General features: G+C 46.0%; 9 protein-coding genes and 8 long non-coding RNA genes across 24 annotated transcripts in view; 6 read left to right on the forward strand and 11 right to left on the reverse strand.

Moving 5' to 3' along the window:
* The window catches only part of LOC112561393, a 26,610-nt gene extending 13,290 nt beyond the window's left edge, over window positions 1-13,320 (reverse strand). The window contains exons 1-6 of the mRNA XM_025233875.1: window positions 12,909-13,320; window positions 11,005-11,211; window positions 10,564-10,749; window positions 9,163-9,303; window positions 4,065-4,309; window positions 1-3,211 (exon numbers count right to left, since the gene is read on the reverse strand). The exon at window positions 1-3,211 is cut by the window's left edge and continues 10,691 nt beyond it. Of these exons, the coding sequence (XP_025089660.1) occupies window positions 1-3,211; window positions 4,065-4,309; window positions 9,163-9,303; window positions 10,564-10,749; window positions 11,005-11,211; window positions 12,909-13,127 (4,209 nt within the window). The 5' untranslated portion in view covers window positions 13,128-13,320. The remainder of the gene's footprint in view (window positions 3,212-4,064; window positions 4,310-9,162; window positions 9,304-10,563; window positions 10,750-11,004; window positions 11,212-12,908) is intronic.
* A 3,652-nt stretch (window positions 13,321-16,972) lies between these two features.
* On the reverse strand, window positions 16,973-20,485 carry LOC112562665 (putative WEB family protein At4g17210). Of its 2 annotated transcripts, XM_025236058.1 has the most exons (4): window positions 20,330-20,485; window positions 18,943-19,149; window positions 18,271-18,617; window positions 16,973-18,079 (listed from the first exon to the last, which is right to left on the reverse strand). In XM_025236058.1, the coding sequence occupies exons 2-4, from the start codon at window positions 18,971-18,973 to the stop codon at window positions 17,840-17,842; spliced, it is 618 nt and encodes a 205-aa protein (XP_025091843.1). In that variant the 5' UTR covers window positions 18,974-19,149; window positions 20,330-20,485; the 3' UTR covers window positions 16,973-17,839. The 2 variants fall into 2 exon arrangements, with proteins under 2 accessions (XP_025091843.1, XP_025091841.1); XM_025236056.1 differs by lacking the exon at window positions 20,330-20,485 and having other exon boundaries at window positions 18,943-19,205.
* Window positions 20,486-28,065: 7,580 nt separating this feature from the next.
* LOC112563014 lies at window positions 28,066-40,634 on the forward strand. The gene is given in 5 exon segments (XM_025236692.1): window positions 28,066-28,429; window positions 28,736-30,459; window positions 37,953-38,118; window positions 38,275-39,875; window positions 39,878-40,634. Coding segments are annotated over 4 exon segments (3,129 nt in total). The 5' UTR covers window positions 28,066-28,429; window positions 28,736-29,345; the 3' UTR covers window positions 40,126-40,634.
* On the reverse strand, window positions 31,221-37,429 carry LOC112563015 (protein unc-93 homolog A-like). 2 transcript variants are annotated; one of them, XM_025236693.1, is made up of 4 exons: window positions 36,864-37,429; window positions 33,694-34,765; window positions 33,193-33,460; window positions 31,221-32,639 (listed from the first exon to the last, which is right to left on the reverse strand). In XM_025236693.1, exons 2-4 carry the CDS (start codon window positions 34,324-34,326, stop codon window positions 32,410-32,412), a joined length of 1,131 nt encoding a protein of 376 aa, XP_025092478.1. In that variant the 5' UTR covers window positions 34,327-34,765; window positions 36,864-37,429; the 3' UTR covers window positions 31,221-32,409. The 2 variants fall into 2 exon arrangements, with proteins under 2 accessions (XP_025092478.1, XP_025092479.1); XM_025236694.1 differs by lacking the exon at window positions 36,864-37,429 and adding an exon at window positions 36,166-36,187.
* A 1,761-nt stretch (window positions 40,635-42,395) lies between the features above and the next one.
* LOC112561394 lies at window positions 42,396-43,493 on the forward strand. Its single transcript, XM_025233876.1, has one exon. The coding sequence runs from the start codon at window positions 42,396-42,398 to the stop codon at window positions 43,491-43,493; it is 1,098 nt and encodes a 365-aa protein (XP_025089661.1).
* A 25,188-nt stretch (window positions 43,494-68,681) lies between these two features.
* On the forward strand, window positions 68,682-69,623 carry LOC112561395 (FMRFamide receptor-like). The gene has a single exon (XM_025233877.1). The coding sequence runs from the start codon at window positions 68,682-68,684 to the stop codon at window positions 69,621-69,623; it is 942 nt and encodes a 313-aa protein (XP_025089662.1).
* A 1,581-nt stretch (window positions 69,624-71,204) lies between these two features.
* On the forward strand, window positions 71,205-72,200 carry LOC112561396. Its single transcript, XM_025233878.1, has one exon. It carries the CDS (start codon window positions 71,205-71,207, stop codon window positions 72,198-72,200), a length of 996 nt encoding a protein of 331 aa, XP_025089663.1.
* A 2,296-nt stretch (window positions 72,201-74,496) lies between these two features.
* Window positions 74,497-76,333, forward strand: LOC112563101. Of its 2 annotated transcripts, none has more exons than XM_025236838.1 (2): window positions 74,497-75,962; window positions 75,995-76,333. In XM_025236838.1, exon 1 carries the CDS (start codon window positions 75,212-75,214, stop codon window positions 75,956-75,958), a length of 747 nt encoding a protein of 248 aa, XP_025092623.1. In that variant the 5' UTR covers window positions 74,497-75,211; the 3' UTR covers window positions 75,959-75,962; window positions 75,995-76,333. The 2 variants fall into 2 exon arrangements, with proteins under 2 accessions (XP_025092623.1, XP_025092624.1); XM_025236839.1 differs by having other exon boundaries at window positions 74,497-75,960; window positions 76,025-76,333.
* A 2,558-nt stretch (window positions 76,334-78,891) lies between these two features.
* LOC112562252 lies at window positions 78,892-79,973 on the reverse strand. The gene is made up of 3 exons (XR_003098827.1): window positions 79,816-79,973; window positions 79,418-79,506; window positions 78,892-79,084 (listed from the first exon to the last, which is right to left on the reverse strand). It is a non-coding gene; the product is annotated as an uncharacterized LOC112562252 (long non-coding RNA).
* Window positions 79,974-85,443: 5,470 nt separating this feature from the next.
* Window positions 85,444-86,564, reverse strand: LOC112562253. 3 transcript variants are annotated; one of them, XR_003098830.1, is made up of 3 exons: window positions 86,406-86,564; window positions 86,083-86,171; window positions 85,444-85,835 (listed from the first exon to the last, which is right to left on the reverse strand). It is a non-coding gene; the product is annotated as an uncharacterized LOC112562253 (long non-coding RNA). The 3 variants fall into 3 exon arrangements; XR_003098828.1 differs by having other exon boundaries at window positions 86,083-86,223; window positions 86,406-86,539; XR_003098829.1 differs by having other exon boundaries at window positions 86,083-86,219; window positions 86,406-86,430.
* A 2,819-nt stretch (window positions 86,565-89,383) lies between these two features.
* On the reverse strand, window positions 89,384-90,521 carry LOC112562250. Its single transcript, XR_003098825.1, has 3 exons — window positions 90,364-90,521; window positions 90,022-90,110; window positions 89,384-89,774 (listed from the first exon to the last, which is right to left on the reverse strand). It is a non-coding gene; the product is annotated as an uncharacterized LOC112562250 (long non-coding RNA).
* Window positions 90,522-91,932: 1,411 nt separating this feature from the next.
* LOC112562251 lies at window positions 91,933-97,827 on the reverse strand. The gene is made up of 4 exons (XR_003098826.1): window positions 97,813-97,827; window positions 93,018-93,238; window positions 92,588-92,676; window positions 91,933-92,393 (listed from the first exon to the last, which is right to left on the reverse strand). It is a non-coding gene; the product is annotated as an uncharacterized LOC112562251 (long non-coding RNA).
* Window positions 97,828-99,555: 1,728 nt separating this feature from the next.
* Window positions 99,556-100,838, reverse strand: LOC112562249. Its single transcript, XR_003098824.1, has 3 exons — window positions 100,679-100,838; window positions 100,343-100,431; window positions 99,556-100,020 (listed from the first exon to the last, which is right to left on the reverse strand). It is a non-coding gene; the product is annotated as an uncharacterized LOC112562249 (long non-coding RNA).
* Window positions 100,839-102,522: 1,684 nt separating this feature from the next.
* Window positions 102,523-120,308, forward strand: LOC112562239. 3 transcript variants are annotated; one of them, XR_003098819.1, is made up of 6 exons: window positions 102,523-102,700; window positions 110,572-111,085; window positions 115,254-115,438; window positions 116,072-118,425; window positions 118,782-118,911; window positions 119,839-120,308. It is a non-coding gene; the product is annotated as an uncharacterized LOC112562239 (long non-coding RNA). The 3 variants fall into 3 exon arrangements; XR_003098820.1 differs by having other exon boundaries at window positions 115,254-115,347; XR_003098818.1 differs by lacking the exon at window positions 115,254-115,438.
* LOC112562237 lies at window positions 112,497-114,526 on the reverse strand. The gene is made up of 3 exons (XR_003098816.1): window positions 114,071-114,526; window positions 113,589-113,730; window positions 112,497-112,949 (listed from the first exon to the last, which is right to left on the reverse strand). It is a non-coding gene; the product is annotated as an uncharacterized LOC112562237 (long non-coding RNA).
* A 2,170-nt stretch (window positions 120,309-122,478) lies between the features above and the next one.
* LOC112561399 lies at window positions 122,479-123,516 on the reverse strand. Its single transcript, XM_025233879.1, has one exon. It carries the CDS (start codon window positions 123,514-123,516, stop codon window positions 122,479-122,481), a length of 1,038 nt encoding a protein of 345 aa, XP_025089664.1.
* A 3,347-nt stretch (window positions 123,517-126,863) lies between these two features.
* On the reverse strand, window positions 126,864-129,685 carry LOC112562242. The gene is made up of 3 exons (XR_003098823.1): window positions 129,625-129,685; window positions 129,268-129,354; window positions 126,864-127,122 (listed from the first exon to the last, which is right to left on the reverse strand). It is a non-coding gene; the product is annotated as an uncharacterized LOC112562242 (long non-coding RNA).
* Between the last annotated feature and the right edge of the window lie 12,853 nt (window positions 129,686-142,538).

The raw sequence follows: 142,538 nt of genomic DNA on the forward strand, positions 1-142,538 counted from the left end.
CTCTTCTTCTTTCTGTGCATCCTCTTGTTTAAGTACTTGTGAAGTTTTCATAATTTGTGCTGCTTGCGAAGACTCAACCTTTGACTCTGTAGCTTTCAGAACCTTCTCAGCTTCCTCTGGATATTGGTCTTCTACACCTATCTGACTTTCTCCAGCCTCTCGTACCTTCAGAACCTCAGTGTCTTCTCGTTCTTCAGCTGCTGCTGGTTCATGTACTGTCTCTTGACTTGAAACCTCTTCTTCTTTCTGTGCATCCTCCTCTTTCATTACTTGTGAAGTTTTCTCAATTTGTGCTGCTTGCGAAGACTCAACCTTTGACTCTGTAGCTTTCAGAACCTTCTCAGCTTGCTCTGGATATTGGTCTTCTACACCTATCTGACTTTCCCCAGCCTCTCGTTCCTTCGGAACCTCAGTGTCTTCTCGTTCTTCAGCTGCTGCTGGTCCACGTGTTGTAATCACGTCTTTCACTGGCTGTGATTCTTCTCTCCAAATAGTCTCTGGAACAGAATGTCTTCGACATGTACAGGATAGGTCCTGATCTTGTTGAAAAGAAGGAACGATCACGTCTTTCACTGGCTGTGATTCTTCTCTCCAAATAGTCTCTGGAACAGTAATTCTTCGACATGTACAGGATAGGTCCTGATCTTGTTGAAAAGAAGGAACGATCATGTCTTTCATTGGCTGTGATTCTTGTCTGTAAATAGGCTCTGAAACAGAAAGCCTTCGACATGTAGAGCATAGGTCCTGATCTTGTTGAAAAGAAGGATCGAATGATTCGTATCCCCTTTGTGCTACAGAGCATGGAAATTGTCCTGTGCTAAAGGGCTCAAGCAACTCGCATTCAGGACAACTTAGTACCATGCCGCATTCGCAAGGTATTTCCAGTCCATACCCGGCCGTTTCTGGGTGCTGACATTCCATCTGTGAAAGTTGATGAATACCAAGCTCTTTACACTCACAGCAGAGCTGTAGATCTTCCTGAACCATTGAAGCGTAAAAAGTCGCATAATCCATTTCTGTCACACTAAAGGGCACAAAACTATTGCATTCAGGACAATAATCGTATTCTAAGTCAGCTGTAACAGCACTACACGTGGGTGTTTGATCACGAACTGATGAAGTGACTTGTTGTGGATATTCTTTTCCTACACCCTTTTGAATTTTTTCAACTTTCTGTGCGCTCACATCCTCTGTTTCGTGCTGCTTAGCTGAGTGACTCTCTGGTTCTTGTATTGTACTCACGTTTTCGATAAGTTTAGCTTTCATTGTTTTTAGCTCATTTGTATAATGTTTCTCCATTTCGTCTGCTGTTATAGTTTGAATTGCTTGATCTAAATATTCTTTATCTATAAGTGGTTCTATTTCTTCGTATTTTTCCCACATTTCGTCTGCTGCTGACGTTTGAACTGACTGATCTATTTGTTGGTCTGGATATTCGTTTTCTGGAAATGGTTCTATTTCATCGTCGTATTTTCCCTCCATTTCGTCTGGTGCTGCAATTTCATTTGATTCAGCTAAGTGTTGATCTGAATATTCTTTTTCTGTAAATGGTTCTATTTCCTCGACTCCCCTCATTCCGTTTGCTGCTGCAGCCGATGGCTCAAAAGGATTTTTACAGGTAGAGCACGACTCTAGACCTTCCTGAAAAAATGGCGTATAATCCATGTCTATGTCTCTAGAAAGCACAAGACGCTTACATTCTGGACATAACTGGAATTCTTCTGAATGTGACTTATCACTAGCTTTGCTTGATGCGGGTTCTTCATCAGGAACAGATGGATCCGCCATCTCTTCTGTATCCCGCTGATACACTTTCTTCTTCGTCACATCCTCGGGTCCTCTCGAATAATTCTGGTCTATTTTTGTATTTTCCTCATTCTCTGTTTCATTTCCTGGGTATTCTTTTTCTATTTCTTGAGTTTCTATTTCTTTGACATTCTGAGCCTTGAGCACTTGTGCTGCAACTTCTTTCCCTACTGGCTCAACTTCTAAGACCTCTTTTTCTTTTTTCATTTCTTTAGCCTTTGAAGTCTTTTCTTCCAACTTTATTCCAAGACTTTCATTATCTACTATTTGTTTTGCTGACCTTACCAAGGCCTCTATTATTTGCCTTAGAATTTCTTTTTGTACTTCGTCAAGTTCTTTTATTTCTCGTTCTGAATATTCTTTCTCATCAAGTTCTTTTATTTCTCCTTCTGGATATTTTTCCCATATTTGCTGGACTTGTTGATACTCACTATCTTGAATTTCTGTAGAACTGTCCTGTTGTCCATAATTCGGTACTATCTCGGGATAGTCTGGTATTGGAACAAATACGATTTCTCCATGATCTGGTCTCTGCTTCACTGGGAGACCTTGGAGCATGTCATCAATATCCTGGCACCAGTCGTCCAGAGAGACGGCCGTCATACTGGTGACGGTACGGGGGACATGAGGTCTGCGCTCGGGACCCGTTTGCATGACAAAGCAGGGAACACCCGTTTCGCTAGTTTCACGGGTGACCACTTCTGGAGTGGAGGATTCAAAATCAATAAACTTCTGCTTTGGAAAGCGGACGAGGTCGACCTTTGAGACGCTGTCCTCAGTACCGACAGCACACTCGTCCGCCATGTTGAGGGGTACCGACAGGGATGTCTCTATGTCGCGGATGCGGTCGCGGATGTTGCGGCACCATTCGTTCAACGACACCGACGACATGGACTGCACGGTGTGCACTAGCTCTGGGCTAGCTTCCTGTTCTGGGGACAATATCTTCTCTTTTGGTGATGGCGGTGGTGTCGGCGTCAACTTGACCTTTAGCGACCTCTTGCTGGGACGCCGGGTCCCAGCTCGCAGCTCCGCGGCGGCTTGGAGGTTAAAGTCGCTGCTTACGGTTTTTGCTGAAGGTGGCAGCTTCTTCTCCAGCAGTGCAATCCTTTCATTCACCTTCCTGCACCACATCTCAAGGGTTTTAGGAGACATGGTGTGCACAGTCTGGAAGGGACGCAGTAGCCACTGTGGGTAGGTTTCTGTAGGCGGAGGTTTGAAAACTTCCCGGAAGGACTTCCTTCGGCGACTATGCGTTTTCTCATGGGCGGAACGCTCCAAGCAGTGAATCCTGTCACTGATCTCCTTGCACCACGAACTGAAGGAACCGGAAGACATGGAGTGCACGATGTGGGGGAGGCCTGACTTATTTCGGCGGACTTTCGTCCAGATTTCCTCCATGGTCCTGTAGACACAAGCAATCACATTGGCAAAGAACAAAAATAAGCAAAAAGAGACGAAGACACATGGACGAAGTGGACGAATGGTGCAGCTAATCGTTAATGTAACGGAATTTTGTCTGACGTCGTATGAAACAGTTTTGGAAAATAATATTGAAAATATATGTGTATATTAATAGTAGATAATTATCTTAGCGCTGTTATATATGATGAGACATCATTACAGGAAAGCTTTGTTTCCTTCTGTAAGGAAATGACCATTGAATAAATTGATCTATCTCTCTCTCTTCTCCAGCGCGCGCACGCACGCACGCACATATACACATACACGCGCATGCTTAAGCTCATAAAAATACAGAGCATATATCATTATGCACGTAAGTAAGCGGGCAAAAAAGGAATAAACCCATAATTATTTTCACACGTTTTCGTTGTCTGCCAATTACTTAATGAAGGAGTCTTGTCAACCTCGACTAGATAGAACCCGAAGCCTGTAGTAGGTTATCTAAGTACAGGGGAGTCTTTCATCAAACTCTTAGTATCAACCTTCTTCCAATGGGAAAGACCACGCTGTTGTAACCCTGAATCTTCTTCCCTCACTCCCGCCGCCTCCTCCTATCCACATTTCTCGCGGACATTATACAACAATCTATCAGCACGCGCGCAGTCAGAGCAGATTAGTCTAATGTCGAAAAGAGGTACGCGCAGTCCCTACAGAACGGTCACATCCTAGACAAAGCTAGAAGTACCCATGCTACAGGTTGGTGTCATGCCAATGCTAGCGACACTAGCGCAGTCACCACAGTAAAATGCACACCGGCGGTAACACCAAGCTGCGACAGGGCTCACTGCACGTACATCTTATCTGGATCCCATGGCTCCACGTCCACTGACTCTTCCTCAGACTTCTCGACCACTTCCTCCTCGTAGGAAGTGGATGAGGAGATGCTGCTGACGGACACGCAGCTCAAGTCGGCCCAGCCCCAGGTCATCTCCTGCCTAAAATCCTCCGTGAAGAGGTTGTCGACGATCATCTTACCTCTGTCCGTCTGCACTTCGACGTTATGGGACCGCCGCCAGAAGCCTTTGGATTTCGCGTGCATCTGTCAGACAAACGAACATTGCCATAGATGTCAGGGGCAGCTCAAAACACTGACAATGAAGGCTGCATTGCACCACTCGGATATTCATTCTTTTCTGCTTTTTTCTTTGTGGCTTTATCGGCAGAAACACGGCTTTAAAGACGATTTTGTATATTTTATACTAATTGACATGTTTCTAAAAAGTACGTATGTTTTCCCTAATACTAAAGTTTATCATCATCGTAACGACCTTTAAATCTGGACAAACACCATAGGCCGGATCAAAATTCTCTGAAAAAATCTTTAAGAACGAGAAAAGTAAAAGACAAGTAATCTTTTTTCAACAGCAAAAGTCTTTTTCTTTGATTTCTGCATTGCTTGCTGGCTGCTGCGGTTCATCGTGGATGTCTTCTTTCTCACTGCATAGATGCCCGCTTGGCATGATTGCTTATGGACCATAGGGTTATACCTTAGTTGCTGCTACTGGAATAGCTCACATGCCTGCAAGGAAGTATGCAAAGGTAAAGTATACATGTTTATCAAGGTATAGAATGTGGAAGGAGATGCAATACGATATCTTTCTGTCATTGATGAGTCATCTTCTCTGGGTCCTTAGGTGGATGGGAAGAAATTATAAATTTAGCTTCAGGCTATTATTTGCTTTTATCAATTTAAATCAGAAACTCAGCATTCTACTTTCAATAGGAAGACTGACAAGGAGCTTGACCACTTTCTCCAAGATGGGGTGGACTTTCTTACTTTGAGGATCATTTTGTAAAATCTGAACTGTAGTTTAACAAAAATATCACTAATTCCTGGTGCCCATATTTCACAACTGTAAGTATTTAAAGGACAATTCTGTCAAACATACTGAGTTGTTTATCTAGTGGTTGTTGTGACTGTTTACTTTTGTTTAGTAGGGCAAACATATGGCTCTTGATGCTCTGTAATACAATCTTTTTGTGCTACAAGAAATTTGTTCTTACAATTCAGTTTCAGGTCAAGATAGAAAAAATAGTTTACTATTTCAAGTTTCTCACCACTATGTATAAATGTTGGTTTCTTTCTTATTTTACCTGTAGAAAATAAAACTATTTTAGCTTTGTCTGGGTTATTTTTCATGTTCCACATTATTTTTTCATGCTGTCTAAAGCATTCTGTAGGTTATTTGGTGCTTCAGAGAAATGACAGTATCATCTGCATACAGTAAGATGAATAATTTAAGGAGCACATCAGTATCTTGAGGAGTAAGGTTACTTGTGGTGTCAGTTTGGCTAATTCTGAGAGACCACTTACAGAGTCCGCTAAGAGATGTGTTTTCAGGTCATTAAGTTAAAGTGCAACCAGTAAAGGAGATAGGTTCTCTCCTTACCTAACACTGTGACTACTTTAAAAAAACTGATTGGTTTCCATTGATTTTTAACACAGGATTTTGCCTTTTTGCCTTTTTGCCTAATACTTGATTATATTTATAAATCTTCCACCACCCCCATAGCCTAATAATTTTTCCCTCAGACAGGCTCTATTTTGTCGAAGGCTTTTTGATAATCTACAAATGCACAGAAGACTTGCTTCTTTCTACTTAATAAGATTTCAAAAATGCTTTGCAAGGTGAATAGGTGCTTAAAGGTGGATAGGCCATGTCAAAAGCCTGCTTGTTCCTGCTCAACAAGATCATTTTCGTCCAAATAGTGTTTTAAGTGTTCATTGAGGACACTTGTGAATAGTTTACAGAAGAAGCTAAGAATTGTGATGTCAAGGTAGTTATTTGGATCACTTTGCTTTTAAAAAACTGCTGTTATAATACCTGTTGCTCATTGTTTTGGGGGAATGACCTGTTGATAGTATGAGGATAAAGAGGGTCCTGAATAGAGTCAGTCTTTGGTTGTGAGAATTTGAAAAATTCATTTATATTGTCAATTCCACAGGCTTTATTTCCTTTAAGATTTTTAGGCAATTGGCATCCTCATTCTCAGATGCTTAAGTGTTGGGATAGCTATTGCTAGTCTCAGATATGACCACAGGTACATCAGTCTCAAATGTATCATTATAGGAATGGTTTATCTCCTTAAAGTGTTCTAAGAATTCAATTTAAAATTAAATTAAAAAAAATTAACGTCTCTTCATGCGGTGTAAGCAATTTTATCTTGGGAGGCACGGTTTTGCAAGTCATAATAATTATTGAGGATAAAGTCAGGGTTCTGTAATTCATCACTCAGTTTTGTTTTTTAGATTTGCCCAGTTCTAGCATTTAGGTCTCCCATTATACATATATGTTCTGTGTTAAGGGCAAGGAGGATCTCCTCCAGCTCACTAAATGCAACTGAGTTAATATATCGTAACCCTTCAGGTGGCATGTACACACCCACAACATAATATTCTGACCTATAGATTCCTTTTCAACTTTTAAGAAGAAAGCATCCCGGTTTATCTTGTAAAAGAGTAATAATGCATGTTATCTTCGTTTATGATATTTTTTTTCAGATAGCCCTTAAAAAATAGTTAGGTATGGGTGAGTGATTCTCTAATGTAAGAACAACTCCCGATCTTCTGACACATATGCTGCTATTCTTATAGAAGGGTACATAAGCATCATTGTGAATCGAGTCAATGTTGTCTAGCTTGTTTAACACACAACAAATATTATATGACTTTATCAAGTCTACCAAGTCTAGAAAAATTAACTCTGAAGTAACATCACATGCATTCAAAATAAGGCAGGACAAATAAGTTATTGAGTCTTCAGGTTTCTCAGGGTGGGGACTTACTTCCATACACACCCGATGGCGAACTACACAGTAATACAAGACAGAGACCACTATCTTCTCTGTAATACTGCCATTTGATGTACTTACTCCAGTTGTAGTCGTTACTGGTATATCCATGAGGTTAGACACCCCCACACCCGGCAAGAAGTATGAAATAGGTCAGCTTTGGCACTGGACCAGTTGTAAGGTGGGTCACTAGTGGCTGCATTCACAGGTAACTTAAGGTCTTCTGAGCAATGAATACCCTTAGGGATGACCTAGCAGATAAGTAGGCTATAGACAGGCCAAGTTTATTGTAGTCAACACTGTTTTCACTAAGTTTGAATAAATCATCTGATGTTTCAATGCATGTCGGTCGATCTTGGTTTGAGCAGGGTATACCAACTGGTGTCTTCTTAAAGCACCAGATTTTACCATCTGTAGACCATGCTCTGCTCACACACCCCAGGCCTTTCACATATTTCAGAACTTTTGCTCCGAGTGGGGTCATGTAATAATTTAAGAACATCTTGTTTCTGTAGCCTGGTTTGTCTATCAAAGTTTTCTTCTTCATCACTTCTGTCCTTTTTTTTTACGCTAGACGAATTTGACGATAATTTGTTTCCACGGTTGCGTTTCTGTCCAGTGCGGTGCGCTGCAGAAATATCCTCAGGGTGGATGGATGCGCTCCAGTCGGTCAAGATTTTTATCACTTTTTCTTCGACATTCTCGTCTGGCATTTCACCGAATCCTGATATTCTGGTGGATTCACGCCGAGAATATGCTTATAGCCGGTCCTGCTGGTGTCTGAGTTGTAGGACTCTATATACTCTCCACTCGCTGCTCCATGTCTTGCAGGTTGTCTCGTTGACATCTGTAGCCTGCAGCTTGAAGTGACGATCAAGCACCTCTGCGACGACAACTGAGATGATTGTCACAAGTGCGGGGAGTATTTGCCGCAGGAAGGTGTTTTCACAGGTGACACATTCACTAGTCTGCGCAAGCGCTTCGTTAACACTTATACGTGTTAGAATATTTTCGTTACGTCGGCCACATCTGCTCTCTCTTCCTCGTCAAGATCTAATTTTCAGGATCCCGCCTTTCAACATCGTCAAAGCCAGACTTTTATTTTAGGATCTCTTTGACTAGCCGAAGGTGGGGAGAATAGCGAGAGTTTGCTTTTACCAGTTGTTCGATTATCGCTATGCTTACCGCCTCGTTTGGCAGACGACAGCAGCAGACGAGAAGTTGAACTCACCGCAAAATGCTTCGATCCTAATTTTTTGACACTTTGAATCGTACAGACCTTGACGTGGCCTCCCAAACAATTAAGACAGGTTTTCACAGCTGTCACGAATGTCCGCGATTGTCATGTTATGCATTATCACGGATCAAATATTTAAATGCTTACTTACAACTGAAATCTCGCCATCGTGAGATTACGGCGCTACTTTCAAAATGGCGACTCGCGAGTCAACACGTGAGAAAGGATTGTAATAAAAACATTAATTTTTTTCATTATTGTGATTTATGCATTCTCAAAAAATATTTAAGTCGCGGACCACCTAAGCAGTATGCACCCCAATCACCGCAGCTTAATGACCCTACACTGTATATATTTTTATATATGTGAACACTTTGTCGTAAGTTAAAATGGCAATTAGTAGATGAAAACTAGAAAAATTGGAAAGCCCGACAAGCAAGCAAGCAATGAAATCACATTCATTCTTCTTGAATCGAACTAGCAACCCTCTGCAGTACGTGATTTGATCGCCACAGTCCCGTCGTGCTTAGACGAGTATAGTGCAAACCTTCCTAATGTTAGCAACAACTTCATCCATCATAGCCTTGTCAATGTAACGGAATCTCTGGTCGTATTGGAAACACACGATAAAGGACAACCGTTTCCAACATTGGGGGTTCAAGCCCGGGATTTCGATCAACAATTAAGCACGTCGATCTTTGACCTCCCGACGCTTCTCGTTGACTCCTGAACAGCGCGACCTGTCGACACTTTTTCCTCAATAAAACAGTCTGGCTGTAACGGTCACTGGAAGCTAGCACGTGCCTCTTTGAGCCCGTGCAAAACACGCACGCACACACATGCACATACACACACAAACGCACCAACGCGGCGGCGGCCTTCTCCTCTTCGTCCTTAGCGCACCAGTCGCAGATGGTAGAAATGTACGTTGGCTCGTCTGTGCCTTTATCTAGGGGCTGAGGGATGGGGGGTAGCTTAATTACTTTTTTCTTGCGCTGTACAGCCTGCAAAGCAAACAGGGTACGTATGAATGATGTGTGTACCTTTGTACGTATGTTTGTATGCACTGGTATACTTTGTGTGTGTGTGTGTGTGTGTGTACATGTATATATACATGTATGTGGGTTCATTCAAGTATAGTACGAGTAGTGTGGGAGGGTGGGAGAGCAAGAGAGTAAGCGGATGAGTAAATGAGATTTGGAGTAAAACAGGCTAAAGGCACAGTCTGCTTTACGTGGAATCAACAGCCACATACAGTCACACAAATTAAATTGTGACAGCGGTACCTGAGGAGGAATACTGTGACGGGTGCGTGACAGTTTCAGTCGTAAATACTTGTCAGATTTTACATCAAATTGCAAGAGAAGTGAACTATTTCATCTTTGGGTAGAATATGTAATAAGAAACAGCTCATATTTGGGTACCTATAGCGCAAAAATTTCATTAACGAGGTACAGTGTTAACTGCCAATTTAGGGGAACAAGTACGTTTCCCTGACAGCAGCGGCAAGCAGTCATTTAGTGTTAACTAGCATCCGCATACAAATTGTCTCCGGGGATGGAGGGATGCAAAAGGCACATCCGATAGTGATGTAGATTGACAATGTTAATGTTGGAGTCACAGCACAGCAACCGATGATGAAAGTATAGTTTGGTCTAAAATCGTTTGGTTTAGTTGGTGTACAGGACATTTCATCTTCTGATTGGCGCTGCATGGTGTTAGGGAAATGTCCCTGTCTGGTGCCGAATTATGAGAAGGTTAGTTTATCAGTGCTCACAAAGCGCCTTGGATCATTTCGTAACGTAGTTCAAGAGCACAACACTCAAACTCCGGCTCCCTTTGATACCACTTTGAAAACTTTGGTGTTATTAGGGCTTACTTAAAGTGTGGCTGGTGTAAAACTTTTAGGATATTAGCCTTGGAGCTGTTTTTAAGGCAATATCGCTATTCCTTTGGCGAAGGATGCTGTAAATAGTCATTGACAAACCTTGCTCACCTTAATCAGCCTGACCTATCGCACAGGTAGTCAAAATAATACAAACAAAGTCGCACGTACATCGATACAAACAACACTTTGCTTTTTTAAAGTTGAAGCAGCTTATTTTAACAGACGGACAAACAGACAGACAGACCAGATAGGACAAGACAGACAGACGGACGGACGGACGGACGGACGGACGGACGGACGGACGGACGGACGGACGGACGGACGGACGGACGGACAGACAGACAGACAGACAGAATTTTGATTTTTTTTTTTTTACCTTTTTCGGTTGGCGGGCCTTTTGCTCTTTCTTTTGCAATACTTCATTTTCTTCAGTGTAAGAGTCCTCTTCTGTTTCTACCTTAACCTTCTTGCAAGGTTTTTTGTCGTAGAGCGGGATGCGGCCCTCGAGACGCAGAGGTTGATGCTTGTACGGGGAGACGAGCGCCGGCATAGGTGACCCTTGCTGTTCAAGAAACAGCGGTCATACCCGCAAACACAACCTCCAGCACTAGCCGGGTGGCGACTTTATAACTAAGGCGAACACACGCTCAAGCTCTCACATGCTGTTACATTAACATCCAACAGCTTCTAACGCGTCCTAAGTTTGATGCTTTTTTCTTCTGCGATTTATGTGAAATGTTTAGGATGGCAGAGGTATAGATAAAAACATGTTTAAATGCCAACGCGATGTAAAACAAATTAACATCATTTTACGTACATCTCCCTGGACACCCAGGTCGGTGACGCGACGGACAAAGTCTGGGAAGTACAGACCCTGTATTTTGTTGTCTTTGGGATCCTTTTCCGCTAAAGCAGCATTTTTAAAACGGGTGGCGCGCCAGGCGGCTATTCGGGTGGTCTGGTAAAACCTCCGGGCTTGTTCAGGGGTCTGTTTCACCATCGTCTTTGAAGACACAGCTAAAGCCTACATACAGATCAAAGACGTACATTGTGTCTTTTTTGGTGATTACAAAGGACTACTGGGCACTTGAACTGATGACTCTTAAGACTTGTATTATTGGTAGTATTACTTTACAGTGATTCCGTTCAGTAGGGCTTGTGACTTGATAGGAGAGGGTACCTTAATGGTTTCAGAGGGCAAGCTGTCGGTATTTTTGTGTTTGACTTACTTTCATTACAATTTTGTTGCCCCACCCCCCAAATTATGTGCTGGCGTTTTAGTGACATCTACAGCTTCTGCATTTTCCTTCAAACTGTCATCTTTATCTCAAACAGTCAAGTTTCTTATTTCCTTAGTTCTTATTGTACTCTCAGACGCAGGGATATTCTTTTCCATTTTCATCCAAAACCTTGCACTATGTCTAGTTACCATTGGAACAGAAATAATCTACGAATATTGTCTGCGTTTTTTATTTATACCACCAAACTTTCTTCTATTTTTGCAATTGCGTCTGCGGCTCATGTAGATATATACCACGATTGGCCGTTTTGAAGTGTCAGTATCAAACATTGCACAAACTAATTAAATCCAGATTATTCGTGTGGAGTATTTGCGCATGTAAGCTGCATCATGTTAGTGTAGAAAGGGTGTCTGGCGCAAGAAAACATCTATAGCACTAGCGGGTCATCAATCAACTTCATCGATCTTAAAAAGGCATTTGACAGAGTCTGACATAAGGGGATATGGCGTGAAAATGCGACAGTGCAACATCCAAGGTCTCGTCTAAGTAATGAAAGCACTATACAAGAACTCAACGAACTCAGTACTACTAGACAACCAAATGAAAGCTTTCTTTCACACGACAGTAGTCATCCGTGAAAGTGCGCCCCTTATCGTCCGAATAGTTCAAACATTTTGGAGAACATCGTGCGAGAACACCTTCCACAACCATCTCACTATCTCACTTCCATTTCCACTGGTGAGAGGCCGATATGCTTTGCAGACGACTTTGATGTGATAGTATACACCAACACAAGACTACAAAATCTTACCAACAGACTGATCGGCAGCTCAAGCTCGCATGAAACGGAGACCGGAATGGGCAAGAGTAAAATCATGGCCATTGGAAACAGCAAAGCATGTACCTACATAGACAACCTAAAGTACTTGCAAGCTGCCCTCTCCAAAGAAGGATCGCGACTGCAACAGCAGTAATGGCTAGACTGAACAGGCTCTGGCACAGCAATAACATCAAGTTTTTACGATGTGCAAACTGTACAAGTTCCTCCTAAACAGACCAGTCCTGCTTGTCGGTTCTGACAGGAGAATCCATGCATGCGAGAACAAGTGGCAGCAAGAGCAGCTCTCAAGGTACCTTGGTTGGAACGACACCTATGTGGTAAGTGGAGGAGCTGGTTTACTAACGTGGAGTGGACTGGTCGGTCCATGCAGGACCTGCTCATCACCGCTTGAGACAGGTGTGAGTAACGGGCTCTGTCAGCTACGACATCTATTCATGTCTCCCCAAAAGGACTGGTACCAGTCAACGGACAAATAAATGAATGAAAGTAAGGTTATGTGCTATATAAATCCATTCATCAGCCTCATCGTTTTTTAAAAATTTTGTTTTCAATCAACTTCAAACTGTTAAAATGCAACAAATTGTATTCTGCTAAACACTTTACTTTCAGTCAATTAAATATCATTTTTTATATACTCACGGATGGGTGCCGATCAACAAAGTCTCTCACTTTCTTTAGGTTATTGTTTTTGAGATGTTTATCTCTTTTTTCGAATAACCGTAAGCCTCTGTCTGAATAAGCGGTTTGGTGCTGTGCTAGAGGACAGACCTCCAAAAACAACTTGTCTTCTATGGCTCTGACTTTGGCGGCTTCACTCCTCAGCTTCATGACATACTCCGGCGACAAGCCACGAATCATGATGAAGTCTGGATAAAGCCTGGCTGAGGAAAGGGTGCAGGGGGTGCGAAGAGTCAAAGTGCAAGCCTGAAGGTATGAGGTCGTCGACTGTGATGTGGAAAGGTCCGTTCGTAACCTAGAGCTAAGCAATCTGACAGGCGATAGTCAGCGGAGATCGTCCTACAGCAGTCGCTGCCATCGAGCACTGCCACATCTCTCTGACGCAACGCGTGACGCAAAACTATCGTCTACGTCATAGTAGGCGACACAAAAGTGTCATTCTGTGACATCTTTCATTAAATGACGGACGTGCACCCCGTCCCACGTGGGTAGAGGATTCTTCATCGTCGTTATCGTCTCTTAACACTTTTGTCAGACGATTCTTCATCGTCGTTATCTATCCTCTCTCAACACTCATATCAGAAGCAAAAATTATAAGGAAAAAAAACACCATGTAGGCTTTACTTTATTTTTTTTTACGTTACTTTATTTACTTTATTGAGGAATATGTAGTACGTTCTGATTGGTTCTTTCGCAGTACACAACTTTCTGTTCAATGTATGTAAAATGTTACAGTACAGTAAGTAAGTGTGGGGGAGACTGTACACTCTTCTACGTTTTCAGGATACCCGATTATGCATTGTCACTCTATGCATCACACTTTCCAATAAAATGGCAAGAAAGAAATAGAAGTTCTGTAAGCAATAACATACCTAGAAATAATGCTAGAAATAATAGACAAATTTTCTTTTTATTTGAATTTGCGAAATGAACGAAAACTACTTGCTGCTTGTTACCCTTTTCAGCAACACCACCAGCACCAGCACCAAAGCAGGTGAGAGAGAGAAAGACTTTATTCAGGAGGCTCGCACCCACGGTTAAAGGGAGGTAAACGCGTGTCATGCAAATATTTACATTTTATTCTCCCCTTAACATACATTCATAAAACACAGATGGCACTATTAAATGAACATACTTAAAGTATTTGACAACAAGTATTCTAAATCAGTAATATATTTGTGTTACTTGCATTCAATTACTTGTGCATGACAGTCATTTTAACAAACGTGTCCCACAAATAAACAGTGAAGTCAAATGTTTCGAAGTTTTTTTTTTTTTCAGATCTGATGGTCTATGGATATATGTGGCTAAACTTGTGGTTATTCTAGTACGGTTGACATTAAAAGGCAGAATAGAAAATGTGAAATTATTCTTTAAATTTTCTGGGCATGTAGTAGAGAGAAATGAAAGTTTGGGAAAGGAGATATGTGTTTCACAAGATCGTTTTACAAGTTTTGCTATAGATATTTCTCTGGAAGCTCTAATGATGTTTATTTACCGAGGATACATTTTTATTTAACGATTATTTCAAGTCTGTTGCCCCATTTCTAACGAAAGTGAGTGTCCTCTGCTTCCAGGTTTACAACAATTTCGCTTGTCCCATCAAACTGGGATACAAATGTTTCACTAATTTGTGTCTCATATGAATAATATAACTTACATGATACAATTACAGGCGCAACAAGTTCAAGATATTTTATTTTTGTTAAGGGATATATTGAACAATAATTCCAAAGTAATGGAACAGACAGGGTGAGCAGGAGGATCTCTCAGCAAAAAAAAAAAAAAAAAAAAAAAAAGACGAAGTACTGGACATGATTTGTGACTTTCTTCACTTCACTGTACAATCGGCGAGTTTTACATGGTCTAGATACAACACAGTGATGTGTCCCCTGTGAGTAGCGTCTGAGGGAATTCAGTTCTATCTTTGGTCGGTTGACAAAGTGAATGTGAAAGATGTGCCGTGGTTCATAATAAACCCGTTTCAAATGACAATACTTAATATTAGTTCCAAGCAAAACATACAATTTTATGAATAAAAGACTCCCTCAAATGGACTGATCAACATTTCGCGTCTTGCAAGCTTTAAACACGTATTTCTTCATAAGTTTATAGACTAGCACAATAAATATTTATATTGAATTTGCTAATCATTTATACTCCATATTGTTTATTTTGTGAATAATGATTATTTCTTCCACCTAACCCTAAAATGTTCAGACATTGATGTTTGGTCCTCGTAAAATTGCTGAAGGGAGGTAATAGCCTACACTAGCAGTTGGGAGAAATTCTAGAGTAGCTTCCCTTGAGCCGCAATGCCTTATCAATACAGTATACCCAACGTGCAGGACATACTCTGTATGTGTGTGGAGCGCATGGTCGATTTGTATTGACCATGTATGAGGGAGTATTTCTACTGTAGAAGTGCACGTGTCTGCTATATTTGTGAATATGTATGTTTGGTTGTTGATAATTCAGTTTTCTTCTGTATATTACTCCTAACAACCTTTCCCATAATGCTCGTCCTTTGTCACACCCTTCCCTTTGCAATATCATGTTACTCTCAGCTCTCGCTCTCGTTATTTGGTTCTTCTTTGTATTTTCTGCATTTGATTTTATTCTTCTTTTAGTACGGTTGTTGATTCTTATATAGTTCATATGTTATTTGTTTTCCTGTCCCTCGTATGCTGTCCATATTTCTTTCTTGTTCTTAAGCGCTAAGAGCATGCTCATTAGAAGTGTGAGTATGCGCTTTACAAAGTTTGCATTTTTAAAATTATTGTTATTGATGTCAACATATTTTTTACAGATGTATATTTTGAAAGGGCACCCTCCACTTTGTTATTCAGTTTCCATGTACTGTATGAAGTAGAAGGAAGAAAGCACAAGCCGAAGGCGCGCACACTAATCGGCTCAACATCAGCGCGGTGCAGCAAACATCTAATTAACAAAGCTATTTAATAAGTACCTGTCCCTTGTAATGATCTGGGCAGGTAAATCAGAAAAGAAAAATAGATGAGCACAGCCCTCACAAAAACATCGGACTCTCGATATGCTGACTTTCTCAAAATCTCTTTTTAATTTTTGTAACTTTCGCAACACTTGTATTGATTTTTAATACTAAAATAAGATAACACCATATACTTAATTCATAAGGTAAATAACAATAGCTGTGAGCAAAGTCATTTATCGAGAGTGAAAAGATTTCTGTAAAAAATTTGGCTTTTACCTACCAAAGAGGAATCGGCAGTTGACTTCCATCGTACAAACGCCGACTGAATGTTAAAAAAGCGAGGTTATTTGTTCAAGTACTCAAGTTTATGCTGCGTGTAGTGGCTTGTTTTGTGAACTTCTGTAATCTACATTAAAACCAAAATAGAAGCAGTCTTCAGGTAGTCTTTTGTGTTCAGGGTTTGTGACTGATGGCGGCTGGTGCAAGCAAGGTGAGCAGCACGTGACTTCGGCAGCCCAAGACGACCTTTCTATTTTGAGGCTATCGATGGCAATCACCGGTGGGTCTTCCAGTAAACTTTATTTTTATATTAAGATGAATGGGAGAAGCTAGTGAAGTTTTGTATATTAAGATAGACGGAGGGGGCCGTTGGTAAAGTTTCCGTATTTAGATGACGGATTCTCGCTCACTGCACGGTTGGATAATAATTGCAGCTAAAAGGACTTCTAGCGATGTACATGTACAACAGGTACTAAGACTTCTAAGAGATTTTTGTGGTCCCAAAAAGTGCACAACGATATGTGTTCCAGTAATATTTTTTCCACTTTTAATCCATTAAGATGGGATGAAAGAATCAGTGCATAGTGGGCCACATGATCGGCTGATCTTGTCAGAAGAACACGGGGAAGACGACCATCTGGGCAAAGCTGTAGTTTGAGCCAGGAGAGGTTTGAATCGCTGAGTGTTAGCATTAGAAACAATGCTAAAGTCATTAAGATAGTGCTACAAGTGGTAGTATTAGTAGAACAGTCCATTTGAGTCCGATGAATTAGTGTTAGAGCTGAGTTCTACCTCATTAAAAGTGAGTGAAAGATAAATACAAATATAATCAAGAGGATCTGTGGTAACCATGGGAAACAAGTCTTTGATTACTGTATTTGATGCACTACTGGGTTAAGACAAAAGGAACATCTAAAGGGGAGCTAATCAAATCCAGACAGTACACTAAGGATTTGGGGATAGGTGCAGTTTTTTTTAAAAATTACGAGACCATTCAGATAACAGGTAGACTTTGCACTAACTGAATGTCTTTTATTGCCAAAGCTACACGGATGATAGAGTTACATGGGGATAACGAGTGCATGGTCCACTGTGACAAAGAAATAGAAACTACAGAAATAATGTGTTGTCATACGATGAGATACTTGCACAAGTTTTAGTTCACCTTCCCTTGTTACATCACGCAGAGGACAACCGCGATGAAGCTGGCTTCCATGGGTTGGTGGCTGGACCAGAGTTCACTGCGAGTAGAACAGTTTACTTGTGTGTTGCTGTTTGACCACCGCTACCCGGGAGTGCCCCAGAGTTTGCTAGGGACTTGGTGTTGACAACACATCGCCTGAGTTGCTTCTGCCTTCGCTGGACATTCCGCGCTGTCACAGATGCGTATCCGAGGCCTCCAGGGTTGCTTAGCGACGAGCGAATTGGTTTGCGTGACGTTTGCTGGCGCTGCGCGATGACCTCGGTGAGGTGGACCACCTCCTGGCACTTCCTGACGTAGAGGGCGCGGCACTCCTCCAAGTCCCTTAGCGCTCTGCATGTGGGCGACGAGCAGTAGGGACCCACAGGCTCTGCAGTCACCTGATTTCTGCTTTTCAGTTCCGGCCCACCCAGGCCCACTTTGGTCCTCTCTCTGCCACTCGACATCCGTTGGAGGTCTTCAATCGGTCCAGCATTCCCCGCCGCCCAGACGTGGGGTATCGGCAGACAGACGTTTGCGCAGCGCCTCGTTGTCCACCTTCAGTCGGAGGACGTCCCTCCTCAGCCGTTCAGCCTCGTCCTTGATCTGCAGGCAGTTCTTGTGCTTGACTAGCTCATCCTCCAGGTCAACAACCATGTCTTTGTTGCGTAGCAACTCCTTCTCCTTTAGCTGCACAAGGGCCTCCAGCTCTTCAGTCTTCTGCGAAACAAAGGAAGATAATTTTTGATATGGTTGGAGCAAATAGTTTATTGGACAATGTTTTTCTTCTCGGAGGTGTTAGACCATGAACAGATTTATTTATAAATACCTTATTTTTAAGGCCTCCAACGGATATCGAGTACTAAAGAGAGTGGCAGAGAGAGGACCAAAGTGGGCCGAGGTGGGCCTACCTTTCTCGCCTCCTCCGCGACTGTCCTGCTGTGTCGCACTTCAGCCGCCATGATGTCCTGCTGGTCCTTGTGACGCTGCTCCCTCGCCTGCAGCACGCGCGACAAGCTGGCGAACTCTCGTTTGAACTCGCTGGCCACGGTCTTCTCGCGCGTCAGGTCCTTCTGCAGCATGTCCAGCGCCTGCCGGAAGTGCCGCTCGTTGACGTCGTGCGCAGCCTGCAGAAAGCGCATGCGCGCCACCACGGACTCGCACTCGGCGTGCACCGCTCGACGCACGTACCGGCGCAAAACGTTGAGTTCCTCCTGACTGAGTTTCTTGGCCAGCCTCTCTTGCTCGCGAAAAAGATCTCAAGCAAAGCGAGGAAAAAACCCACCATCAGAGGTTTTACGTGTTTTAACCAAATAAACAATAAACACTGAAGCAACAGCTCGGTAACAATAAAAAATAAATAATTTTGAGAGTAGACAAAGTTGAGTTTTCTTTTTTATTTTTTCGTTTAGTTTATTTTGGATGAGCTGATACGTTCCTCTTTTTTAAATGTTTTATCTTTCCTCTCAATTACGCTTAGACTAAAAATAATTGTTGTTCTCGCTAACAAACACAAATTAAGCAAGACACTTCGGTTTCTCGGGGAGCAGATGAAAGAAAGTTGTGCTTCAAAGACTTGATACCTTCAATTCCTGGTAATCCCTGACGATCCATCTGTGATTGGCTGTGCTGACTGGTTGTTGACTGGTTGTTGTGTTGACTGGTTGTTGTGTGGCTGTGTTGACTGGTTGTTGTATGGCTATGCTGACGTCTGTCCCATGTGTTGTTATCGGTTGAGGGATTTTTCAAACCGTCAGCAACGAATTCGGAGATGATGTGTGGTTGGGCGCCTGTAAAGCACATTAAAACGACCTGATGTAAAACACTGATTTATCGACTGCACAACAAAATTTGTGAGGGATAGGATTATTAACTGCACACTAAATATTATGGAGCGAAATGCGTGCGTTGGGGTGTCTAACAGTGGCTCATTAATGATTTTTTAATGACTTTGCACCTTATGACTGTGTATACTACACACACGTGTGCTTCATTTAGTAACAACAGACCTGAGGGAACATAACTTTGTACTTGATGCCGATGAAGTGTGACTGGGTGCACAGTGAGCTGATGTCTGAAGCCTATCAATCAGCTAAACTGGTGATTTTAAAAATATTTTTATTGCTTGCTACGAGTTAACCACCGAGGTAGGATCCCAAGCACACGGTGCATCTGGCTCTTAACTGTTGAAATTTCCACAAAAAATTAATTAAGACTTCTTCCCCGAAAAAAGACATCTACTGTAAAAAGCAAGTCCGAGTAAGCCAGCTGTGGTTTTGCTCAGTTCATGAACTGATGACGTACTAGGAGTACGAGACACCACGTGACCAAGAACTGAGCATTGCGTCCTACCTGAAATAGCGAAGGAAGATCTCCACAAAACATCAACAAAAACAAAACAAAACCAAAACCCAGGGATTCCGACCAAACAACGAGCACCACCTTGGCACCATAAAACTTTTCAGAGTTTGAGAAAAACGATTTCTGCAACACTTGTTCTCAGTTTTCAGGGCAGAGCAAACTCCGTTCAAACTTGGCATGACTGTGGAGAGCCACCCACACGCCATTCTTTCTACAGCAGTGGAGACGAAGGTGGTGGTGTTGGTGGAGGAGGGCCAGAAGGGTGGGTGAGTGGCTTGGCGGGCAAGTGGTGAGGAGTCGACAGCGCGCATGGTGGGATCCCACTTGTGGTAGTACGATCCTTTATCTGAGTCTGGTTTGTAATTAAAGGTGTTTTGTCTTTATAGTATTATTCTGGAGACTGTAGAGTCCGATCATTCACATCAAATATTACAACCGGTTAGCACATTGAACTACAAGCACGTGACTCAAGGCGTACCTGGTACATGTGTGAGTATCTCTGTTTTCTATATACATCCGCGCATGCGTCTCACGGACCACATGTTTTACATCCATAATGTTATATTTTACAAATACAAACTGAATGAATCGATTGTTAAAGCAGCTTACCTGTCCCTGTGCTTCCTACTTCACCTGTCTGTGCTCACAACACGTGGACTGATGCTGAACGGAAGTTGTAGCACGTGATGTAGGTCACGATGTCGTATCAGTTCACATTATTTACCAACAGTTCTGCCTTCTTCTCGTCGCTTCCGTCCCGACTCTAACCGTCAACATGTCAATCCGGTGTAAGCAATACACACTAAAGACACATCAGACAACCACTGCGACGACAGAAGAGCCGTTGTCGTCACAGACGACGCGCCGTGGAGGGCTGGCTGTGGGGATGTGATGGCGTAACGATTTGTACAGCTCGCCACATCGCTGCTGTTTCCGCTGAAAGTCTGCGAAACACAGCTGGTTTCCATGGCAACCAAAAGCTAAGTGGATGGCTGGTGGCGACCGACTCGGCGGTAAGACGATGGCAGCGAGGCACGCGGTGAAGCATTGTGGGATGCGTGTCACTGTGACCATCTGTCACGAAGCTACAGCATCAGCAGGCAGAGGATTCCCTGCTGTCATGTCCTTACGATTAAGGGATTGGAAAATGGTCCCCGGAGTGTGACAGACGGGACAGGTACAAAACGAGAGCTCGATAAATGTTATTTTTAAAATATTATTTTAAATTTTATTCAGCGAGCGTTGGGTGGCCTCGTGTTTACGTATGCGATTTGTGTGCATGTCACTCACACACGCACACAGACGCAAATCTCCAGGGCACCATCTTTCTTTTTCTTCCCATCATCATCTGCAGAGAAAAATGTGAGCTTTGCCTCCACTAAACCCTGAAGAGCAAACATGGAAAATCAAATGCAAGCTTGGAAGATTTCATGTTTACAGACAACAGCATAAGTAGCATGTCAGCACTAAGCCTCTTCAATCTGATAGGTTCTAGTAGTTTTAAAATCAAAAATACCACACACAATAGCAAATAGCAATAAATTTATTATTTATTCACTAATTGTGAATGTCGCCTACATCCAATCCGCCCTAAGCACTGTGCGAGTCCAAGTTTCGTACAGTTCTCTAAACAAATTACTCATTCTGCTGTTTCCCCCACCGACACTTAATACCGGAACTGACTAATACTTTTCAGTTCGAAATATTTTCTTCGTCACCACTCTTTTCTTATTTCCAACCTTCGATCGATCCGGTTTTTTGCACAAGCAAGGGACATAAACGCGTCGTCCTATTCTTGCAGGGGAGATAACAACTCCAACTGCACACTTCACCCTCAAATTTGCTACCCTCGGGTAGACAGCAACCCATTTCATGACCTGGCATTAAAAAATAAAGAAAAAAAGAAAAAAAGAGAAAAAGAAAAATCAACAACACCTCCACCTCCCTGTGTTATTCTATCTTCCCCACCTCCCCTTTGCCTCCCTCTCCGCGTTCATCTAATTCATTTCTTCTAGCACCATCCACAGAAGTGTATCAAGTTCATTATTCATCTTACACATTTGAGCAAAGGTGTTTTCTGTCCATCAGCATACCTGAGAACCTGAACAGCATGAGCTGCCGACAGACAAAGCACAATGCAATCGCCGAGTGTTCCAGGACAGCAGACTCCGAGAGCGATGCCGGGGTCATCGAGTCTGTCGCTGAGGGCATCAGCATTCTCAGCAAGTCTCGGGAACACGAGCTACCGACTATCAAACTCTTGTCAGAATGTCGCCAGTGTTCAGACTCAGGCAAGCCAAGACTTACAGTTTAAAGTCTCATTGTGTTATCAGCGCGTGCATGAAGTGGAACGCACGCGGTTCTTGCCTCGGCACGCGCACCTCAGAAGCGAGCTTTTACACCGAGACTAGGTGCTGCTTGAGTGGATGTGTTAGTGAGAAAGACAGATGGCAGGTCAGGATGGCTGCAGCAGACTAAATGAAACTTGTACAATGTTTGTTTGACGACCTCCGAGGGTTCCCCGATGTTTATGTTGAGTGCGTGCTTAGCCTCCAGCCTCACAAGACAATAAGCGAGGGTCTTGTCAACAACAGAAGGCAGGGGGCGCCTCCCTCTCCACAGGGGCAGCTACTCATTCTTATACCCTGTGAGGTTGAAGTCATAACGAAGAGGTAAGGTTACCTCAGGGTTAGCTATAGAGTTAGGTCGCGGGGAATTGTGATGGGGAGGAACACACACCTGGGATGTCGGTTGATGAATCTTCATCTTCCTGTTTGTTCGTATGGTCGTCTGTGATGATTGGAGACACCTTGCAAGGGATGTAGGTATTGGGAAAGTTAAATCAAAGCCGGGGTACAAATGTGCCTCCAGGTCATGACTACGGTCTGGGAGGAAACAGACAGAGACATTAGACAATTTATTTGGGTGATGAAGATGTAATAATACACCAGCACGTGCTCTACCCAGACACTGTAAATCATTTTTTTCTTCATCAACGTCACGTGTGTGTTTCTGAAGCTCTCGCCACTAAGTCGACGTATTCTGGTAGACTAAACAAAGCATCTATCTTACATTTTTTCCTAGAGATAACAACAAAAGAGAAAATACATTTATGGAGGCCCCACCCCACGAAAACGGTCGACGAGCTTCATTAGTCACAAATGTGAAGGCGAACTCCTCTTGTCAGCAATGTTACCACAAATTTTCTAATCACAAAAATTATATCCTGTTTCTCCTCTCGGCTAATGAGGACTTGTTGTTTTTAAAAAGAGGATGAAGGCACGGGTAAGGCAGTTTCAACTGTGTTAAAACGAAATTATAAAGAGGGAAACAATGACGGATTCAAAAGAGGGAAAAAAGAAAGGACATCATCATCATCATAGTCATCATCATCATGAAGAAGAAAGATATAAGAGGAATGACGAAGAATGTAGGAAAGAATGCAGAAGACAAAACAATTATCGATGTTGCTGTGGAGATGCTCACCTCACCCAGCCTGTAGGGAGTCCTGGCTCCCAGTCTCTGAGTTTACTCAGGACCCTATAGGCTCGCCCCATGGCAGGAAGTGATTCCAGGAGCCTTTCGTCTTGCGATGAATCATTAGATGCCGGTCTGTCATCGGGGATAACAGGGCCCTTGGCTAATGCACACATTATAGTTTGGGAGAGAGAGAGTGAATAAGATGTTTGCAGAACTAGGATGAAGGTGAGGAGAGAGAAAACCAGTCTGTCTGTGTGTGTGTGTGTGTGCGCCTGTGTGCCTGTGTGTGTGTGTGTGAGTAAGACAAGTTTGGAGTTGTATCAAGTGAGTGTAGCACAATACACACCAGCATGGACTACAAGTATTACTGTCTTGCTATCAACAAGACGGAGGATGACAGGTCCCAGTGTTTCCCTCACATCGTGTTACACATCACACACTCATCTCGTTTGTCAATAGCAGTTGCAATAATAAAACACTTCAAACTTTTTTCTACTTATCAGTTAAGTCTGTGCACTGAAACAAAAGAGGAAGACAAGAAACAAGTTATACACTATAAACATATATCTCTAACAGTTTCTGAAGTTGAAGTTGTCGTAGTCAATGTGTCGTTGAAGCCATCTTGTTAGAAAAAGTATTAATATGTTTGTCATTTCGCGATGTAAGCTGTGAAAGCTTTTACAGTGAGGGCAAAGATCGGCAAGGGAAAAGAGAGATGGACAGAAAGACAGAAAGACAGAGAGACAGAGAGAGCGACAGAAGGACACACAGGGAGAGAGGCTTGTAACACCACGCTTGACTGACTACGCCTCACCGCCATGACACCACTGGCGACCAGCGGGGAGGTCGGTGAGAGAGAGAGAAGGATGGGATGAGGGCTGGAGGACGACTTTGTTGTATCTGGAGGCTGATGTAGGTAGGTGTACACACAGCCGACAGCGTGGGAGGGCGCACCAGCCGGCAATTCCTGGCGCCTCGCCCTCCGCCACTCCAGCGTCTGGTAGTCAGGATGCTCCTCACGTCACGTGAGCGCGCGCACCTCACGTCACGCGACTGTAAACTACGTCAGCGGGGGGTGAGTGGGGTGAGAGGAGAATGTTAGTGTCCGACAAAAGAGACTAACATACTAGTGTCCAACATGCTGCTAACCCTGTGAGACCGACATGTTAGTGTCTATGCTAGTATGTGTATGTGCGGTCAGATAGAACCGGTCGACATAAACTTTAGGAATTTCTTTTTATTTTTGAAAAATCCTCAAGTTCTTGCCATTGAAAGGTTTCGGTAATGCAGGTGATCCAGGTGTTACAGTTGCAGCTGAGTGTTTGTAACGGACACACGAGGCTAACAGACTGTCGCAGAATTTATTTGTCAGGGTTCACATGAGGTCGGCACTAGAGTAGCAGGCCTGGCGACCTTCCCAAACCTTGTGAACACAACTAACGGTGATCAAACCAACAGTTCAAGAGAGTTAACATGTCTGACTCGTTTTTTGTTGGCTTGTTTGTCTCTCGGCTTCTTGTCTCTCTCTGTAGAGCGCGACTGTACATCACGTGACACTCCAACCACTCCCCTCACCCTCCCATACCCCGAGTCAGCGCAGGGCAGGGTGCAGGGTGCTGCTGGGTGTTGGGTGTTGCCTTGGTTGCCTGGACATCGTCATGGTTCACCTCCACACCCAGCTGCTCAGTACGTTGTGAGAGAGCGTCAGAGTTATCGGTCCTAAACGCTGCAATTATCTGAGTAATGGCCCCTTGTAGATAGCAGACGCCTTGTGATGGCGCAACACACACGCACGTGCACACACAGGTAAGCCCTCACCTGAGGTAAATGGCAGACGGTCGTTACGTCAGTGGCCTTGGCGAGAAGCTTGTGTTCAGTCTCAACGGGAATGGCAACGGTCGACCGACGATAACTCGACCACACGTGTGTTTGTCTGTGTGCGAGGTTGGGTAGGCTGACTCATCAACTTTAACCTCAAGTTCAACTTAATGAACACTTTGATTAACGCATGCGCGAATGTTTATATTTATATTTGTATTTATATTTATATGTGTGATAACTGCTGTGTGACTACTCATTATTCTCCATATTTTCGTCAGAAATATTTTCTTTCGTTGTATGGTCGCACTTCCTTAGGGTGTGTCATTCTGTGTACTTCATCTTGTCTTGGCCTTCATCTGTAGTCGAGCTGCTTGCGGGTGATCCGTCTTGTCACGTGACACTACGGTACGCCGAGTAGTGAAACTACTGACAGCCTCCATCGTCTCTGCCCTCCTCTTGCCTCAGACTCTGCTCTGTTTCTAGTAGCAACACTCACGAGGCCGTCAATCAAGCGTGAACTAATTAAGGTGGACAGTAATGAGCAGTAGGACCACCGACTGGCAGACAGGACTGAACACACGAGGGTAGTTACAGTCTGACGGGTACATTCGCCCCGTGTGATTTATACTCATTACAACACCCGGGCTTTGCCTCTACAAGTGTTTGTGAGGAGAAATGAACAGAAAATAAACAAAGCTGAGCCGACAGGTTGTCAGCAGCTAAAGTTTGCTCATCAAAGTGAAGCGAGAAATTGAACACGTGGAGCTTGTGTCTGACTAATTACCTGGGGTCTGAGTATGAGCTCTGGATACTCACGGCAGGTAGCAGGCGGCACTCAGGCGGTTCGCTGTGGTGTCCAAGCCCATAAGACAGGAGACATTGCACACCTGTCTGTGACAGGGGCACCTGTGTGTTGTCAGGTGTCGGGTAATGATGCCGGCAACATTCTACAGCTTCCTCCTGGCCCTTACTGCCCCCTGCCCTTTAGTGGGCACATGTGTTCGTGTGTGTGATATGTAGATGAGTATGTAAGTGTGTGTTTGTTGCCATGACTACCTGTTCCATGGTCTTGACATGCTCCCCTTCCAAAGTTCCGTGCATGGTTACACTGTGTTGTTGTGTACCCTGCACCCTGTACCCTGTACCCTGCACCCTGAGTCCTCCGAGGAAGGAAATGTTCATGCAGCACGTGACACACGAAAGGCGGGTACCTTCAGCATGAATGGCAGCATCCTGCTGACCTTTGTGTACACCAGCATCCTGGTTGACCTTTGTGTACACCAGCATCCTGGTGACCTTTGTGTACACCACTACCCGCACTTCCTCGTCCCACGGAGGTGGGAGGCACCGGCGCGCGATACCTGCTGACCCTGGGAGGAAAAGGTCAACAGCCGCGGTGCTAATGGTGCACTATGACCTTTCATTTGCAGACCTTGAACACACCTTGCAAGCCTCCTCAACCTCAGGAGCCGAAAAAAGGAAATATTACTAATAAAAATCTTTATCTCACTTCTACCTGGAGAGAAAGGACAGAGAGACATTGGTGGAAGGGAGAGCAGGTGTGTGTGTTTATATTATTGTTTGTGCTGTTTGGCAATACTTCGCTACAGGCTGTTGTCAAGGGCTGGTTATATATATATATCAAGGCATGTTCATCTTTACTTATTGTGACATGATGAGTTGTTTTATTTCCACTGGAGGCTGGAAGAGAGGCTCCATCATCAACTGTCTTGAGAGGGTCGAGACTTCATCAAACGCCAGTTAGGTAGGCCGACATGTCCAGCAGGTGAGATGAATATGGCAGTCAAGTATGTTTATGTTTGTCTTCTAGGTCTGCCCCACTCATTCTGCCCTCAGTCAGTTCAAATAGAGGATAAGGACAGCCATGGGTGAGATTTCATCAAATCATGGCGAGCTGCTGAGGTCTGTCTGCTCGCGAAGATGTCGGTACCCACCGCAGTCAAACGATATTCGCTTTCTGAATCCTCTCCTCAGTGAGATGGAAACAAATAAACTGAAAAGAAACAAAAGATTTACGGGAAGAGTGAATGGGTGTAACCTCCTCAGTCCTGATGTTGGTGAGGGTAGTGGAGGAGAGACAATGGAGTGGCTGCCAGTGAACCACTCTCCACTTGTTGCTGGAGGAAATAAAAAAGTGGAAAATGCTTGATGGGAACATAAACCTCGTGAAGTAGGGTTTATATGAGAACATAACAAGCAGGAGGCATGATGAGGCGGTGACAGGTGTGAGGTGTCGCGGCCAGCGATGTGGGAGTACTTCCGCTTGTGAGCAGCTCGTACCCGAGGTTCATGACCAGCAGCGGGTGACTCACCCTGTGAAACTGTTTTCACCTCCAGACATCTTGGTAGCACGGACATCACATGAACAGGGTCGTCACAGCTTCCTCCTGCTCCCCTCTCCCTCCCCCACACACATTCTTACTTTCACATTTTCTGTTATCTCATTCCACCCTTACCTGTGGCTCTTACCTGTCTCACGAAATGTCAGACTTGAGGCTCATTAGTCGCCTCAGAAGTTGAAAACCGCGGGTGAGCTAGAATTTTGTTTTCAGTTTCCAAAGCTCATCACACGAGTCAAAAACATCAAACATCTACGAAGGAAGACAGGCAGGTGCAAGAAACTCAAGTCTCGATGTAACAACCGTAATTTTTTCACCTGTGTGAAAGGAATGGCTTGCTGTGTGACCGTCTGCAATTTGTGGAAATGTTGGGTGTGAGGGGCGGCGGGCATCTTCACAGCTAGCAACACTACAAAACGAGAGGGGGCGAGATAAAGAAATCGTTCCCAGCAAAGGAACGAAGAACAGAAGAAGGAAGAACAGGAGAAGCAAGTGCAGGAGATGAAGAATGAGTGAATGCGTGAGTGAGTTTGTGTGTGCGTACCTGAGTATGCTTGTGTGTGAGTGAGTTTGTATGTGATCATGTAAGTTTGTGTGTAAGCAGCTGAGTAGGTTTGTGAGTCTGGACGAGAGTTTAAAAGCATAAACCTGACAGACGGAGGGAAGGACGAGTGAAAGTAAGGCCAAAAGGTGGGAAGCGAGTGGTTGGCTGCACTCTGGCTGGCGCGCACGCCGCGGTGACCTGTGGGAGGCGCACAGGTAGACAGGTAGACAGGTAGCGATCGCTGTGTAGTTACAGGTGAGCGGTCCTCCCGACAAGCGGGGGGATACCACAGGGGAGACTAGCTGGCTGAGCGCTCACACAATCATGAGCATCACCTGGACAGTTGTTCTTCACGCATCGCGGTGCAGGTGGCGCGAGGAGGAGGAGAGTAAGTCAAGCAGACGGCGCCCTCGACAACGCACTTTCCACCCTGCTTACACCCGGGTTTTACAAGTTCGTGTGCACCTTTGATCGGTTAGGAAAGCAGCGATGGAAGTTGAAAAGGTCAGACATTTGGTTAGTGGGGCAGAACTAGTGAGTCTGGCTTTCCGGTCATCCTGATAGTGTGTCGGTTCGCCTCCACCACCGTCAGGTCAAAGATATTTTTATAAACGTGTTTATATATATAAACCACGGTGAGAAAAGTGTTTAAAATATATTTCACAGAATCACCTGTCGAAAGGACAAGAGAAAAAAAAAAAAATAAGATGTCTGGATTACAGGGAGCCAGCGTTTGTTAGTAGTCTTGTGATTCTTTCGACACTGTCATGTACACAACTGTCACGTGATGCTGGGACTTTGTGGTTGTAGGTATCTTTGGTTGTCAACAACAAACAACAAACAACAAACGACAGCCCCACCGCCGGAAGTCATCCTGAGGCGAGCTAGCGATACAGAAGCCTCTTCCAGCTGGGAGCCATCCTGAGCATCTTCGTGGCCAGAAATTATGAGCACAGAAGGATTTTCCAGGATAACGACTGCGCCAACAACAACAGTTTTTGTGTTGGCTGTTTGTGGTTGTGGTGGCGGTTGGTGGTTGTTTCAGGTGTAGGAATACTGCGGCCGTGAAGACAATCTGATGATTAGCTGATGCCGCTCAGCTCTTGCCAGAGCTTCTAACGATGTTACAAACATTCCGAACAAAGTTCAGTGACTGCAGACTTTGGCAAGAACGACAGAGCAGAGAGAAGAAAGTAGTGATTGTCGAGAGAAGATAGAGTCCTGTGACGTGTCACCACGTGCAGAGTTCACTGATCTGCATGGCCGCTCACAGACCTACCCCGGGTACTCAGCATCACGAACATCCCGCTGTGCAAACAACTTGACAACAGTCGACAGACTTTCTCGTCCTTCACCTTCTCCTTCCACCAGTCGTGACCGGAAGTAGTTCTTCTTGGTGTAAACCGACTCATCCGCAACCATGACGTCAGAGATCGAAGCCCCGCCCCTGTCGCGCGCGCAGCGTGTGAAGCGGACCGTGAAGTACGCCGTCAAACGAACCCTGACGTTCCTGCTGTCGCACGTGGGGCTGACGTCACTGGTGGTGGGCTACGTCATCCTGGGAGGTTTGATCTTCATGTCGCTGGAGGCGCAGGAGGAGATCAAGCAGCGCGTGAAGGCCGAGAACATTCGCGACAAGAGCGTCGACGCCATCCGCGACCTCATCGTGCAGCTCGCCACGCCTGAATCCAACAACAACAACAACAGCACCACCACCACCAACACTACCGTCGACACGACTGGAGGTGATGTGACCTCGAGCGACACGAACCTCTGGACAGAGTTCACAGAGGTCAGGTCCAACTTGTCCTCGGTCGACGTCCAGGTGTCGTCATCAGAAGCTCTGGAGTCGAACATAACCGTCGTTCCGTTTCCTGCAGGTGAGTCACGAGACTCCAGTCAGGAGGTGAACGAAAAGTTAGTTAGAAAGACAGACAGTGGAAATGAAGGCGAGGCAGCGTCTGTCTTGGACAAGGACAAGGCTTGGGTGCCTGGACGTGGAAACGAGGAACTTTGGATGAGAAGAAAACCTTTTGACCCCCAGGAAAGCACGCGAGAACTGACGAGAAGGCAGCAAAGCATGCAGGCTATACAGACACGTCCTCACCGTCCTCACCGTCACCATCCTCACCAGACGAACGGCACCAACCAGCCGGTGAGGTCCCTTCAGACTTTCGCGGACAACTACAACCAACAGCTGCAGCACCGCCATGCGTTACCAGGCAACCAGGTAGCCGCCATGACAGGTAGTAAGCATCGTGTTGCCAGGACGAGGCGGGAGGACAAGGGTCAGCAACACACGCAGCTGCAGCACGCGGCGACGGCAGCGGAAACGAAGCGGCAGGCGGAGGCGGAGGCGGAGCGGAGGGAGCAGATGATGAGTGAAGTGAGGAGGCTGGTGAAGGAGTTCGAGCTCGAGACGCACGAGCTGACCGTGACCTACAACTGGGACGGCGCCTACACGGACACCGAGGACCTGCAGTGGTCATTTCCGGGCGCCATGTTGTACTCCGTGACAGTCATCACCACAATAGGTGAGTAACCTCCCTTGATGCTGCAGCAGTGATAGTTTCAGACAGATGGCACTAGTGGTCGTGAAGGTAGTAGCTGTTGTGACAATAATAACCTCTTAATTTTATGAGCTTTACAATGTTCACTCCCCGTCCCTCCCATAACCGCAGCAGTCATATCAAAATCCTCTTCAGCTTTACCGCCAGGTGTGGGTCAAAGTTCAGCGACAGCAATTTGGATGCAGGTGTATGTTGTTGGCGAGAAGTTAATCTCGGGTTTACTGATGTCTGTCTGGCAGCACGCCATGCTTTCCTTATTCTGCAACAAGTGCTTCGTGCTTTGCTTTCATTAAGATGCTTTCTGCCCGAAGACTGATCTTGTGGAACTATTTTGTTTACACGTACGGAGGCGACATTTTACATACTAGACTTACTTTCCGCAGTGAGACAGAATTCTTCATTGGCGGCCGTGTTCAGCAGCCATCAGTCTTCATCGTTTAATAAACAATATTTTTTTTGGCATCAAAGCTGAGAGGATGACTTGGAGAGGTGGGCAAAGTTCGCTGTGACTCAGTGAACAAACGTGTCCAGTGGAGGATACACCAGTAGATATTTATGGAGGGCAGGATACACCAGTAGATATTTATGGAGGGCAGGTGGGATCATCAGCGGCTGCATCGCAAAGTTTTCAAGCGATGATAAGCGAAATTTTCCGACATGTAAATATTATGCTAGAACATGCTGTGAATAAAATTCATGACAGAAGAAAGTCAACATAGGTAACAGCATTTTAAATGAGTTCACTGGCTACAACGGACATCTGTTATAAAGTGAGTATTAATAACGAGGTAAGGGTCGTGACCTCAGGAGACACGTCATCACGTGGTCCACAATGGCGAGTAGCCGCCTGGTGAGTACATTACAAACACTAACAAGTATCCATTCATGCATTTTTTTTTTACCCCACCTATCCTTTCATCATTCCATTTATCATTCCAACCCTACATTCATCTATCATTCAGTCCACAATTCATCTATCAGTCTCTCCATCCTCCTGTTTGTAGGAATAGTGAGAAAGAAGTTGTGATGTCCCCAATATTAGGACGACCTCATGGTATCGACAGACAAGAAATGAAATGTGATGATTGTGACGACGAGGAAGCAGCAGACTGGTGGCAGAAACATCAGACAGGACGATGACATCAGAGAAAACACAAAACAGAAGCCGCAGACCACAAACATGACGTCAGCGCTGTACAAAGAAACAAAGGGAAGAAAATAATCTGTAGTTAGCTCACAATACTCAAAATGCTGAGTACCCCACAAATACAGTAACAACTGCTAACCGTCGGCATCATTGTACAACAAACATGGAGAGGACAAAAATGATTAAAAGTCATCAGTCGCAGAGGTGAGAAAAGACAAGTCCGATAACCACTGGGCGAGTGTCTTACTGAACTTAATTTGGTCACGTGAACAAGTAGATGGTTTTTTTTTGATGCACCGAGTGGCAGAGTGAATAAAAGCCAGCGAGCTTCAGAGCGAGAAGAAGTGAAGCGACAGGAATGAGTGAATGTGAGACAGAAATGAAGATGGAGAGGTTGGAAGGTTCTGGGTCTGAACTCTCTACTTGAACTCTCGACCTCACTTCTCTCTCATTTCCACTCACATCTCTGATCAAACCCTCGCGAATTTTTGTCAGACGGGGAAGAGGAATATCATGAGTTTTATTTATGGCAATACACGAGTTTACGAAGAGCAAATGATTTCACGGCAGGTGAGGTGAAAATATCACTTGAATGAAGTGAAGCCGAGACTTCTGTCGCCAGGCGGTCTGGTAGTTAGCTACAAATATGGGTCTGTGGTACATTTAGTGTGGTCTATGTAAGTCTGTGGTACATGTACTGTGGTCTATATGAGGCTCCATGACAGTACACCTCCATCAAGTATATATACTTGAAGTATATGTACTCTTCATGTCGTATGTCTCTCATCCTCGCACCGCTGTAGTCTCAGGTCCACGACCTCCAGGACAATGTAGCCCATGGCGGCCATGATGATCATGGCGACTGTCATGTGGATCCTGGCCAGAGGACAGAGGAAGGTGGCGGTGATGAAGGTGATGGCCATGGACAGACTGCTCCACATGCCTTTCATCGCAAACGCCGAGTCCGGGGCCGCGGGGAACATCAGGGCGACGAGGGCTGAAACATAAATAATTTTTGCGACTGAAGTATGAAGATAAGTTTGAAATTAATGTCAGCATCCAGATACACGCGGTGTGAGCAAGGAGTCTTCAGATATGTTGGTGAAAGGAAGCCTGCGAAGCGACGATGATAGTGAAGACAAAGAACAGTCTGAAACTCACACTTGAAGATAACGACGATGAGCAGTCCAAAGAAATTTTAAAATGAAGTAGATCAACGATAAGGTAAATTGCAGACTTCAAATAAACTTCTTCAGGGCATCGTGAAATGTTATCAGCCATGGTGGCTTTCCCCTTGTCAAACAGTTCATCTTACTGGCACACCAGCCCCCCGCTGATGGTATGAGCCCCCTGCTGATATGTCCCCCCTGCTGATGATATGAGCCCCGTGCTGACGTGCAAGTGTACCTAAGCTATAAATAACATTTTTGCTGATGGAAGACATTTTATGTGAAGCTGTAGCACAAGATATAAAGATGTCCCATCATGCATCCTAGAAACATTTCCACTTTCAATAATTACGAAAGAAAGATGCAAGACAAAGGTCCTACCGTTGACCTGCACGGCCCACACGCCCTCCACCAGCCCCATGAGGGCCGCCAGGCCCAGGAAGACAGGAAGCTGGTCCGCGCGCGGCTCCCACCAGGTGAGCACGAGGAAGAGCGCGAGGTCGCTGACGAGGGCCAGGAGGCAGAGCACCTGTCGCCCAGTGAAGCGAGCCAGCCACCCCAGCAGCCCCGCACTGACCATCGTGGCCAGACCCCTGGCCGCCATCACGTAGCCCACCATGCGGATACCCAGGGTGCAGCTGATGAACGCCTGCAAGACGTAACCACCAATGTACCCGGATTACAAGTACCCTGAACTAAAGGTACAGCCTGTGATGCTGGACACCAATACTTTATACTATGTGGTGACTTCAAGAATGAAAGAGAATAATTTTTTTAAAATTACATATCTTAATTTACATTGAGGGTATCTACACTGCGCGAGTTAAGATCCTCACACATCGACCTTTGACCTATCGACACAAGAATGGATGCTGCTCTGACCTCTGTAAAGGTTCCGACCTCAAGCGCCAGGTTCATCATGCGGCTGACGAGGAAGGGCACCAGCAGCCACATGCGCGGCTGTTTCAGGGTGGACAGGTGTGATCTCACCTTATGCCACCCGCTCTGTCCCACCAGGCGGCGCTGCTGCAGGTCTGGCAGCCATTTCTTGGTGACCAAGAGCCCTGCCACCTCGAAGAGCAGGAAGACGACGAGCATGAGGGAGACCACGTGAGGATCGGGTCTGACGATGTGCCGCCCGCGACCCGCTCGCGCGCAGTAGGCGGCGCCGCACGCGGCAGATTCCAGCCGCGCGGCGTCAGCCTCGACCTGGGTGGCAGCGTTATTGGTTGCGTTGTAGTTGGACTGGAAGAGGATGGTGGAGGAGATGAGGTTGCCGCTAAGGTGGCTGGCCATGAAGATGGAGAAGAAGGCGCCGTTCAGACGGCTGAAGGATGCGTGGAAGGTCGTGCACCTCTTGGGGTCACTGGTGACCTCGACCTTGGCCAGGGTCGTGATGTAAACCTCCAGACACGTCCACAGCGGACAGTTGAGGATGCCCATCAGGATGGACCCGGGGACGAGGGTGGCCCAGTGCGGGAAGAAGTTGCACAGGAGGTAACAGCAGTGACCCATCCCACGCCAGCATGATGGCAGCCTTGACCCCGGTGTTGTAGATGATGGCGGGCGTGAGGAAGCTGCTGATGAAGACCCCGGTGTACACGCAGGCTAGTGACGTGGTACCCAGGGTGCCGCCCTCGTGCAGACTGCTCTGGAGGTTCTGGATGGCCTGGAACGACGTGTACACCAGGAACCACGACAACCCCAGCACCACCGTCTCCCTCATGGGGTGTGTGGAGGTGGAGAGGTACTCTGATGGCGACAGACACGAGGGCGACAGGGAGCGCGTGGAGGAGGGCAGGGGCGGGGTCAGCACGAGCTGCGGCTGGATGACTGACAGGTCGTATATCAGGACCGTCCGGCTCGGGTGCACGGGGCTTCTACCCGCCTCTCCCGGTGAACCTGCATGATGGCCGATGGTTGTCTCACGAAGGTTGGCGAGGGTGAGACGGTGCTGTGCGAAAAAATCATCATCATCATCATCATCATCATCATCATCATCATCATCATCATCATCATCATCATCATCATCATCATCATCATCGTCGTCGTCGTCGTCGTCGTCGTTGTGGTCGTGTAGTTTGTCTTCTATTTTATTCTGTCTGCACTCTACCTACCTGTCCATGCACACACGTGAACCGTTCTTACCGTCCTTCCTTCTCGCCTTCTCACTTTCTGTTTTCTCTGTACGCATGGCTGCCTCTCATCTTATTCACATCAGTTGCAATCAAAGCAACAAAAACATTTCGTCTTCTGTACCTCGGGCTTCCCCACCACATGCAGAGCCAACAACAGCTTCTGCTACTCCTACAGTTTTCGCTACATCAGCTACAATGAGTAAATAGGATTTATTTACAGATTGTCCACGAATGAGAACAGTAGCAGACTGAACACTATCTTCTCTCAAGTGTGGAGTTCAGGGGGAGGAAGCAGCCAGCAACCTCTCCCCCCAATTACTAACCACACAACTTCACTGGCACTGAAATCCTGCACTGAGAGTACAGTAATGAGAGGGCAACCTGTTTGTACAGAGGTCAGAGGTCACAGCCCGAGACACAGTTGTTGCCTCTTCAGTCGCACAAAAAACAAAGCTCGAGCTTCTCCTCGCACTGCACTCTGGGAAATTGTGTTGGCACGTAAACACAGAGAGCATTGAGAGCAACCGATGTGTGTGGAAGTGGAGACTTTGTTTAAAGCCTGCCTCATTTGCTGGTTATAGGACACCAACCCAAGTGCTGCTTGGGGAGCAGTTAACGACTCGGTTTAACTTCTAATGACGGCAAAGCCAGGGTTGGAGCAGGTGAGAGCAGGTGGGCAACGGCTGACAGTCATTTCCCTCAAAGGTTTTCTCTAAACTTGTCGAGGACTCACATGGCAGACTATTTATATCACAAAACTAATTTAACTCAAACTAAACGAATAACTCAAAATGAGTTTCAAGTGTTCAGTCACTTTAGTCACTTGGTGGACTTTGTACCCGCCGACATCTTGCTCACCATTTTCTCTTTTGGAATGTTTTCATTACCACAAAATGTATGTCTCTTTTAAAACCTATCTTTAATCGGGTAGCTGCAAGTTAGTTTTACCCGACATCTGTTTGATTTCGTCTTTTGACCGTTTAAAGAGAGTTGTGAGTGGAGAGCCCACACCTGGCTGTGTGACACACCTGTGTGAAGTGTAGGTACAGTTGTAAGAGGTTTATTCCTGTCTGTTGTAGCTTCCACAGAGCCACCCGGACTGTAGCTTCCACAGCACCACCCGGACTGAGGAAGCAGGTTTATCTTCCCTTCCTGTGGAGATGCTGATACCCGAGATGTTGTGTTTAAAGTTCAAAGGGTTCTGTAGGTTGCTGACCTGCAAAGCCACTGAATGTCGTCTGGACACCCGATAGCCTACAGCGCTCTCCCTCCCGGGTGGAAAGTACCCGATCAAGCGTACACTGATGACGTCAGACATTAGCCTTATTATCAGTGGGCGGACAGCGCGGCGGACGTGTGTGTGGAGCAGTAAACATATTGATTAACACTGTCAACAGACAACAACACATGTTTCGCTAATTGTTTTTAATTATCATGGCTGTTTACTGTTATTAATTTTGTCATGTTCGGGAATCGACAGCAGCAGCTCTACCCCCGAGGTTTACTCGACTATTATCATTACAATATATCAGGTAGATGTGCATGCATGCAAGCTCCAATATCTTAATTAAGTCCTACCTGGATGTTGCTTAATGGAGTGAGTGACTAATGGTGAGTGCAAAGGTCACACGAAACTTGTGGATTGAGGGTCAAGGTTCAGGACGCTTTGTTCAGCCTGCTTAGCTTTCAAATTGTTTGACCAACACATTTACCAATAAACTTTCAACGAGACTTTGTCAACACGCTGCCAATAAATATAAATGGGACTTTGGGGAACTTGGGAGGCTCGACCCTCCGGTACTTTGAACTTTAACCTTTAGAAATGGGCTAACTAGAAGCTAACGAAATAATGGGCGTTTCCTTCAGTTTCTAAACAGTTTAATTTCTGGTTAATATTGAGAGAAAAAGGTTAACCTGGACCAAGGTTGGCGGCGCGACTAGATGACGACAGCAGCGACTGCTTCAACTTTGGTCTGTCTACAGTCGCTGACGCCCTCCGATGTGAAGTCTCCTCTTGTGGACTTGTTTCCTCCACAGAACACTGACTTCTGTTGTCGGGAGATTAAATATCCATCGCCACTTCAACTGCGGTCGTCAACTTGACGGGGGAGCGATAACGCAGGCGATGACGCGACATGGCAGCTCGCGGCGCGTGCACAATGGAGGGTCAGCGTGACGAGCGTGCACGAGTGTTGTACTGATTGCCTGCTGACACGATTCTCACAATATTGTGATGTGTATTGATCAGTCGGTAAATATATTGTTTGGCAGCAGATGATCTTGACGCACACTTCTTAAGACACTCGGTCACCAAATGCGATTTTGTCCGCGCGCGTGAGTGTGTGTGTGTTGGTGAGTGTGTGTGTGTGTGTTGGTGTGTGTTAGTGTGTGTGTATGTGTGTTGGTGTGTGTGTGTGTTGGTGTGTGTGTGTTTGTTGGTGGGGTAGAAACCATGATGGGACTCTATTTTTGGAAGACATAGTTTCTACCACTTAGCGTATCTGCTATAAAAGTTGTGAGAGTGAGCGCGTGCTCACAACTAAATCAAAGTGAAAGGTCATGAACTCAAGGGAGATGGAAAGGGGTGTGTGTGTGAGAGAGAGGGGTGGATGAGAACCCAAATTCAATTATCAAAGGTGAGAATGATTGCAGGTGACTTTACTTTCAAAATATGACAGCGTGATGAGGACCTGCCCACCCGCTAACACCTGTTTTGAATATTTTGTATTTATTAATCTATTTTGTTATAACTTAATAATTAGTATTTTGTTAACAGTAATTGGTATTTAATATTTAGTTAGTACTTGGTATTGAGTAAAACTTCAAAGCATGTTTTCTAAATGCGTTTTTGTAACGTCCCAGGTGAGCTTCTGTTGCGCCATACTGTGAGAAGTGTCAGACTTTTGTTATTAACAAAATGTAATAATGACAATAATATTGCTTATAATAAGTTTATTTGTGGTAAAGACAAGCCATTGCCACATTGTAGTGTGTTGTGTGCAGGCTACGGACACCTGGCGCCCAAGACGAACCTCGGTCGTGTGGTTACCATGGGTTACGCCATTGTGGGGATACCACTCACCGTGCTGTGCGTGCGCAACATCGGAAGTCTCCTGAGTGTCATCGTCACTGGCATCTATCGACACGTGTTCGTCGGCCTCGTTATGAGGTAGCCTCTCTTCCATCCTCATCATGCTTGCACTTGTTGTCATAATTGTGAACGACTGCTTGTCTGTGGAGAGAGTAAACAAGTAAACAATGTTCATGCTGTTGTTTATTTGAGATGACGACAGCAACATTTATGTCGTGTTTATGTTTGCTGCAGATGGAGACTAGCCAAGGCACGCATGCGCAGATCGCGACGAATCAACCTAATTAAGGAAGTGATGAACGACGGCGCGCGCAGGCTGAGCACGCAGCTGTCCCGCCATTGGCTGACCATCGACCGCCACCTGGTGAGGGACCAGGAGCTGCGCAAGTCCCTGCGGCGACTGAGAAAAGAACGGAAACGATGGCGTCTGGGGCGAATGGGGACCAGGACACACAGTTCAGAGGACACCGAACCATTTGAGGAAGAGGACGACAAAGAGGAGGAGGAGGAAAGACAGGAAGACGAAGACGTGGAGGAGAAAGATGAAGTTGAAGAAGACAAGAGTCTGGGTGACATTCAATCGAAAATTACAGTTTCAGGAACCAGAACTGCGAGAGTACACTGGAAGGAAGCCACGAAAATAAGTGGCGAAGGAGACATACATAAAGAAAATAAAGAAAGAATAGAACAAATAAAGTCTGACTCGAAAGAAGAAGAAAGAAAGAAACGAGTGAAAGTGTCCAGTGATCCAACATTTACAGGTAACAAGTCTGACAGTCATAGGAAGGACAAATCCAGGTGTGAATTTGATCCCGTGGCAGGAGAGATTCAAACGGTTATGACAGTGCAAAGGTCAGGATGCAGTGACATTGGTGTATGCCAGGAGACAGAGATGAAGGAAGGAGGTGACAAAGATGTCAGCTGTCAACAAGAGGAGACAACTTTGAAAAGAAGGTCGGTAAGAAAGGGACGGGTAGAGAGAACGGCTTCCAACAGGAGCTGCGACAGTACCCAGAGTACCCGAGAAACAGAAGACAATCGCAAGGTGAAGATGAGGAACTCGCCCACCAAACGGTCTGTGCAAAGAAGGAAGGACAAGCGACTGGAACGTGCGAGGAGCGTGTTCCTGGAGGAACAGGAGAAACTCAGGCGTCTGCTGCTGGAAGCGACTCGCTCCTCCACCCACAAGCCCCCCGCGCCGCGCGGCAGGAGCCATTCCTTCGACGCAACGGGCTCCACCAACGACAACAACGACATCGACGCTGTCAAGGATGAAGCAGGAGGAGCAACAAGACACCGACAGGAGGGGTCGAAGGTCGAAGGAAGGAGATTGAAGGCAGGGAGGCCATCTTCGCTTCACATCCGATCCCAGCCAACCACACCTGCCGCCAGACGACAAGCGCGCGACGACACTCGAGGTAAACAAACATCTTCTTCTTCATTGGCGAGAAGCTCCAGCCACCGTGGTGGTCGTCCCTTGTCCTCCACCCTGGACTCCGACAACCTGACCTCCCCACGCAGGTCGCAAATGCAGGGAGCAGGTGAGGTGGGAGCGTTCAGAGGAAGCCCAGCACGTGCAGCAGGTGACTTGGGAGGAGCGCGCGACGAGGAGGACGAGGTGGTGGTGGAGGAAGACGACGAGGAGGACGAGGACCCTCTCAGCAAGCCGCCAGACACGTCCAGTGTCCGGGTACCCGCGTGGGTGACGCTGCTGATCATGACCGCCTACATCCTGGGTGGCGCAGTCATGTTCACCATGTGGGAGGACGACTGGGACTTCCTGGAGGGCTGCTACTTCTGCTTCATCACCCTCTCCACCATCGGCTTCGGCGACTTCGTCCCGGCACCAGCCTGGACTCGTGGGCGGCGCAGGAGAAGTGGACCATGTGCTGCGTGTACCTGCTCTTCGGGATGGCCATGCAGTCCATGTGCTTCCACCTCATGCAGGAAGAGGTTCGAGCCTCTGTCCGGAGCCTGGCCGCCCGCTGCGGTCTCGCCACCAAAAACGATGCAATGGTAGAGGACGTGGTCGATGATTTTCAAAACACGGAGACAAACACTAAGACAAAGGAAGTTGTAACATAGAGTGTGACTGCGGCTTGTAGACTGTCAGGACTGTACCCAGGGTAGATGGGCATGAGCTGTACACTGTCAGCCTGCACCAGCGGGTCGATGAGTTGTCGGACAATGAAGACGATGAAATGTGGAACTGGCCTGAGATGATTTGTTGCTACGCCTCAGCTCTCAGAACTAATGATCAGCACGGAGCCAAGAGGACAGAAATGGACTCTGGGGGAAATCAATCGGGTAGACAGGGAAAACATTTCTCGGGCACCCAAGACTGAAGAGGCTGGATGTTTATTCTCTGAAGCAAAGTGCTGTGATCTGAGTGTTTTCTTTATTCCTAATGTGATGATTGAGGATTGTAGAGAAGGAGGGAAATGAGGAGGGGGAACCGTATTGCCCAGCACGTGTCACATTCACAGTGAAATATTCGTCAAGTCCGGAGACGGAATGTGAACCGGACACCTTACGATGAATAATAAAAATATTTCCTTGTATAAATCTGTTTATTTGTATACATCTGTTTACTTAAGCACCAACACACACACTTACACACACACACACACACACACTTACACACACAAACACACACACACACTTTACTACAGCCACAAATACTCATCACCTGCCCCATCCACCAGCTGTAGCCTCATAGTCTGTGTTATGTCCGTGGTAAGGTTCATTTGCTCTTGTCAGCAGTCTTTGTGTCCCGTGGCTGGCTGGCTGGCCTCCGTCGACTGACTCAAATCCAATCGATGAGCTCTGAAGGCGGCTAATTAGCGATCCAGACAAGCTGAAGCTAATTGAAAGGCTCAGGCGATGTTATTTTATTTACAGATGACAGAGCAGTGAGGTGACACTACACACTGTCAGCAGTCAGTGGCAGTGTTTGTAACCAAGGAATCATGCCTCCTGTCACAAGCACATCCCGACCTGTGAAAAAACCCAAAGCCTGTGAGACTGATGGCCCCTTTATAAAGTCTCGTCCCTGCTTTGTTCTCACTTCATTGTAATCCTATAATTTACACGCACCCACGCGCGCATACACGCACATATACAAAGACTGAGAAGAATGATCATAAATGTTTGTGCCTCGAACCTTCGAGGCAATAAAACTATGACAAACGATGTGTTTGGATATCAACCATTCATGATCATCCCCGCCCCCTAAAGTTCTCTCTCTCCAATCAAAAGTTTCTCTCAGTAGCTTTTCCCCCTTTGGTGCATTGGAAACTGTGGCGACATCTTTAACGGTAAACAACACAACAAGGATGCCACAGCAACATGCATGAGTCGAAGACAAAGGAAAAGAAAACTACTCAGGAAGAATACGGAGAACACGACAAGTAGGTGGACAGAAGAGTTCATGATGATCGCGAGGAGAGCACGATGGACCAGGGGAGATAGCCCCAAAGTATTTCCACCAGTGACTGAGATGTTTGATGGCTTCCCCTGCTTAGGAAGAACTGTTCACAAACATATTGACTGATTTTTACTATTTAAATTGAATTAAAATCAGTCTCACACAGTCAATATAATTTCTGCTGTAATTGTTATTCACTTTAAATTAATTACTGACACAGTGGAACTTGCTTCTCTCCCCTACACACTCTCATGTACACTACAAACCAGTTTCAGATCCACCAACTGCGTGCGTAGACATACCCTACACACACACACACATGCACACACACACACACAACACACACACACACACACACACACACACACACACACACACACACGCAAACATGTTAGAATGCTTACATGCACGGGCGCTCACTCACACACGCGCTACAGTAGCTGCTCAGTGTTTTTGTGTGTGTGTTTGTGTGTGTGTGTTGTGTTTTTGTGTGTGTGTGTGTGTGTGTTTATGTGTGTGTGTGTGTGTGTGTGTGTGTGTGTGTGTGTGTGTGGTGTGTGTGTGTGTGTGTGTGTGTGTGTGTGTGTGTGTGTGTGTGTGTGTGTGTGTGTGTGTGTGTGTGTGTGTTTTGTCTAGAAATAAATGAATGACTACTTCCTTAACGGGCTCAATGGTGGACTCTTATTTACATAATAATTCTCTGAGTCATGTTCATTATAATAACTACACGTGCAATACAATCTTAATTATTATAATAACAAGCGACTAACTTCCGGTGTTGTAGTAGATGCTGTCTACCAGGAAATCACTGAGAGATGAAATATTCCGTGAAAGGAAGCAGCCTTGGAGTCTTCTTGACACACTTGTAGTCATGCTGTGGTCAGACTCCACTCACCTCAACAGCAAACAGTTGTCTGTGACGAACACCATGACGACAGTGACGTTCCTCTCCGAGAACATTTCAACGGCTGACATCAACGGCATTTCAACGGCTGCCAATATGGCGGACACTGTTACCAGTGACAGAGGCCATGGACCTGCTTCGCTCTATCCGCCACGATACTACATCGAGAGAGCCGGGTGCATACCCATGTCCGTGCTGGGTATCGTGGGTAACGTGGTGTCACTGGCGGTGTGGAACACCCAGCGGACCTACAGCACCACCATCTTCCTGTTCAAGTACCTGGCCGTGTGGGACATCGTCTTCCTCGTCACAATCATCCCCGTGATACTTCTGTCTGACAACAAGACTGTCAGTGTGCAGTTTGAGATGTTTGATGTCTCGTCGTACCTGGCAGTCCTGGTGTCAGTCCACACCACACTTCTCATCGCTGTCAGTCGCTGGCTGGCCGCCTACAGACCCGTCCACGTCCACACCGGAAGTCTCCTCAGCCGCCGCCATGTCATCATCGCCTGTCTGGTCATCTTCCTCTGGTGCCTCGTCATCGCCGTTATCATCTTGCTGGTAAAAATCGTGATGATGGACTCCAAGACCCGGATAATCGTTTACATCACATTTAGCAGCATGGGAATGGCTCTCCCTGTCCTTCCTCTGGTCGTCTGCAATGTCCTTCTTCTACACAAACTGCATTCGCCATTTTCGCCGGAGTCACCAACATCGTACTCTGTACAACAACAACAACAACCACGGACATGGGACACCAAACGACTGACACTGGCGATAGTGTTGATGAGTCTGTTTAGTCTACTGGCCTTCACCGTTGGTGAGATCACCACTAACTACTACTCGCTGATCGCCCTCAATGAGGCTGCTGGTCATAGGGGCGCTGGCAGTGTGGAGTCGCACTTGTCTGGCATTCTGGAGTCCAGCTTCTACCTTCTGAAGCAAATAAACTCCAGTATCAATGTTCTCTTCTACTTCGTGTTCTCTCGGGAGTTTCGCAAAGTGTGTACAAAGTATGTTGGTCGCTGTCTGTCCAGAAGCCGCGTGAAGCAAGTCGACCTCCATCAGCTTCACGAAGAATGCGGTAGTCGCAGCAGGATGGTGGGCACAACATCTCTGTAAACAGCCTCCCTCAGCTCACTCAGGTAGAAATATACTGCAGTGATAATAAGAGTGATAATAGCGATGATAAGAGCGATGGCAGAAATCCTTAAGAGAAGCTTAACACGAAAATCAAAGAACATCTACATTTCTACAACAACTACTTGCACTACTTTGTCACATTTTCTTGATACCATGAAGATAATTGATATTCTCAGACGTGGATTGCAGGAGTCGTCCTTGTGAAGGGCTGCGATGATTATTTCCTGTGACAAGGAGCAGACCCTAGAAATAATTCTTGTAGAAAAAGTTTTTTTTAAGTGTTATTGTAATTTAAATATTTACTGTGCAGGGTCTAATATTTCTATTCAGTTTGTTTTTTGTTTACAAAAGGTAAATTAGCTTAGTATTTTATACTGTATTTTGTCTCCTGTCTGAGAAATGTGTGAATAGTATCTGTATGTTCGTTCACCCGTATGTCCTTCCCTGTCAGATCAACATTTGTTGTCACTGATCGTGTCTGGCGATAGACACATTCTTGAAGTTTCTCATCTCTCATTTTGTTAATAAATAAAAAAATTTTAAATATCATTTTGAAAGCAATGCGTTGTCTTTCAACACAATTACAGCTATGTATTTATGTTTATAAAATTGAAACAACATCAGTCTTTACATATGACATGCATGTCAAAATTCCCTGTGTGACACTTTGTGGTAGCAGACCTTTAACTAACAAATATGATTGTAACCCATCAACAATCTGTGCGATGGACCATCAGTGTGAGAACGAACGATATTGACGATGGACTATCAATGTTACAAGTAATATTGACGATGGACCATCAGTGTGAGAGCAAACAAGATTGACGATGGAAGAATATTGACGACTATCAATATTCCAAAGAATATTGACGATGGACCATCAGTGTGGAAGCAAACAACATTGCGGTTAAACATGTGCACTGGCACACCAAGCTGCTTGATTATGCTTGGTGCAGGGAGACACCTTAGCTCTGACGATGTTCCTGTCCCGATGGCCAATGTCCACTCTCTGTTGTTGTGAGAGAAATAAGTGAATTGCTGTATGACTGCTCAGGGTTAACCTCAAGGCGGAAGGTGTTCACAGTAGGTCAAACATCGATCTCTCAAAGGTCAACCCTAGATTGGTGACCTCGGATACGATTGCTAGTGTGGCACTGGATTGTCACTAAGACTTGCATTCAGCATAGTATGTGACACAAGGAAAGCAGGAGACAACTCTATTCCAACTCTTATTTTTATTCTCAATCCTTTCTTTCACATTTGGTGATGGTAGTGTTGTGTGTTTTGCGCTTTTATATCGAGCTGCCCTATGATTGCCCTGTAGGATAAATACAGTTTTATCTTGTCTCATTATCAAATATAAAATAATTGACTATTCTAAACAATTAATTTTGATTGAAAGCTGATTAGTCATTTTATGAAGTTTTAATTCCTTGCTAAAACTATAAACAGCATACATTAACAGTAAAACCTGTTTTACAAGGCCATGAACAATTTGCAATATTATTATAATTAACTCTCACATCCGCTCTTTAAGCTCAACATTCACTGTCAGCCTGTCCTGTAAGTGGCTGTTGTCTGTAATTAACATTTAATGTTAATGTGCTGATGTGGCTGTCAGTCTCATGATGTAGAAGCCATAGTTTAGGACCGGAAGGTGTCGAGTTCGGCTCCGGTCTAGGGCTCGAGTTGTTTCTGTAGGCGAGGATGCTCAGTGTCAGGATCCCTCCACCCACTGACATCGCTGCTCACTGCACATCGTGGCATGGGGAAGGCGAGGTGAAACTTTACATTAATTAAAATCTTGAGCAGTTGAAAATTTCTGCCACTGACATTAATAATTATTTCTATTAATTATTAACTGACATATTCCTTTTCGCACATGACAGGATGGCCTTAACTTTAAATAGATGTACAAATATATTCTACATAGGATTCACTGATATTTCAAATTAATTAAAATGTTTGACTTATTTATTTTAAAGGGGAGGGAATTCGAGAAATCTTTGGAAAGCTGGAGAATAAGTGTTTAAGATGTATGTATGTAGAAAAGGACAAAGTCCTGCAATGAATGCCACCTGGAAGACTGTTGGCATATTTCTGTCCTTGTCTGTACCCAGTGAACGAGGCAAGGGAAGCAACCCGTCAGATGCATGATGGGCCACACACCAGCCTTGTATTTGCTGTTGTATACTGTCCTTACAATCTTACTGGCTAGTGTTACCTCCAGGTAGGTCGTTCACACCTGACAGGATGGCCTTCAGTTTCTGACCACAGTGACGTCACTCACAGGTGGGGTCAACAGATGCCAGCTTATAGCTGAGGTCATGAACTGTCTTTGTCAACCTGTTACAGTGTTACATACGATACCATGCTCGTTTCAGTGCTGGTTACAGTGGGTAGAGTGGTGTCACGTGGTGTGCCAAGCATCCAGGGTTTGCTCAGTTCTACACTCGTCCTTGTCGATCTTCATTTTCATAAAATCTGTTGGCAGCCCACCCTGTTGTCATGACAATGTCCGTGAAGCCTGTGGTGGTGGAGCTGGTGCTGCTAGGAAATTGTCTTTGAGGTGAACCATTGCAAGAATATAGTTAAACCTACCAAGTCTCATTTTTCGGGAAGCAAATGTCTGCAGCAATGGACTTCTTGTCCAGTAATCACTGAATTTTGTCTTGATAGGTGCAATTATGAAAAAAAACTTTTTTTTATTTCATGCAGCTCGGCTGCCTTCCAAGTATTGACATAAGACCTAGCTGAAGCATGAACATCAGAGTTTTAACCTTATTTTTTTACATGTCTTGCAAAAAGATTTGTGGGTATCTTCATCTCTTTTATTTGTTGAGCGCCGCCTCCGTAGCGTTGGGTTATCTTGCTAAAGAAAACAAAAACAGATTAAAATAAACAATTTCAGTAAGGGAGTAAACATTGATTTCTTATATCTTCTTTTAAAGACTTGATTATATATATATCTTGAGAAAACAATTTTTCAGTGCGGATCAGTTAACAAACGAAACACTGAAGAATGGGAGATAACAAGCGCAACCTTTTTTTTTTATTTGTATTACGTCCCTTTGATTATTTTCTCCTTTGTCAGTTTGAATGTGTTGTTCAGTGTGGCGTCTGTGCACATAGTCAACATGCTCAGTTGGAGCCTAGAACCACCAAGACATAAACCAGAGACAGACTGTATTGTGGAATGACAACGTGCTTAAAAAACTTTTTATCTTTCGACGAAATCAGTTTTATTTGACACAAGATCACAGTTCATGTCTTGCAAAATAAAGGACTTGTGAACCAATCCGATTTCGCTTTTGTTTTCCACTGAAAGAAAATTATTATACTGTGGGATCCTCATAAAGATTTCAGCAAAACGAAAATCTTTTAATGTCTAGTTAACTCGTCCGTCTGTCTCCCGTTTCTGTCTATTTATTCGTTTTGTTGTGTGTGTGTGTTACAACTAAATACCTATCTTGACGTGAACGGTTATCCCACACACTATCACTGCTAATAATCGACTCGATATCAAAGATATAAATCATTATAATTAAAGACATCGCTGTATCTGGTGTAAACTAACTTCATCTTTCAACAGAGAAATGTCAGAATGGAAACGGAAAGGAGGAATAAATGAACAGAAAAAGTCAACGTGTGCATGCTTCCTTTTCCAGTGTGATTTTCTTGTAAACAAAAGTTTCCTCAGGATGCATCTCGATAAAGATAACAAAAATTGAGACAAATTAAAATAAACTATTTAAAACAGTGAGAGACTAACAGTTTCGCAGAAGTTCGTGAGTGTGTGCGAGTGTGTGTACCGCGAGAGAATAAAAGAATAAAAGGTCTCATTCGTACACCCCGTGCAGGAGCACCACTGATGACATGTGACACTAGTAAGGACAGCTCACCTCCACGTTTTTCGCTCAGTGAACAGTGTGTGACATTCCCAGCGCAGCCGCCGAGACGCTTGGTCCTACCTGTACAGGTGTAAATACAGACAGAAAATACAGACATTTTTTAATCTGTGATTTAGTTCCTTGCCCAGTCAAGGTAAGCAAATATGTTTTTATATTGTCCTGAATTCTAAATTCTGATTTCACAGCAAAAGTATTGTTAAATTGTTTCATGAGAAAAATCTTAACGTTCAGTAAGAAATCACGTGATGAGTTTAACTCAGGGAGACTAATAGCAGCAGTGAATGGTAGAGTCTCATTAGTCATTAAGTTGCAGGAACTGACGTGGAGGAGCAGTTAAGGAGGACCCGCTGAAACGAAGCCCTAACTACAGGAGGGCCTGAGAACCTTCTTCCTACACCGGACCTACCCAGGGGGTGACTGTCAACCGAGGGACGCCTGGGTAGCTCGAACCGATCCGGACAGCCCTGGAGTTTCTTCCCTTGTGGGTCGTCGAGGAATGGAGCATCGTGTCGACGTTTCCACCAATGTCCAGACCCAAGAGTGTGGAGGTGCCTACCAGCATTTGTGTTTCCATGGAGATATGTGCAGTGGTGTGTCAGTGTAGTTGCTAGTGTGACAGCTCACCTGCCTGGCAGTGACAGGGTGGGAGAAGAGCATTCCTGGCGCTGAGGTTCTTGAGAGTGTCCTACATCGGGACTGCAGATGAGGGGAATGGTAAGTATTATCTTCGACTTACTCTTATTTGTCAATTTGTCAATTTGTCAATTTTTTAATTTGACCACTAGTCATCAGACATAGTTCCATAACGATATCCCATTCTTCTAGTCAGCAAGTAGACAGACGCAAGGACAAATATAAGAAACTTTACATTTGTGGTGTGGAGCTAAAAATAGCGAGATGGTAAAGTTAGCTGAGTTGCCTGTGCGAGAATTATTTGGTGTTTGACCGTGTGTTGGGGCAGAGGGTTTGTTATTGTGATCTGACCTGAACCAGCTTAAAAAAATGCCATCTACCATCATCTGCCATCATCTGCCATCATCTATCTGCCATTATCTGTGATTGTCCGTGACAATTGGTGACCCCAACGTGATTGTGGGTCTGTCTTGTCAACAGTTGTTGTGTAGAAGAATTGTCCTTTGAGGAGTCACGTGGTCTTTGTGTTGATGTTTATGGTTAATTTTAACATTTTATTCCGTCTCTAGCTCCAGAGGTCTAGTAAGGGCCTAGCCTCTGTCTCTACTGTATTCTGTCTTTCTTTCCCTGCTACCTTCACCTTAACCCTGAGTGTGGTGTTTATTGGAAGAAGCTTGGTAGTGTCTGAGTGTGTGATTATCTCCATTTTATTGGTTTGAGGAAAAAAATGTTTGGCTGTTCCTCAAACCTATATTGAACTTTAAATCTTGATGATGAGTAGTGTTCACATGATTACATGTCAAGACTGTGATTGCTCTTTGTTTGCTAGTTAGGATTGCTTATGTGTTTATTGCATCTCTAGAGAGATATTGCCTTTGGATTTGAGATGTGTGTACACCCACTGATTTGATTGATGATTGAGTATAGTTGTTTCCTGACTAGTCTTGATTGAACTAGGGCTTACACCTTCAAGTGTTTACAACTGTAGTTGACTTAGGGATTTTTACTCCTTTCATTTTGCGAATCATTTTGAAGGCACGTGTTGAAGCTGTCATTACATTTCTATCCCGACTGTATTTGTGAGATTATTTTGGGTGATTTTATTTTATTATTATTTGCTATCTTTGTGTTCAACATGGATCCCCCACTAGTATTTGATGTGATCTCATGTAAGAAAAAAGGTGAAAAGATAGGATTAGAAGGTGAAGCTTTGACTACGTACACAAATGTTGTCAATTGTTCTAAGTTGTTGATGTTGTTGATGGTTGTTGATGATAATTGTTGATAGTTGCCGATTTTTGTTGTTGGTGGTTGATGATGAGGATGATGGTTATTGAAGATGATGATTTATGATGATAATTGTTGTTGATGATGATGATTTATAATTGATGTCGATGAATGATGATTGTTGTTCATGTTTGATGATGATTATTGATGATGATGAAGATGGTGGTTATTGAAGATGATGATTTATGATGATAATTGTTGTTGATGATGATTGATTATAATTGATGTCGATGAGTGATTGTTGTTCATGTTTGATCATGATTATTGATGATGATGAAGATGATGGTTATTGATGATAACTGTTGTTGTTGATGATGATTGATTATGATTGATGCTGATGAGTGATGATTGTTGTTAATGGTTGAATGATTACTGATGATGGTTATTAAAGATGATGATTTATGATGATAATTGTTGTTGATTGATTGATAATTGATGATTGATTATAATTGATGTCGATGAGTGATGATTGTTGTTCATATTTGATCATGATTATTGATGATGATGATGATTATTGATGATTGTTGTTGATTAATGATTAATATAGAAAATGATGTTGATTGGTGGTGCTTGTTGGTGCTTGTTGACCGTGGTTGTTAATTGGTTGTTGCTGCTTTTCGTTGTTGAGCTTGGTTGCTGTTGAAGTTGCTAGTTGTTGTAGTTGTTATTGATGGTGGTTGTTGTTGCAGTTGCTTGATTGTCAAGATGATTGTTGATTGGTTCCTGTTAGTTAATTAATTGAGGATAGATTCTTAATTAGATGTTGTTGTTGGTTGTAAAGGTTGTTTGTTGTTGTTATTATTGCCATCAGCCATCAGCCATCAGCCATCAGCCATCAGCCATCAGCCATCAGCCATCAGCCATCAGCCATCAGCCATCAGCCATCAGCATCAGCCATCAGCCAGCCATCAGCCATCAGCCATCAGCCATCAGCCATCAGCCATCAGCCATCAGCCATCAGCCATCAGCCATCAGCCATCAGCCATCAGCCAGCCATCAGCCATCAGCCATCAGCCATCAGCCATCAGCCATCAGCCATCAGCCATCAGCCATCAGCCATCAGCCAGCCATCAAGCCATCATCATCAGCCATCAGCCATCAGCCATCAGCCATCAGCCATCAGCCATCAGCCATCAGCCATCAGCCATCAGCCATCAGCCATCAGCCATCAGCCATCAGCCATCAGCCATCAGCCATCAGCCATCAGCATCATCAGCCATCAGCCATCAGCCATTCATCAGCCATCAGCCATCAGCCATCAGCCATCAGCCATCAGCCATCAGCCATCAGCCATCAGCCATCAGCCATCAGCCATCCATCAGCCATCAGCCATCAGCCATAGCCATCAGCCAATCATTCAGCCATCAGCCATCAGCCATCAGCATCAGCCATCAGCATCACCATCAGCCATCAGCCTCAGCCATCAGCCAATCAGCCATCAGCCATCAGCCATCAGCCATCAGCCATCAGCCATCAGCCATCAGCCATCAGCCATCAGCCATCAGCATCATCAGCCATCAAGCCATCAGCCATCAGCCATCAGCCATCAGCCATCAGCCATCAGCCATCAGCCATCAGCCATCAGCCATCAGCCATCAGCCATCAAGCCATCAGCCATCAGCCATCAGCCATCAGCCATCAGCCATCAGCCATCAGCCATCAGCATCAGCCATCAGCCATCAGCCATCAGCCATCAGCCATCAGCCATCAGCCATCAGCCATCAGCCATCAGCCATCAGCCATCAGCCATCAGCCATCAGCCATCAGCCATCAGCATCAGCCATCAGCCATCAGCCATCAGCCATCAGCCATCAGCCATCAGCCATCAGCCATCAGCCATCAGCCATCAGCCATCAGCCATCAGCCATCAGCATCATCAGCCATCAGCCATCAGCCATCAGCCATCAGCCATCAGCCATCAGCCATCAGCCATCAGCCATCAGCCATCAGCCATCAGCCATCAGCCATCAGCCATCAGCCATCAGCCATCAGCATCAGCCATCAGCCATCAGCCATCAGCAGCCATCAGCCATCAGCCATCAGCCATCAGCCATCAGCCATCAGCCATCAGCCATCAGCCATCAGCCATTCAGCCAATCAGCCATCAGCCATCAGCCATCAGCCATCCATCAGCCATCAGCCATCAGCCATCAAGCCATCAGCCCATCAGCCATCAGCCATCAGCCATCAGCATCAGCCATCAGCCATCAGCCATCAGCCATCAGCCATCAGCCATCAGCCATCAGCCATCAGCCATCAGCCATCAGCCATCAGCCATCAGCCATCAGCCATCAGCCATCAGCCATCAGCCATCAGCCATCAGCCATCAGCCATCAGCCATCAGCCATCAGCCATCAGCCATCAGCCATCAGCCATCAGCCATCAGCCATCAGCCATCAAGCCATCAGCCATCAGCCATCAGCCATCAGCCATCAGCCATCAGCATCAGCCATCAGCCATCAGCCATCAGCCATCACCATCAGCCATCAGCCATCAGCCATCAGCCATCAGCCATCAGCCATCAGCCCATCAGCCATCAGCCATCATCAGCCATCAGCCATCAGCCATCACAGCCATCAGCCATCAGCCATCAGCCATCAGCCATCAGCCATCAGCCATCAGCCATCACCATCAGCCATCAGCCATCAGCCATCAGCCATCAGCCATCAGCCATCAGCCATCAGCCATCAGCCATCAGCATCAGCCATCAGCCATCAGCCATCAGCCATCAGCCATCAGCCATCAGCCATCAGCCATCAGCCATCAGCCATCAGCCATCAGCCATCAGCCATCAGCCATCAGCCATCAGCCATCAGCCATCAGCCATCAGCCATCAGCCATCAGCCATCAGCCATCAGCCATCAGCCATCAGCATCAGCCATCAGCCATCAGCCATCAGCCATCAGCCATCAGCCATCAGCCATCAGCCATCAGCCATCAGCCATCAGCCATCAGCCATCAGCCATCAGCCATCAGCCATCAGCCATCAGCCATCAGCCATCAGCCATCAGCCATCAGCCATCAGCCATCAGCCATCAGCCATCAGCCATCAGCCATCAGCCATCAGCCATCAGCCATCAGCCATCAGCCATCAGCCATCAGCCATCAGCCATCAGCCATCAGCCATCAGCCATCAGCCATCAGCCATCAGCCATCAGCCATCAGCCATCAGCCATCAGCCATCAGCCATCAGCCATCAGCCATCAGCCATCAGCCATCAGCCATCAGCCATCAGCCATCAGCCATCAGCCATCAGCCATCAGCCATCAGCCATCAGCCATCAGCCATCAGCCATCAGCCATCAGCCATTCAGCCATCAGCCATCAGCCATCAGCCATCAGCCATCAGCCATCAGCCATCAGCCATCAGCCATCAGCCATCAGCCATCAGCCATCAGCCATCAGCCATCAGCCATCAGCCATCAGCCATCAGCCATCAGCCATCAGCCATCAGCATCAGCCATCAGCCATCAGCCATCAGCCATCAGCCATCAGCCATCAGCCATCAGCCATCAGCCATCAGCCATCAGCCATCAGCCATCAGCCATCAGCCATCAGCCATCAGCCATCAGCCATCAGCCATCAGCCATCAGCCATCAGCCATCAGCCATCAGCCATCAGCCATCAGCCATCAGCCATCAGCCATCAGCCATCAGCCATCAGCCATCAGCCATCAAGCCATCAGCTCAGCCATCAGCCATCAGCCATCAGCCATCAGCCATCAGCCATCAGCCATCAGCCATCAGCATCAGCCATCAGCCATCAGCCATCAGCCATCAGCCATCAGCCATCACCATCAGCCATCAGCCATCGCATCAGCCATCAGCCATCAGCCATCAGCCATCAGCCATCAGCCATCAGCCATCAGCCATCAGCCATCAGCCATCAGCCATCAGCCATCAGCCATCAGCCATCAGCATCAGCCAGCCATCAGCATCAGCCATCAGCCATCAGCCATCAGCCATCAGCCATCAGCCATCAGCCATCAGCCATCAGCCATCAGCCATCAGCCAATCAGCCATCAGCCATCAGCCATCAGCCATCAGCCATCAGCCATCAGCCATCAGCCATCAGCCATCAGCCATCAGCCATCAGCCATCAAGCCATCACACAGCCATCAGCCATCAGCCATCAGCCATCAGCCATCAGCCATCAGCCATCAGCCATCAGCCATCAGCCATCAGCCATCAGCCATCAGCCATCAGCCATCAGCCATCAGCCATCAGCCAATCAGCCATCAGCCATCAGCCATCAGCCATCAGCCATCAGCATCAGCCATCAGCCATCAGCCATCAGCCATATCAGCCATCAGCCATCAGCCATCAGCCATCAGCCATCAGCCATCAGCCATCAGCACATACAGCCAATCAGCCATCAGCATCAGCCATCAGCCATCAGCCATCAGCCATCACCATCAGCCATCAGCCATCAGCCATCAGCCATCAGCCATCAGCCATCAGCCATCAGCCCATCAGCCATCAGCCATCAGCCATCAGCCATCAGCCATCAGCCATCAGCATCAGCCATCAGCCATCACCTCAGCCCCATCAGCCATCAGCCATCAGCCATCAGCCATCAGCCATCAGCCATCAGCCATCAGCATCAGCATCAGCCATCAGCCATCAGCCATCAGCATCAGCTCAGCCATCAGCCATCATCAGCCGATCAGCCATCAGCCATCAGCCATCAGCCATCAGCCATCAGCATCAGCATCAGCCATCAGCCATCACCATCAGCCATCAGCCATCAGCCATCAGCCATCAGCCATCAGCCATCAGCCACTCAGCCATCAGCCAGCCATCAGCCATCAGCCATCAGCCATCAGCCATCAGCCATCAGCATCAGCCATCAGCCATCAGCCATCAGCCATCAGCCATCAGCCATCAGCCATCAGCCATCAGCCTCAGCCATCAGCCATCAGCCAGCCATCAGCATCAGCCATCAGCATCAGCCATCAGCCTATCATCAGCATCAGCCATCAGCCATCAGCCATCAGCCATCAGCCATCAGCCATCAGCATCAGCCATCAGCCATCAGCCATCAGCCATCAGCCATCAGCATCAGCCATCAGCCATCAGCCATCAGCCATCAGCCATCAGCCATCAGCCATCAGCCATCAGCCAGCCATCAGCATCAGCCATCAGCCATCAGCCATCAGCCATCAGCCATCACCATCAGCAGCATCAGCCATCAGCCATCACCATCACCATCAGCCATCAGCCAATCAGCCATCAGCCATCAGCCATCAGCCATCAAGCCATCAGCCATCAGCCATCAGCCATCAGCCATCAGCCATCAGCCATCAGCCATCAAGCCATCAGCCATCAGCCATCAAGCCAGCCATCAGCCATCAGCCATCAGCCACCATCAGCCATCATAGCCATCAGCCATCATCATCAGCATCACCATCAGCCATCAGCCATCAGCCAATCAGCCAATCAGCCATCAGCCATCAGCCATCAGCCATCAGCATCATCATTCAGCCATCAGCCATCATCAGCCATCAGCCATCAGCCATCAGCCATCAGCATCAGCATCAGCCATCAGCCATCAGCCATCAGATCATCAGCCATCAGCCATCAGCCATCAGCCATCAGCCATCAGCATTCATCAGCCATCAGCAGCCACAGCCATCAGCCATCAGCCATCAGCCATCAGCCCTCAGCGCATCAGCCATCACATCAAGCCATCAGCCATCAGCCATCAGCCATCAGCCATCAGCCAGCCATCAGCCATCAGCCATCAGCCATCAGCCATCAGCCATCAGCCATCAGCATCAGCATCACCAGCCACCATCAGCCATCAGCATCAGCCATCAGCCATTCAGCCATCAGCCATCAGCCATCAGCATCAGCCATCAGCCATCATGCCATCAGCCATCAGCCAGCCATCAGCATCAGCCATCAGCCATCAGCCATCAGCGCATCAGCCATCAGCATCAGCCATCAGCCATCAGCCATCAGCATCAAGCCCAGCAAGCCATCAGCCATCAGCCATCAGCCATCAGCCATCAGCCATCAGCCAGCATCAGCCATCAGCCAATCAAGCCATCAGCCATCAGCCATCAGCCATCAGCCATCAGCCACAGCATCAGCCATCAGCCATCAGCCATCAGCCATCAGCCATCGCCATCAGCCATCAGCCATCAGCCATCAGCCATCAGCCATCAGCCATCAGCCATCAGCCAGCCATCAGCCATCAGCCATCAGCCATCAGCATCAGCATCAGCCATCAGCCATCAGCCATCAGCCATCAGCCATCAGCCATCAGCCATCAGCCATCAGCCATCAGCCATCAGCCATCAGCCATCAAGCCATCAGCCATCAGCCATCAGCCATCAGCCATCAGCCATCAGCCATCAGCCATCACCATCAGCCCATCAGCCATCAGCAGTAGCATCAGCCATCAGCATCAGCCATCAGCCCATCAGCCATCAGCCATCATCAGCCATTCAGCCATCAGCCATCAGCCATCAGCCATCAGCCATCAGCATCAGCCATCAGCCATCAGCATCAGCCATCAGCCTCAGCCATCACAGCCACAGCCATCACCATCAGCCATCAGCCATCAGCCATCAGCCATCAGCCATCAGCCATCAGCCATCAGCCATCAGCATCAGCATCATCAGCCATCAGCCATCAGCCATCAGCCATCAGCCATCAGCCATCAGCCATCAGCTATCAGCATCAGCCATCACCATCAGCCATCCATCAGCGCATCAGCCATCAGCCATCATGCCATCAGCCCAGCCATCAGCCATCAGCCATCAGCCATCAGCCATCAGCCATCAGCCATCAGCCATTCAGCCATCAGCCATCAGCCATCAGCCATCAGCCATTCAGCCATCAGCCATCAGCCATCAGCCATCAGCCATCAGCCATCAGCCACAGCCATCAGCCATCAGCCATCAGCCATCAGCCATCACATTCAGCCATCAGCCATCAGCCATCAGCCATCAGCCCAGCATCAGCCATCAGCCATCAGCATCAGCCATCACCATCAGCCATCAGCCATCATCAGCCATCAGCCATCAGCCATCAGCCATCAGCCATCAGCCATCAGCCATCACCATCAGCCATCAGCCATCAGCCATCAGCCATCAGCCATCAGCCATCAGCCATCAGCCATCAGCCATCAGCCATCAGCCATCAGCCATCAGCCATCAGCATCATCCATCACCAGCCATCAGCCATCATCATCAGCCATCAGCCATCAGCCATCAGCCATCACCATCAGCCATCAGCCATCAGCCATCAGCCATCAGCCATCAGCCATCAGCCATCAGCCATCAGCCATCAGCCATCAGCCATCACATCATCAGCCATCAGCCATCAGCCAGCCTATCAGCCATCAGCCATCAGCCATCAGCCATCGCATCAGCATCATCAGCCATCAGCCATCATCAGCCATCATCAGCCAGCCATCAGCATCAGCCATCAGCCATCAGCGCATCAGCCATCAGCCATCAGCATCAGCCATCAGCCATCAGCCATCAGCCATCAGCCATCATGCCATCAGCATCAGCCATCAGCCATCAGCCATCAGCATCAGCATCAGCCATCAGCCATTCAGCCATCAGCCATCAGCCATCAGCATCAGCCATCACCATCAGCCATCAGCCATCAGCCATCAGCCATCAGCCATCAGCCATCAGCCATCAGCATCACCATCAGCCATCAGCCATCAGCCATCAGCCATCATCAGCCACACCATCAGCCATCAGCCATCAGCCATCAGCCATCAGCCATCACCATCAGCCATCAGCCATCAGCCATCAGCCATCAGCTCAGCCATCAGCCATCAGCCATCAGCCATCAGCCATCAGCCATCAGCGCCATCACCATCAGCATCAGCCATCAGCCATCAGCCATCAGCCATTTCAGCCATCATCAGCCATCAGCCATCAGCCATCAGCCATCAGCCATCAATCAGCCATCAGCCATCAGCCATCAGCCATCAGCCATCAGCCATCAGCCATCAGCCATCAGCCATCAGCCATCAGCATCAGCCATCAGCCATCAGCCATCAGCCATCAGCCATCAGCCATCAAGCCATCAGCCATCAGCCAGCCATCAGCCATCAGCCATCAGCCATCAGCCATCAGCCATCAGCCATCAGCCATCAGCCATCAGCCATCAGCCATCAGCCATCAGCCATCAGCCATCAGCCATCAGCATCAGCCATCACCATCAAGCCATCACCATCAGCCATCAGCCATCAGCCATCACTCAGCCATCAGCCATCAGCCATCAGCCATCAGCCATCAGCCATCAGCCATCAGCCATCAGCCATCAGCATCAGCCATCAGCATCATCAGCCATCAGCCATCAGCCATCAGCCATCAGCCATCAGCCATCAGCCATCAGCCATCAGCCATCAGCCATCAGCCATCAGCCATCAGCCATCAGCCAGCCATCAGCCATCAAGCCATCAGCCATCAGCCATCAGCCATCAGCCATCAGCCATCAGCACATCACATCAGCCATCAGCCAGCATCAGCCATCAGCCATCAGCCATGCCATCAGCCATCACATCAGCATCATCAGCCATCAGCCATCAGCCATCAGCCATCACCATCAGCCATCAGCATCAGCCATCAATCAGCCATCAGCCATCAGCCATCAGCCATCAGCATCAGCCATCAGCCATCAGCCATCAGCCATCAGCCATCAGCCATCAGCCATCAGCCATCAGCCATCAGCCATCATGCCATCAGCCATCAGCCATCAGCCATCAGCCATCAGGCCATCAGCCATCAGCCATCAGCCATCAGCACCATCAGCCATCAGCCATCAGCCATCCAGCCATCAGCCATCAGCCATCAGCCATCAGCCATCAGCCATCAGCCATCAGCCATCAGCCATCAGCCATCAGCCATCAGCCATCAGCCATCAGCATCAGCCATCAGCCATCAGCCATCACCATCAGCCATCAGCCATCAGCCATCACCATCAGCCATCACCATCAGCCATCAGCCATCAGCCATCAGCCATCAGCCATCAGCCATCAGCCATCAGCCATCAGCCATCAGCCATCAGCCATCAGCCATCAGCCATCAGCCATCAGCCATCAGCCATCAGCCATCAGCATCAGCCATCAGCCATCAGCCATCAGCCATCAGCCATCAGCCATCAGCCATCAGCCCATCAGCCATCAGCCATCAGCCATCAGCCATCAGCCATCAGCCATCAGCCATCAGCCATCAGCCATCAGCCATCAGCCATCAGCCATCAGCCATCAGCCATTCAGCCATCAGCCATCAGCCATCAGCCATCAGCCATCAGCCATCAGCATCATCAGCCATCAGCCATCAGCCATCAGCCATCACCATCAGCCATCAGCCATCAGCCATCAGCCATCAGCCATCAGCCATCAGCCATCAGCCATCAGCCATCAGCCATCAGCCATCAGCCATCAGCCATCAGCCATCAGCCATCAGCCATCAGCCATCAGCCATCAGCCATCAGCCATCACCATCAGCCATCAGCCAATCAGCCATCAGCCATCAGCCATCAGCCATCAGCCATCAGCCATCAGCCATCAGCCATCAGCCATCAGCCATCAGCCATCAGCCATCAGCCATCAGCCATCAGCCATCAGCCATCAGCCATCAGCCATCAGCCATCAGCCATCAGCCATCAGCCATCAGCCATCAGCCATCAGCCATCAGCCATCAGCCATCAGCCATCAGCCATCAGCCATCAGCCATCAGCCATCAGCCATCAGCCATCAGCCATCAGCCATCAGCCAACCATCAGCCATCAGCCATCAGCCATCAGCCATCAGCCATCAGCCATCAGCCATCAGCCATCAGCCATCAGCCATCAGCCATCAGCATCATCAGCCATCAGCCATCAGCATCATCAGCCATCAGCCATCAGCCATCAGCCATCAGCCATCAGCCATCAGCCATCAGCCATCAGCCATCACCATCAGCCATCAGCCATCAGCCATCAGCCATCAGCCATCAGCCATCAGCCATCAGCCATCAGTCCATCAGCCATCAGCCATCAGCCATCAGCCATCAGCCATCAGCCATCAGCCATCAGCCATCAGCCATCAGCCATCAGCCATCAGCCATCAGCCATCAGCCATCAGCCATCAGATCAGCCATCAGCCATCAGCCATCAGCCATCAGCCATCAGCCATCAGCCATCAGCCATCAGCCATCAGCCATCAGCCATCAGCCATCAGCCATCAGCCATCAGCCATCAGCCATCAGCCATCAGCCATCAGCCATCACCATCAGCCATCAGCCATCAGCCATCAGCCATCAGCCATCAGCCATCAGCCATCAGCCATCAGCATCAGCCATCAAGCCATCAGCCATCAGCCATCAGCCATCAGCCATCAGCCATCAGCCATCAGCCATCAGCCATCACCATCAGCCATCAGCCATCAGCCATCAGCCATCAGCCATCAGCCATCAGCCATCAGCCATCAGCCATCACCATCAGCCATCAGCTCAGCCAGCAGCCACAGCCATCAGCCATCAGCCATCAGCCATCAGCCATCAGCCATCAGCCAATCAGCCATCAGCCATCAGCCATCAGCCATCAGCCATCAGCCATCAGCCATCAGCCATCAGCCATCAGCCATCAGCCATCAGCCATCAGCCATCAGCCATCAGCCAGCCATCAGCCACAGCCATCAGCCATCAGCCATCAGCAGCCATCAGCCATCACCATCAGCCATCAGCCAGCCATCAGCCATCAGCCATCAGCCATCAGCCATCAGCCATCAGCCATCAGCCATCAGCCATCAGCCATCAGCCATCACCATCAGCCATCACCATCAGCCATCAGCCATCAGCCATCAGCCATCAGCCATCAGCCATCACCCATCAGCCATCAGCCATCAGCCATCACCATCAGCCATCAGCATCAGCATCAGCCATCAGCCAGCCATCAGCCATCAGCCATCAGCCATCACCATCACCATCAGCCATCAGCCATCAGCCATCAGCCATCAGCCATCAAGCCATCAAGCCATCAGCCATCAGCCAGCCATCAGCCATCAGCCATCACAGCCAGCCATCAGCCATCAGCCAGCAGCATCAGCCATCAGCCATCAGCCATCAGCATCAGCATCAGCATCAGCCTCAGCCATCAGCATCAGCCATCAGCCATCAGCCAGCAGCCATCAAGCAGCCAGCACCAGCCATCACCATTGCAGCCATCAGCCAGCAGCATCAGACATCAGCCATCAGCCATCAGCCAGCAGCCCACAGGCATCACAGCAGCCATTTCAGCCAGCAGCATCAGCAGCCATCAGCCAGCAGCCAGCCAGCAGCCACAGCCATCAGCCAGTCAGCAGCAGCCATCAGCCATCAGCCATCACCATCAGCCAGCCAGCAGCAGCAGCCAGCAGCCAGCAGCCAGCGTCAGCCAGCAGCCATCAAGCATCACACAGCAGCAGCCCAGCAGCCAGCCCACAGCAGCCATCAGCCAGCAGCCATAGCGCAGCAGCAGCAGCAGCCATCACCACAGCATTCAGCCACAGCCAGCAGCCATTCAGCCAGCACCTCAGCCAGCATCAGCCACAGCCAGCAGCAGCAGCATAGCCAGCAGCAGCAGCCAGCAGCCAGCAGCCAGCAGCCATCAGCCAGCAGCCAGCAGCAGCCATCAGCCAGCAGCATCAGCCAGCAGCCATCAGCATCAGCAGCCAGCAGCATCAGCAGCCATCAGCCATCAGCCAGCAGCCATCAGCCAGCCACATCAGCCAGCAGCAGCATCAGCCAGCAGCCAGCAGCAGCATCAGCCAGCAGCCATCAGCCATCAGCCAGCAGCCATCAGCCAGCAGCCAGCACAGCAGCCAGCAAGCCATCAGCCAGCAGCAGCAGCCATCAGCCAGCAGCCAGCAGCCATCAGCCAGCAGCCAGCAGCCATCAGCCAGCAGCCATCAGCCAGCAGCCATCAGCCAGCAGCCATCAGCCAGCAGCAGCAGCCAGCCAGCCACAGCCAGCAGCCAGCAGCCCATCAGCCAGCAGCCAGCAGCCAGCAGCCATCAGCCAGCACAGCCAGCAGCCAGCCATCAGCCAGCAGCCAGCACCAGCCAAGCAGCAGCAGCCAGCAGCCAGCAGCAGCAGCCATCAGCCAGCAGCCCAGCAGCAGCCATCAGCAGCAGCCAGCACAGCCCATCAGCCAGCAGCAGCAGCCAGCAGCCAGCCAGCAGCCATCAGCCAGCAGCCAGCACAGCAGCAGCAGCCATCAGCCAGCAGCCATGCAGCCATCAGCCAGCAGCCAGCAGCCATCAGCCAGCAGTCCAGCAGCAGCCAGCAGCCAGCCATCAGCCAGCAAGCAGCAGCCAGCAGCCAGCAGCAGCATCAGCCAGCAGCCATCAGCCAGCAGCATCAGCCAGCAGCCAGCAGCCAAGCAGCCCACAGCCAGCAGCCATCAGCCAGCAGCCATCAGCCCAGCAGCCATCAGCCAGCAGCCAGCAGCCACAGCCAGCAGCCATCAGCCAGCAGCCAGCAGCAGCAGCCAGCCAGACATCAGCCAGCAGCCAGCAGCCAGCCATCAGCCAGATCAGCCATCAGCCAGCCCATCAGCAGCAGCCATCAGCCAGCAGCCATCAGCCATCAGCCAGCAGCCAGCAGCCAGCAGCAGCCAGCCAGCAGCCAGCAGCCAGCAGCCATCAGCCCAGCAGCCAGCAGCCAGCACCATCAGCCAGCCAGCAGCCAGCACATCAGCCATCAGCCAGCAGCAGCAGCATCAGCCATCAGCCCATCAGCAGCATCAGCAGCCATCAGCCAGCCATCAGCCAAGCCAGCCAGCAGCCCAGCAGCCATCAGCCATCAGCCAGCAGCCATCAGCCATCAGCCAGCAGCCAGCAGCCATCAGCCCAGCAGCCAGCAGCCAGCAGCAGCAGCAGCAGCCAGCCATCAGCCAGCAGCCAGCAGCCAGCACCAGCACCATCAGCCATCAGCCATAGCAGCCAAGCAGCCATCAGCCAGCAGCCAGCAGCCATCAGCCAGCCATCAGCCATCAGGCAGCCACAGCCAGCAGCCATCAGCCAGCAGCCAGCAGCCAGCAGCCATCAGCCAGCAGCCATCAGCCAGCAGCCAGCAGCCAGCAGCCAGCAGCCAGCAGCAGCAGCCAGCAGCCATCAGCCAGCAGCCAGCAGCCAGCCATCAGCCAGCAGCCAGCAGCCAGCAGCCATCAGCCAGCAGCAGCCATCAGCCAGCAGCAGCCAGCAGCCATCAGCCATCAGCCAGCAGCCACAGCCAGCAGCCATCAGCCATCAGCCAGCAGCCAGCAGCCATCAGCCAGCAGCCAGCAGCCAGCAGCAGCCAGCAGCCAGCAGCCAGCAGCCAGCAGCCAGCAGCCATCAGCCATCAGCCAGCAGCCAGCAGCCAGCAGCCAGCAGCCAGCAGCCAGCAGCCAGCAGCCAGCAGCAGCAGCCAGCAGCCAGCAGCCATCAGCCAGCAGCCAGCAGCCAGCAGCCAGCCAGCCAGCAGCCAGCAGCAGTCAGCCAGCAGCCAGCAGCCAGCCAGCAGCCAGCAGCCAGCAGCCAGCAGCCAGCAGCCAGCAGCCAGCAGCAGCAGCAGCCAGCAGCCAGCAGCAGCAGCCAGCAGCCAGCAGCCAGCAGCCAGCAGCCAGCAGCCAGCAGCCAGCATCACCAGCCCAGCAGCATCAGCCAGCAGCCAGCAGCCAGCAGCCAGCAGCCAGCAGCACAGCCAGCAGCCAGCAGCCAGCAGCCAGCAGCCAGCAGCCAGCAGCCAGCAGCCAGCAGCCAGCAGCCAGCAGCCAGCAGCCAGCAGCCAGCAGCAGCAGCCAGCAGCCAGCAGCCAGCAGCCAGCCAGCAGCAGCAGCAGCAGCCAGCAGCCAGCAGCCAGCAGCCAGCAGCCAGCCAGCAGCCAGCAGCCAGCAGCCAGCAGCCATCAGCAGCAGCATCAGCCAGCAGCCAGCAGCCATCAGCCAGCAGCCATCAGCCAGCAGCCATCAGCCAGCAGCCAGCAGCCAGCAGCCAGCAGCAGCCATCAGCCAGCAGCAGCCAGCAGCCGCAGCCAGCAGCCAGCAAGCAGCAGCCAGCAGCCAGCAGCCAGCAGCCATCAGCAGCAGCAGCATCAGCCAGCAGCCATCAGCCAGCAGCCAGCAGCCAGCAGCAGCAGCAGCCAGCATCAGCCAGCCAGCAGCCACAGCAGCCCAGCAGCCATAACAGCCAGCAGCCATCAGCCAGCAGCCAGCCAGCAGCCATCAGCAGCATCAGCCTCAGCAGCAGCCAGCAGCCAGCCAGCAGCCATCAGCCATCAGCCAGCAGCCAGCAGCCAGCAGCCATCAGCCAGCAGCCAGCAGCCAGCAGCAGCCAGCAGCCATCAGCCATCAGCCATCAGCCAGCAGCCAGCAGCCACAGCCAGCAGCAGCAGCCAGCAGCAGCAGCACCAGCAGCCAGCAGCCAGCAGCCATCAGCAGAGCATCAGCCAGCAGCAGCAGCAGCAGCCAGCAGCCAGCAGCCAGCAGCCAGCACCAGCCCATCAGCAGCAGCCACAGCCAGCAGCCATCAGCAGCCCAGCAGCCAGCAGCCAGCAGCAGCCAGCAGCCAGCAGCAGCAGCAGCCAGCAGCCAGCAGCCAGCAGCCAGCAGCCAGCAGCCAGCAGCCCAGCCAGCCAGCAGCCAGCAGCCAGCAGCCAGCAGCCAGCAGCCAGCAGCAGCCAGGCAGCCCAGCAGCCAGCAGCCAGCAGCCAGCAGCCAGCAGCCAGCAGCCAGCAGCAGCCAGCCAAGCCAGCAGCAGCCAGCAGCCAGCAGCCAGCAGCCAGCAGCCCAGCAGCCAGCAGCCAGCAGCAGCAGCAGCAGCCAGCAGCCAGCAGCCAGGCCAGGCCAGCCAGTGGTGCTCTTTGCCCAGTGGTAAAGCTAGGCGACCACCCACCCTGCCTTCAGCCAGGGTGTGCTCTTGCCCAGTGGTAAAGCTAGGCCGACCCCCACCCTGCCTTCCAGCCAGGGTGGTGCTCTTGCCCAGTGGTAAAGCTAGGCCGACCCACCCACCCTGCCTTCCAGCCAGGGTGGTGCTCTTGCCCAGTGGTAAAGCTAGGCCGACCCACCCACCCTGCTTCAGCCAGGGTGGTGCTCTTGCCCAGTGGTAAAGCTAGGCCGACCCACCCACCCTGCCTTCCAGCCAGGGTGTGCTCTTGCCCAGTGGTAAAGCTAGGCCGACCACCCACCCTGCCTTCCAGCCAGGGTGGTGCTCTTGCCAGTGGTAAAGCTAGCCGACCCACCCACCCTGCCTTCCAGCCCAGGGTGGTGCTCTTGCCCAGTGGTAAAGCTAGGCCGACCCACCCACCCTGCCTTCCAGCCAGGGTGGTGCTCTTGCCCAGTGGTAAAGCTAGGCCGACCCACCCACCCTGCCTTCCAGCCAGGGTGGTGCTCTTGCCCAGTGGTAAAGCTAGGCCGACCCACCCACCCTGCCTTCCAGCCAGGGTGGTGCTCTTGCCCAGTGGTAAAGCTAGGCCGACCCACCCACCCTGCCTTCCAGCCAGGGTGGTGCTCTTGCCCAGTGGTAAAGCTAGGCCGACCACCCACCCTGCCTTCCAGCCAGGGTGGTGCTCTTGCCCAGTGGTAAAGCTAGGCCGACCCACCCACCCTGCCTTCCAGCCAGGGTGGTGCTCTTGCCCAGTGGTAAAGCTAGGCCGACCCACCCACCCTGCCTTCCAGCCAGGGTGGTGCTCTTGCCCAGTGGTAAAGCTAGGCCGACCCACCCACCCTGCCTTCCAGCCAGGGTGGTGCTCTTGCCCAGTGGTAAAGCTAGGCCGACCCACCCACCCTGCCTTCCAGCCAGGGTGGTGCTCTTGCCCAGTGGTAAAGCTAGGCCGACCCACCCACCCTGCCTTCCAGCCAGGGTGGTGCTCTTGCCCAGTGGTAAAGCTAGGCCGACCCACCCCCACCCTGCCTTCCAGCCAGGGTGCTGCTCTTGCCTCAGTGGTAAAGCTAGGCCGACCCACCCACCCTGCCTTCCAGCCAGGGTGGTGCTCTTGCCCAGTGGTAAAGCTAGGCCGACCCACCCACCCTGCCTTCCAGCCAGGGTGTGCTCTTGCCCAGTGGTAAAGCTAGGCCGACCCACCCACCCTGCCTTCCAGCCAGGGTGGTGCTCTTGCCCAGTGGTAAAGCTAGGCCGACCCACCCACCCTGCCTTCCAGCCAGGGTGGTGCTCTTGCCCAGTGGTAAAGCTAGGCCGACCCACCCACCCTGCCTTCCAGCCAGGGTGGTGCTCTTGCCCAGTGGTAAAGCTAGGCCGACCCACCCACCCTGCCTTCCAGCCAGGGTGGTGCTCTTGCCCAGTGGTAAAGCTAGGCCGACCCACCCACCCTGCCTTCCAGCCAGGGTGGTGCTCTTGCCCAGTGTAAAGCTAGGCCGACCCACCCACCTGCCTTCCAGCCAGGGTGTGCTCTTGCCCAGTGGTAAAGCTAGGCCGACCCACCCACCTGCTTCCAGCCAGGTGGTGCTCTTGCCCAGTGGTAAAGCTAGGCCGACCCACCCACCCTGCCTTCCAGCCAGGGTGGTGCTCTTGCCCAGTGGTAAAGCTAGGCCGACCCACCCACCCTGCCTTCCAGCCAGGGTGGTGCTCTTAGCCCAGTGGTAAAGCTAGGCCGACCCACCCACCCTGCCTTCCAGCCAGGGTGGTGTGCTCTTGCCCAGTGGTAAAGCTAGCCGACCCACCACCCTGCCTGCCTTCCAGCCAGGGTGGTGCTCTTGCCCAGTGGTAAAGCTAGGCCGACCCACCCACCCTGCCTTCCAGCCAGGGTGGTGCTCTTGCCCAGTGGTAAAGCTAGGCCGACCCACCCACCCTGCCTTCCGGACATCAGCCTCTCGCCGCATGAACAGGGCTATGCCATTGGTGCGTATAAATCATAAATTTTTGATTCATTAATATTTCTTGGATATAATGAGAAATATTGTTCTACTGTTTGTTTGCCATCCTGTGGAATGAACCCAGTCGCTACCCCTCCCTCGTCACGTGTTAGTCCATGCGGTTCCTCAGATCGGTCACCGGCATCCTACTATCTGCTAGCTCCACCTCGTCTACCCACACCGCCCCACCCACCCGCAGGCAAATTATGCTGTGATTCTGATAAAGTTGGTTGCGGCCCTTTGCTCCACTGGGGGCGAATAGGAACAAGAAGAAGATTCCTGATAAAGATTTAGCGAACACATTGAAATGTCTTTTTAACTCGAGCATGTGTCTGACGTTTCTATCATTTTACTCTCTCTCTCTCTGTGTTTGCGTGTTTGTATATATTACAACCGAAAACCGGTGTTGTCAGTGTGGGTCATCCCTTTCACAATCATTGCTAATGACCGAATTGATATCTAAACAAAAAAAAAAAGTTAGAATTAAATATATCAATGTATCTGGTTTAAACATAACTTCTTCTTTTAATAGAAATATGGAAACGGAAAGACTAGAAGACTAAATGAACAAAAAGTCACCTCGTGCATGCTTTAACTTTCCTTTGTGATATATTTGTGTAGCAAAAGTTACATCAGGTGCATCTTGTTAAAGATAACAAAAACAGACATATTAAAATAAACAGTTGAAAACTAACAGTTTTTTCTTATTTTTATAGATTTAATTGTTTATATCTGTATTGAGAAAGCAACTTCGCGGGTAACATAACCGCCAAAACACTTAGAAATGGGAGATAACAAGCGCTACCTTTTTTATGTGGCTTTTGTCCCTTGGATCAGGTTAGCCTTTGCTAGTTGTTTATAATAATGATAAAGGGAACTTATTAACGCGCAGCATCACGACCAAGATAGATGGGACTGTGTGCAAACCAACAATACATGGAAGTAAACAGTGAAGCATGTATAGACACCGAACAACATCAAGATGAGGTACAGGATAACAGCCAGTAGACAGTGAGGTACTAGAGACTGAACAACATCAAGATGAGGTACACGATAACAGCCAGTAGACAGTGAGGTACTAGAGACTGAACAACATCAAGATGAGGTACACGATAACAGCCAGTAGACAGTGAGGTACTAGAGACTGAACAACATCAAGATGAGGTACACGATAACAGCCCTCCCTGCCATCAGCCCCTCGCCCCGTGGACCCCGAGCCACGTACTGTGCAGGGGACGTCACCGACACGTGCAGCCTGTTAATCACGGTCGACAACTTACATTAAAGTCTATAGGTGCCATAACCCTCCATCCCCCCATGCCGCGCGTGCTCTCTTGTTAACTTTCTTCCGTTGTCTGGGATCTGTGAATATTGTTTTCTTTTGTTTTGTTTTGGTTTTTGTTGTTTTTGCTTTTTTTTTTGGTCTGTTAATTTATTTTTAATTTTTTCCCCAAATGATAGAAGGTCTCCATGTTCTAAAGTTCATGTTTTCTAAATACTGAGAACGTAACCTGTATCGTTGTATATCGAGAACCACATACTGCCTTTATTTACATATCTGTAAATAAATACATTTACAAGCAAGCACTGCCTGCTCCCAACAGATATTGTTCGGCGGGCAGTTGCTGATGGCGGAACAGGAATGATACCTCGTCCAACAACTGAAAAGACCGCCGTGCTTTTTCGAAATTGAAAAGTGCTATTGACAGTGCACTTGTGGTTCTTCGCTTTTCTGATTGTTTATTAAAACTGTCAACAGCAGGCAAAAGTTCATTTTTATTATTTACAATTTGTTTTAAAAGTGTGTCGATGTTGTTTTTAAATTGTTGTATTACATCCTCATTCTGTCTGTTAGTGGTAGGGATGTCAAACTCGTCCTCGGAGTCTTGTTTCAGTATTTCAGTAAAGGTAGATGTCTGTCGATAAGACTATACACAGCTACATTACATTTCTCTTGGCAATCACTAGGTTTGAGCGAAAGGCTTGACAGAAAAACTGATCATATTAGAGAACGAAAACATCACAAAGCAAAGAGAAAAAAACCCAACAAAAACAAAAACAAAAATGAAATACCCTAGTTTTGATCACACCACATGTCAATCCCAAGTGGGTACTGATTACTCTATACGGGTACCACTGAGTCTGATTACTCTGTACGGGTACCCGACAGACAACATGCACGAGCCCACGTTCCCATGGCGCGAGTTCAGTGTCACCCGCTAGGATCATCCCTATGATCGCCACAGGAAGTGCTTTCGTTACAGGACTAGAAATATTCAGATAAGCTCCTCGTGGCGTCTGCCTTCGTGTGATGTGAGCTATCACAGTGTCACTGATACAATCTCCTGTATATATATATATCAGCTACATCGGTTGACAAGCATCGCAAGGTCTGGCCGTGACGAGCGAACCTACTGCTTTCTTGAAGAACATCGAAGATCTAAAGGACAGTTTGACAATAATCAGAAGACGTGTCAACAAGGGGAGGTGACCATGGAGGGTACATACACCAGTACAGATGTATACAGCCATAACCATACACGCAAGGACTATCTGTATGCTAATGCAGAGAGCTACTACATACACAGAGTGGGCTGCATACCCGTGGCATTGCTGGGTATCGTGGGTAACCTGGTGTCCCTCGTCGTGTGGAACTCACAGACCACGTACAGCGCCACCATCTTCCTGTTCAAGTACCTGGCCGTGTGGGACACCGCATTCCTGGTGTCGGTCATCCCCGTCATATTTCTGTCACGCTCTCGTCTGTCCCACAATGCATTGTTTGCAGTGACATTTTTGTCAACACTTGCCAGGCTGGAGTCAGTGCACACCACCCTGCTCATTGCCATCACCCGATGGCTAGCGGTGTACCGACCTGTCCACGTGCACACCGGAAGTCTGTTAACACGACGTCACGTGGTGCTGGCCTGTCTGGTCGTCTCGGTCTGGTGCCTGGCGATGCTCTCAGTCGTCCTGGCAGCTAAACTTGCTTCAGAATTCGCTAAGTCATGGCTACGAGTGCTTATCTTCGTCGAAATCGTCAATGTTGCTGTTTCTGTTCTTCCACTGATCGTTTTCAACATTCTCACAACAAAAAAGATTTGCTCTCACTTTTCCTGGACACCAACATCGTCGTCAGGACCACAGCCTGCGACATCCAGGACCAGCAACCAGCGCCTGACGATGGCCAGCGTGTGGATGAGTGTCTTCACTGTGGCGGCCTACACCCTCGGCCTGACTGTCACCTACATTTCTGTGTTTCTTCTCTTGAAAAAAAACCGAAAGCTTTTCATCATTTTCTCATCTGTGTCCGACCTGCTAGAAGTGTTCAACTCCAGTGTCAACATCATCTTCTATTTGACACTCTCTCGCACCTTTCGCAGTTCCTTCAAAAAACATTTTATTGGCAGAGGCCGTGCAGTCGGCGCTGGCTGAGAAGTTCGTCAAAACGATTTGAGCAGAAGATGTAAGATCATCATCGTTATCATCGTTATCATCATCGTCGAACCCAGATGTCATGAAGAGGTTGAAATTTCAAGAAAAACACGATGACCTGACCTGCAGATGATTATTAGTTTAATGTGTTTAGTACTAATTGTTGGCGCACTGACCTCTCAGCCAGCATTGTATTCATTTTCAGTTCTGACCATACGATTACTCAAAAAATAAAATATAGAAAATTCATAAAATTGTGAAGTATTTGTGGCACAGAAAAAAGCTGTGTATGTTGGCTTGGAGTTGTTGTAGTTATTATTATTATTGAAACAGTCGGCCGTTCTATTGTGGACGCCGGGGTGTGGAGACTCTAGTGTTCCATGTACAGGAGTATCTGTGGGTGACCTTTGGCCCTTCCTGCTCCAGCTCACCATGGAGGCTACACAGCATCGGGATGTTGAGATTATGATTAGTTGTACTAGGGATTACAGTTGCTGGCTTGTTGCTGTGTGTTGGGATGCAAAGCGAGGCTCAGGTCAGGACCGAGAGAAATCTGAGAGCAGGAACATCTGTGGTGGCCTGGATTCCCATTGTTACATGAAGTTAGTGCTGTGATGTCCGAGTGACCGCGAGAATAGTTTCTGGCTGACTTCACATCCGTCAGGACACAGTTGATACAGATATTGAATGAGCTGCCCAGAAAACAGGCGAAAAGAGAAAGAGAGAGTGAGAGAGAATAAAGAAAGGAAAACAAAGAAAAAAGAACGAACAACTAAACTAAAAACAATTGTTGCAAGGAACTTTGTTCAAACTCGCACCTGAGTGGCAGCATGACAGAGGGGTGGGTTAGTGGCCTGTTCAGCCCTCCGCCTGTTAGCTGCCACCAGTTATCACCCCCGGGGCAATGTTCCATTTGAAGTGAAAAAATTGTAACAGTAACACATAACACATTCATAGCGACAGCAACAACAACACTACAAGACAGCAAGCAAGTAAATGATGGCAAACTAGTTTAGTCCTTCATACTCCTGCTGACGGCGGTTAAAGGTGGCGCCATCTTGTTTAGTTTCTGGTTTAATTCCTGAACATCCGAGCGAATAGCAACCAGTTATGCGGAGTGCAGATGAACTCTTTGAAACACTTGACTGAGACCACATTTCCGATTTATGCCCGACTTAATGACATCAGTCCCTGAGAGGAAACTGTGAGCACTGGACACTCTGCACGTGGCAGCCATTGTGGCAGCTTCTAGGCAACGCGCATGCGCCGTCCCATATCTCATTCGTGCCAATCCAGTTTGTCCCGACAGAGATCAGTATGTCCAAGATTTGCTCAGGAAGTGATTATCGTCCGATAGGATAACCCATCAGATAAGCTTCCATAAGCGCCACCTGTACTTGTATGATACGAGTAATTTTAGTTTCACTGACACAATCGTCTTTAATTAAATAAATCAATGAATCACTTCACTGATGTCTGACGGTCTGCTTGTGACGAGTCCCTCCGTATTTTTTTATTGATAGAAGAACACAAAGAATGTGAAGGACACTAACAAGAAGACATTTTAACTAAGAGCTGATCATGGAAGGTACACATGTCAGTACTGATGTGTATAACGATCGCTATGGCGACGACTACGTCTACCGTAGTACAGAGAGCTACTACATAGATACAGTCGGCTGTATACCCGTGGCATTGCTGGGTATCGTGGGTAACCTGGTCTCCCTCCTCGTGTGGAACTCACAGACCACGTACAGCGCCACCATCTTGCTGTTTAAGTACCTGGCCGTGTGGGACACCGCATACCTCGTGTCTTTCATCCCCGTTTCCTTTGTTTATGACGATGATCCAGGAGGCCCTCTGGCCATATCGCTGGACGCTTTCTGGTACCTCACCAAGCTGGAGTCAGTGCACACCACCCTGCTCATTGCCTTCACCCGATGGCTGGCGGTGCACCGACCTGTCCACGTGCACACCGGAAGTCTGTTAACACGACGTCACGTGGTGGTGTCCTGTCTGGTCGTCTTGGTCTGGTGCCTGGCGATCAGCGCCGTCTTCATGACCTTTAACCTGATTCTAGGGACTTCTAACACCTGGGTACTCGAGCTGATCATCATTAACATCGTGGGTCTGGCTGTGCCTGTCCTTCCCCTTGTCGTCTTCAACCTTCTCACAATAAAGAAGATTCGTTCTTCAACATCAACAACATCGTCATCAGAACAACGACTGCCCACGTCCAGGACCAGCAACCACAGCTTAACCATCACCATCATGTCCATGAGTGTTTTGAGTGTCGTGGCCTACACCATCGGCAAGACTGTGATGGATGTTTATTGGCTTCGACACTGGAGTGAGAGTGGCAGCTCCTTTACCACCCTGCAGTCTTTGACCGAGCTGCTGCAGGTCGTGAACTCCAGTGTCAACATTATCTTCTACTTCTCATTCTCTCGCAAGTTTCGCAGTTCCTTCAAAAACTGCTTTGTTCGCAGAGGCCATGCAGGCAGAGCTCGACGAGAAGTTCTTCAAAGCGATGACAGAAATGATTTCAACAGCAGTTGTGCAATGTCCAGACTGTAACTCTGTGGACAGACCCTCTAGGTCCGAGACTGTAGTTCTGTGAGAACACTTCTTTAACGAGCACTTAAAACATTTTTATTACTATAAGCTGTTCAATACTCAGTGTAATGACAGATTGCTACTCACATTGTATTTTGTCATCTACTAACGGATATATTTTAGCTGTTATTTGTTACATGTAACCAAGGGTCAGGCCACGTATCAGTTGTACTGTCAAGTTGTCGTCAACTTTTACTCCTCCGCACATCATTAAAGTTTTTTTTCTTTTGCAGAACAATTTAGAATTTAAAAATTGAAGACATTGGTAATCTCATGAACAATAGAAGCCATTTTAGACCTGGCTGTTCTCATTCTTTCGCTTTCTGTCATTAATGTCCTCCCCTTGAAGACCGTGTCAGAGGCATCGTCTTCAGTTTGGAGGGAAGCACGAGTGTTTACGAGTGACTTGCAGAAGAGAAAACTCCAAGATGTCTGATAAAGAGTTTTAACTTTTTATTGCGTCCAGTCGCTAACAATGGACTTTTGACAAAATTGTTCTCACAATATAAGAGTGAGGACCACAAGGGAGGGGAGATAATTTGAGTTCAGAGACTAATTGCTCCAAGGCTTGACCAACCCTTCACGAACAGTGACTAAGTTATAAGACTGGGCCCAGAACTGAGTAAATATGTTCTTTGTGTTTTCTATTGTACAAGAGCTCTAATGTCAAACCTTGAAGTTTTGACAGAACGGGAATGAGTTGTCTCATCATGTCTTTTAGACATTGTGGACATGGCGGTAACTGCGGCCCTGTACTCCTCGAGGAGTAGCAAGAAATACACTAAAACTAAGCTAACCTGACACTAAAGGTGGTGTTCGCCACCTTAACACGTTCTCCATCTTTTTGCAGACATGAGACATTATACTGTACGCACACTTCGAGAAGGAGAGAGTTCTCACTGGGTGATGTGTGTCTCGTGTTCAAAAAAATCGGAAAAAGCAGATCCAACAGACATTCTTGGAGAGAGGTGTGGTTAAAAAACAATCAAACAATCCGTGACCCTGGGGTCAGGACTGTTGTGACCTGCAGTCAGTCGTCTCTTGGTCTTGACACCGAGAACACTCAACCCCACGCAGTCGCCGTGTGGGCAAGGGCACTACAGAGTTGCCTCCCTAGAAACTTGACGGAAGACTGAAGGAAGAAGCGGAGAGACAGGATGCTACTGGAGAAGCTGATTGGCTGTCACATGACATTGTTCCCACTTGATGGTCTGAGTCTTTGTGTGGCTGAGAGGTCGGAAGACCCATCGTGTACTGAACAACTACTTCGTGTAGTTTCCTTATTTTGTCAATGAAGGTTCGACACCAGTCGTCATGTGACCTTTCGCACCACTCACACCATGACACGTACACGAGCAGATTGACGGGTCACTGACGGGTCACTGACAGGTCACTAGGTCGCATACTGCGTCGTACCATCAAATAAATGTACAAACATCCGCTAGATGCGGTCAAAGGTGGGTACAGATGTTGAAGTAAGGCTCAGTCGGTATCCGGGTGTGGGTATGGGAAACGTCTGTTGCCAACGACTGTCAGTTCACGTAAAAGTTGAAAGATTCCATACCACACCACGAGGGCTGCAAGGGCAGGGATCTGTGAGTGGTTCACTGTGTTTAAAGCAGCATACATAGAAGGCTAAGCCCGCGCCCTCTCCACTGTCCGTCTTGAGAATTCCCTTTGAAAGCAAATATTCTCTATGAGTAGGGACTATCTAGAGGCTCTTATAGAGGCTATGTAGAAGCCATGTGTAGAGGCTATCAGTAGAGAGAGTGTAGAGAGGCTGTGTAAATGGTAAACACAACAGGCCCCACGTCAGAACCATGGGCACCCATAGGACAGGAAAATGGTTAAATTTGTATTATATAAAATTCATTATATTTATCCATCAGATTCAAGAATCCTAGTTCTTTGAAAATATATATAGTGTACATTTAATATATTACAGTATTAGAAATAATTTTTAAAGATCCCGACAGCCAGTCTGATAAGATTAACTGTTGTCTGCTAATAGTCAGGCCTGACGAGAGGGGGGGACAGGGGGGTCTGGTGTACCCGGGCCCGCGGCTGTCAAGGGGGCCCGGTCTTGGTCAGTGGATTTTTTCTTCTTCTTCTTATTGAGATTCGAATTGTAAACATACATTATATACTGGGAAAATAATTTACGATTACAAGTACAAGGGGCCCGGAGAGGTCTGTCCCGGGGCCCGGGCTGGCTCTCGGCGGCCCTGCTAATAGTTAATATTTATGTTTCCTGTAGGATTGTAGGTTGGACAAAGGTTGTAGGAGCCGTGAGTGGAGAAATTTAGTTCTGAAATTTGGTCAAGTCTGTCACTCCCATGAGATGACACTTCCTCTTCACTTAAATCACCGGAAGGAAGCGTTTCTGGAGTGCGAGCTGAGTCTGTGTGTGCGTCACGGTGTCCGAGCCCAGCGCGTGCGTGTCACGACAGGTGGTGCCACAGACAGAGGACTGGAGGTGACGTAGTCATGCCATGAGGACCACCAATCACAGACACTTCCTAGACCATCGTTAGGGTGTGGGAAAACATCGTGATTCACTGAAGCAAATCGTCTGTGAAAAGAAAGATCATTTCAATAGTCACACAACATCTCAACGTCTCTCAGTCCGTCTGCTACATTTTGTGAAGAACAGTGAGGATCTGCGCAGCCATGTCAGGGTTAGAAGACAGTTCAGTAAACGAAAGTCTGACAATGGAAGGTACAGATGGCTATGACGACGGCTACTCTGGCGATTACTATAACGTCTATACTACAGAGAGCTACTACGTAGACAGAGTGGGCATCATACCCGTGGCATTGCTGGGTATCGTGGGTAACCTGGTGTCCCTCGCCGTGTGGAACTCACAGACCACGTACAACGCCACCATCTTCCTGTTCAAGTACCTGGCCGTTTGGGACACCGCATTCCTCGTGTCGGTCATACCTGTGATATTTCTGTATGAAGTTGATCCATGGAGCAGACCCGCCATAGTCCTCAACACTTTGTCATTTCTTGCCAAGCTGGAGTCAGTGCACACCACCTGCTCATTACCTTCACCCGATGGCTGGCGGTGTACCGACCTGTCCACGTGCACACCGGAAGTCTGTTAAAACTACGTCACATGGTGGTGGCCTCTCTGGTCGTCTTGGTCTGGTGCCTGGCGATCAGCGCCGTCTTCATGAACTTTAACCTGCTTTCAGAACCCACTCACCAATGGGTATACGGGTGGATCGCCGTCCACATCGTGGGTCTGGCTGTTCCTGTCCTTCCACTTATCGTCTTCAACGTCCTCCTGCTGATCAAGATTCGAACTCCCTTTTCTCCGACATCAACAAAGTCAGAGCAGCATCAGTCGAGCACGTGGGGCAGCACCCAGCGCCTGACGGTGGCCATCTTGTCCATGAGCGCCTTCAGTGTCGTGGCCTACACCATCGGCGAGACGACGACAGTCGTTCACTGGCTTGGACACTGGAGCGACGGCGGCGACCTCTTCCTCACTCTTCAGTCTTCCTTCGAGCTGCTGCAGGTGGTCAACTCCAGCATCAACGTCGTCTTCTACTTTGCCTTTTCTCGCAATTTCCGCAGTTCCTCCACCAAGTGCTTCAGCCGCTGGGTCCTGAGAGGCCGGGCAGTCAGCGCTGGACACCGAGGTCCTCACAGCGAAGACAAAGGCGACTCCTCCAGCAGCCGCACAGCGACTGAGACTGTGGCTCTGTGAACATGTTAGTGACTGAGACTGTGGCTCTGTGAACATGTTAGTGAGTGAGACTGTGGCTCTGTGAACATGTTAGTGATTGAGACTGTGGCTCTGTGAACTGATGCTACAGCGACTGTCAGTTGTAACAAAACTGTTGCGCAACAGCAACTTTGTGAACACCAGGGCTCTGTAACAACACCTTTCTGTCCAGGATTGTATTGCTAGTCATGTCGGCCCCACGTTCGCTGCCTTGTGTGGCGATTGTAACATCTGATGTTCACTGAATACTCTCTCGTCTACTGTAGGTTGTTCTCAGTTGCTTTGTTTACATGCAATCGAAGTGTAGGTTATTTTGCTACTACTTTATTTTAAGTAATAAATGTTGTTGAATTTTCTCGTGGTCAGTGTTGTTCTATGCTGTCGTACCACAAGTACCACTACAGTGGTACCACAACCACTTCTAGTGCCATTGCTATGTACGAATGATTTTTGATGCTTTGAGCCGCCATCTTAAGCGGAAGTGTTTGTGTACGTGGTGTATGTTTGTATGACTGTATGTCTTCAGTGTGTGTGGGTTGCACGTGTGTGTGTGTGTGTGTGTTAGCGTGCGTGACGTTAGTGTATTCATGTGTGTTCGTGCCTGTGTGCATGTTCAAGTAGGCAAGTGTTTATGTTTATGTGTTTTTATGTGTTTGCGTGCGTGAGGTTGAGAGTTTGAATATATGTGTGTGCACCTATATGTCCGCTCTCATGTGTCCCCCCTTCCCATTTGACGAGTGTTTGAACTTTGAACTGAAAGCTGTGAGCAGCACACGCAGCGTATGGTGAGGCAGTGTATATCTAGTGTATGTCTAGTGTATATCTAGTATATCCGGTGACCATCCTTCTATCACTTGACAACGTTCGTGCAAGCAGGACAGACGAGGATGATGCGGAGATGTCAGAGTGAGCATCGCACCAGAGACTCCTTCCTGTCCGTTAACAGGATCTGCTGAGAGAGAGAAGAGAAGAGGAGAGACTAAACTGAACTGACAAAGGTCACACAGAATGGACGTCCGCAAGTCAGTCCTCAGAAGCCATTATAATCGTCACCTTCATCAAAGGCTTGTTTGTTGAGGAGAAGAAGAAGTTTGAGCACATATTAGCATCCTCATCATTGCTTCGCACACGAATTCACACCTACACACACACATACACAACTACAATAGTGAATAAAGAAACCTAACACTTGTAGACACCCCAGCACTGTCAATCAACCTCTCTCTCCACATATATATATATACAACCTTATATATCTATATACAACCTACACAATAGCCCTCGCTGTTACTCGCCGTGATGTAAAATTTTTTAATGTCTGTAAACTTGTGTGAATGTGAACCTCCACAGAGCACACTGAAGGTGGCAACAGAAATAGAGAAAGGTTCTATGGACACTGAGAGATGTCCGCCTAGCCACACCCTGAAATTCGTAAAATCAAATAGGTGTGAACAAACCACAATAGCAAGAATGAGGCTTGATGGGGAATGTCTGACAAGGTACAAGGACCTCCTTCCCTACACCCACACCCCCCCCCCAAAGATCCCCATTCCCCTCTACAGTGCGAAATAACCGCGAGGTGGAAACACTTCTCCTTAAAATCATCATCAACAACAGCAGCAGCAACAGCAAGAAGAAGCAGAAGATTCGGGTCATATTTTAAGATAATTGGCCTTATGTGGACGACCTTATCCTTTGCATTGTGGACTGTAAGTGGACCTACTTTGCTCCGTATTCATGACAGGTTGTGACCAAGGGGCATAACTCCAACGCAAAGAGAAGGAACAGAGTCGTTGCTGTTGTTATCTATCACTGGAGTCTGACATCTACAGACAGCAAGACATCTTGTCTTTCTGATTTCCAGATGGCTGCTCGTGCTCCAAAGCAAGTCATCGAAAAAGAAAATTGTGATTGCAGTCTATAGAAACGGAAAAAAAGTTTTATTTTCTCCACACCTTCTTCCGTCCTCTCTCATTCAACTGTCGGCACACGGCGAGTAAGGAGTGGACGACAGTAGCAGACGACTGATTTCTTTGCAGATGGAAGCAGACGACACCAGAGACTCTCAGCCCTGGTTAAGCACCCAACATGTTTTGCTTTTTATTTTGCCATATCTTCTTTTCTTTTATTTTGGTTGTTGTTTACGATATTAAGGGCTACTAAAAGGCTATAGACGGCACTGTGACAGGCTATATATAGACTACAGCATGGCGGTTGTGATGGTGTGACGTGTGATGTGTGTCCGAGGGGTGGACTCGTCACGACAATGACAATGACAATGACGAGGGTTGACAAGCGCTCGTGAATGTAATGTACTGTGTCGTTGTACTCACATTGTATTTCTTTCACATTTGTACACATCGCTGTCTTCTGTCCTCATCCTTTTCACCCTCCACTAGTTTCACAATCTTTGTTTAGTTGTAATTTTTATGTAAATGAATAGAGGAATGAAGCGTGACATCGTGTTGAGCTGTCACGTGATCATTTAACATCTTGTTGGGCTGTCACGTGATCATTTAACATCTTGTTGAGCTGTCTTGAACACATAGTGTAAACAAATAATAACATGGAAGGATATAAATGAACTTCAAGATTGTGATCATGTGATCATTTAACATCGTCAGGCAGCTTGTGTACAAGTGTAGTAGCAGCTCCAGGATCAGCTCCAAACAGTTTGGTTGCTAGTGGCTAATTCATTCTCATCATAATAACTCATTAACACCGGAATCTGTCCTGAGTGCCAGGAAAGTACAGCAGTGAGTGAGCCTCAGGCTGAGCTTCTCACTGGAACTTCTCAAAACCTTCCGGTTCATTATGACAGCAGTTTTAAAGCGGTTCCCTTTCTACACTCCCCGTGCACACACGTACACACACTCACACGGACACACACAAACAGGTACCTGCACAAAACATTATTCAATGCCAATGTTTTATTTTTGTGAAATCAGCAGACTGCTTAAGACAATCACGGCACCTTTAGATCAATTATTTCATCTCTGTCTGGGACGCACATGGGGCCCCCATCCGCCTGTCGTTTCTTCAAAGGATGCAGCAACACTCCCTCCCCATCAGCATCGATGTCGGCAGCAACAAGTGACTGGCCTGGGTCTGTCCACAGACAGCGATGTGAGAGTTTGATGGAAAAACGATTGTGTGCATAGTACAACTAAAGATACAACAACAAAACTAATCTTAAAATGTTCATAATTCATAGACTTTGAAACTCTCTCCCTCTCTCACCCTCAGTCTTTCCCTGTTTTACCTTTCATCGCCAACTCATTCACACCTTCTGACACACCAGACAATCATCAGCTCCGCTGATACTAACGGTAACTCTGGTGACCAAGGTATATAGCAACAGCCATTATTGAGATAATAAAATATATCGTAGCTTCACTCAATTTAAAAACGAGAAAAGAGAAGAAGAGGGCAAACACTGACCATCGCGATTCGCTGCAGCAGCAGTCAGCTGACACAGCACCACCAGCACCGCTACAACCATCAGCACGTGTCGCATGATGACGTGATATCTGACGGTGAGATACGACAGTCAACAGGTGTAACACCAGGTGTAGGACCTACCTGGTGGCCACAACATCTTTCTTCACTCAACTTACAAACTCACAACCGAGAGACTAAAGGTAGGAACTGAAAACCGTTAGGCTTGGACTTAAATCATCCTTCTTCTGCTCCTCGCTTACCTCGCCAAGCTTTTAATTTATTCTTTATCAACGACAGATTTGTCTCTCTCTCACACACAGCTGGACAAGAATACGACAAAACGTATTTTACGACAGTCGACTAAAACAAATCATCAAACATCACAAAAAACAGCTCACCGTTGTCACTCCTGATGTAAAATGACTCAGAGTCGAGACTCGTAGTTGAAATCTGCTTCACTGAGACATACCAGTGCACAGAAATTTCTCTCATTTATATTCTACACGAACGGCGAGGTGGACTGAGGTCAAGTGTCGAGAAACTACCTTGTAGCCGCTGATTGGCTGACGAATGATGATCTCGGACTTCCTCTTCCTTCTTTACTTCGTGTAGTAGTCTTGGAGTACAACAGCAGTCTAGTAGTAGTTTAGTAGAGCTCTAGTGGAGGTGTAGTAACAATGCTGTAAGTCTAGTAGCAGTCTAGTAGCATGTAGTCTAGTATTAGTCTAGTATTAGTCTAGTAGCAATCTTGTAGCGGTCTAATATTAGTCTACTAGCAATCTGGTAGCAGTCTAATATAAGTTCGACAAGCTGTTTCAGGCGGCTGCTCGCGGTTTGATTGATGAGGTCGAGTGTGTATAATGCATATTTTGGGAATAATCGGTCTATTCGTGGAAATAGATTCAGAATATATATCTAATAATTATTTATTTCAAGGATGACAGTAGGTAAACTGTGTTCACATAAACAAAACAGCTATGAACACCTTCATTTCTTGTTTCCTCGTCTCAACCTTCAATAGTTCACCTAAACTATTTTGTCCTCTGACCTCAGAGGATGTTGAGTGTGGGATGTGGATGTTGGGTACAGGGAGGTGGGCTGCCTGCATTCTTCCAGTTTATCCCTCGTCTGACGTCGACGACTTGTTTGTGCGGGAGGTGGGTGGCCTGGTTGGTGTGGGTGTTAGTGTGGGCTGTATAGGTCCATTGAAGTGTCCAGGCTCTAAGGTCAACGTCTCCTGGTACTGTCCCAGTACTTGTTGAGCTTGGTCTCTTTGTGAGGTGAGAGCTGACGATCTGTTTTGACATCTTGGATGTTCTCGTGAGCCGGCCTCGTAGGTAGTGATATCGAATCAGGTTCTGAAGGCAATTCCAACACGGCGAGATTACTTGCCGGTATGGTAGGTGTTGTGAATAGGGGTTCCACGGTGATGGTCCTTTTCTCTAGTGGTGGAATAAACTCTGGAGATAAGATTTGAAAAAGAAAGATAGATAAGAAAGGAGTTAGTCTGAAGCAGTCTCAGAAGCGAGTGGTGGGTTTGATGGAAGGAAATCCGCCAACATGGCGGTTTGTGTTGGTGTTCTCTTGTGATACATTTTGATCATGTTGATGTGGAACAGTTTGTCCTTTCCACGGATGTTTATGGTGTAGTCAGGATGCCTCTTCCGGGTAACCACGTACGGTACCTGCCACTGAGCGAGTAGCTTGTTCAGTTTCTTAGGTCGCAATAATAGTACCTCGTCTCCTTCCTGTAGTTCTCTAGCCCTCGCTCTTTTGTCGTAGTAATGCTTTCTGTTTTCCTCCTGCTTTATCTTGATTGATGGTAGCCATAGTTGTAGATTCCTACAGTATGTTTTTCAGATATAATACATACTGGAAGATTGACTTTCCTTCCTCTTCCTCTGAAGATTTTGTCTATGGTGTTGCCAACAGGCTAAAGGGTCCCCTAGGTTGTCTCCCATATAGTCCTGTACTCCCGGGGCATTTTCTATGATCAAATCAGTCACAGGGTGTTTGATCACACATTTCAAGACGCCTTTATAAAACGTTGTGCCCACTAACACACGAGCTACGGGGAAAGTTTCAATATTTTCCCTAAATGTTATGCATGCCTGGCTGTGACCGATATAATTCATTGTCCTGAACCAGGCCAGCACGAATTCCCGCTATCGTTGCTCCCGTGTCTCGCAACACCTGCACGGTTCTCCTCGAACTGTCCCTGGGTAAAGTTCTAGTCGTCCGAATTCTCCCTGCGTTGTAGATGAGCATAGAATGCCAATATTTGCTGGTTTCGGAGGTTCTCGATTGTCGGAGTTAGAGGTATTAGTCCCTAGCGTGTTTGCACACACTCGGGAAATGTGTCCGAATCCCCGGCATGCGTAGCACTGGATCTTCCTAATTAAAGTCGGAGACCTCTTGTCTGGTGATCGTGGAGTGGTAGACTCATCCGTCGTGGGGCGTGACCGCCCGGTCGGTCGTACCTCACTGGATCCTCTTCCTGGTATATAGCGAGTCCTTGAAGAACAGTCGTGACCCTGCATGCGGTTGTCACGCGGCCTACCCTAGCGAGGTGAACACGTGTTTCCACCGGTAGTTTGGCTCACACTGGTGAACGCTGGATTGTCACTCCGTCGTGTGCACTGAAACTTGATTAACATTTCTCGTTTTAGTTCGTCGTAATCTACGGGACCCTGTACACATCATCATACAACAGAAGGTCTTCTCCATGAAAAGCCGTGGACATTTGTAAGGGCCAAATATCCTTGGGCCATTTAAGAGTCTGTGCCTGAGCTTCAAATCGTCTCACAAAGGCGTTGATATCATCAGAGTCCTCTTTGAATACTTGGATCTTATGGATGAGTCCTCTTGGGGCTTGGTTCCCATTACTACTTGACGCACTCGAATCGGTTCCTCGCTTAAGATGTAGTCTCTCTAATTGGAAATGACACTCGGCTTCTCTTTCTCTTGCTGCCCATTCAGCCTCAGCTTCTTCCTTCTTAGCTATCCTATCAGCCTCTTCTTTCTTAGCTATCCTATCTTCATATCTTTCCTGTCTCTCTATACACTGTAGGACATAATTATTTAGTAAGGGCTTCGTCTCTAAGACCAATCAGTTCACCTTCCCTTACGTAAGCAGCTACATCCCTAGTCGGTTCTGCCATGTTTACAACAATTCACTACTCACAGGTTGATGCTATCAAGCTGAATGACTAAGCAACCACTCAAAGTTTTCAAACTTATACACAGTAAAGCTGTAAACCTGCACCAGGTTCATCAGAATTTCACAGAAGTTAACAAAATCAGTTCTCAAACATCAACATGAAAACATCCAATAACCTCACCAGAGGTATGTCAACAACTACAAAATTAACTTGCCTCAAAAGGTCATAACCAGCAACCAAAGTGTCAAGCGTGTTAATCAAAGGGAAACATTCATGGTTCCGAGAATCCCAAAAATGCACGGTATTCTCCTCAGTGCCACAATGAAGCATATCAACACAAATCAAATTGAGAAAACTGGTTGTCATACATAAATAGGGTCAAACAATACCATATGCACAATACATATAACGATCAGTCCAACATTTTCTTAAAATATTAAGGGAGCAAAATTGACCCTGAAAAGAAGAAGCTATTCATACTCCTAATCACTCACACGACCAATCAAGAACAGAAAGCTTAGAGACAGACGAGAGACAGGAAGGCACAGGAACTAGTCCCTTACTACGGGTAGAACTATACAAACCTAACCCGTAGAACTGGAGACGGGATCTACTGCACAGCCCCACACATTTTTAAACTCAACTTACTACACAACAGATGAACCCCTATCCTACACGCCCAATGGAAGATCACAAACACGAGATCAAAGACAAGCTCTCCTCCGACTCAGCACAGAACGAGACAAACCCTCGACAGATCACGTCGGGGTCACCAACGGACGTCACAAGGTTACTGAGTGCACTGTCAACACACTCCGTCCCACACCTGTCCTTTGCAACAACACACCACAAAGATTCTAAGTCGCCTTACTCCTGTAACAGGAGGGAGCTTGTATTTGTTGTAGAGGGGACAGGTAACTTAATTTACACACCTGAACATCTATACATAAACGAGATTATGAACCATAAATATATCATTAATGTCATGAATGATAGTTTCTAAAGCCTTCTTCTCCGAGGGGATTCCTCTCTGGGTAATTCCTCTTCTAGTTACTTCCTCTCCTGGGTAATTCCTGCAATGCTTATTCATATTGAACTTAATTACTATCACAACAACAACAACCACAAAATAAACTCTTTCCATTCTCTTTCAACCAAATATTACATCATTTCACCATTCTTTCGCCGATAGGGAGAGAGCCAAAGCAATAAAAACAACTTATCCCATACCTTGAATAGGCAAGGAATCAAACCGATTCCCCAATCTCTTCTACTCAAAATTCTCTTGTCTCTCTCACTCGAAGACTGGCGTGGGAATGATCAAACTCAGTATTTCTCATACACCACAGATTCGGTGAACCTTTCTCTCACTCAAGCCCGCTTTTTTTCTTGAAATCTTCACTTCCACCCATTCTCTCTAATGCACGTGTAAGGGCGATAATCCCTGTCTACCAACAGACAGAGGCAACAACCCCCCACTTCCTACCAAATGAAATTGTTTATATTTTGGGAAAAAAGTCATTGAAAGCGACTTTTACCAAAGTCAACGTGTCTGTGACTATCTCTTATATTTCTAGCTCTCTGATATTATGTCCCTTAATAAGAACAACAACAACAACAACAACAACAACAACAACAACAACAACAACAACAACAACAACAACAACAACAACAACAACAAAGAAAGGGTGTTTATCAAAACTTATATATTTTTTCCCTGCTCCCCACAATGGATGGCAAAATGCGGCGAACCCTGAGTGAACATTGCCACAGGATACAACTCACAACTAAGTAGGGCATGAACTTCCGGAGTGCTAGTCGCTAATAGTAATCACTTGACCTTTGCTTCATTGTCAGTTCTTGACCTTTAGTCATCTGTAGCATTTGACCTCATCACTTGTACCACATACTCACACGAGGAGAAATCATCGAGCTTCGTCATCAGGGCCTGTAGAGAGAGAGAGGAACTCCACTCCAAATAAGAAAAATTAGAAACCCAAGGAAAAACTGCTGTAGACTACAATGTGACAGACTATAGACTACAGTGTGACAGGCTATATATAGACTACAGTGTGACAGACTATAGACTACAGTGTGACAGGCTATATATAGACGGCACTGTGACAGGCTGTATACATGTCACACCTATGACATCGCTCTGGTCAACGGGGTGTGGCCTGGAAGATGCGGTTGTGATGGTGTGACGTGTGATGTGTGTCCGAGGGGTGGACCCGTCACGACAATGACAATGACAATGACAATGACGAGAGTTGACAAGCGCTTGTCAAAGTAATGTACTGTGTCGTTGTACTCACATTGTATTTCTTTTACATTTGTACACATCGCTGTTCTCATCCCTTTCACCGTCCACCAATTTCATAATCTTTATTTATTTTATTTTTTTATTTAAATGAATAGAGGAATGAAGAGTGACATCGTGATGAGCTGTCACGTGATCATTTAACATCGTGTTGAGCTGTCACGTGATCATTTAACATGGTGTTGAGCTGTCTTGAAGACATGGTGTAAACATATCATAACAGGGAAGGATATAAATGAACGTCAAGACTGCGGTCACGTGATCATTCAACATCTTCAGTCGATCGTTCACTAGCGAAATTAACTCTCCGTAGGACCAGCCACCGAGTGTTTGGTTGCTAGTTGACTAATTCACTGTCATCGTAATATAGTCATTAACACCGGAACTTGTGTCCTGAGTGCCAGGGACGTACAGTAGCGAGTGACCCTCGGGGTGAGCATCCTATTGTAACTTGTCTAAACTTGTTAGTTCATGATGACCGCAGTTAAAGTGGCTTCCCTCCTTCTCTTTCTCTCTCAACACACACATGTATACACATAGACAAGTTGTTCATTGTGGTTGTTTATTTGTCACAGCAGCATGCCTGTAAACAAACATCACGTTGAGTACAAACGACATATTGTTTGCTCGTCCATGTTATCTCTGGTACTGTGAGAAGCTGACGACAGCAAACGGTTTACACCGCTGTCACATCAACTGTACAACAACACAACAACATAACATCAGCAGCTACAAAGCCTGCGACTGTCGATGACTAGAGACAAATGTCTTGGGACTAAGAACCTTTCTGCAGGATCAGTGCCTGTCGTCGGTCACATCACCAGCTGACCTTGCGGTCGTCGTCGGGGCGGTAGTCGATTTCGAGCTCTGGTGTCTACCCAACTCGCCCGCTTCTTTATGGAATGTAGCAAGTCTTGTGACAGGGGCTTACCCTGGTCTGCCGACATAACATGGGGATATCGTACACACATTTATCAACTGTCTCCTTCTCTCACCTTAATTCTTTCTCTCTTCCTCGCGCACACATTCACACCTGACACACCAGACAATCATCAGCTCCACTGATACTAACGGTAACTCCGCTCGCCTGTGTATCTAGCAACAACCATTGTTGAGACAATAAATATATCGCATCTTACTCAACGTAAAAACGAGAAAAGAGCAGAAGAGAATCAAACACCAACCATCGCGAGTCGCTGCAGCAGCAGTCAGCTGACACAGCACCACCAGCACCGCTACAACCATCAGCACGTGTCGCATGATGACGTGATATCTGACGGTGAGAGAAGACAGTCAACAGGTGTAACAGCAGGTGGAGGACCTACCTGGTGGCCACAACATCTTTCTTCACTCAACTTACAAACTCACAAAACTTATCAACGACAGATTTGTCTCTCTCTCACACACACAGCTAGACAAGAATACCACAAGCCACACGCCATCTCTAGCAAAACGTATTTTACGACAGTCGACTAAAACAAATCATCAAATGTTACAAACAGCTCACCGTTGTCCCTCCTGATGTAAAATAACTCAGAGTCGAGACTGGTAGTTGAAATCTGCTTCACTGAGACACACCAGTACTTACAAATTTCTCCCATTTATATTCTACACGAACGGCGAGGTGCACAGAGGTCAAGTGTCGATCAAACAACCTCGTAGCCACCGATTGGCTGACGTACGATGACCTTTGACTTTATTTTCCTTCCGTTCTGTGGCAGTATGGGATGGCAGGCGACTGCAAAGAAAGAAGACTTTGTTCTCAGCATCAACAACTTATCGGTCTTTACTGGGCTGCCATGATTGTGACTGTTGGAGGGACACATCCTGGTTCTCTCTGGAGTTTTGACAGCCTCAGTCAGTTTTAGTCTACACCGGAAGTTGAAAGCCCAGTAGTTGAAACAGCGGCGTTCGAACCCCAGGTGTGCACTAGGCGGATCGGTACCCATGAACAACAGCGCAGTTCTTGTAGCACTCACTCACTCACTCACTCGCTGAACCGAGACGCACACGTCCCAGAACCGGTGACGTCATCGACAACGAGGCTGCTGTTAACGAAGATGACTAGTGCACGACGGACCACAAAGACCCTGCTACTGTCCCCCTAGGTACCTCCAACTGCCAGGAACACACACGTCATACTCAATGGAGTGAACAAGATCGGAGTGACAGACAGGGCCGCCGAGAGCCAGCCCGGGCCCCGGGACAGACCTCTCCGGGCCCCTTGTACTTGTAATCGTAAATTATTTTCCCAGTATATAATGTATGTTTACAATTCGAATCTCAATATCTACACTCAAACTCAACTTCTGCATGTGTAATGCTTGGGTGTTCTGTCCTTAGACCTTTCTTTAAAAGAAAAAGAAAAGGAGAGAGAAGAAAAAAAAATCCACTGACCAAGGCCGGGCCCCCTTGACAGCCGCGGGCCCGGGTACACCAGACCCCCCTGTCCCCCCCTCTCGTCAGGCCTGGTGACAGACGGCACCAACCTACCCGATCCTCTCCCCTCCAGACATCATTGTACGCGTGGTCAGAGTTGTCTGCCCAGTCAATGGAGGACATCGAAAACGGACAACAGTACCTACAAAGAACACCAACAAGAAATAAGTGACAAGATGGCCCGGCCCTCCACAGTTCATGACAATTGCTATCCCATAATGTCGGGGACTTTGTGTGGACGGCAAGACACAAGCAAGACAAGGGAGAGAATCAAAGCGATTCCACAATCTCTTCTACTCAAAATTCTCTTGTCTCTCTCACTCGAAGACTGGCGTGGGAATGATCAAACTCAGTATTTCTCATACACCACAGATTCGGTGAACCTTTCTCTCACTCAAGCCCGCTTTTTTCTTGAAATCTTCACTTCCACCCATTCTCTCTAATGCACGTGTAAGGGCGATAATCCCTGTCTACCAACAGACAGAGGCAACAACCCCCCACTTCCTACCAAATGAATTGTTTATATTTTGGGAAAAAAGTCATGAAAGCGACTTTTACCAAAGTCAACGTGTCTGTGACTATCTCTTATATTTCTAGCTCTCTGATATTATGTCCCTTAATAAGAACAACAACAACAACAACAACAACAACAACAACAACAACAGCACAACAACAAACAACAACAAAGAAAGGGTGTTTATCAAAACTTATATATTTTTTCCCTGCTCCCACAATGGATGGCAAAATGCGGCGAACCCTGAGTGAACATTGCCACAGGATACAACTCACAACTAAGTAGGGCATGAACTTCCTGGAGTGCTAGTCGCTAATAGTAATCACTTGACCTTTGCTTCATTGTCAGTTCTTGACCTTTCGTCATCTCTAGTATTTGACCTCAACACTTGTACCACACTTCACACGAGGAGAAATCATCAGGACCTGTAGTTAGAGAGAGAGGAACTCCAAATAAGAAAAATTAGAAACCCAAGGAAAAACTGCTGTAGACTACAGTGTGACAAGCTATATATAGACTAGAGTGTGACAGGCTGTATATAGACTACACTGTGACAGACTATAGACTACAGTGTGACAGGCTGTATAGAGACTACAGTGTGACAGACTATAGACTACAGTGTGACAGGGTGTATATAGACTACAGTATGACAGGCTATATATAGACTACAGTGTGACAGGCTGTATATAGACTACAGTGTGACAGGCTGTATATAGACTACAGTGTGACAGGCTGTATATAGACTACAGTGTGACAGGCTAAATATAGACTACAGTGTGACAGACTATAGACTACAGTGTGACAGTCTATATATAGACTACAGTGTGACAGGCTGTAGACTGTATACATATGACATCGCTCTGGTCAAGTGTATGTGCCCTGGAAGATGCGGTTGTGATGGTGTGACGTGTGATGTGTGTCCGAGGGGTGGACCCGTCACGACAATGACAATGACAATGACAATGACGAGAGTTGACAAGCGCTTGTGAATGTAATGTACTGTGTCGTTGTACTCACATTGTATTTATTTCACATTTGTACACATCGCTGTTCTCATCCCTTTCACCGTCCACCAATTTCATAATCTTTACTTATTTTATTTTTTTATTTAAATGAATAGAGAAATGAAGCGTGACATCGTGATGAGCTGTCACGTGATCATTTAACATGGTGTTGAGCTGTCTTGAAGACATGGTGTAAACATATCATAACAGGGAAGGATATAAATGAACGTCAAGACTGCGGTCACGTGATCATTCAAATCTTCAGTCGATCGTTCACGAGCGAAGTTAACTCTCCGTAGGACCAGCCACCGAGTGTTTGGTTGCTAGTGACTAATTCACTGTCATCATAATAGTCATTAACACCGGAACTTGTGTCCTGAGTGCCAGGGACGTACAGTAGCGAGTGACCCTCGGGGTCAGCATCCTATTGTAACTTGTCTAAACTTGTTAGTTCATGATGACCGCAGTTAAAGTGGCTTCCCTCCCTCTCTCTCTCTCTCCACACACACATGTATACACATAGACAAGTTGTTCATTGTGGTTGTTTATTTGTCACAGCAGCATGCCTGTAAACAAACATCACGTTGAGTACAAACGACATATTGTTTGCTCGTCCATGTTATCTCTGGTACTGTGAGAAGCTGACGACAGCAAACGGTTTACACGCTGTCACATCAACTGTACAACAACACAACAACATAACATCAGCAGCTACAAAGCCTGCGACTGTCGATGACTAGAGACAAATGTCTTGGGACTAAGAACCTTTCTGCAGGATCAGTGCCTGTCGTCGGTCACATCACCAGCTGACCTGGCGGTCGTCGTCGGGGCGGTAGTCGTTTTGAAGGTCTGGTGTCTACCCAACTCGCCCGCTTCTTTATGGAATGTAGCAAGTCTTGTGACAGGGGCTTACCCTGGTCTGCTAACATAACATGGGGATATCGTACACACATTTATCAACTGTCTCCTTCTCTCACCTTAATTCTTTCTCTCTTCCTCGCGCACACATTCACACCTGACACACCAGACAATCATCAGCTCCACTGATACTAACGGTTACTCCGCTCGCCTGTGTATCTAGCAACAACCATTGTTGAGACAATAAATATATCGCATCTTACTCAACGTAAAAACGAGAAAAGAGCAGAAGAGAATCAAACACTGACCATCGCGAGTCGCTGCAGCAGCAGTCAGCTGACACAGCACCACCAGCACCGCTACAACCATCAGCACGTGTCGCATGATGACGTGATATCTGACGGTGAGAGAAGACAGTCAACAGGTGTAACAGCAGGTGGGGGACCTACCTGGTGGCCACAACATCTTTCTTCACTCAACTTACAAACTCACAAAACTTATAAACGACTGATTTGTCTCTCTCTCTTTCTCTCTCACACACAAACACCAAACAGCTAGACAAGAATACCACAAGCCACACGCCATCTCTAGCAAAACGTATTTTACGACAGTCGACTAAAACAAATCATCAAATGTTACAAACAGCTCACCGTTGTCACTCCTGATGTACAATGACTCAGAGTCGAGACTCGTATATGAAATCTGCTTCACTGAGACACCAGTACTTACAAATTTCTCCCATTTATATTCTACACGAAAGGCGAGGTGCACAGAGGTCAAGTGTCGATCAAACAACCTGGTAGCCGCTGATTTGCTGACGTACGATGACCTTTGACTTGATTTTCCTTCCGTTCTGCGGCAGTATGGGATGGCAGGCGACTGAAAACAAAGAAGACTTTGTGCTCAGCATCAACAACTTCTCGGCCTTTACTGGGTTGCCGTGATTGTGACTATTGGAGGGTCGCATCCTGGTCCTCACTGGAGTTTTGACAGCCTCAGTCAGTTTTAGTCTACACCGGAAGTTGAAAGCCCAGTAGTTGAAACAGCGGCGTTCGAACCCCAGGTGTGCACTAGGCGGATCGGTACCCATGAACAACAGCGCAGTTCTTGTAGCCAGCCCAGGTGTGCATCAGGTATCTGCCACCTCACAGGGCCGATGAAGGGAAGGCGGTGAGAGGAGAGGACATGAGCACCTCCCTGACAAACATTCCCCAAGATGGTGGGATCTGCAACTCCCCAAACCTGAATGACCTTTTCTGTTCGTCTTGACATAGAGGGGAGCATGGCGGTGGTCATAGTTAAACTCAGTGATATGTTTTGTGTCTAGGACTGGCAGTTCTGTGAGATACTAAAGATACTCGACACTTGATTATCTCACCATGTCAGGGGCGGTAAGTTAGAGACGACATTCCTAGTGATGGCGATAGTGACAGGTAGTTCTTGTTAGAAATGATGATTTATTGTTACTGGTCTTATAACAGTCTAGTAACAGTCTTGTAACAGTCTAGTAACAATATTGTAACAGTCTAGTAACAGTCTAGTAAGAGTCTGGTAACAGTCTAGTAACAGTCTAGTTACAGTCTTGTAACTGTGTGCTGTGTGTCCGACAGACGGACCGGCGCGAGGGTTGATTACTACTTGTGACAGTGATTGTACTTATCCTTACACTCAGTGTACTTATTTCACATTATACACTTGGCTTTCTTGTTCTGTCCTCCCTTACAACCTCAACAATCTTTTTTAAAGAAGTGAAAGACGACATCGCAATGAGCTGTGTTAAATACATGGTGTATATATAAATATACAATGATATCAATGAGAGCGAAAGTCGTGGCAGCGGTCACGTGATCATTCAACATCGTCAGGCGGCTTGTGTACAAGTGTAGTAGCAGCTGCAGGACCAGCTCCCGAGAGTTGTAATAACTCGTTAACACCGGAACTTGTCGTGAGTGCCAGGGCAGTACAGCAGTGAGTGAGCCTCGGGGTGAGCTTCCACAACTTCTCAAAACCTTCCGGTTCATAGGACCGCAGTTAGAGCGGCTCCCTCTCTACACGTCCGCGTGCAGACAGACAGACAGACAGACAGACAGACAGACAGACAGACAGACTCACACACACACACACACACACACACACACACACACACAAAGACTCACAGACACACACGCAGACAGACACACATACAGACACACATACACACAGACTCGCACAAAACATTATTCAGTTTTAACGTTTTATTTTTGTGAAATCAGCAGACTGCTAAAGACAATCACAGCAGCTGGAGGACACGTGACATCATGTTGTTTGCTTCAGTCCACGTCATCTCTCGTCCTGCCATCGTCTCAACACCGCCGACTGTCACATCAAACTGTTGTGTGCAAAGTCAAAGATAGAAACATCGCCAGCTGAACATTTGAAAAAGCTGTGAATGGAAATGGCGAGACAAAGCATAATTTCTTGTGGTGAAGAAGACATTTTTCAGTGGCGGTAGTAACTGTCTCTCACACCAGAATACGTTCCGGTCTTCGGGTCGATCGAGGCCGCGGTCGTCGTCGGGGCTCGTGTCGAAATGGGATTACCGGGCCGAGGTGCTGATCCATCGCTCGTTTCTTCAACGAATGCAGCAACCCTCCCTCCCCCTTAGCATCGATGTGAGCAGCAACAAGTGACTGGCCTGGGTCTGTCCACAGACACAGCGATGTGAGAGTTTGATGGAAAAACGATTGTCTGCATAGTACAACTAAAGATACAACAACAAAACTAATCGTAAAATGACCAAGGTATCTAACAACAACCATTATTGAGACAATAAATATATCGTAGCTTCACTCAACTTAAAAACGAGAAAAGAGCAGAAGAGAATCAAACACTGACCATCGCGAGTCGCTGCAGCAGCAGTCAGCTGACACAGCACCACCAGCACCGCTACAACCATCAGCACGTGTCGCATGATGACGTGATATCTGACGGTGAGAGACGACAGTCAACAGGTGTAACACCAGGTGTAGGACTAACCTAGTGGCCACAACATCTTTCTTCATTCAACTTACAAACTCACAACAGAGAGACTAAAGGTAGGAACTGTAAACCGTGGCTTGGACTTCAATTAACATCCTTCTTTTGCTCCTCGCTTACCTCGCCAAGCTTTTAATTTATTATTTATCAACGACAGATTTGTCTCTCTCTCTCACACACAAACACCAAATAGCTAGACAAGAATACCACAAGCCACACGCCATCTCTAGCAAAACGTATTTTACGACAGTCGACTAAAACAAATCATCAAATGTTACAAACAGCTCACCGTTGTCACTCCTGATGTACAATGACTCAGAGTCGAGACTGGTAGTTGAAATCTGTTTCACTGAGACACACCAGTACTTACAATTTTCTCCAATTTATATTCTGCACTAACGGCGAGGTGCACTGAGGTCGAGTGTCGATCATACAACCTCGTAGCCGCTGATTGGCTGACCTTTGACTTGATTTTCCTTCCGTTCTGCGGCAGTATGGGATGGCAGGCGACTGAAAAAGAAAGAAGACTTTGTGCTCAACATCAACAACTTCTCGGTGTTTACTGGGCTGCCATTATTTTGACTTTTGTCCATTATTTTCACTCACTCACTCACTCACTCACTCACTCACTCACTCAGACTTTTTTATTTGTCACTGTCAGATTTGAACACACCACCTTTCAGTCTTCAGACCTCGTCGGTAGCCACCAGGCTATACAGCCGTTACCAACAACGTGTCTAAACTTCGTGAAAAAGTCAAGTTCGCTGTTTACACCAATGAACAAGTCCGCTCAACCGACACGCACACGCCCCAGAACCGGTGACGTCATCGACAACGAGGCTGCTGTTAACGAAGATGACTAGTGCACGACGGACCACAAACACCCTGCTACTGTCCCCCTAGGTACCTCCAACTGCCAGGAACACACACGTCATACTCAATGGAGTGAACAAGATCGGACTGACAGACGACAACAAACCTACCCGATCCTCTCCCCTCCAGACATCATTGTACGCGTGGTCAGAGTTGCCTGCCCCAGTCAATGGAGGACATCGAAAACGGACAACAGTACCCTACAAAGAACACCAACAAGAAATAAGTGACAAGATGGCCCGGCCCTCCACAGTTCATGACAATTGCTATCCCATAATGTCGAGGACTTTGTGTGGACGGCAAGACACAAGCAAGACAAGGGAGAGAATAAGTTCCACTGACCCAGTGACTACGCGACACGAGGTGTCCGTGCTAACGGTCACCAGGACACAGCACGGGACTCACCCGTGAAAATATTTCACATCTTCAACTGCGACATCGAAGGTTTGCTCGTGAAAACACGATCCTGGCTTTGTACAAAGCATTAACGTGTTTGTTATTGTGTCTTACAGACATTGCTTGACGTCAGCAGTACACTGCAATGTTTCTCTGACTTCCAACGATACTTCAGTCCTGCTTCGACACTTACATCGCAAGGAAGAGCTGCCGGCCGATATCCTTGTTTTAGTAAAAAATGTATTTAATAAGTTTTTGCATAGACTGCAGTGTACGGTTGACAATTTGATTTTATTGCAATTTGACACCGAGTTTAACGAGACAAGTTCTGGACTTAAACCCACAGGTGAAACGCAGGTTCGGAGACAGACCAGGAGGAGATCGATCCTCGCCCAGAACCGGATCCGCTGGGGTGTATGGTTGCGGCACTAGGAGACAAAGAAGACTAAAAAGATAAGTGGGTTTGTGTGTGTGTGTGCGTGCTGCTTCCACCATTTTGTAAGTCTATGATCATGTTGAAAGCACAGTTACATCTGGACTTACAGGTCTACCACAGAGACGTTAATATTCGAATACCACTTCTACCTACCGCAGCGTTCTCATGGCAACCTACTATTTCTACCTACGCATCTGGTTTTGTAACATCATTTCTCATCTCCATCTCTTCCCAGAAGCACATTTTCCCGAGTTCCTCGACCATCTCACCGGAACATGGAGATGAAGCTGAGTTTGTAAGGTGGCCAGTGACAAATCACTGTCATGTGACCCACAGCTTTCATGCTCGTTGACCAACGGTGACCTCGCCACCAGCTCTGTCCATTTTTCACGGTTCCTCAAAGCCCCATGGGGAGTTAATCACACCAGCGCTGTCCACACTTTCCATGTATCCTCCTCCCTGTATCTTTCCTTGTCTTCTGTCTTCTCTTCTCCACTTTCCTTATTGTTTGGGCATCGTGGTGTTGATTCCCTCTCCGATTTAAAACAAATGATATCACAGATGGTTCGCCTCTTCGAAAGTGAGACGTTTGCGATTTGTTTGTGGCTGTCGAACCTTTGCAGTCAGATGTTCCGAAATGTTTGTAAAGGAGACATGCAGGACATATAAGTCACAGGGCAGAGACATTCATTTCGTCCTTTTCAGTTCGGAAAAGAATTACCAGCAGCTGATATAAATTACATCAAGCCTTATGAAACTGATATAAAGCCTTGTGGTTACTACTTCATAGCAGCTCTCAGTTACACGTTCGCTTGGCCCAGTGACAAGAAAAAGCTCTTCTAGGAGCCTAGAGCCAGTGAACCACTCACAGTTAGCCCACTCAATGTATCATCATCGTTATTTCCTCAGCTAGCAGTGTCATAATCCAATTACCGGAAATTGGTCATCAAGCCTTTATTGAAGCGAGACATTCGATGAGATAAAATCTGAGAGGAAGGGGAACTGCCAGGGTCGAGACTGGAACTGTTTTCCCGTCAGACAATATTTCAAAGTACAGCACCCTTTCCTTTCTTTAGCAACCAGTAGGTGAGACAAACACAAATGTTTAGCTTAGTCTCGGGATTTTTTCTAAACCAAGTATATTTGACGGCGCCATCGTTAGGACAACAAGGACAGGACTTTCTTTGAAGTTATAAGTTGTCGGTAGCCGTGAGATCAGATCCCGTCCCCAACACACCTTTTTTTTCCTTTTTTTTTTATTACCTTCTTTTCCGTACTCCCACCCGGCTAGCCTTTTATTTTTACTGAAAAGAATGAGCAGGATGGAGAGTGGGGGTGGGGTGGGGAAGCAGAATCCTATCCACAGGCCACAAACCAGTGACCATATGCAGTAACTTCCAGAACACGAAGTCTACCCTTATTCTAAGGGGTGACTAATGCATTTACTTTTGCATTATCCTAACATAAAAATTCCATTTAAAATGAAAGAAAAACTGGATAAAAATAAAAATACGTTAAATGAAACAATGTCAGTGACACTAACTCAGATGAAGTGATGATCCAGACATTTTAGAGTTGGCTAATATCGATGCAGTCTTGGCTTGCATCACATTAGAATGCTACATTTTGATTGCCCGAGGGTAGTCACGTGACCGTGGTGACGGCCTGGCGACCTACCCGGTCGTAAAATATGCGGCGTTCAATCGGAGCGCCAGATGAGAAGGTGAAGAAATGGGTGATTTACCAGTCGACACACCACGTGACCTATCAGACGCGCGCGCAGCAATCAGCGGAAGGGGGTAGGGTTCGGTTACCAATTAGGTCGGGGAGTGCCGGCGATTAGCTGCCGAGCCTTGCACCTTGGCCCAGTGGGCGCGGGCGGGACCGCAAGTCAAACAAGTGTGCCGCGCGAGGACCGCGCCAGTGCACGTGCGACGCGTGACGACACGGTGCGCCTAATGAGGCGGTCAGCTCGTGCCGCGAGGGGCGCCCGTGCACCAGACCTGACGTCGGGCTGTTGTGCGGCGTCAAAAGTTGCAGCAGCTCGTCGAACGCCGCCGACCTCGGGTCCGAGTCCCCCGATGTACCACTCCCGTGCACCCACCCAGCCTCAAACATCCTCAATAGCCTCCCCTGGCAAAAGAGAAGTGGTGCGCGGGAAAATGACACGCCGGAAGTGGCATGAAAGTGATGGCGCTTCACACACCAGTTGGCAATCACTGACTAGGTTACCGCAGCTTATTCTTCCATTGTCGGAGGAAACCAGCGAAGCAGTTTGCCCTCGCCCCCCGCTTCTGTCAGACTGTAGAGCGAGACCCACATCTGTGTGGCGCGCGTGCGAGAGAGAAAGAGAAAAAGAGGAAAAGGATAATCTTTAAGGAGTGAATAAAACTTACATTGAGAAACACCTCCAAGAAAAGACAAACGTATAGTTCAGAATAAACGCAAAAATAAAAACGGTATCTTGAGAGAATGTCGATGCCAGATATCAGATATCAGATATAAATTATAGCAAATTGTATTGAAACAGATTTTCAATGGTGAAGAAGACACGCTGGGGTCATTAGTGTCAAAGTGTCAAATGACACAGTAAATTATTTAACACCTACATACAGCAAGGTACACGACAGTAAACCCGACATTATTGTGACTGTCTGTGGTAAAGTTTGTTTTAAATATACATTACTTTTTCATAAAATAAGTAAACTATAAGCTAAACTACATCGTCCTCGTCATGCTGTCATTTTAAAATTTGGACTGACATGTAGATGTAATTGTTACATATTTTTAAAAAGTTTGATTTTTGTCAGAGCTTTCTAGCATCAATGCTGTTTAAATTACAATTAGATAAGTTGATGTGTTTGGCAAAAATATGTCGGACTTCTTTATTATATTTTATGTGAGATTATGTTTGCCACATTCCACAGCTGGTCCATGCACAAAAAAACAAATTCCAAATTTCCGAACCCACAGTCCGAACACTTCCACTGTCACAACACATCTTATGTTCCTTCCGACCATTCAATTCCCTCTCCCCCTAAAAAAAATCTCCAGTTGAAAATGACACCAAGTCTCCACTTGAATATAACCACAAAGTTTTCCACTTCTAGGTAACAAATATGTCCACTTGAAAGTAACACAAAAGTTTTCACTGACACCGATGCTCTTCCTGAAGTTATTTCTAATTCAGCTCTGGTTGGTGAGCCCGAGGCGGATACGATGAATAAGCCGAAGATCAACAACAACAAAGTGAGGAAAAAAACCCACAAAAACCTGGAGAAAAAAAGTCTTTAGCTAAATGCAAGTTCAAAACTCTAACTAACATTCTTCAAACATTAAACACACGCTCACCGAACAATCAACAAAGATACACACTCACCTCAACAGATACAAATCTGGTCAGGATGTGGCCAGTCCAGTCAAGGCTAACTTCCAATTCTGTTCAGGACTTGTTAAATAACCACAATTCTGTTCAGCTTGTTAAATAACACAAATCTGGTCAGGATGTGCACGTCCGGTCAGGACTACAACACCAAGTCGGTTCAAGACTTGTTGCAAACAAAACGTCTTGGACACACTGATGACACCGAGGAGACTGTTTACTTCTCCCCCCCCGTCAGGAAAACTCACACAACAACATCCCAAAACACTCAAACACTCTTTCCTTTGTTCTTCGAACAAAACAACCTATCAACACCAGTTGATTAAAAAAAAAAACAAAAAAAAAAAAAAAACAAAGCCCGGCGCGGGAGGGATTTGGATCCCTGTTGTGGCGCGCACTCAGACAGTAATTGCTGTCTTTCAACCTCCCCCTTCCAGTTACTTTTCCCTGTCTCCTACGTAGCTCAAAAAAAAAAAAATTAAAAAATATAGCGCAGCAGGTTTGTGACATACCTCATTTATTATTACTTTCTTTGTTTAAACAGTTTCAAAAGCTTATCGAGCTCGCTTAACATCTTTCTCACTAACCCTTCCGGCCAAGAGCAATCCCCCCGTCTCCCATGTTACCTACTGGTCAGCTCTTCCAGTACCTCTATTACAAAATACACTACCAAACATTATACCTAAAGAAGAAAACACCAAACCCCCGTGACAGCAACGATCAACATTCCAGCTCTGCACATATACACCTGCGCGCACACACCTATGCACACATGCGCTGCATTGGCACAGGCCACGCAGTCACACTCGGTCACACACCGTGGGTGACAGCGAGTGGGTGGGGGATGTTTTATGTTGGTCAAACGAAAACCGCCAAAGAAAAGCATTATGGGGGAGGGGGGAGGGAGACGACACTCGATGTACCGATGTACTGTCCGGCTGCTTTCTTCACTCAGGCTTCAACACAGCCTGCAATTAGCATGGCAAACAAGACCAACGGACTGTCCTCGATCTGATCGTCAGAGGTGTTAGAACCTCCACTTGCCTCAGGGCCCGCTTTTGTGACGGTGATGACCGTCTCCTCTCTACGTTCCCCTACCTTTCTTCAGTTCTTTGCTCTTTGTGAGGAATTACGTCTCAATAATTGGGGGGGCAAAAGGATATTCCTGCCCCCCTGTATTTTCCTTGGGGGGGGGGGAGGCGGCTGCCCCCGCTGCCCCCCTGGTTCCTACGCCACTGAATCAGTGTACTTATTTCACATTATACACTTGGCCTTCTTGTTCTGTCCTCCCTTACAACCTCAACAATCTTTTTTAAATAAGTGAAAGACGACATCGTAATGAGCTGTGTTAAATACATGGTGTATATATACATATACAATGCTATCGATGAGAGCGAAAGTCGTGGCAGCGGTCACGTGAATCATTCAACATCATCAGGCGGCTTGTGTACAAGTGTAGTAGCAGCTGCAGGACGCAGCTCCCGAGAGTTGATAATAACTCGTTAACACCCGGGAACTTGTCGTGAGTGCCAGGGCAGTACAGCAAGTGACGTGAGCCTCGGGGTGAGCTTCCACAACATTCTCAACCTTCCGGTTTCATAGGACGCAGTTAGAGCGGCTCCCTTCTCTACACGTCCGCGTGATCGACAGACAGACAGACAGACACACAGATAGAACAGACAGACACACACACCAAACACACACACACACAGAGACTCACACAGGTACCTGCACAAAACATTTTTCAGTTTGAATGTTTTATTTTTGTGAAATCAGCAGACTGCTAAAGACAATCACAGCAGCTGGAGGACACGTGACATCATGTTGTTTGCTTCAGTCCACGTCATCTCTCGTCCTGCCATCGTCTCAACACCACCGACTGTCACATCAAACTGTTGTGTGCAAAGTCAAAGATAGAAACATCGCCAGCTGAACATTTGAAAAAGCTGTGAATGGAAATGGCGAGACAAAGCATAATTTCCTGTGGTGAAGAAGACATTTTTCAGTGGCGGTAGTAACTGTCTCTCACACCAGAATAGGTCCTCGTCTTTGGTCCCATCTCGGCTGCGGTCGTCGTCGTGGCATAAGTCGCGCTACTTCTACCGGGGCGCGGACGCTGGAACACCGCTCGTTTCTTCAACGAATGCAGCAACCCTCCCTCCCCCTCAGCATCGATGTCGGCAGCAACAAGTGACTGGCCTGGGTCTGTCCACAGACAGCGATGTGAGCATTTAATCGAAAAACGATTGTCTGCATAGTACAACTAAAGATACAACAACAAAACTAATCGTAAAATGTTCATAATTCATAGACTTTGAGACTCTCTCCCTCTCTCACCCTCAGTCTTTCCCTGTTTTACCTTTCATTCACACCTGCTGACACACCAGACAATCATCAGCTCCACTGATACTAACGGTAACTCTGGTGACCAAAGTATCTAACAACAACCATTATTGAGATAATAAAATATATCGTAGCTTCACTCAATTTAAAAACGAGAAAAGAGAAGAGGAGGGCAAACACTGACCATCGCGAGTCGCTGCAGCAGCAGTCAGCTGACACAGCACCACCAGCACCGCTACAACCATCAGCACGTGTCGCATGATGACGTGATATCTGACGGTGAGAGACGACAGTCAACAGGTGTAACACCACAGAAGTAGGAACTACCTGGTGGCCACAACATCTTTCTTCACTCAACTTACAAACTCACAAAACTTATAAACGATTTATTTGTCTCTCTCTCTCACACACAACCACCAAACAGCTAGATAAGAATACCACAAGCCACACGCCATCTCTAGCAAAACGTATTTTACGACAGTCGACTAAAACAAATCATCAAATGTTACAAACAGCTCACCGTTGTCACTCCTGATGTACAATGACTCAGAGTCGAGACTCGTAGATGAAATCTGCTTCACTGAGGCACACCAGTACTTACAAATTTCTCTCATTTATATTCTACACGAACGGCGAGGTGTACAGAGGTCAAGTGTCGAGAAAACAACCTCGTAGCCACCGATTGGCTGACGTACGATGACCTTTGACTTGAGTTTCCTTCCGCTCTGTGGCAGTATGGGATGGCAGGCAAAGATGACTGTGCTGGGCATCAACAACTTCTTTGCCTTTACTGGGCTGCCATGGTTTTGACTTTTGGAGGGTCGCATCCTGGTTTTCATTGGAGGTTTGAGAGCCTCCGTCAGTTTTAGTCTAGACCGGAAGTTGAAAGCTCAATAGTTGAAACAGCGGCGTTCGAACCCAAGGTGCGCACTAGTCGGTTCTGTACCCGTGAACAACACCCCAATTTTTCTACTAGAGCCACATTTTTCTGTAGTCTAGAAATTATGGGGTTCCATAAGTCAGATTAAATGCATATTGTGGGATTTATTTTGATGACTTTTTATGCAACAAACTGTATTTTGATAATAATAATGATCATAATATTGGGTTAGAATAGAATCATAATAATAATCATAATCATCATCTTTCAATCCTATAAAGCCATATATCACTGTGTACATGCACTTGTCTAAAAATATAGGAAATCTTCTTGAGGAAAACATTTACTCAATAATATTTGTCTTTTTTATGTTATGCCTGTAACAGCTACATAATTGTTCTCGGTAGTTAGTTGCGAGTTATTGTTTTTGCCAATACAAGGGAAGCTATTCAGTCGCCATGTGGGCAATGGTACTACAGAGTTGCCTCCCTTGAGACTTGACGGCAGACTGAAGGAGGAAGCGGACAGACAGGATGCTGCTGGAGAATCTGATTGGCTGTCACAGACCATTCTTCCCACTTGATGGTCTGAGTCTTTGTGTGGCTGAGAGGTCGGAAGACCCATCGTGTACTGAACAACTACTTCCTGTAGTTTCCTTATTTACTGTTGTTGTTGTCTTCTACACCAGTCGTCATGTAACCTCTCGCACCACTCACACCATGACACGTTCACCAGCGGGTTGGCGCTTTCTGTCATTCTATTGTGAATATTTTGATTAATTTAATGGCAGTAGTGTAAGACATCAAAGTTAAAGTCTACTTTTTACTTCCTTTACAATTTCTACATCTTTATTATTAATGTTGGTTTAGAGAGGGTTTGATAGACGCTGACACCTTTTCCTGGGGGAGGGGGGATGATATAATGGCTTGAATTGTATATAGCAGGTTTATTCCGATGTAAATCTTGTGGTTTCATCAGTTGAAGACACCCGGAGATGTTGAATAATCGCAAACGGGTTTCTTTCTTGCCATGATTCTACTTGTCGCTTTAAAAGTTCAAACATTCCAGTGACATGAGGCTAAAGAGAGACAAAGTCATGTCAGACAATCAGTAACAAAGCATTGTGTTTGTTCCAAATATCAACTGTCTGTCCACCAGCAAGTCAGCCTCACGACATCACCTCCTCACCACTGGCAGACAACAAGGTAAGGGCCACTTAACATCAATGAGTCATCATCATCATCGTGGTCATCGTGCAGTTTGTTGTCTGTGTCTGTCAGCTATAGACTGTGATAGATGAACAACACAAATATACAGCGAGTGATGCTACCACTGTTTTGGAGCCCAGCACCCATTCCTAGTGTTTGTGTTTCTTTTTAGTAAAGCGCTGTAAGCCCGCGGCAAAACGCGTTCTACACATGAGCATATTATTATGGGCATGCTCACAGGCAAGGGGGACAACCCATGATTCTCGAAGCAATCAGGGGTGACAACCCATCTTGAGAGAGAGAGTTCTGTCCCTTGGCCTGACAGGCTGAGGGGATTGTCCTTGGTTTTGTTTACGTTTGGTTGTTGTGCTTCGATTTGGATAAAAGTGTTGGACCTTCATGTTTACATGTGCTTCTGCTGCGTTTTCTTCCTCTTCTGGTCTGCAACTGGACGGTATGTAATGTATATAGTGTATATAATGTATATATTGTATATAATATTAATTTGAAGTGTGACCTGTGTAGATCTGTTGCTGGAGTCCACTCCGCCATGTTTCGCTCGCTTCGGCAAGTACAGTGAGGTACAGTGAGTAAACTGAAGTGATGATCACCCTCTTGTAGTTTCATCTGGTAACATTTCTTCATATTCTCCAGATAACTCAATATCTTCCCAGTATTGTCCTGATGTCACTGACCTTATTCTCTGGAGTCGTTACCGTTACATCTACAGTTATCTTACATCTACAGTTATCTCCCTTTACTGTCGGCACGCAGCGAGTCGTCGCGTAGTTCTTCCTTCTATATCTTTGTTACTATTGCATGATCATGTCCCGCATAGTTGTTACTATTTTGTGATTTTTTCAGTGCAGTTCGGTTGAGATATTGCGCTCTATAAAGTAGTTATTATTATTATTATTATTATTATTATTATTATTATTATTATTATTATTATTATTATTATTATTATTAACCTTTCCCATAGTGCTGGTCCTTTGTCACACCCTTCCTTTTGCGATATTATGTTACTCTCAGATTATGTTCTTATTATTTGGTTTCTTTTTGGGTTTTTTTCTGTATTTCATTGTATTCCAGGTTAGTACGGTTGTTTATTCTTCTATAGTTCATATGTTATTTGTTTGTTTTCCTGTCCCTCGTATGCTGTCCATGTTTTGTTCTTGTTCTTAAGCGCTAAGGTGTATTCCTTAGGAGTGTGAGTATGAGGTTTACACATTTTGCATTATCATCATCATCATCATCATCATCATCATCATCATCTCCCTGACAAATGATTAGTCGGTAATTTTTTACATTTTCTGTATTATTGGAGAAAACTTAAGGCAGCTTTAAGTGTAGATAAACAGTTTGGAAGTTTGGTCAAACACGTCCCTTCCCTGAGACATTTCCTATTTCACGCCAGACTTTATCCATAATCATCTGTCAGGCCTGCCTGTAAACGTTCTCCAGATTTGTGACCACCAGCAACTACCACTACCAAACATACCACTACCAAACATCTCGCACTGTAACAGCCGCTGTGTAGCGACGACCACGTGATGTCGCGAGGAAAGTTGCGACTCGTTACATCGCGTCATCAGACTAGGGGAACCGCCTTGAACATTGAGATCAGTCTTCCCCCGACCTCGTCAACAGTTCCAACGTCTGCTAGACAGAGATTTGGCTGTCAGTCGATCGAAATAACACAAAATATCGTCTAAGTAGTCATCTAGCGTCAATTATTGTCATTTGTAAGTCGGCAGACGTGGGTTAGTATCCCTGAAGTCACAGGAAGGAAACGTGCTTGGAGGGGGTTGACTATGTGTGGGTGTCGGGTGACAGGGTGTCCGCTGAAAACAAAGCACTTGCACTTGATCAGTGCATATCACGTTAGTCTATTCTGATAGAAAAAAGTGATAGAGTCGGGGATGACACATTCATGTTATGAAGACGACCAATCGTCGAGACTTCCTAGAGTATCAGCTGTGTGATTATAAGACGAGAACGTTCTACCTCACTGACACATATCGTCAGTAAACGAAAGATCATTTCAAAGGTTATACAAGCATCTCAACGACTGATCGTAAACAGTCCCTCAGTCAAGAACATTAAGGATCTACGCAATAATGTCAGGGTTAGAAGACAATTCAGACACTGAAAGTCTGACAATAGAAGGTACAGATGGCTATGACTATAACTACTCTGGCGAGTATGATGACTATGCTGTCTACAGCACAGAGAGCTACTACATAGACAGAGTGGGCATCATACCCGTGGCATTGCTGGGTATCGTGGGTAACCTGGTGTCCCTCGTCGTGTGGAACTCACAGACCACGTACAACGCCACCATCTTGCTCTTCAAGTACCTGGCCGTGTGGGACACCGCATTCCTCGTGTCGGTTATCCCATTCATATTTCTGTATGAAGTCGATCCTTGGAGTATACCCGCCATAGTCCTCAACACTTTGTCCTTCCTTGCCAAGCTGGAGTCAGTGCACACCACCCTGCTCATTACCTTCACCCGATGGCTGGCGGTGTACCGTCCTGTCCACGTGCACACCGGAAGTCTGTTAACACGACGTCACGTGGTGTTGGCCTGTTTGGTCGTCTTGGTCTGGTGCCTGGCGATCAGCGCCGTCTTCATGACCTTTAACCTGCTTCCAGAACCAACTGCAGAATGGGTATACGGGTGGACTGCCGTCCACATCGTGGGTCTGGCTGTCCCTATCCTTCCACTTATCGTCTTCAACGTCCTCCTGCTGATCAAGATTCGAACTCCGTTTTCTCCGACATCAACAAAGTCAGAGCAGCAGCAGTCGAGCACGTGGGGCAGCACCCAGCGCCTGACGGTGGCCATCTTGTCCATGAGCGCCTTCAGTGTCGTGGCCTACACCATCGGCGAGACGACGACAGTCGTTTACTGGCTTGGACACTGGAGCGACGGCGGCGACCTCTTCATCACTCTTCAGTCTTCCTTCGAGCTGCTGCAGGTGGTCAACTCCAGCGTCAACGTCGTCTTCTACTTTGCCTTTTCTCGCAATTTCCGCAGTTCCTCCACCAAGTGCTTCAACCGCTGGGTCCTGAGAGGCCGGGCAGTCAGCGCTGGACACCGAGGTCCTCACAGCGAAGACAAAGGCGACTCCTCCAGCAGCCGCACAGCGACTGAGACTGTGGCTCTGTGAACATGTTAGTGACTGAGACTGTGGCTCTGTGAACATGTTAGTGACTGAGTGACTGAGACTGTGGCTCTGTGAACATGTTACAGCGACTGTCAGTTGTGACAGAACTGTATGTAGCCACAACAGCAACTTGGTCAACACCAGTGGCTCTGTAACAACACCTTTCTGGCTAGTTCTGTCTTGCCAGTACATGTCGGCCCCTGAGAAGATTGTTATTCAATATAATGAATGTAATATTGGAGTGTCATTTAAAGTTTGTTTTGTTGTCTCCTTACAGGCATTTTGTCATAGATTCGGTCACATGTAACCTACGTGTAGGTGATAGTCTATTATCTCGCAGTAATTATTAAATAAAAAATGTGATTTGATTTTATTTGTGTCAATGTTGTTATCTACAGCCACTAGTTCTGTTGTACAAGATCATCATGCAACCCCCGCTTCTATTACTATTACTATTTAACAATATTTATTAATGTTCTGCTCCACTTTGGTTGTAACAGGCTTTTCATTGTTGTTGAAAATATTTCATGTAAAGAGATGAGGAAAAATCGTTTCAAAATATAATCAGTTTGTACGGAAAGTTGTGACTGAAAGTAAAACTAAATTACGTTTCCTTCCAATTTTGCTTCCAGTTCCACCACAAAACTTTATTTTAGATGTTTGTGTCTGTGAAAAAGAGCGAAAGCTTAAAAGCAGTTTCGCCTACTTTCTATACTTCATGGATAATAATGATAATAATGATAATAATGATAATAATGATAATAATGATAATAATGATAATAATGATAATAATTGGATGTCTTTCACTTGCCACATCAAGCGAGGCAGTGCAAACATTCATAGAGTTCAAGTTTTCATTCATATTGCCAATCTTTGTGCTCATTACGGATTTCTGTTGTTTTAAAAAATCATATTACATCCACTAAAAGGATTTCCTGTTTAGAGGCTGCCGTGAGTTCAGATCCATTATTATTTTCAATTGTTTTCTTTAGCGAAGGACTAACAAATATTTTCTGGTAATACAGGTAGTCCTCGGGTTACGACGGTCTCGAGTTACGTCGTTTCGTGGTTACGACGCTCATTCCGACTTACGAGGTTTAGCGAAAGTAGATTCATCTGATAACAGTGCATCAAAGAAAAGGAAGGCCATCACCATGGAGGTGAAAGTGGATATCATAAGGCAGTCTGAGAAGGGGAAACAGCAACAGAAATTAGCAGGTCATTAGGACTTAGTCGTTCGACTGTCGCTACGATTATCAAGGAGAAAGATCGCATCCTTGAACACGTGACAGGATCTGCTCCTATGAAAGCGACAGTGATAACAAAGCGTACTGTACTGAGCAATATTTTACTGTACTTATATTTATTGATAATGATGTAGGGTACTGTGTTAGGATAGGTGTTTGGATAGGCTAAGTGTTTGCAGTACTGTACTGTTATTATGGTACAGTACTGTATGAAAGTATGATCCGACTTACGTCGAAATTCGGTTTACGACGACGCGCTAAGAACGGATCCCCGTCGTAAGTCGAGGACTACCTGTATATACTTTTTTACTTTGCTTGGGTGGTCGAGGGTTCATTTCGATATCACAACACTGAAGAAAGTTATGTAGTGATCGTCAGAGTCATACAAGAGACAGGGTCATGCTATTCAGTCTCACTATAATAATATTACTATAATATAGTATATTATATTCACACTCCTACCCTGCTTGACAATGGTGCGTGTCCACATGAAGGACGTCTGACATCCGCTCCAAGCACGAAGCAGGCAAGAGCTGAAGGCTTTCTCCAACCTCTTATTGTCGAGACAACATAAATAAGTAAAAATTGTTTTTTTTTTTTTTTATTTCATGAAAATCACTTAAGATCTTTCAGAGACCATACGACTACAGCCTCCTACCTGAGTACCACTCACCGCCTCTCACTGTGACAGAGAATACTCAGTCTCAAGGAGACTTCTCTTAGCGCCTGAGACAAGAACTGGACATGGACAACATTCAAGAACGGAAAGATGAGCCACAGGGATGATGACTAATAGAAGACAAATATAGAAACCTCAGAGAGGAACCAAATAACAAGGACAGACAGTATCGTGATTCTTCAGAGGAAGACGAGTATGGAAGTAACAATAAATGGAAAAAGTGAGAGTAGGTGTTGTAGAAGGACGAGCACTGTGTGGACTGTGATAGGAGTAGTGGTCAAGGAAGAGGTATTTTTTTAGTCCACATTTAAAAGATGATTCCATGGTGGGAAGGTGGGGGATATGCAAGAGGAGAGAGTTCCATTGTTTTGCTGCTCAGTAACCAAACATCACGTGACCGTTTGACCCTGTGACCCTGTGGACTGTGTTATTTGTACCACAATCAAAGTGTCCAAAGTGTGAGTTTTACGGCAATGAAAACACACCTCTTCCGGTGCAGTATGGAGTTCAGGGGCAGCTGTTAATTAAAAACCTTGTTTTGATAAATGAGCTTTATTTTCTGTATGAGTGACATGATATCAGCGTGACTGACATGGAGAATGAGATAGTGAAAGAGAAGTCGAGAATCTAAACAGTTGTTTTCAACGGTGTTTTCCCCAAGATAAAAACAATTAGGGAAGCACCAGTGAAAGCTAAAAGACAAGAAGATGTGAGCGGAGGAAGGAAGGAAGAGCGGTTTAAGAGAATAAAACCTTTTTTTGCATATGAACTGCAATCTGTTTTTCTCTTGAAAGCATTTGCTTTAGAGCATGGGAAACCATCTACAACTGAGAAAGTACTTATCTTCGTGCTTGTCCGTGTGTCCATGTACATTTTTATGTGTGTGTCTGCGTGTCTGTTTGCTTCTCAGTGTGTTTGTGTCCTCATGCCGGCGTCATTGTTTCTGTCTGTCTGTCTGTCTGTCTGTCTGCTATGTTTGTCTGTAGAAATCCTGTGTGAATATGAATGTATATATGACCATTCCTGTGCAGACCACTAAAACCCACATTACCCAGTAGGGGTTGTGGTGGGGATAGTAACAGTATTTGTGTAAAAGTAGTAGTAGCTGTAGATAACAACACTGACAGGAAGAAAATCAAATTATATTTACTATTTAATAATTAGTGCATAATAATAAGAATAATGACAAAACTTACACGTTGGTTACATGTGACTGAATCAATGATAAAATACCTGTTAGAAGAAAAGCAAACAAAATTTGAGGGACACTCCAGTATTACATTCGTCAACTTGCACAACTAAGTTATCAGGGGTCGACATGTATTAACCAGACAGAACTTGCCAGGTAAGTGTTGTTACAGAGCCACTGGTGTTGACCAAGTCGCTGTTGTCGCTCCATACAGTTCTGTCACAACTGACAGTCGCTGTAGCATCAGTTCACAGAGCCACAGTCTCACTCACTAGCATCAGTTCACAGAGCCACAGTCTCAGTCACTAACATGTTCACAGAGCCACAGTCTCAGTCGCTGTGCGGCTGCTGGAGGAGTCGCCTTTGTCTTCGCTGTGAGGACCTCGGTGTCCAGCGCTGACTGCCCGACCTCTCAGGACCCAGCGGCTGAAGCACTTGGTGGAGGAACTGCGGAAATTGCGAGAAAAGGCAAAGTAGAAGACGACGTTGACGCTGGAGTTGACCACCTGCAGCAGCCCGAAGGAAGACTGAAGAGTGATGAAGAGGTCGCCACCGTCGCTCCAGTGTCCAAGCCAGTGAACGACTGTCGTCGTCTCGCCGATGGTGTAGGCCACGACACTGAAGGCGCTCATGGACAAGATGGCCACCGTCAGGCGCTGGGTGCTGCCCCACGTGCTCGACTGCTGCTGCTCTGACTTTGTTGATGTCGGAGAAAACGGAGTTCGAATCTTGATCAGCAGGAGGACGTTGAAGACGATAAGTGGAAGGACAGGGAAAGCCAGACCCACGATGTGGACGGCAGTCCACCCGTATACCCATTCTGCAGTTGGTTCTGGAAGCAGGTTAAAGGTCATAAAGACGGCGCTGATCGCCAGGCACCAGACCAAGACGACCAGACACGCCAACACCACGTGACGTAGTTTTAACAGACTTCCGGTGTGCACGTGGACAGGTCGGTACACCGCCAGCCATCGGGTGAAGGCAATGAGCAGGGTGGTGTGCAGTGACTCCAGCTTGGCAAGGAGCGAAAAAGTGTTGAGGACTATGGAGGGCTTGCTCCAAGGATTGACTTCATACACAAATATGAATGGGATAACCGACACGAGGAATGCGGTGTCCCACACGGCCAGGTACTTGAAGAGCAAGATGGTGGCGTTGTACGTGGTCTGTGAGTTCCACACGGCGAGGGACACCAGGTTACCCACGATACCCAGCAATGCCACGGGTATGATGCCCACTCTGTCTATGTAGTAGCTCTCCGCAGTAGAGAAGACATTGTCATAGGTATTGTCATAGCCATCTGTACCTTCCTTTGTCAGATTTTCATTCGCTGAACTCTCTTCTAACTCTGACATGATTGCGTAGATACTTGATGTTCTTAAAGAAAATGACAGCCAGGGTTCGTCACAGCCAGGCGTTGAAATGCTTGTCTGACTATTTCACTGATCTTTATTTTCTCAGAGTGTTTGTGTCAGCGAAGCAGGAATTTCTCTTTATGAATACAACGCAGTTGCTGCTGTAGGAAGTTTCTCTGATTGGTCCTGGTCATGGCATGAAAACGTTATCTTCTTTAGTGTAAGTTACCCACGTGACACACACTGAGCAACGCACGAGCTCTGGCAGTGAACATCATGTCAAATACACATTTTCAACCCACACCAAGGAAGTCTCCTTTTTGTGATTTAAGCCGTTTTGGCCTTGGGTGAAACAGGAAATACTTCAGGGAAGTAAAGGATTTGACCAAACTTCAAAGCTGTTTATCTACAGTTACAGAGACAGTACAAACTGTCCGTGCTGTGTTTTAATGTCTTTGTGACACCTGCCCTGATTATTTCTCTCAACTGCTCTTCCTTTACATCCCAGCTACACAACTCCGCTCCTCGTCTGATGATCGTCTCCTTACTCTTCTTGTCACCAGAACAACTCATGGCCACAGGATGTTTAGTTATTGTGCAGAGAAACATTGTCCATACCCGCCACCTACTAAGTAGTGAATCCTTTACACGTGCACTGAACACACACCTCTTCTGTAAACAGGACTCCTAACAACCTTTCCCATGAAGGTGTCGTCCACACCACTTCACTAAACGCCTACGGAAACGTCTTGCTGACATCAGTTGACCCGGCAGGCAAGCCAAGGATTTCCTTCAACCGATAAGTTTCTTTCCAACAATAAAAGAATAATAATACCGTAGATTGAATTTTGAGGACCAATTTTAGAATGTGCGTTCCAGTAGAACCAGAACACAGGAGTACATGACGGGACAGACACGAATGCTTCTAGTCGAATGTTATGCACTAATATGGATGATTTTGGAGAATTATGCCTACACGTGACCTTTAACCTAAGCTGATGGTAGACTTTTGGTTTAATAGTTGCTGTTGAAGAACGCCCCACACATATACATGCATGCATAGAGTTGTATATTCATGTTTATTGTTGATTCTGATACACAGATATAAACAGACACAAAGCAGCGCATCCACACATTAATTCCTTGTTGATGCTGACCTCATCGTGGAGCCCGCTGCTTGAGTCAAGTCAGAGCTGGTGAGTTCTGCTCAGTTTATAAATGTGCTCAATCTGTCATGGACAACCCTACACGTTATAGAAGTGTACTCATGGGATACATCGGACTTGATTTGGAGTTCAGTACTGAAGGTGTGAAACAGATCCTGCTCGTCGATACAGCCTGTGGACAACAGATGGATGGAAAGACTTCTTGGGACAGATACCAGAAAGCCAATGACTGTACAGAGGACACTCGCCACACTCGTAGGACACGAGAGGAACCCTGCTACCAACAGTCAAACGACCGTTAGTTGGTTTGGTCATGTGACCCGGCACGACACCTTGTCCCTCAAGGTACCCTGAAGGGTGGTGGAAGCCGCGGCGGCCAGAAGAACTGGCTGATGAACGCGAAGGGCTGAAGTGGTTGTCCTGTACAGCACCTGCTGACCATCGCCAAGACAGGGGAGTGGCGGGCCCTGTCGGCTGCCATGTGTAGTCATGTGATCGCCAACGACCGGTAGCAGTCTAGGGGCGAATAAAGGATGGAATTACATGAATTAAAGGAGATGTTGGATGTTGATGTCAAGGTACAGTGGATGGGTGGACGGCTGTCTGCTCTGTTCCAGTTCATGGACAGCCGATAATATCGCGTCATCACAGTTTCACGTCATCCCACGTATGACGTCGCTCTCATTAACGGTTTCTTTGTGTTGGGGGCGTGGCCTCAGACACGTGGCTGTGTTGATGTCACGTGTCATTATATCTCCCACAGACGGACTCACGACAGTTGAGCGCTTGTGAAAGTGATTACAGTATCATTGCCCTCACTTCACATAACATTTTACACTTCTTTCACTCCCTCCCATCCATTTTCACACACATTGTTTTTTGAATGATTGAAACACGACAGGGTGTTGACATATCTGGAATAGATGATGTAAAGAATAAATGAATGAAAGATGAATCGGTGTGTTGAATGCGTGGCGTAAATATATAACGGATATAGATGGATGTGAATGAGCGGCTGCCAGTAGTCACGTGGTCATCCAAGATGGTCAGCGTGTTTGTGTGCTGCCTAGACTTTAGTTGCAAGGGACTTCTTCACGCCCATCATCAGGGCTCACTCACACCGGAAGTGGGTCACAAGTGCCAAGGAAACAGTCGTCATGTGACCATCAGAGGCGAGCGTCCCGCACTTCTGATTGTTCGAAACTTTGCGATTCATTGTGACAACAAGTTGACTCGACAACAGGACGCGTGTCCACCCCTCCTTACAACACACTCACACGTGCACACAGAAAAAAAGACACACACACACACACACAGAAACACACAATCACACACACGTGCGTGCAGTTATAAACACACACACACACACGCGCACGTACGTATACACACTCTCACACACAAAATTATTCACCTTGCGCGCGTGTGTCAACTCTAGCGAAAGTTTGAGTGCAAGTGGAATAATTTTTATTTCAAATAAAATTCCCTTTGTTCAGTCCACAGAAGTCACTTTACTCGGTGATATTCTGAAGACCCCAGAGTATGTTTTAACTAATTTCAAATTAAACTTTAGTTTGTGACAACGCAAAGTCGGAATAGTACCAACTGCTGTCTTCTGAGAAAATATTTTGTGCAATGAAAGAAATATATTTATAATTTCTTCATGTAAAGAAGCAATTTCAGGGAGAGTAACTCTCTCACACCAGGGTAGGTCGTTGTCGTCGTCGCAGTCCCCGCAGCGGTCGTTGTGGTCGTCGTGGTGCAGGTCGCTGTTGTTGTATCACTGCGTCTATTCGGGGTGGAAGTCGTGCCTGGAGTACTTGTATTCCCCTCTTTGTCCTCCCGTGCCACAGCCCGTGTTCACCATTTGCCGCATTAACCAACGATTCACTCGCGGCTGTCAACAACAACAACGACGACGACGACAACAACAACAACAACAACAACAACAAAACAACAACAACAACAACAACAACAACAACAACAACAGGGATTTGAGAAAATGATTGAATACACTTGTCACAGTATCTGTCATAGTCTCTAAAAATATGAAATAAATCGGATCAACTAACCTTTAATTATGGTGTATAAATAAAATAACATAAATATATAATTAACAGTATATATCTCTAAGTATATGCAAGTATTTAAACATTTCATGTATATATATACTTTTATTTTTTGAACTTACTAACTTTTTAGGTTTGTTCATTAGTACAGAGATTGTCGATGTTAAAACACAATGATAACAAAGTATTTCAGAAATTAAAAATCGTGAATAAAATAACGAGAAAACAAACGAGTCTCATGCAGACACATGCACATCCACACATATATAGACTTTTGAACTCTTTCTTTCTTCCTAATTCTCTCTTTTCTTCGTGCACTCATACATTAACACACAAACAACCATGGATGCCACTCACACAACTAATGAAGTACAGAACGATATTATAACATATTAATATAATACACACATCGCAGCATTCTCCGACCTTAACAACAGTGAGAACAACAGAGGAGGAAAGGCACATACCATCATCAGTCGCTGTGACAACGGCCAAGTGACACAGCACCACCAGCACCGCCACAAGGACCACCAGGTGTCGCATGATGACGTAGTATCTGACGGTTAGAGAGAGTTACAGTCAGGTAGAACTTCAACCTCTACGGAATACCTGGTGACCACAAAACCTTTCTGTTATAAAATCTTTCTCCGCTGATGTTACAGACTGAGGGCGTGACGACTACTGGCAGACAGAGTCAACTAGTGATTGGTTCATTAACAAACTTAACGACTGACAGCAGCAAATAAAATAATAACGCCATCTTTAACAGGCATTTGTACTTCGCTACTGCAAAATCAAAGAAAAAAAAAACCACCCACACACACAAACACACAAACACACTTGCTGAGCAAGTCTGAATAAAGACAAAGCTCACGCGCTCGCTAACAAAAGAAAATGTATTTGACTACAGTGGATAACAAGAACGTTATCAATGCTATAAATAGCTCACCGTTGTTACTTGTTGTGATGTACAATGACAATAATTCAGACCTCGTAGATGAGACAAACTCTGAATCACTCCTAGTACGTAGAGTTTTCTCCCCTTTATATTGTACACGTTAGGCGAGGGGGACAAAGGTCAACATCGTAGCCGCTGATTGGCTGTGAGAGGATGACTTCTTTTTTTTTTATCTTTCTTCCCTTCTGTGTCAGTCTGAGTTGCGAGAGATAGGAAAGAAGAAGACATTGTGTTCAGCACCAACAACTTGTCGGCCGTTACTGGGTTGTCGGACTTTGACTTCCGGGCAATCGACTCTCATTTCATTGGACTTTGACAACCTTGGTCCTTTCATGGCCGCAGGAGTGGGAGAGCCTCGTGGGAAGAACATCAGCTCTGGAGGCCAAGTTCAGCACACTAGGATGATGAATACCCGTGTGTAGTGAAGGATATGTTCTATAGGATCCACCCGTACATTGAGACAGTCGAGGGAAGTAAGGCAGCGAGTGGAAAACGAGACGGGTACCACCCTCACAAAACTATTGCCCCTACGATGGTCTGATAGTCCCCTGGTCTAGGGACATTTAGAGGCCTTGCTTATTATGCCCAATGAATTGCTTTGCTGTGTTGTCTCTCGTGTAGTTTGTGGCTGTGGACCCTCAGCAGTCAGAAGTCTTAATATTTGTGAGACTGTCATACTACAAGCCGATACTCAGGACGGAAACAAAGTTCTGTAGTGAAGATTAGGATAAAATGTCACATCACAGTGATGGCACTCGGGCACGTGTACACGTGTGTGTGTGTTAGTCATAAGGGTCAAGGCTGGGTCACCTAGATGTTTGACCTCCGCCAGGAAAGAAGACAATCGCCTTCGTCGCGCTCGGCAGAACTCATGTCAAGGATCTTCTTCCGGTCCGTGCTTTCCGCTCTCTACAATTGCAGTTGACACAAGAAACTTGACCTGGCAAACACAATGTCAGCCAACTTACTGTCAGGTCGGTGCAAGAGGATTTGTGTGCCACTCATGTCCTGCTAACGACAGAATGGGGATAAGAGACTAACTACTTCACCCTTCTGTGTTTTATGTGGTCATCATCCTTGATGCCTTCTTTAACTCTTCGATTTTCATGTGTTTTAAATTTATTTTCAATGATGATGATGATGATTATGATGATGATGATGCTCTTTATTGCAGTACCTTAGCCAAAGCCAGGGCCACCCTACAAACATCAAAACTCAGGACAGACGACAGTCCTGTGGCTCTACCTGTGAAGTCAATGGGCACGCAGGTAGATAGCATTCACCAACTAAGTTGTCGATGAGACATCTACAGATGACAAAGTCGTGTGACTGGAGCAGACTATATCAATAATCAGAAAGGTAGATAGAATGGTCAGAACCTCCAGATGATCACAAACTGCAGTAAAACACTGAACATGTGACTGTTTGACACAGAAAGTCCACCGGAGGGACGATAAGAACACAGGAATAAAGAACTCACATACCAACACACGCTCAGGAATATTAAGAATGCGTGATTCCTTCTAAGGATTTGTTATTTACTAAGATTGATTCATCCCATCTTGGTTCTGGTGACCATGGAAGGGATATTCACAAGGGACACACGACCACCCGTGTTGGCTCGGGTTTGCGAGGTACAGACGTTGCTGTTTGTGCTGAGGTCATGTCAGTCCTAAGCTGCCACTGAAGCTGGTTATCAAAGACAGATCCTAACATTTATACAAGTTGGTGAAACATGGAGAGTACTATTGACGAGGTCTGTTCATCCGAAGTCAAATATCATTTTGTGTCTTTTTGTAGATCACAAGCGGGTAGATGGACACAAAGATGTCCCTTTGGATATTTCGCGGAGGTTTAGAAACAAGCGAGTCGAAATGTTTTTATTAAATTTGCCTTTTGGTCATTATTAATTCCAGGGGTTAACTATTGATAAAATGTGAGACTTAAGAACCTAACACAATATTCTTTTGCGCCTTCTTTCTTTTTTAAAAGTTGGAATCCACTACAAAGCAGACAGCGACTGTAGACACTGTGTCCTATGTATCCTTATGTCTCTTGACCTCAGGTTGACCCAGGATGCACTGGTGCTTTAGTGTTGCACTGTTTACTCAGGGTGAGTCTCTTAAACATTACACGCTGTCGGAAATGAAATGAAACATGTGTGTGTAGTATATATATGTAGATATCTCCCAGACAGGTAATTCCTCTCAATGCCACACTTGTCTTTCGAGTCCCTAATTATCCCCATCCACACATGGAGTGGAAAGCTTGTTGTCGAGGCCCTTAGAAGCCAGTTGAGTAAACAATATTGCTGAACACTGCTCAATGCACAATACCAGCTTTGATTATTTTCCACTAATGCCCATATTTCAGGTTCATTACAAAGACAACAATTCTACCCCAAACTTACTTTGATGTGTATTTAGCTATGTCCCTTATTGATAAATATCACTAAACGATTTGTAATGAAAAGCAATATTACTTGCTGTTAGTATTAAACACGTGACAGTAACATACTAGAGGTGTACAGATAGACCGCTGTACACTGTAATCTTAACTTGAACAATACACAGACACAAAAAACCGTATTTTTTCATAAAGTCTGAAAAGTTAAATGCAAAATAAAAGCAGATGTTGATTCATAGTTCAAAAGTACTGATATGCAAAATGTATTTCACAAATTGACAGTATGTATTTATGGTGCAAAAACTGTTTATTCGGCTTAGTATTTGCTTATAAATTAATAAGACACAGCATCTCTCGCACCATTGGACTAAAGTTTGCGAACACAGCAGTCAGTCAGGGTCAGGGTTGGTCGTGAGTATCGAAGCTGTTTTCTTCTGCTCATTAGTTTTCTCACATGTGACAATATTAATACCTTTAACGACTTTAGGATTCTGAAAGACTTTGTCTTTTCTTACTTAAACTATTACAAACTATGTTCTAAAGAAGAACAAAAGAAGACCAATACAAATCTCCTCCATCACCCGCCCTGTCAATTATTTATTGCTCCAGTCGAGTGTTTTGTCCATCAAAGAATTGAACAGAGGTTAGGAGCATGTGGCAGGTTATTTACGAGACAGAGTATGTGTTTTTGTTGTTTGTATTTGACCAATTGACAGACACAAAACTGATTCAGGTAAAACGAAACTTCAGCGATATTCGTTGGATTTTCGTAAATCTCTCTTTTTTTTTTGCGTAAATACTGGCAAGTGACACCTCCATACAGCCGCCATGGCGAGCATGATCAGTCATCTCACAACCGGGATATTTCCTTGTTATTTCACTTTACATCGTTGTCACATTGTTGTTACAACCATCACTCAACTTAGACTCTTAGAGGATTCACAAGGCCACGACACGGTCACGTGATGACTGGAGGACAGATAGGGTGCAAGCCAGAGGTCACGTCGCAACAATCCCATGGCCGCCACTGTCCTAGTCACGTGACTAAACCCACCCTCCATGGACTGCCAGTATTTTAGGCCGACTGTGAGTTTGCACAAACTCCAGTTCACGAATATCAAACATTTGAAGTAGCCTTCCTCCACAAGGCTAGAGAGGTCCTGAAATATGTTTATTGACATGGCCGCCATCCCTAGGGCTCTGACACGCCCCCTAAAACCTTTTCTTTTTCTTGCTGACTGCCACACATTTTGAGTTTATCCTGCATAAATTCTCAAATACTTTCATTCCGCTATAGTCAAACGTACTTATTACATTCCTTAATCCACAATAAGGGTAAGTAGAAAAATAGTTAATAACACTTTCTTTACTGTTACCATAGAGACGATGGTATGTGTGGATAATAATAAAAAATGATTTATATAACACTTTACCACAAGCTGAAAGGCTTGCTCAAAATTTTTTAAAATAAATAATATAATAAATAACATAATAATGAAGGCTGGGCTTGAATTAAAGACTTCATTGCCTGCCGGTAGGTGTCGCCACTGATGTGGAGAAGACGACCGCCATCAGCATGGATGCCGTCAGCATTCACACAGTCGCCGGCTGTCTCACACAAAACACTTATACAAACACTTGTAAGTGTCAGGAAAGAAAATAGATATCACGAGACTTTGTTTCAGCTGCAGACATCTCTACTGTATGAAGTAAAGTAGGTAAACAGAAACTCAGTCACTACACACAAGACTTCAAAAGATGAAAGAAGATCCTGTTACCAGGGACAACATTGACATCCTCTTCGTCTGTTTCCGATGCAAATATTTAATCTTCAAGGATTCAACTTTCAGAGGAGATATAAAGGATATAAAGGAGGGGAAACTGTAGGACTGACTATTGGTTCTCGAAATCTTTAATATCACTGTTCTCGCATCTTGCAAGTAAGTTTATTTATTATTGTAATGAGTGCAGGGACTGCTAATGACGAATTGTATTTGTGTTACCGTTGTTTGATATCCTCTATGATAATGCCATCTACTCATTCTCTCCTTTACCGACAGTTAACGCTCCTAAAACAAAACTCATTTTGTAAGAAGGAAGGAACAGAGGAGCTCAGCTCTCTAAATGTCAGTCCCACACCTTCATGAGTGAATGGTGGACAATATTAGTAAACAGCTTTGATGTCATCTTCAGTTTTCATCTGCTGTCTTGGGATTGAAGTCAATATATTTTATTACACAAATTCAAAACGTAAAACAAATTAAGTTTTCAGTTTATTTCTCTTGTGTTCCGAAAGCTGTGAAGTCTCAGATTCCTTCTTTCTTCTCTGGTCGTCTGACACTGAGTCATCATGCGACACCTGGCGGTCGTCGTGGCGATGCTGATGATGCTGTGTCTAGCGACACCTGGAGCTTGCTCACCTGCTGGTAGGTGACTTTTCTGTTTGTCATGTCAAATATATGTACTGCTTGATTATATGCTTTAATGAACATTAGTATTATTCTCTTACGATGAGTTATTATTCATTGACGATATCTGCGGTGCGAGAAGGATGACTAGTAGGATGATGTGTGTCTCACCCTGTGTAGTCTGTGTCTATGTATTTGATACAACTGTTTTACAAACACTCCATGAAGACTGATTTTAGGAGGTATGATGTAAAGAACATATGCTAAGAAATAACAAGGATATTGTGCTACAGACTTCAAGTTTTTTTCGGGGGAAAGCGATACATTATTTATCGACAACATAGACGAGTAGACAGATGATCAAAACAAAAGTATGTGTCCAATGTTTGTGTGTATCGTGAACCACAAGATATTGGTCCTCAGGAAACTGTTCATGCGAGAGACAGTTAAGACGAGTCTCTGCTCACCAACATTAACACAATACTGGCGGTTAGTGTTCACTGTTCACAGTCTGACACACGGCTTGTGTTTCCAGTCTGTCTTTTCATTAAAGACAAAAACTGAACGACGTGCGACGGGAAGTACAACACGACAAAGATTTATGAAACCATAGAAGCTCGACAAAATAAAATTATTGTAGGTATCATGTTTGCCTCGGGTGTAGCAACTTCTACACAAACAACTTTGTCAGATGCTAAACCCATGCAGAAGCCACCTCTACCTCCCCTCCACCCCATTGCCCCCCACTTAACTCGAGGCACATTTTTATGTCAGTCTTGAGGTTGATAAAGTGTTTGACATTGTTATTATGGTTGATAACATGGATGCTGCTGTAACTTCGCTCTGAGGGCTTGTCAGATGGACAACTTTAGTCTCAATGCTCGTGCGCATTGTCGTCTGCACCTTGTTTCCCTCGTTGATGTCCTGTATAACTGTGTATTGCAGCCAGGGCACCGCTAGATGAGGTGCTATCAGAGCCCCTGTTGGAAAGAGGAGTGCTGGTAGATGATCCATGGGCCGAGCCACGACGGTTACCAGATGATCCTCCATCATCAGAGCCCCTGTGGGAAAGAAGAGTGCTGTCAGAACAGTTAGATGATCCATGGGTCGAGCCACGACAGTTAGCTGATCCTCCATCATCAGAGCCACGACCTGTCTTAGCAGCCGTATAGCAGTTCCACTCCAAGGTGATGTCTGGCTAACCTACCATCACCACAGCCATCACCGCAACCATCACAAGCTCGACTGCTACGACCACCACAGCTTCCAACATTCACACTTTCCTCGCGTCTGTAAGCAGCTTGCTGTCGTGTTTTTGTTGTTGAAAAAGATGTTAAGATGATAATGAAGTCATCTGTGAAAGATCACTCAAGCGAAGACAACACAATGTTGTTAGTAAAGAAATACTAGAAAAATGCAGTTGTTCGTTATTCTTTGTGACAGATTTGAGTGTATGAGATGTAGGAGTACAGGTAGTGGTGTGTGCGTGAGATTGTTTATTTGGAGAAAGGAGGAGTGTCCATGCAGGTCGTGACCGCCGTCTGATTCCAGCTCTCAACCAACTCTGTTCTCGCCTGTTGCTCCTCTTTCCTACACCCACGTGACTCTACTCTTCAAGTGGCGAACAAAGGGACCAATGTTTTTAACTGTAAAAGAAAATCAAGATTGGACTCTTCAAAAGTCAACAGCTAAAGTCCTGTAAAAGTAAAACACATCACCGTCCAGCAATGGCCGAGAAAATGCAGACGGACACAGAAAGGAAGGAAGACAAAGTCAAAGGTCATCTTCTGAAGGCAGAAAAACGAGAAGCCAATCAGCGCCTCCTACGTTGCCTTTCATCTCCGCATCTCCTTACATGGAGACTTTGACAGGAGGAGACTGTGTTCACTGTTCTGCCTCAGTGGTAGGACTGTCCTCTCGTCTTAGACTCTGAACTCTTGTTGTTTGACATGAGAGCGAGGAACACTGAGGTGAGTTGTTACAACCAGTTCTTACCGACACAGAATTGTTTGCTAGAAATCTCACATCTTTGTTTCTGCCTTTCAGCTATTTTTTCTGATTTTTAAAATCTTATTTTAGTTGAAGTAGTTAACTAAGGCTGTTTGCAAACTAATGACACATTTGAACCAATCAAAAGCATTGAGACCGACTGAGATAAACAGTAAAATAAAGAACACGAAGTCTGCTCAAAGACCAAAATTTTATTTACATTATCTACTCGTCGTTTGAGATGCCAAGTGTGTAAAATAAGTTTACTACCATTTTGTGAAATCTTGATAAGAAATCTTTAGATACCATTGACATAAATATGTGTATTAATATATGAGATAATTCTTGCAAAAACTCAACACGTAAAAAATGAGTGTCATGTGTATAGTTTGTATGTTTGTTGATACATATAAATATATAAATATATAAGACCGAGGCTGAAGTCAAGAAGTAAAGACTCGGCAGAAAGAACATTTGTCTTTGAAAACCGTCAGGACTGACGTTACACACAGAACTGACGTCACACACAGAACTGACGTCACACAGAACTGACGTCATACACACACAATTGTCGTCACACACAGAACTGACGTCACACGCACACACGTGATGTACCTGATGGCGGTAGGACGATGAGGTGGTGTGAGAGACCTGACTTCTCTCGGGTTCTGCTTCTTGTGAAGGCAATATTTGATTTCTCAACCCTCGCTGGTTACCTTTCCCACCCTCTACAGAGTCAGCTCCCCTTTCAAAGCGAGGTGACGCTGCGTCAATCCGGGTATTGAGCCGACAGGTAAACACAAACGTTTGGTTAGGAGACTGTCAGCAACCCTTTACTTTTACTATTCAAATGTTATGTAAATGGAAATCAACTGTTGCTACAAACACTAAGACACTAGCGACACCTTTATTTCAGACAAATACAGACAGAAATGAATATCGCTCTGCACATCTTTTCTCACAGGAAGACAGCAAGACACAAGGTAGTGTCGTTTAGACACAAAATATACCAATAAAATGACTATTTACATAATAGAGGTGATACCTGCAATAAAAATAATAATGATGATGATATAAATAACAAAATTTGTAAACCTCATACTCACACTCCTAAGGAGCATGCTCTGAGCGCTTAACAAGAAGGAAACATGGACAGCATACGAGGGACAGGACAACAAACAAATAACATGAACTATAAAACAATAAACAACAGTACTAACGAAGTATAAAATCAAAGACAGAAAACACGAAGAGGAACCAAATAACAAGAACAAGAGCTGAGAATAACATGATATTACAAAAGGAAGGTGAGACACAGCATTATGGGAAAGGTTGATAGGAGTGATGTTTACGGAATAGGTGTGTGTTCAGTTCACGTTTAAAGGATTCACTAGTGGGGTAGGTGGCGGGTATGGACAGCGAGAGAGTTCCATTGTTTCTGCACAATAACTAAACATCGTGTGTAAGAATCTAGCAATCCATTCATCTCATTGAGTATTGAAATACTTAGAAGAAATAAATGTTCTACTTTAGTGTTCGGTGCTGAAATCTTATCATAGAAGTACATTCTCTGTCAGTGAGGGTCTGTTCACAGAGCTACAGTGCGGTGGTTACCAGACTGTGACTGTAATTCTGTTTGTGGGACGAAGCAACAGGTCGTCCAGCGTTGACTGCACGGCCTCTGAGTACCCGGCACTTCAAACATTTTGTGAAGGAACTGCGAAACTTGCTGGAAAATGTGAAGTAAAAGATGAAGTTGACACTGGAGTTGACCACCTGCAGCAGCTCGAAGGTGGACTCCAGAGTGGGAAAGAGGTTGATGTTGTCTCTCAAGTAAACGATCTTCACCGTCTCGCCGATGGTGTACGCAGCAACACTAAAGATACTCATGAACAAGATGGTGATGGTAAGGCGCTGGTCACTTGTCCTGGACGAAAACTGTTTTTGTTCTGAGGCCGAAACTGTTGACTTTGGAGAAGATGGAGAACGAATCTTTTTTATCAGGGCAAAGTTAAAGATGAAGAGTGGCAGGACAGGCAATGAAAGACCTACCGTGTGGATGGCGGCATACCCGGATAACCACGTGTGAAATGTCTTTGAAACCAGGTCAAAGGCCAAAGAGACGGCGCTGATCGCCAGGCACCAGACCAAGACGACCAGACAGGCCACCACCACGTGACGTCGTGTTAACAGACTTCCGGTGTGCACGTGGACAGGTCGGTACACCGCTAGCCATCGGGTGAAGGCAATGAGCAGGGTGGTGTGCACTGACTCCAGCTTGGCAAGTGCTAACAAAGTGTTCAGTAATATCAATGCAACCCCTATAGGATCGACTTCATACAGTAATACGACGGGGATGATCGTCACCAGGAATGCGGTGTCCCACACGGCCAGGTACTTGAACAGGAAGATGGTGGCGCTGTACGTGGTCTGTGAGTTCCACACGACGAGGGACACCAGGTTACCCACGATACCCAGCAATGCCACGGGTATGATGCCCACTCTGTGTATGTAGTAGCTTTCCGGAGTAGTAATAGTGACATAGCTCTCGCGTGTACATGAAGTGTTGTCACAGTCATCTCCACCTTTCACACCCAGACTGCTGTTTGTTGAAACATCGAATGATAATGACATTCTTGATTTTCTTTTTCACGATAATGACCAATCAACTCGTCCCGACCAAACTTTCTGATGTTCGTGAAACAAATGTGTGGTCGTTGTCTTATCACAGACTATTTGTGACAGTTACAGATCCAATATCACACAAGCACATGTGATGTGATGTGATGTGATGGGAAGTTTATCTGATTTGTCGACCTCTCTAAGCTCCACCTCTTCCTGAGTAGGACCGGCGTCTTGATCTCCATCTGGAAACACCTGCCACTCAACTATTACAGTATCATGGACTACATAGTGCGGCTACTCAGACATTCCACTGGTCAACACATTCATGTTACAATTACAACATTCATGTTACTGAAATAAAATTCTTATTTCTCATTCTTATCAATTTCTATGTGCTCCAAACAAAATGTAAAAGTGTCTCTCTTGTTTTGATAATCTGCAATAATTATTGTGCACATGATGACATGCAGGCTATTATTAATTGACTAATAGTTAATACCTGTACAAAAACAAGTCCTAGACTACATTTGGTTGCCTGTCTCTTGTACAACTGTTCGGGGGCAGCTCTGGGGAGTGTCCAGCAGTAGTTAGACAGCATGGTAGTGGACAATTTTCATTGCTATCTTTCTTCCATTGTTGATGAAGACGTTGGCCATGCTCATCCCTAACCATACCATAGTTGTCAGAAAAAAAAATGTAGATGGAAATGAAGTGAATCTTTAGAAACATCTTGCAGCCAAGTTTCTGATACTGCTTCAGCAGGACTTCCACTAGTTCCTTGTACTATTCTTCTGTAACATTCCCCAGTTTTGGGAGGTACAGTTTGTAAGGGACACTGTAAATTTGCGTGACCATCCATCGGTGGAAGTCACGCCGCCTACCGTTGCTGATTTTTGAAGAAAAAGGAATATTTATTTAAAGTCTGATCAAGCAAAAATAAATAAATTAAAAGATGTAACGATTATTTGTTGACTCATGGAGTCATTGTCATGTCACATGTAATGTCACAACGATCAACAAAGGACATAATCTTGTGAACTGAAAATAAATGATTAGAAAAGCCTCAGGGTAGTTCAAATCTGTCCACTCAGATGTGTGCTACGGTTGGACTCTTGTAAGAGCAATTATTTGTGTAAAGTTCATTACTCAGGACTGGTTGCAATTTAATGTTTAAATACTCATATCTACAGCTTGGAGCTTTGTCCTCTGTAAGTCCCCCGCCGACCAGGTGACAGACTCACAGGTGCCCTGTCTTGTCCAGTTACAGTCAGCTCTGTGTAGCATGTAATGACGACTGTCTGTCTGTCCCTCCCTCTGCAGGTGTGTGTGTGTGTGCGTGCGTGCGTGCGTGCGTGCGTGCGTGTGTGTGTGTGTGTGTGTGTGTGAGTGTGTGTGTGTGTGTGTGTGTGTGTGTGTGTGTGTGTGTGTGTGTGTGTGTGTGTGAATTATTTCTATAACATCAAAGTTGTGTTGACTAGATGTTTGATCTTCCACCAAGAAAGGAGACAGTCGCCTTTGTCACACTCATCAGTGGTCCTGTCAATGATGTTCTTCCGGTCCTTCCTGTCTGCATCTGATACGAAAGCAGGAAATATCACAAAGCACCTACAGTTCCATCTTTACTGTGTCTCTTGGTGTAGTAAGTCTTCAAACTGTGCTAAAGGTGCCACTAAGACAAAGACAGAAAGATAGAGGTCCTCCATCTTGTCCTCTCTAACAGTACCAGTGAACTTCCTGTTGACACGAGGACATGCACTTTCTCTCTAGACATGCACGATGTATTTATAGTAAAGACTACACAAACACTATTGTCACTACTACACCCGGGTAGCATCCCATCTACATCACCTGCATGGTGGTAATTGTATTGTAGCAGCTTCATGTACCCATACTTCACAACCACAGACAAGCACAGGTCAAAGTAGGGTCTCAAACAGATTGAAACAAAGGGATGGCAAACACACACACACAGACACACACACACACACACACACACACACACACACACACACACACACACACACACACACACACACACACACACACACACACACACATACACACACACACACACACAGACACACACACACAACACACACACACACACAACACACACACACACACACACACACACACACACACACACAGACAGTGCTCCATAAATATTTTCTCTATTACAGAAAATATTACCAAACTACGACTACATGCAGAGAAAACACAAATAACTTGAGAGGAAATAATTAGGAAGAAGATTTGACTGATGTGAATCACGATCACACTTGTGCAATTGAAACTAATAATTTTAAAAGAAAATATGAGGACTGAAAGAATAGAGTACATGCAATGAGGCAAGAATGGAAGTTTACATGAAAAGGTGGAGAAAAGAGAAAAGGTGTCTGTGTTAAATAACTTGTGTTTATTTATTCAATACTTAGAGATTATTTCCGAGTCTTTGTTGCAACATCAACGTTTGTAGACGATCATGTAGACGAGCGATGATTAGTCTGCTAATAATTCAGGGATTTTTATCCTTTTCCTACAAGCAACATGTTCTCGTTATCAACCTACATTCGCGGGAGACATTCGGAGATTTCGTCTCTTAAATATTAATAGTAAAAATAATTTTATTTCACTCAAAACATCCTTGTGGTGGAGTCGCTTACATCGTGGTTTCGACTCGCAATATTTCGGTTACAACTGCTCGCATGCTGAATGTAGGACTGATGATAGACATCTGACATCTGTCGCTGTCATCGTCAGCTGGTCACACTCACCTCTAGTCAGGACTGAGTAATACAGATCATAAAGACACTCACAAGTGTGTGTGTGTGCGTTAGTGGGTGTGTTTGTTTGTGTGTGTGTGTGTGTGTGTGTGTGTGTGTGTGTGTGTGTGTGTGTGTGTGTGTGTGACTGTGTTTGTTTGTGTTTGTGTGTGTGTTTGTGTGCGTTAGTGTGTGTGTGTGTGTGTGTGTGCAACACGACTTGTAGGACAGAAAGGTGCCTGCTAACAATTTCCTCCAAGATTATTTTATATTGTACATGTGAAGGACTATCGCAGCCGTTATTTTCACGGTTTTTGATTTTTTCCTGAATTGTTACATAGGGAAAGTAGAAAGAGATTGAGAGAGAAGAAGAAATGAAGAGAAAGAGAAAGAAATGCAACAGATTCACACGAGAAATTCAAAGATAAACAAATATAGCAAACAATGCAACAGTACATCCCAGAGAGAGAGAAAGACAGAGAGAGAGAGAGAGAACAGCAAAGTCAACAACACATTCATGCTAAAATGTCCTGAAAGGGTAAATAAAATATTTTACAAACGTGTTTTCAATATGACAGACATAAAAATGTTCCAGCTTTTTCAATAACTGTTTATTGCTTGTGTTGATTACTACAGGCAAGGTGTTGTCCTGTATATAATACAATTCATATCTTATTTATTCAGCACGAGATGTGTACACAGCCTGTCATTTAATTTATGACGACAGCGAAAGGTCCACAAGAACAAGGTCCTATGAAGTCACATGTACAGGGGCCAGATACTAGTGTACGGACAACAGAGTTCGTCTCTCCTTTAGTCAGCACACCAAAAAGACTCGGATTCATAGCATTCGCTGAAAAAAGGAAAGATAGACTGATAAAACAAACCGATGCAAGTTCTATCAAAACATGTTGAAACCCTAAATCAGCGGTTCTCAACCTGTGGGGCGCGACCCCCTGGGGGGTCGCGACGTGCCTACAAGGGGGTCGCGAAGGTGGTCATTTTTTAAAAAAAGTTTTTTTATACTGGTATTAGTGAAATTAGTTTACATTGTGTAACTGAGTGGTGTGGGGGCTCAAACTCCAAATCTCTTCTCCCTATTCAAGTACACTGTCTCGGCAATGCAGTGACTTCTCACTTCCAAAACTCAAAACACAATCCCCTCTCAACAATTAAGCCTCCAATCTCCATCCTCTCACATTTTGCCCTCTCTCTTCCCCAATCTCTCATCGCTGACTCCCCTCTCCCTCTCCAGTCACACCTCTCTTTTTTTTAAAAACATCTAAAAGGCACGCATTCAGGAAACGTCCATCATTCACACCCTTTCATTCGCACGTGCTCAGTCCTAGTACTCTATAGGTCCCTGACAGAAGGCCATGACCAGACAAGGGAAGGACACCACCATATTACAAACAACTGACAAGATGAATGCTTTCGTCCGAAAAATTTCGTTGTGGACGCAAAAGATACGCCAAGAAAATATTTTTGATATGTTTCCGTGCTTGTGTAAGTGCAAGGCTGACGTTAACTTGAATCTTGATCAGGTGAAGAATGTAATTATTGCCCATCTAAAGGGACTGCAAGAAAGGTTTCAGCATTATTTCGCTGAAACTGATGTGACTAAATACGATTGGATTCGTAATCCATTTCTGGCTGATCCTAGCACAAGCGGGTTGTCCACGCAAGAAGAAGAGCAGCTCATCGACCTTTCGAGTGACCAATCCCTGAAAATGGTCTTCCAAACAACACCAGTGGCAACATTCTGGATTAGCGTCAACGGTGAATATCCTCTCCTTTCTGAGAAAGCAATGAAAGTTCTTCTGCCATTTTCAACTTCGTATATGTGTCAGCAAGGATTTTCAGCATTGGCAGCACTGAAGTCTCAATACAGAAATCGTGTGGACGCAGAGGCTGAGCTGCGAATAGCAGTGGGTACGAACATCGACACAGGTTCGCTTCTCTATGCAACAGCAAACAGGCTCAACCTTCTCATTAATCAAAGTGAGTGTCCAATAAAATAATATTTATTAGCACCGCAGAATTTGCTTTAGTAAAATTTCATTAACAGTTATACTTCTTGCAGATACGAACTTTGTTCTTCCGTTGTTGATTTCCTCGACGCGGCGTTCTGACGGAGGTTAGCTAAGGCTCCCCCCCCCCCCCGCTCTTCCACCGACCTAGCTGGCTAAGGGGGGTCGCGGACTTACAGGTGTTCGTCAGGGGGGTCGTCACATGTAAAAGGTTGAGAACCGCTGCCCTAAATATATTTTTAGGATTATTTACTGGACACAAGAGGCAGAGAATAGTGAGAGTGAGCCAGAGCTAGCGCATACATCATAAGATGTTACTGCCTGCATCCTGGAGTGATGATGATGATGATGATGATGATGATGATGATGATGATGATGATGATTACATGATAAATTAAAAAAAATCTTCCTACAACTAACAGGACATGGACCTTTTTTTCTGTGTCTGATGCTGAGCTGCCTCATGTGTTTAAACAAGTTTATAAACCACGTGACATGCAGGTAATGTCCAGGTAATGTCCAGGTAATGTCAAGGTAATGTCCAGGTAATGTTAAGGTAATGTCAAGGCAATATACACAACATAAACATAATGAAAAGAGCTTGGCATCGCCTTTTGGTGGTTGGTAATGATGTGCTGCAGACAGCACTTTCCTTGCGAACAGGTGTTGGTGATGGTGGCGCTAGTCTCTTCCTCCCTCCCACACCTGGACAAGTCAGGTGCCCCTCCCACAGCAGGTCAACTAGGGAAGGGGGACGTTTGATGTCAAACACAGGTTTCAGGTTAAAATCTCGTGTTCACATGTTCACACAAACTTGGTAATCATCAACACCAGTGCATGCAACGGACTACGCATGCGCAGTATCATCAACATTGACAATCTCATTACATCTTAATGCATTGATGCATCTTCTATTCTGCTCATAAAACACAAGACTGATAACCTAGTCACGTGCAATCTATTTTTACCGTCTGCCGACGTGGCAAGGGACGTGGTCTGCTGACACATCACCACCAGAGCAGCCACAACGACCACCAAGCGTCCCTGCATGCTGACTGTCATCATAAACACATACAACTCTGTAAATACCAGTGAATTGTACACAACAGCAGACACACCGGACTTTGTAAACAGTTCTCATGTCATAAGACAAACCTACCAAAACATGTTCATTAGTAAACATTGAGTAAACTTCATTTATTTTTACAAGTGTGATTAAGGATGAGACAAAATGAAACATGGAGTGGATGTAAGAAACAGCACACATCAACAGTTATAATTTGATATAAGCTAATACACAATTTAAACATCTACATGACACTTACTGTTGAATGCCTCGATCCTTACTTCTACTGAGGAATTTAGAGAAAACGGTTTGCTCGCTCAAATCATGAAACTGCCAGCTTGCAGTTGTCAGGCTTTTATATCCTCCCGAGAGGAGGACGAAGGGAGGGAGGACAGATGAGGGAGGAGCAACAGGTTGATTGGCTTCTGCTTGCTTGCGTCTTCGCTTGTTTGTTTGTTTGTTTGTTTTTCCAAAGTGGATCATCTTTCTCGATCCTTCTGTTTGCCTTGTAAAAGTTGTCTTGAAATTTGTGGTTTTCCTGATGTTTAAATTTTAATATTCATCACGTGTGTGTTGCTGTGACTGCCCTAGATATGATAGAGCCCTGCCTGGTGCAAGTATTGACAGTGTTAGTGTTGACATGGACTTGTTTATCAAAACGTTTTAACGACTGTGAAGTAAGTAAGCAATGGTTGGTGAAAGAGCTGTAAACACAAAGTCAATAAAGGCCAGAGTTAATGATAATGTACAATGAATTATAGACACCAAGGGTTAATTGTCAACTGTAATTAATACTAGAGACCCGGGACTAATGATACAGTGAACTAAATACTAGAAACATGCTTCAGGGGGAGCTGTATCCTTAAGCTCTAAAGTTGAATATTGTTGAGAGATAGCAATTAGCCTTAATGACTTGCATTCTCTCTGTGTTGATGTGTTCTGACGGATTTCTTTGACATTCGCGTTTGTGCTGAACCAGTCCTTGTCGTCTCTTATCCACAATTTCAACTGTCTCACCAACTGTCAGTCTTCTCTCAGTAAGACTATAACAGTTTGTGTATGTGACAATGGGTGTAGACGATGCTGCGCCCACATTTAAATTGGTTATAGGGCTAACTAATTAGCAACACCTGTTTTCCTCCTGCTGGACACGTGTAGGTCTCGGGTATCTTTTAATTATATTCAAGTCAATCAAAGCCAAGTCACGTGACCGCACTGACGCTGCAGTTCGTCGTCTGAGTAGCGAAGACTAACTGTCAGAAGGTCTGTGGGCGTCACGTGGTCCACTTCACACAGTCGCCGCTTGGTGTACATCGAGTCTAGTCCAACTGTTATTTGGAAATGTCCACACAACATGCTTCATGAAGCACCAAGCTCATTCACATTGATAAAACAACCTCCCAGTCTCTGCTTTCTCTTCTCAGCAGACGGTTTGTGTACTCAGTGACCTTTGTGTTCTCACATTTCATTGCCTCCTCCTCTACTTGCAGCCCGAATTGAAAATAACAGCAATAGTTCATAGGGTTTGTTTTAGGCTTCATCATCTGCCATTCTGGAAATCAACATCCTTTCTTTATCATCGGGTTCAGTTTATTTTAAAATAAAAATTCACAAAATATGAATACATACACTTAATTTTCAAGATCAAAGTCTGCAATCTCACCTGCCACTAGGAAAGCAGAAAATTACTCTCTTACACTGGAGTGGGGCAACATCTTCCCAAACAAACAAACAAACAAACAAACAAACAAACATCGGTGTAGATCTACACATCTCTTAATTGGTTATATTCTTTCACGCAAGATATTCCATCAAAGGGAAGTAAGTATTGACTGTTCAATGTTCAGAAGAGTATGAGGTTGTCTTCCTTCCTTCCTGTCTCGGGACATAAGACTTGGGGAAAGTCAACCAATCAGGTACTTTGTTATGTTTGAATGTAGGCAGAGGTTCAGCTGATCAAGCGCCATGTTTGAGCGAGTTGCCAGTTGCTGTATTCGACATGGATGTGTACTCAACCAACTCAGATGAAAACAGTAAGAAATACTCAACTTGTGATGAATATTCTAATAAAACCTGTTTGTTTGGCTCTGACTGTTTGTATTTAATGTGTAAATAATTATGTTGAAAAAATGTTGGATCTACTTTTCTGTTCTCGCCTCTCTGTCCCATTCAGTTACAATCTTTCATTTGATGTTTGTACAAGAAAACAAATTCTATCTTTTCTTCAAATTTACACACCAAATGTTACAAAAACGCTCTTTCAAACGGTATACCGCGGAAGGTGGTTTTCTTTGTTGTAGGTGATTTTATATAAATAATTCAAAAATACCTGTCGGACACGAAGTGTTCCCCATTTTCAGGCCGATGCTAAGTGCCCTGACACGTGATCTTTGTTTAATATGCGATCAGTCTTTTTTTATCATTCGACTAATCCTGTTTTATAAATATTGTTTATTCCCCTTGTAGGTGTCTACTATTTTTCTGCGTGATTTTGTCTGTTTTATTAAGTGCATTCTCTACAGTTACCTCCAGTGTAGATAGGGGCTTATTTAACAACTCAATCTTGATTATTCTTAAGAATTTTTACAAGAAACATTTCCAACTACAACAGTTAATCTTTAGTTAAAAGAAGATACTTTCTTGCAGATAAATATGACAGAAGCATTTAGTACACATTGAAAGTTTGATTGACATTGAAATCCCTCATCACAGTTTATCAGTCACTGGCTGGTGTCAGTAAACTATGTGTCACTTTTGTTTACAAGTTGAGTTTAAGAAACTTGAACAAAAATAATTTCAGGCTCCAAATAATGCGGACTAGAAAGACAAATTGTAAAGGTATTCAACACACACACACACACAGGTGAGAGAGAGAGAGAGATACACACGATCACACAGAGAAATTGAGAGATCCTGTGTTGTGGACAGCTCCGTTACAAATAAATTTTGGACAAAAAGCTTTTATAATTTGACTGTTTCTATTTATACAAACAACTGCCACGATTTACATCAATCTGTAAATATTGACATAATTATCAGTCAACTAAAATTTAAATTTCTCGACACTTTCCACTCTGTATTCCTCAGTTGTGTGAAGCAATTACAAAATACAAATATTATAATGAACTTTTCTCAATGCGTTGTTTACTTTAAATCAGGGGTCTCAAACTCAATTTACCCGGGGGCCACTGGAGGCAGAGTCTGGATGAGGCTGGGCCGCATCAGGTTTTCCACAAGAAAAGCTCTTACAAAAACATTCCAATGTCAAAAATGTCTTATTTTTTCATCTTATTAAAAAATAAAAATAAATTAACAAATTTATAAGAAAAAATAAATCAATCAGTAATAAATAAATAAATTGAAAATGAAAATATAATAATAATACAGCAGATATAGAAGACTGCAGAAAATATAGTTGCTGACCAGAGAAATATAATTATTATTATTCAGATTCAAATGTCTGTATTAACATTTCTTTAACATTTAACTTTCTGAACATGTATGGAATATTGAACATAAACTGTTTTGAACATGGCTTCTTCTGCCTACTTCTTGCTGCTAGAGGTCTGGCAGCGCTTACTCTCACATAGCCGAGCTACATTTGGCTTAAGGGAGGAAGCAGTTGAGACCCTCAGAACGGCTTGAAGATGCTCATCAGTAAGTCTGGATCTGTACTTGGACTTATTGAAGTTCAAGGTAGAGAAGAGCTTTTCGCACATGTATGTGCTCCCAAAAAGACACATGGTCCGCTTGAACATTCGGGAAAGCTCAGGGAAGCTAGGGGGCAGTTCTCTCAAAAATTGCCCGAGCTTGTCTGCTTTTCCACTCACCTCCCTGAACTTGGCTTTGAGTTCAGAGTTGCACTGCAGGTCAATGAGCTCCATTTGAAGCACAGGAGGAGCATCTTGCACATCAAAGGAGAAGGGGTCCGCAAAAATTTGAAATGAGGTTCTGTGCGTCTTGAAGTCTGCAAATCTGTGATCGAATTCCTCCTGTAGGTTCAAAATGACATCAAAATACTCTTCACCACTGAACGGTGTGCCTGCATCCATGAGTGCCTTGCATGCTGGGAAATGGCAAAGGTTTGTCTGAGAAAGCTGGGCTTTCCATAACATAAGTTTTGTAGAGAATGCTCTCACGTTGTCATAGGCAGCACTGACAAGTTGCCCCTGACCTTGTAGCTTCTTGTTCAGTACGTTAAGCTCATGTGTCATATTCAACCAAAAAAAGCTAAGTCCCATGAGCCATTTTGGATCACTTAGCACAGGAACAGCAACCCCATCTTCCTCCATGAAGGCTTTCACTTCGGCTCTCAACTCAAAAAGTCTCTTCAATATGTTTCCCCTGCTGAGCCAACGTACCTCGGTGAAGTAGAGCACATCCCCATATTCTGACTCCATTTCCTCTAAAAAAGCACGAAACCTTCTGTGCTTTAAGCCCCTGGATCTGATTTGGTTGATACATTTCACAACGATAGACATCACATTGTCAAACTTCAGGCATTTGCTGCAAAGGGCCTGCTGATGAATAATGCAGTGCAGAGCAATGGCCTCCTCCACACCTTCCTCTTCCAGTGTTTTTTTGGAACAAGTGCCACCAGTCCATTTTTCCTCCCTGTCATTGATGGCGCTCCATCAGTTGTTATTCCAACAAACCTCCTCCAAGGCAAACCGGCATTCTCAATGGCATCACACAGCTGGTGAAATATCTCCTGAGCTGTGGTCTGGCCATGCATTGGAATCACTGTGAGCAACTCCTCTATGACTTCAAAAGTGTCATCAACACCGCGGATAAAGACTGCGAGTTGGGCAGTGTCGGTGATGTCTGTGGTCTCACCAAGAACGACTGAGTATACAATATGAAATAATATATATGAAACATTTTGCTTTCTCACACAGTTGATCATAAATGTCACTTGACAGGCCAGAAATGCGCTCTACTACGGTGTTGGCAGAAAGGCTGATGTTGCTAAACTGACCTTTCTTTTCTGGACAGACAATAGTTGCAGCCTGTAATATGAACATTTTTATAAATTCACCTTCTTTGAATGGCTTTCCTGCTTTAGCAATCATCTCACTAACCACGTAGTTAGCTTCGACTGCTGCGTCATTCTCTTTGGTTGCTTTCTTAAAGAAATTTTGTTGCCTCAGTAGATATGTTTTAAGATTAGCAACCCGGTTGACTCTCTCATCTCCCTGGTATTTTGCTTACTCCTCAGCATGTCTAGTTGTGTAATGACATTTCAAATTGTATTCTTTGTGCACTGCAACTTTCTCTGTGCAAATAAGACACGTTGGGCTGCCTCTGTGCTCAACAAAGAAATATTGCTCTTCCCACTTTTCCTGAAATTGTCTGTGCTCATCGCCAACCTTTCTCTTAACTGCAGGCTTTGAAAAAGACATGTTTGGAGCTGTGCGTAAAGGTCTTTGCGGGCTCACTGTTGTGCAATGGCAAACTTAAACTGACTTTCGTTCCGCACACCTCATTGAACCACCAACACAAACGGCCTATCTTCACCACATACAACTTTACGTTTCCTCGAGACGGACCTCCTTTCGCCAGCGAGCAGTTTGAAAAGTGAGGATTTTTCTCACGCAGAAGCTAAGATGTTTCTCCCTCCGCGTGGCGTGTCTCCAGTCCTCCCTTTGAAGTTGACCGATTCAGGGAAACTGGCAGACACCCAACTTTTCCCACGGCCGTCCGCTTGAAGTCGGCGGGCCCGTGTCACTGGTCAAGATTTATGGCCACCCGCCCGGACCATCCAGAGGACAGTTGACAGAAACTGGAAGTTGCAGACTAAGGAGCGAGAGAGGAGAAGATATACAGTCAAATCTCCCTACTATGCCACCCCGCTACTATGCCACTCTCGGTATTATGCCACTTTTGCTCGGTCCCGACTATAAATTCAATGTAAAAAAAAATTTACTATGCCACCCCAGACTCTCGCTACTATGCCACTTTTTTGTGATTGTTAAAAGGCACAAGTTGTGAAATTCCGCGCAGTGCTCGATTATTATACTCTATGGTAGTGTGGGACATCGCAGTTAGGTGGATGGAACCTAGCACGCACACAGGGAGGATGGCGGCTGGCGATGGGGGGGTGGTAGTCGCTGGCCGGGTGACAGCCACATGACAGGGAGAGCAGGAGGGGGTCGACTAGCGACAGGATGCAGGTGCGTGGATGTGGTTGGGAGGGGTGGAGGATGAAGAGGTGAGGGGGAGAATGAGAGGAGACAGCTTGCGCCAGCCGACGATTCTTGAGAGCTTTGGACTGACGGGTAACTTGAGCAAATAAAGCCGTTTTTACGAACCCTCGGTATTATGCCACTTTTGCTCGGTCCCGGTAGGTGGCATAGTAGCGAGATTTGACTGTAACAGTATCAAACTCGGGCCGCACTAACATGAAACTTTCATATTGAGGTGGGGGCCGCAAACTTTTGTTTCGCGGGCCGCAGTTGGCCCGCGGGCCGCGAGTTTGAGACCCCTGCTTTAAATAAAGACATAAATAAATGTAACTCTTACCTACACTTTTGTATAGCATGCCACGTGACTTACAATGCCTACCTCTTAATGATATTGTCTCGTAAACTAGAAATCTGGAGTGAACATTAAAATAAAAATACTTTTCCTAATCACACACAAATATCAATCAAGAAATGTGAAGAAAATATAGTCGTAAAGTTGGAATTTTATTGCTGTGATACTAGACACAGATAAATTATAGTGGGATGGCGATCAAAGAGTTTTAATTTTTTCGCAATGAAACTTTTCAAAAAACTTTTGTCAACGAATGAATAGAGAGGAGTGAAGAGAGCTAGAGACTGATGAGTGAATATGTGCTCACTGAAAGGAAGGAATGGTAGTAAGATCATTGGACTTGCGGGGAATCGATCTCGAACATGTGGCCTGGTCCTTCAATCGGGTCGTGACCTCATCTAATCGACATTTCTGACTTTTTAAATTTTTGGTGAAGATTGAATAGTAATAATTCAATTTATGGAGTATTAACATAGAATTTTTTTTTATCGTGATACATAGTCAAACACTTGAAACTTTAGAAATGTATTCAGTGTAATTATTTTAATTGGTTAAGTGCTATGGAATGAATGAAGGAGAGAAAAATCCAATATTTTGTAAAGAAATTTGTAGGACTGAGCACAACATTAAAGTTGCATAGGGAAAGTAGAAAGAGATGGATTGAGAGAGAAGAAGAAACGAAGAGCAAGAGAGAGAGAGAAATGCAACAGATTCACACGAGATAGAAAATTCAAAGATAAACAAATATAGCAAACAATGCAACATTACATCCCAGACATAGAGAGAGAAAGACAGAGAGCGAGAGAACAGCAAAGTCAACAACACATTTATGCTAAAAAGTCCTGAAAGGGTAAATAAAATATTTTACAAACGTGTTTTCAATATGACAGACATAAAAATGTACCAACTTTTTTAAATAAATGTTTATTGCTTGTGTTGATCACTACAGGCAAGGTGTTGTGCTGTATATAATACAATTCATATCTTATTTATTCAGCATGATATTTTGTACACAGCCTTTCATTTAATATATGACAGAGGGGAAGGGTCACAAGGACAAGGTCCTATGAGGTCACATGTACAGGGGCCAGATACTAGTGTACTGACAACAGAGTTCGTCTCTCCTTTAGTCAGTACACCAAACAGACTCGGATTCATAGCATCCGCTGAAAAAAGGAAAGATAGACTGATGAAACAAACCGATGCAAGTTCTATCAAAACATGTTGAAACCCTAAATATATTTTTAGGATTATTTACTGGACCCAAGAGGCAGAGAATAGTGAGAGTGAGCCAGAGCTAGCGCATACATCGTAAGATGTCCCTGTCTACAACCTGGAGTGATGATGATGATGATGATGATGACGATGACAACGACGATGATGATGTATTGATTGATGGATGATGAAGGAGGAGGAGGATGATTGATTGATTGATGATGATGATACTGAGGAGGAGGATGAGGATGGATGGAGGAGGATGGAGTGATGATCATGATGATCATGATGATGAATTTTAAAAAATCTTCCAGCAACTAACAGGACATGGACCTTTTTTTTCTAAGTGTCTGATGCTGAACTGCTTCATGTGTTTTAACAAGTTTATAAACCACGTGACATACAGGTAATGTCAAGGTAATGTCCAGGCAATATACACAACATAAACATAATGAAAAGAGCTTGGCATCGCCTTTTGGTGGTTGGTAATGATGTGCTGCAGACAGCACTTTTCTTACAAACAGTTGTTGGTGATGGTGGCGCTAGTCTCTTCCTCCCTCCCACACCTGGACAAGTCAGGTGCCCCTCCCACAGCAGGTCAACTAGGGAAGGGGGACGTTTGATGTCAAACAGGTTTCAGGTTAAAATCTCGTGTTCACATGTTCACATGTTCAGTTTCCTACATGAAATTGGTAATCATCAACACCAGTGCATGCAACTGACTACGCATGCGCAGTATCATCAACATTGACAATCTCATTACATCTTGATGCATTGATGCATCTTGTATTCTGCTCATAAAACACAAGACTGATAACCTTGTGACGTGCAATCTATTTTTACCGTCTGCCGACGTGTCAAGGGACGTGGTCAGCTGACACATCACCACCAGAGCAGCCACAACGACCACCAAGCGTCCCCGCATGTGGACTGTCATCCTAAACACATACAAACCTGTAAATACCAGTGAATTGTACACAACAACAGTCACACCGGATTTTGTAAACAGTTCTCATGTCATAAGACAAACCTACCAAAACATGTTCATTAGTAAACATTGAGTAAACTTCATTTATTTTTACAAGTGTGATTAAGGATGAGACAAAATGAAACATGGAGTGGATGTAAGAAACAGCACACATCAACAGTTATAATTTGATATAAGCTAATACACAATTTAAACATCTACATGACACTTACTGTTGAATGCCTCGATCCTTACTTCTCCTGATGAATTTAGAGAAAACGATTTGCTCGCGCAAATCATGAAACTGCCAGCTTGCAGTTGTGAGGCTTTTATATCCTCCCGAGAGGAGGACGAATGGAGGGGACGACAGATGAGGGAGGAGCAACAGGTTGATTGGCTTCTGCTTGCTTGCGTCTTCACGTGACCTCACTGACGCTGCAGTTGGTCGTTTGAGTAGCGAAGACTAACTGCCAGAAGGTCTGTGGGCGTCACGTGGTCCACTCCACACAATCACCGCTTGGTGTACATTGTGTCTAGTCCAACTGTTCTTTGGAAATGTTCACACAGCATGCTTCATGAAGCACCGAGCTCATTCACCTTGATAAAACAACCTCCCAGTCTCTGCTTTCTCTTCTCAGCAGACGGTTTGTGTACTCACTGACCTTCGTTTTCTCACATGTCATCGCCTCCTTTACTTGCAGCCCGCATTGAAAATAACAGCAATAGTTCATAGGCTTTGTTTTAGGCTTCATCATCTGCCATTCTGGAATGCAACATCCTTTCTTTGTTGAGTTTATTTTAAAATGAAAATTTCCAAATATGAATACATACACTTAATTTTCAAGATCAAAGTCTGCTTTCCCACCTGCCACTAGGAAAACAGAAGAAAATTACTTTCTTACATTGGAATGGGGCAACCTCTTCCCAAACAAACAAACAAAGAAACAAACAAACAAAGAAATAAACAAAAATCGTTGTAGACCTAGACATCTCTTAATTGTTTATACATTCTTTCACACAAGATATTCCATCAAAGGGAAGTAAGCATTAACTGTTCAATGTCTGAGGTTGTCTTTCTTTTTTCCTGTCTCGGGACATCAGACTTGTGAAAAGTCAACAATCAGGTACTTTCAAGCGCCATGTGTGAGCGAGTTGCCAGTTGCTGTATTCGACATGGATGTGTACTCAACCAACTCAGATGAAAACAGTAAGAAATACTCAACTTGTGATGAATATTCTAATAAAACCTGTTTGTTTGGCTCTGACTGTTTGTATTTAATGTGTAAATAATTATCTTGTTGAAAAAATGTTGGATCTACTTTTCTGTTCTCGCCTCTCTGTCCCATACAGTTACAATCTTTCATTTGAAGTTTGTACAAGAAAACAAATTCTATATTTTCTTCAAATTTACACAATAAATGTTACAAAAACGCTCTTTCACACGGTTTACCACAGACGTCACGTGTCACGATTCCGGACTTTCTGTCAGCGCCTGGGGACGCTCCTGTTCCAGTGGCGTAGGAAGATGTTCGGCGTTGGGGGGGCAAACTCCCCTGTTGACAGTGAACGGCGTTCGCACTCGCACATTACGTAAAAAAGGATGGGGGGGGGGGTACTGCACGCACGCACGTACACAGTGGTAGCATCACAACACGCTGTTTTATTGTTAAAAGGCAAAGCAGCATTAAATAAGAAAAAAAAAAAAAAAACCAAATTAAAGAATGACTCCCGGCTACCAAACATTATACCTAAAAAAGAAAACACCAAACCCCCGTGACAGCAACGATCAACATTCCAGCTCTGCACATATACACCAGCGCGCACACACCTATGCACACATGCGCGCATGCACAGGCTGCGCAGTCACACTCGGTCACACACCGTACACGTCTGCATACTGGGCAGGGTAGCCATCGGGTGGAAAACAAAGGTAAAGATTAATTAAGCCTACTCACCCAACGGCTCGTGACACGCTTTGTTTCTATCTCACAACAACGCGGGGAAAATACGCTGGTTGCTGGAACCCTCTTCTAGACACCACGCCAGTTCCAGCGACAGTACACACAGCACGTGGCAAACCCCCGACTACTCCCAGAGACGGGCACAGGTCTCTCCGCCCCGCCGTCTTCCCAGTCCACATATACCTGTGTGGCAGGTTTCTAAAGGCTTCAATAAACCTCCAGAACCTTTCCCTACCCACAGGGCCCAGCGTCCGCGAAATAATACACGTTACAAAGAGGCACAGCCCTATACCTGAACTCGGTGTCCGCAAACCGTGGGAAAATAGCCCCATCCACCCCAAAGAGAACCAAAGAGACCAGAGAGGAAGGGACGCAAGGCTACCGTATAATTAAGGGCCATAAACTGGCCAGACCACCGTGGCCAGGGGACGAAACTAGGGTGGGAATGGCCTCAGGGCCATCCCCTTCCTCGCTACCCGACGGTGCTGAGCCAGCGATGCGACACGTTCTATGGCCATCTACCAAAACACGGACACATATATACAAACCAAACAGTATAACACAGATAACTTATGTTGAGTACCAGCCACAGTCGTTGATGATAAAAGAGTGCCCTTGTGTAGTTTTAGAAATGTTACTTATGCACTTCCCCTGAGTCGTAGATAGCAATAATACCAGTCTCTCTGTCTCTAAAGAAAACTACCAATATAGGGACTCGGAGTCTTTGCCTGACTTAGGTGAAGTCAAAGCCGTCAATTCGCACTAAACCGTTGGTGTCTAGTAAGATGGAAGTCCTCGTGCTTCGCTAGCTTTTCACAAAGTGTAAGGGTTCCTGTCTGATTGGCAAGACTCACTGGGGTATTGGTATGCAACTAATTCGTTACTGGCATTCTGTGTTCCCGATGGCCAGTGCGGCCCCTTCGGTTGTAAGCGATAGCAGATAATTTTAGGGTGACAGCGAGTGGGTGGGGGATGTTTGATGTTGGTCAAACGAAAACCGCCAAAGAAAAGGCGTCACATTATGGGGCAGGGGGGAGGGAGACCACACTCGATGTACCGATGTACTGTCCGGCTGCTTTCTTCACTCAGGCTTCAACACAGCCTGCAATTAGCATGGCAAACAAGACCAACGGACTGTCCCCGATCTGATCGTCAGAGGTGTTAGAGCCTCCACTTGCCTCAGGGCCCGCTTTTGTGACGGTGATGACCGTCTCCTCTCTACGTTCCCCTACCTTTCTTTGGTTCTTTGCTCTTTGTGAGGAATTACATCTCAAATATTGGGGGGGGGGGGCAAAAGGATATTCCTGCCCCCCTGTATTTTCCTTGGGGGGGCGGCTGCCCCCGCTGCCCCCCTGGTTCCTACGCCACTGCTGTTCCAGTAGGCAGCTCACAGCAGACGACGGTTGGCGGCAGTTTTTAGTACAGTTCGCGGGGAAAAGGTCAAGGCCTTCTCCCGCTGACCGTAGCCGTGCCTTACGTCACGCTCTTGCTACGTCACGTGACGTCGGCTTGAGTGCTGTGTGCTGCCGGTGGGAGCTTTGGGGGGGTGCACTGGTTGGGCCCCTCCCTTCCCTGTCCAAGGTTTTGACGTGAAAAGCGTTCACGCGCCTTGGCATGGGCTGGGTGTCGTGGGTGCTGTCGATTGGTCACAGCCCCTGGGCGACAGGAAGTGACCCCCAGAGAGCAGCGTCCCTCGTGGCAGTTCTGACCTGGGCTCTGTGGAGAGAGGAGCGTTTTGTGTCGGAAAGGACGGCGGGAGGCCGGGCCAATGTGGGCAGTGTGGGCCGGGCAGTGTGGGCCGGGCAGTGTAGGCTGCGCCGTTTTACTCAAGCCGTGTGAGCTTTGTATGGAAAGTGTCCGCGGATATCCAGGGGAAAGTTTCTGCCATTCCTGTTGTGGAGGGCAGCTGACCGTCGGGTCGTAGCACAAGCCGTTTTGGGTGAGCAGAGTCTAGTTCCACTCTATTCTAGTTTATAGAGCCCTTAGTTCTCGGTTGGAGTGCTAATGCGCTGATTTTTTATGCTACAACTATGTTTATGGTTTTGAATGGAAGACATGTCGCTTTCCATTGTTAGGTTAGAATCTGTAATGGCCGGGTCGCGTCGCGTGTGGCACACACCCGTTTTTCCATGTATCAGTTTGTGAGTTAAAGGCCACTTGTCTAACGGTAGAATATTTGTATTTGTACAAGGGTGTTTTTAGAAGCTGAGAAATGTTTGGAGTGCCACACGTTGATAGGATGAATTGTTTTTTCTGCAGGCTTCCATTTGTTTTCTTCTACGTGTCTTACTTCTTCTCCGTGTTCTACATAGTCGTGATTTCGCTGGACGTTTTCTGCTCCTCATCTGTGTCGTCGTCCTCTTTTGTGTGACTGTCCGACATTGTGTCGACCCTGCGCCATCATCGCCGCGTCAGCGCATGTGCGCAACCCTGCTGTGCCAGTGTACGGCCTAGCCATCGGGGGGAGCACCTGGGGTGGAGGCCGACGAGCGG

Source organism: Pomacea canaliculata, linkage group LG4 (genome assembly GCF_003073045.1).
Source record: "Pomacea canaliculata isolate SZHN2017 linkage group LG4, ASM307304v1, whole genome shotgun sequence".
NCBI classification, from domain to species: domain Eukaryota; kingdom Metazoa; phylum Mollusca; class Gastropoda; order Architaenioglossa; family Ampullariidae; genus Pomacea; species Pomacea canaliculata.

What these genes read in the sequence shown, in the direction of transcription:
- LOC112562665 (XM_025236056.1), bottom strand. Translation starts at nt 19,162, where the DNA reads ATGTGCTTTACAGGCGCCCAACCACACATCATCTCCGAATTCGTTGCT. An exon ending in GGGATTACCAGGAATTGAAG is followed by an intron (nt 18,618 to 18,942) that starts GTATCAAGTCTT and finishes GCTTTGCTTGAG; the next exon opens with ATCTTTTTCGCGAGCAAGAG. An exon ending in TCGCGGAGGAGGCGAGAAAG is followed by an intron (nt 18,080 to 18,270) that starts GTAGGCCCACCT and finishes TTTGTTTCGCAG; the next exon opens with AAGACTGAAGAGCTGGAGGC.
- LOC112561396 (XM_025233878.1), top strand. Translation starts at nt 71,205, where the DNA reads ATGGAAGGTACACATGTCAGTACTGATGTGTATAACGATCGCTATGGC.
- LOC112563101 (XM_025236838.1), top strand. Translation starts at nt 75,212, where the DNA reads ATGGAGCAGACCCGCCATAGTCCTCAACACTTTGTCATTTCTTGCCAA.
- LOC112563015 (XM_025236693.1), bottom strand. Translation starts at nt 34,326, where the DNA reads ATGGGTCACTGCTGTTACCTCCTGTGCAACTTCTTCCCGCACTGGGCC. An exon ending in AGGTCGGAACCTTTACAGAG is followed by an intron (nt 33,461 to 33,693) that starts GTCAGAGCAGCA and finishes TACGTCTTGCAG; the next exon opens with GCGTTCATCAGCTGCACCCT. An exon ending in GTGGGCCGTGCAGGTCAACG is followed by an intron (nt 32,640 to 33,192) that starts GTAGGACCTTTG and finishes TTTATGTTTCAG; the next exon opens with CCCTCGTCGCCCTGATGTTC.
- LOC112561399 (XM_025233879.1), bottom strand. Translation starts at nt 123,516, where the DNA reads ATGTCATTATCATTCGATGTTTCAACAAACAGCAGTCTGGGTGTGAAA.
- LOC112561395 (XM_025233877.1), top strand. Translation starts at nt 68,682, where the DNA reads ATGGAGGGTACATACACCAGTACAGATGTATACAGCCATAACCATACA.
- LOC112561394 (XM_025233876.1), top strand. Translation starts at nt 42,396, where the DNA reads ATGACGACAGTGACGTTCCTCTCCGAGAACATTTCAACGGCTGACATC.